The sequence below is a fragment of the Amphiura filiformis genome, chromosome 19, assembly GCF_039555335.1.
Source record: "Amphiura filiformis chromosome 19, Afil_fr2py, whole genome shotgun sequence".
NCBI lineage: Eukaryota > Metazoa > Echinodermata > Ophiuroidea > Amphilepidida > Amphiuridae > Amphiura > Amphiura filiformis.
Genome location: NC_092646.1, coordinates 34,567,227 through 34,711,405, shown reverse-complemented (window position 1 = coordinate 34,711,405; position 144,179 = coordinate 34,567,227). Strand labels below are relative to the sequence as shown.

At 37.0% G+C, this 144,179-nt stretch overlaps 2 protein-coding genes across 2 annotated transcripts; both read left to right on the top strand.

Annotated features, from left to right (window-relative positions):
* The first annotated feature begins 32,061 nt into the window (after positions 1-32,061).
* LOC140141212 (major cold shock protein-like) lies at positions 32,062-94,649 on the top strand. The gene is made up of 4 exons (XM_072163011.1): positions 32,062-32,145; positions 61,621-61,737; positions 77,374-77,430; positions 91,963-94,649. Exons 2-4 carry the CDS (start codon positions 61,649-61,651, stop codon positions 92,180-92,182), a joined length of 366 nt encoding a protein of 121 aa, XP_072019112.1. The 5' UTR covers positions 32,062-32,145; positions 61,621-61,648; the 3' UTR covers positions 92,183-94,649.
* Positions 94,650-104,564: 9,915 nt separating this feature from the next.
* Positions 104,565-141,792, top strand: LOC140141618 (calcium-activated chloride channel regulator 1-like). Its single transcript, XM_072163530.1, has 16 exons — positions 104,565-104,783; positions 105,669-105,960; positions 107,545-107,677; positions 111,685-111,862; positions 112,508-112,640; positions 120,571-120,683; positions 124,291-124,523; positions 124,715-124,949; positions 129,094-129,283; positions 130,795-130,904; positions 131,804-131,927; positions 133,316-133,431; positions 135,055-135,337; positions 136,930-137,115; positions 138,632-138,880; positions 139,852-141,792. Exons 1-16 carry the CDS (start codon positions 104,604-104,606, stop codon positions 140,298-140,300), a joined length of 3,204 nt encoding a protein of 1,067 aa, XP_072019631.1. The 5' UTR covers positions 104,565-104,603; the 3' UTR covers positions 140,301-141,792.
* The last annotated feature ends 2,387 nt before the right edge of the window (positions 141,793-144,179 follow it).

Genomic DNA, 144,179 nt, shown 5'->3' with positions numbered 1-144,179 from the left:
ACAGTCCTCGAAGTAAATTATATAAATCTAATGATATATTCTTAAAGTGTATGTAGCAGGAGGAAAAAGCCGACGGTCAATTGAAAATGTTGACCTTTCATATTGAAGATATGGATTTTTTCTCAAAAGACCTAATTTTTTTTTGGTGTTTTGGGAAAAAAATCCATATCTTCAATACGAAAGGTCAAAATTTTCAATTGCTCGTCGGCTTTTCATCCCACCTACATACACTTTAAGTATAAATCATCAGATTTATAAAGTTTACTTCAAGTACTGTTAAATATCAAAAATATAAATTTTAATGATTTGCCATAAAATGTGTATTAAATTGCGAATTTCAAAAAATCAAAATTATTTGATATCAGAATGACATTCTTCATATTCAGAATGCAATTCGATATGTCTGATGTGCTCTAATGTCCCAAAATAAATACTGTCCAAACGTTCATACCCCAGCCCTTAACACCAGTGTTTTTAATGGCCTAGCGCCTTCTCGTCTTTAACATTGGCAAATCTATATTAATTTGACAAAATGCATGCCAATCCGAATGACAAAGTCCACTTTTTCTCTGTAAAAACGTTGCAAATAAGCCCTAAAATCACAAAAGGTCCGCTTATGAGCCTGTCGAACCCCAAAGCACGTGTGCATGGCCACAGTGTCGCCCTTCCATCAATGTCTATCTCCTATTTGCTTCCTCTTGCCCCCCCCCACCTCCCTCCCCAGTCCCTCCTCTCTCCTCTCGCGTTCTTCTCTTTCTACTCTTTCAGCCTCCCCCTCTCCTCTCTTTCTTCCTCACCCCTCCCACTCTCACTTGTTCAGTCTCAAGTAGTTCCCTCCCTCTCTCCCTCCCTCCCTCCCTCCCTCTCCGTCCCTTGCGAAATTTATCAGTATGATCCATGACTGAAAATAAGCTCTTTTTTTAAAGTAAACCCGAGCCTTGCATATAGACCCAACCAATTATCAGATTAGCTTGCCATTGGTACGAATGAATAGAATACATTATCTTTGCTCCAATGCAATTCTTTTGTTGTATTTCAATATAAAACATGATTACCAAATCACCACTGTACGCGCCTCATTGGGAGATATTTGACTATTTTAGACGCTCGTTTCATCGCCAATATGAAAAACTTTTGCTTATAACTTGGCAAATGGTTAGTATATATTTCAATGCAAGACAATTTTTACGAGCCACTTACGTCCAGGCGTAAGTGCATATACACCAAACACAAGTCAATTGAAGCCGTACAATTTACCGCGAATTTAGGACCGTAAAATTTAGACTCTTCTTTTGTGTAGATTAGCACCCAACCGCACATCTCAAGGTTTTATGTAAAAAAATCTATATAACTTACCAAAACGAAAACTGAAATTCACGAGCTTCAAATTTTCAGTAACTAACAAAAGGCTAGAATAAAAGATTGGCCACACCTGGGAGACTACCACTTCAGAATAACAATGACTTACAAAAACTATTACGGTTACGGAAACAGAAACTGAAAAGATAAAACGACGGTTAGAAGATATAATCGTCTCACTTCATTGACCAAGGTTTTGCATGCATAAAAACTAAACCTAATATAATGTGAGGAATGCATGGGCTCTATTCATCAAGTACCTAAACCTGAAACGTATTCCCCATTACCCGGGGGAGGCACTCCCTATCTAAAGTGGATATGGATGTGCCTCGACCATGTTAAAAGTAGGGGGCATTCAGGTCAAATGTACCAATTACAAAAATATCAGGTCATTCAGTACACAACCTGAATGAAAATGGGGTCATTCAGTATGAAACCTTGAAAAAAGCATGGTCATTGGGGTAACAAATTGTAAAATGGGAGTCATTGGGTACACAGGATTGCCAAAAGAGTATTATTAAGTACACATTAAAAAGTGCCAAACTGCGAAAAAACAACTTGGCCACCTTGAAAATTTGAGAAATCTCACCTAAATTAAAAGGGGGGTCATTGGGTAGCAGGAAATAGAATATTTGGGGGGTCATTGAGAACATGATTTTTGTTAAAGTGGTCATTGGGTAATAGGTAAGACCATAAAACAAAAAGGGGGTCATTGGGTACAAGCCGGATTTGAAAAAGGGGTCTTTCCGAGGCACATGATGCATATCTGTTATGGAAGTGCCCCCCGGGCCCCATTACAAACGGAATTACAGATGAGAGCTTATTTACTAAAGTTAAACTTAACATCTCCGAAAAAGGCACCCCACAATACTAAAATACCACGCCAATCAATCATGTTCAACGACATCAGCCACGCCTAAATACATCAAAAAATAGTACAAATTGCAAATGGTACTCAATGTTGATTAAATAGTTACCCAATATGAATACAATAATTTAAACAGTTCAAACACCTTACTATTTTGTTCATGTGTGTGTGGCATCATTTTTACACCAATCATACATGTTAAACGACTAGTAGGCCTACACGCTCAAATCAACAATGAAGAGCTTTGTTGCAAAACCCCTTACATCCACTTTTGACTTTTTGAGAAAAACAGCTTTTTTTAATTGTGCAAGTATTACTTGTTCGATTTGATCCAATTTGGGTTTGGATAAAGATGAATAGAAACTAAAAGAATAGGTTTGGTACAATTTTCAAGCCTTCCTATTTATTTTATTATTATTTTTATATTGCACCTTTTGTGGATGTAAGGGGTTTTGCAACAAAATAAAATACCTCTTTTCTAGAAACCACCTTTGCAATCAAATTTGACATTTGTTTGCAAATGTAACTTGACTAATGCTTTCAAAATCAAAAAAAAGAAAAATTGAAATATCTCATTTACATTCGGGAAAAGAGCATTTTTGGGTATTTCGAAGCTACACCTTTTGTTAAATAAAATGATTTTTTCAAACATAGTGACCCCCAAAACAGTTCCTTTTGGTTTTAATACAGAACCATATCAAAAATATTAAAACAAAACAATTCTATATTCATTTTAAGTTCAGATTTCCGGAAATTCCCTAAGATTTCCCAAACGGGAAATATACGATATTTCCGGAAGGGAAGGTGGTATGAAGGTCAAACAACCACCAAAATGTGTATTTTTACCCACACTATAATGTCATGTCAATAACTCATTTCGGCCAAAAGTGGATGTAAGGGGTTTTGAAACAAAGCTCTTCAAATACTAACAGTACACGCTCAAAATCAGCTACGTCTAAATACAGGGTGTATCAAAATGATTGGTACCCATCAGTATCCAGTGAGTATGGACAAGAATGCCACAACAAAATGCAGTATAAGATCCACCTTTTTTTTTTTTATGTCATAAAAAGCCATTAAACAATCAATATTATTGTAGTCATTTCTAGAGGATCTAATGTTGAATTTCACAGGAGAATGTGTTTTATTAGACAACAAAGCTGCACACCCTGTACACTCTAAACAAAAAATAGAACAATGTTGAGTAAAAAAGTGAGCAGAGCAACAAAATTAGTCAAATGATACTCAGTATTGTTTTAATTATTTTTTATTACTTTGTATCTTGCTTGTTCAGTCATAACTCGCAAATGCAAAATGGGAATCAACTGAAATTTTGTGAATAAGCTTTTTTCGTGAATATCTACTGACAAATGTCATAAAAAGTGGATGCTAGGATCACGAAGTCCTCCTTTAACATCCCCGTACATCCCACAACACTTATTAAAATACCACACCAATCAAACATGTTAAACAAGTTATTCCTGAAAAAAATTGGTGTCAGTTCAATCGGACACGGTTATTTAATATTATTATTCAATTGCGTGAGATAACAAAAAGACGGGTATATACAAAACATGGCCTGGCCTGGCCTGGCTAGGCCAACTGAAAAGTATTATTTTTTTGCCCGAAATCCGATGTTGAAACATTGATGATAAATACTCATAAAATGAGCAGTTGGCGGAGATTTGGACATTCGTTACACTCATAGAAATGACTTGTTCGCCTTGTTGGCGCAATTCAAAAGGAGTAAGTTTGGACAACTCAAAAATAGTGTAAAAGTTGCCAAAACAAAATTCATTTTAGTTATCCGAACTTAAAAATGCTGAAAAAGCTCAAAAAGTTCCGTCAACTAATCAACTTTGTTGGCATTACTTAGAAAGTTGATGTAAGTCGTTGCGTCAACCTTTTAAGTAATGCCAACTTCTGAATTAAAGTTCAGGGAACTTAGAAAATAAACAAGGTTCAAAGAACCAATTAGTTGAGTTATTGTAACTCAACATGTAAGTTGATGTAACTCATATTCATATTATTAAGTTACGGGTACTTATTGTTTTGAGTTATTCCAATTTGGTACTTTGTTACTTAATTCACGTAATTTGATCATTTTCTGCACAATTAGCAGTATTCAAATATTTATTTTTGTAATCAGTGCAAAATTTTGTATACTATAGCACACCTCTAGAAAATTATGCTAACCTAGTTTCATTTTCTGAGTTGTAACAACTCAATAAAGTAAGTGCAAATGAGTGCGACCAACATAATGATATCGAGTCAGCGTTACTCAAAATTGTACGTGTTGGCATTACTCGGAAAGGCGACGCAACGACTTACTTCAACTTACTGAGCCGGGTTACTGAGTAATGCCAATGAACAATTTCTATGAGTGTATTAGGCCAAATTTTGCTCGAAAACCATTTTTCTACATCGATCACCGGTCCTCAACATTTTGGTCATTCAAAATGTTGAACCGTACCTAACTCCAAATTTGTGGACATTCATTACTAGGTTAAATTTCGCTCTTAGGTCATTTTGGACGCAAAGTATGGGTCATTGAGTGAGAGACCGTTTAGACCTAAATTATGGCTTTTTAATGGGATCTTTGGGTGGTGAGAGTCCGAAGCCACGAACATTGCATTTCTAGTTATAAATGGTTTCAAATGGCTTTGTCAGTGACGTGCGCAAAGGAGGGCGGGGGGGGGGGCAATACCCCTACTTTTGTTGGTCATTCTGGGGATTCGGGGAAAACGTCAAAATTTGCCCCTTACACTCCTAATCAGACTCCATTCGGGGGAACTGAACACCCTGCCCCCCCCCCCCCCACTTTCAATGTGCTGCGAACGCCACTGGGCTTTGTTATTTCAAAATAAACAACAAAATCAGTCATAAAATTAAGGTTGCTGTTCATTGAAAAATAAGGGTCTGACGGTGGCAGGTGGAATGGAAAAACTGAAAAGTCAGGGTCTTTGGGTGACAGAGCTTGTGTTCGAAAACAGTAGGCCTATGGGGGTCTTTGGGTGACAGCGATGTTGACAAAGGAGGTCTTAGCAGCCCTGTATACGCATCACCTGTGGTAGTGCTGCTGGGGTAGTACCCCCCGGAAGTAAACCATGATTTTCGCCAGCCCATACGCGGGGCTGGTATCTATTTCTGAGATTGGGTTTGAATGCTCAAGAGATTAACTTTATTGGTATTGTTAAGAATTATTTTATTTTACTTCTTTAGTTGGAATGTTTTAAAATTATTGTTATTCGATTTGTAAGGAAAAGTAAGTATGTTTTGCCGTTTCAACGAATGAAAATGAGTGAGTATTACCAAAGTTATGTTTGAACTAATTATGACTTTAAAAGTTCTAGGTACGCGTATAGGCCTAAATGTAACAATAATAGTTAATATACAGCATCATATGGTCAGCAGAAGAAAAATACATCACCTATGATGTCATATCAGTGTCCTTGATCGGGGGTCATTCCCAGAAAACACAAAAACGTTTTTAAAACGTTTTAAATAAGTTATATTTTGGGCTTTGGTTTAGGTAAAAACGTTATAATAACATTAAAATGTCGGGTTATATAAAGGTCATGAAATCGTTTTAAAACGTTTTGTATGAAAACACACTACAACAATATTTTTAAAATGTTTTCGAAATGTCATTGTAAACTATTTTTGCAAACATTTTGGCCAAATATTTTGTCAAGACTTGAACAACATTATGTTAAAATATTTGCACCCAGCAAACAAAGAAATGTTCTTATAATGTTTTTTACAAAACGTTTTAATAACATTTAAATGTCGGGTTATATAAAGGTCGTGAAAACATTTTAAAAACGTTATTGTAAATATTTTGGGCAAATATTTTTTCAACCCTAAAATAACATTCTGTTTAGAATGATTTGTACCAAGTTTTCAAACATGTTTTTGGAATGTTATTAAAACGTTTTTATAGCCTTTATATAACCCGACATTTAAATGTTTTCTGTAAAACATTTGTGTTTGCTGTGCAGTAAATTACCAACAAATGTTTTTAATGTTGTGAAAACGTTTTATACCATTAATGTACCCTTTATACAACCCGACATTTAAACGTTTTCTGACAACCTTTTATAACCTTTTGCGAATGATGTCGAAAACGTTTTGTGTTTGCTGGGTTACTCCTTGACCACTGAACAGCGTGATATCATGTTGTTAACAGATCTATAGAATCAAAATCTTCATCATATCACAGATTCTCAACAATCTGTGATCATATGGACCATATTGATGTGAAAGTGGTTATCTATATATCATATCCTGTGTCGTTTTATGGATAAAAATGACTCAAAATGTTATTGATGAAATGGTTACTATCATAAACATCAGTTTTGTCATTTCAACGGGACAAATCCGATGCAAAATAAAGTTTTTGTACATGTAAGTTAACTCAAACCGGCAGTGTATTTGTGACGTGGTATATCGAAAGCAGTGAAATCGGACATTCCTAAGCGAAGATATTGAGTTCGTAAGTTATGGTATTATAAAATAGGAAATTGAGATATCGTGGGTAAAAAGCTGAAAAGACAAAAAAAAAATTAAAAAAAAAAAAAAAAAAAAAAAAAAAAAAACAAAAAAAAAAAAAAAAAAAAAAAAAAAAAAAAACAGAACAATTTGGAGTTATGAATTAAAGAGTTGACATGAGATTAGGAATTAATGTTTTCTGCAGTTTCAGTGTACATGTTCTCATCGTTGATGGTTTGGTGGACTGTCATGTAACATGGATGTAAGCGTGATCCTAAAAATGCCTTTACATTGACCAAAACTAATTACAAGACCTTTTCTACATTGAGGCTGGCTTTCCTTTTAAAGGGATTTTTATTAACACATTATGCTGCAAATATATAGTACCGATGATTAATGCAAATAGGTTAGTTGTTAGCTTTTACGGAAACTTGCCGAACGCAGCATAATAGTTTCCACAATAGGTAGTCTATAATACGTTGGTTTATAACTATTTTTTTATCTTTCAATGAAAAATATTTTGAGAAGGAATTAGCAACGGTCTGAAAAGCATTATTACTTTCGAGGTTGTCGCTGCTCGCTAATTCCTTCAGCTTTAGACATATTTTATTGAAAGATGACAAAGAGTGTTCAAGAAGACTGCTCTTCAGGCAATCTTTATCGCCAAAATCTTTTTATTTATTACATTTAAACACAGAGTATTTGTAAAGGAAATTTTGAGAAGGAATTAGCAACGGTCTGAAAAGCTCGAGGTTGTCGCTGCTCGCTAATTCCTTCAGCTTTAGACATATTTTATTGAAAGATGACAAAGAGTGTTCAAGTAGACTGCTCTTCAGGCAATCTTTATCGCCAAAATCTTTTTATTTATTACATTTAAACACAGAGTATTTGTAAAGCTTTTAAAGAAATTATGATAAGATGAGATAATCTTCGAGGCCAGATTACACTAGCCTTCAAATTTTCATCAAAACACTCAGGACTAAAAAATAAAAAAAAATGTTATGAAATTACTCAATGCAGAAAAATAGATTTAGACGAAATTCAATCTAATAATAGGTCTAATTGAGGGCAAAAATAAATTAAATTGTCCACCCAGCATGGCCAGTAAATTATCCTTATTTACCTCCCTGAGTGAAGCAGCTGGTTTTTTTTTTGGTTTTTTTTTTTTTTTTACATAATTCGCAATATTATAGTATAATTATGCCCGGTAATTATGTCAGTTCAATTTAATCCTAGAACTGATAAACGGGGTGTACATCGAGATTTTCATCCGTCATAAACACACACACACACACACACCCCCAACCCCCACTTGGCATTCAGCGGAAACTAATGAAGAAATGTTCTTAATTCATATGCAAATGTTACCCTTCCAGCTATTAAATTCAACACATATAAAGACATTTATGCCATTTCCTATTTGGCAGCTGAGGCTAAGGGGTGGTGCAATAATTATGTGTACCCCAGGGGTGGTGAATTATGATTTTTTGGCAGGCCAAAAGGGGGGGCAAGCATTTTTGGCAGGTCGAAGGGGGGTGTCAAGCGATTTTGGCAGGTCGAAAGGGGGGCAAGCAATTTTTGGCACACACTGCAAAAAAAAGTGTTCAACATTAGAACACCACCTGTGCAAAATTTGACGCACTGTATTCAATTTCATAATGCTTGGTGTTCGTAACCATAATGCTTAGTGTTCGTAACATAATGTCAGAGGAAACTTTTAAACATATAGTGTTTGAAGTGTTCAGCATTAGAACACCATCTGTTCAAATTTTGACATACTGTATTCCATTTCAGAATGCTTAGTGTTCGTAACATAATGTCAGAGGAAACTTTTAACACATAGTGTTTGAAATGTTCAGCATTAGAACACCACCTGTTCAAATTCGACATATAGGCCTATTTGACATACTGCGTTCATTTTTGTAATGCTTAGTGTTCGTAACATAACGTCAGAGGAAACTTTTAAACACATAGTGTTTGATCATTCACTAAATGTTCATAAAATATGTTAATCTACAATTTTCACAACACTATAGCATACAATGCTCGCCTGATTGTAAAACCATTTTTATAATTGGTTAGGGCCTACTATTATTTATGGAGATCGTCAGTTGTTCTCATTTTATTTTACACAGGCCTGCAGCTTGCACGGAATGAAAGAACATTGAACATGTTGAACATTTTGCGGTTTAGAAAAATACCTGACAATAGGCCTATTATAGGGGTAGGCTTACGTCGAATATTGAAATTTAGGCCTATACCGTACACTCCAAATAACTCTGGCTGCACGCCCATAAAATCGTGTTGTAGGCCTACAGCTCAGGTGTTCAAAACTTTACACTGAATGAACATGTAATGTGTTCGTTTTGAACACTGTATGTATGTAGGCTATATTTACCACGTGCTGGGCCACGCATGCGTCGTTGCACGAACAGACGATGTTATCGGAGTGAGAAACCGTGATTTGGACGGGGATTTGGAGGTAAGATTTTACCCACAAAATACCATTTTATTTAAAAACAAATATATCGAACATGTTCTCCACATATCATAGAACAATGAGACTAAAAATGTAAATTCATCGTTTTTGTATTGCGTGGTTTTAGTGCATTTTAATGAATGCGCAGTACTAAAACTTATCAATCATGACCATGCAATAGTCACATGGTCAGACAGTGTGCAAATCTGCAATTTGATATAGGCCTAATGTGAATTATACTGTAGGCCTAAACCTCTGACGAGCGTGTCTTACAACTGGTCAGTATGCGGGTCGATTTCATGCCATGGCATGCCTGATGGAATAGATGTAATTGCGATGTTGCACTCGTCAAACATGCATAGGCCTAGGTTTGCTGTAATTTACTACTGAGTCTGTTGTTACAATTATAAATTTCGGACAAAGGTGTACATTATACATTGACCCATTGTACCTTGCTTTGCGTAGCCGTATTGCATCCCTTTTTGTAACACTTATTGAACATATGTAGGCCTAAGTGTCATATGTTCCAGACTTGAACACTAAGTGTATGACATTTGTGAACACATCTCAGTGTTCAAAGATTAGAACACAAGTGTTCTAAATGATTAGAACACAAGTGTTCTAAAGCTGAACACATTTGATTTTGAACATGTAAATGTGTTCTTAAAGTGTTACATGGCATTGAACATGTAAATGTGTTAGGATTTGGAACACTTTGTGTTCAAAGTTTTAACATTAGGTGTTCAAAACATGAACACGCCATGTTCACAAAATGACGACAATATGTTAACATCAAGTGTTCAAAAGGTGAACACACGTGTTCACAAATTATACTGTTGTGTTAAAGTCTGGAACACTTGGTGTTCACAATCAGTACACTTTTATATGTTCAATAAGTGTTACAATTTTTAGTGTTCTAATTCAGAACACTTTTTTTTGCAGTGCAGATATTTTGGGCACCGTTTCTATATTATGCCCTAAAAAAGCTTACGAAAACGTTACAAACACGTTCAAATATGCAAATTTTCCTGCTCGCTGCGCTCGCATTATATGATAAGACAATTTAAGGTTTTAAATTCGGGTTCCCCAAAATCTTGCATGTAAATGTGGCACGTTGAAAGGGGGGGGCAAAGGTTTTTTGGCACGTCGAAAGGGGGGGCAAAGATTTTTTAACACCGCCAAAGGGGGGGGGGGATTTTGTGACTTCACCACCCGGGGGGACACGTAATTATTGCACCACCCCTAAAGTTCATTATAGCATCAGTGAAAAGCCTCATTGATATGTAATTTATGCCAATGTTTTGCTAAAATCAATTCAAAAAGTTCATGGTACTTTTATTTTGCAGAATTTTGCCTTGAAACTTTGTCAAATTGTTTCTAATATGTTCTAATGTATTATATAGTCTAGCATATTTGCATAATTAATGAGCTAATTTGCATAATTAGCTAATTTATTATGCAAAGTAGGGCAGCTAGCTAATTATCTGGAAGTCATTAGCAACACGTTGATCAATTTGAAACCAGTGTTCTATTAAATAAAAATGTTTTTACATATTAACATGATTAATGAGCACTTTCAAGTCATATTGGTTCATTGATTATTGATAAAATAATACAATACAAAGAAATTTAAAATGTGTGTATTATAAAAAACCGCATGTCCGATTAGCTTAAAACATAATGCGTATTGATCAGTGTTCTTTGCCCTACTCAATTAGTCTATATTTAAAAACATGCATAGAACACTACCAAAATGGCTCAAATACCACCTTAATGCATCAGACAGCTTATAAACGACTGGTTTGGAGATTATGGCAGGGAACGAGGAAGAGCGAGCTTTATAAATAATATTGTCTAAAATATGATTTTTCACTTATCACACTGATTTAATGAGGATCTGGTATTAAGTAAAGGTAAACTAGACGATCCTGTATAAACAGTGATCGGAGTGCCCATCTTTCTCTCATTGGCGATTGGGCCAGACTCCTCCATGCAATGTTGCTATAGGGGGATCGCTACACCTCTTCCTCAGCGAGACTGTTACCTTCCCAGCATTTAAGAATGCCGGTACCCCTTTATACATCTGGGTGGAGAGGAGTAATCGAGATAAAGTGCCTTACTCAAGGGAACAACACGATGGCGTCGCCGGGGCTCGAACCCACAACCTTCCGATTATGAGTCGAAGTCCCGGAGGGGGTACTCACATGTAAATGGGGTATGGGTATGTGCGGAAAATTTTGGATTTTTTAAAGCTCCAAAGCTTATAATTGACCCAATTTTAGTTCACAAGACCCACCAAAAATGTTGAAATTTCAGTTCATCAAGCCCCTATTTTTCCTAAAATCAGTTCTTAGTTCACAAAGTTCAGCGCCCGCGCCGCACACCCCTACCAAAATTTCAGTTGAGTGCCCCCCCCCCCGCAGGGCCGTTCCGACCATTAGGCCAGGTAAGGCGGTCGCCTAGGGCGGCAAACGTAGAGGGGCGCCAAAAAAGGGAGAAAAAAGAAAAGAAAAACGGGAATGGAGAAAGAAAAGGGAAGAATAAATGACAGCGCCTCCCTTAGGGGCGCCGAATTGACCAATTCATGATCAATTCTGCGCCCCTCCAAGTGATGAAAGTCAAAATTCGATATTCAATATCATTATAACCAAAATTAATTAGTGGTAAGCCCTATTTGTGCACATTTTTGCTGGCTCCGCGCGCAATTGTTTCAAGAATGGGGGTAGGGGAGGGTATCGTTATTTATCCTTAGCCCTGGGCGCCACAAACCCTAGCTCCGCCACTGGAAAAAAACCTGATGAGTTTTCAAGGGGTTAAGCTCCCTTAACACTTTTTTGTTTTGCTCTGGTGGGGCGGCAGAGAGAGGCTTTGCCTAGGGCGCCAAAATCAATAAAAATAAAATAAAAAAGGAAAAAAATCTCTCTTATTCACAGTGAAGCTATGCAATTTGATAGATTGAAATTCACAATATGCAAATTATCTTTTACATAGGGAGTACATATATGTAAATTAAATGGTACAAGCTCCATTCATCAGCTTCACACCCAATGACCCTCTTTTTCATCAGCTAAAACCCAATGACTCTCTTTGTTAGGGAACAACCCAAAAGTTCGATGAAGCCCTATAAACGAAAGTTCTTTCGTTAGAAGGCTAACCCCTCCCCTCCATTCTAACGTAATTTTTCAAATATCGAAAATTCCAACCCGGATTCATAGGATACAGGACCGTCGCTATGGTGGATGGGGATGTAGAGGAGTGCAACAATGCAATGATATATGGAAGAAACCAATATTCTATTTTATTTTAAAATATTTTTCTTCATACCTTTTTGGGCACGAAAATTTTTTTGACTTGCTGGATTTTCAAATAAAAAAGAATCAAGGTGCGGTACAGCTGATTAAAAATGAACTTACAAATTGCAGGTTGCGAGTACTACACTCTATATTGATTTGAAATTATTTCGAAGCAACCACTGTAAAATGTCAATATCGTACTTAAAATAAAATACTAAAATTTATATATTAAATCCTTAAAAAAGATCAACTTTGACAGACGTTTTAACTACTTTTTGCAACGTAATCGGACTTTTGACCCCTTCCTCCTGATCCTATGCCTCCCTAACGAAAGGACTTTCGTTTATTATAGGGCTTCATCGAACTTTTGGATTGTTCCCTTACGGATGAAACTTTTCAGCCATGAAGGTTTATGTTTCCCGGCAATGTTTACTTCAAATGCTGACGTGGGAGTCAATAATTGGGATAATCAGCTTACTCTAAATCTCCGCTCTTTTCATCTTCTCTGATTGAATGTAGGATTATCTCACCTAACAATGACAGATATAAAATCATCAATCTGATCGCTTTCTTAAATATTACGGTTAAACGTCGTCTTTCATGTAGCATTCTGGCACAGATTTAGTTATTATTACATATATATTGCAATTGTCATTATAATTTTGTTATCGCTGAGCCGACATTTAATGCCGCATAATAATACTATTATTAATAGAAGTTGGTAATAAAGAATATCTGAAGACCAGTTTGCATTACCATGGACTCACTCAAAACGCTACTGACCTGCAGCTGCACTTTTTATTGTTATGCATAGTCGTGGTGGAAGCAGTCGTTCGATACTCCATTTTTCAGTAATGTCAGATCAGATAAAACCACATCTTTTAAACATATTCTGGTGTTAAAATTAGAATTGTGTCTATTAGTGAAATATTTTCGCTTTCAAACTAATATAATTTCGCCGATTATTTATTAAGGCACATCGTACCCCCGGGATCGTACCATGGAAATAACAGATAGTCTATTTCCATGATCGTACACAGGGGTCGCGCATCCAGGCCCTCCATTCAAAAAAAAATCCACTTTGCGCGTGTTACGGGTAAAAAACACAGGTTTTATGCTTTTTCGATCAAATTTTCACTAGCGGCAAATGGTGGTCATAGACCACAAACCTAGCTGGGGCATGTTGGTGTTTGGAGGTATCTGACCCCTGCAAAATGTTCCAAAAATGTTCCCCTGGTCATGAAGTTTGTTGTCACCACACCGAGTTTGTTTGAGTACCATACTCCTTATAGATGCCCAGAAAATTAAATTATATGATTTGACCCAGATAACCTTTGACCTGACCCCTGAATAGCGTTCCAAAATGTTCCCCTGGTTAGTAAGGGAGCGATCATTATTTATGACAGAGGGGGGGAATGGGAAAATTTAGGGGAACACAACATTTTTGGGGGTCTTTAGGGGGAACCTGAAATTTTAGTTGAACCAGGAGGGGGGGGGGACTGTTAAATTTTAAATGGAGAAAATTGGGAAAACAAGGGTAAACGCGAAAATTTTGAGCGGACGCGAGGGGGGGAACGCGATTTTTTGTTTTGTCGATATTTTTCCAAAACGCCAATTCCCCCTGCCGTGAATAACGATCGGTCCCTAAGTTTATTGTCACAGAGTTTGAGCCCTGTAGGCCTACCCCTTCAGATGTTCAGAAAATGCATTTCTAAAATTTGACCTCTGCATGACCTTGTCACTGAGTTTGAGCCCCACACCCCTTACAGATGTCGAGATAAGGCAATTGTAAGATTTTACCCCCTTAATGACCTTTGACCCTAAGTTTGAAACAGTCATGGCTGCACATACAGGTACTCCTTTTGAAAGTCCTAAACAAGGTATAGCAGTCGTTGATATGATATGCAGCTTATAGAACACGGATACCTCATGTGGTATACCACTGTCAACCGGGGGTCACACCTTCTTGGCATTTCGAGATAGAGACCCAAAATAAGAATATTTACCAGAGTCTTATGAGGAGTAGCACCCCCGGTGGGGAAATTATTTTTTTATTATATTCTGTACTTTTTATCTTTTTCATTTGACCCCACTGGGGGTCATATCTTCTTGGAATTTCAAGATATGAAAAGGACCCACAATATGAATATTGACCCAGGTCTAACGAAGAGTGTCACCCCGTTAAGAAAATTACTAATCGGGGTGTCATAGCGTCTTGGATATTAAAGGAGTATTTCGTCATCCTAGCATCCTCTTTTTATGACATTTTTCAGTACATATCCACGAAAAAAGCCTATTCCCAAAATTTCAGTTGATTCCGATTTTGCGTTTGTGAGTTATGCATGATTATGTGTATTACACTGTTCCATAGACAATGCGTTGTAATTTCGTTCTGGTGCACCAGAACGAAATTCAAATTTCACGATATCTTTGCAAAACGAATTAATCTGCAAGAAATATTTTGTACATAAACATTATGTAGCCAGAGGTTTCCAGGGATACAGGGTGATTTAAAATGAACTGTACCCAACTTCAAAAATTAAAATAAAATACTTACCGACATTTATATAATGTGTGATTGTAAGCTGTAACAGGATAGTATGTTTTTCTATTATTGGTGAAAAATCATGTCTTTACCTCTAATGGTTTTGAAGAAAAGAACAATCTTAGGAAACACACCAATAACGATGTTGCACACGGATGAGTATTTTATCTGTTCTACAGCATTTTGCTCACTCAACTGACTTCAGACACTTTCAGCTCAACATAAATTGCGCATGTTTATTTAAAAATGAAAATAAGATGAATTGATAAATCAATACAATTAGAATTAAATACTTAACGACATTTATATAATTTTATATTGCAAGCTGTAATATGGTAGTAGGCTATGTTTCCTATTATTGGTGAAAATATCAGGTCTCAATTACGAGTGTATGGATATTGCACCAGCCCCATTTCTATTTCAATTCAAATTTCCCTCTACAATTTCAAGTCAACGGGTCCTTTGTTCTACATGTATTATTTAACATTGTAATCTTTGCAAACCTGACATTGTAATTGAATATCAATATTATTGATTTAATAATGTGAAATAAAATTTGCCTTGGTTTTGCTGTAAATGTACGTAGTCATGGTAGTTGCATTTTGTTACTGCGGTAGAGAACACGAATAAACTTAGTTCCGTGTGTTGGTCTAAAAATGGGATGATAACTTGAAAATGCGATATCTTCTGACTAAAACAACTTATTATCTAAATTCAAAATTTCTACTACAGCACACTTATCACTGATTTCTACGATAGTTTTTTGATATGTAAAATCTCCGAAAATATATTTTATAAAATTGGGTGAAGTTGGGTACAGTTCATTTTAAATCACCCTGTATAAAAATCTCAACTTTTTTTGAGAAAAGTGGGGGGATGAGGCTGTGGATCACGAAATGCCCCTTTAATCACGTTTAAATAATTCTATTTTATTTACAGCAAACCACTGTCAATATTGTACTTCAGAAAATACTAAAATTGTACAATTATATATTTTAATATACATTATAATTGTAAAATTTTAAAATCCTAAAAAAGGTCAACTTTGACCGATGGTTTAACTACTTTTTACAAACGTAATCGGACTTTTTGACCCCCTCCCTCCCTAACGAAAGGACTTTCGTTTATAGGGCTTCATCGAACTTTTGGGTTGTTCCCTTAAACATGTTAAAGAGATTTACAACAAATCTACAAATTCTCAAAACATGTTAAAAAAATACTCAATGTTGAGAAAAGGGGGGAACAGAGCAACGCAATATACCCCAGGGCTAATATATCATAACATGTAGACATACGCAGGGGTGTGTATGCATCGTTCTCAAACAATGCCAACACAAACTTCATTCATCAGCAAGTTACACCCATGACCACTTTTTAAAGAAATGTATAACCAAATCTGCAAATTCTCAAAACATGTTAACAAAATTACTCAAAGTTAAAAAAGAACAACGCAACGCAATATACTACCGTGGCTAATATATCACAACATGTAGACAGATACGTAGGGGTGTGTATGCATCGTTCAAACAATGCCAACACAAAGTTTCTTCAATATAGCCTATATACCATGTATACACTGATTGAGAAATGAGGGAGCACTCCCAACCCATCCCATTGGCACGTGTCATGTGCCTGTCAATAGACCCCTGTTAAATGAGGCAAACTCTACACCCAGCAAGATACATATTTGGTGCATGCGCACCAATATGAACCTCGCGCCAATCGGGCCGTCTTCACGTACCAGAGGTAAAGTTTGACATATCGCACGACTCTGGGATATTTGGTTAAAAAGATAGAGGGTTAAGTGCACAAAGTACAAAAAAGTAACTATATCTCATTAACCAATGATCGTACAGATGCGCGACCACTGACTTTTTTGTTCCTTATGACCAGAGGAAAAGTTTGACATATCGCACGTATATTTGGTTAACAAGATAGAGGGTTAAATGTACAAAGTAGAAAAAGTGACTATATCTCGTTAACCAATGATCCTACAGATATGCGCTCATTGACTTTTTTGTTCCTTATGACCAGAGGAAAAGTTTGACATATTTTTTTTAAAATCTGCAAATTCTCAAAACATGTTAAACAAGTATTCCTGAAAAAAATTGGTGTCAGTTCCAATTTACAATGTAATTATTATTTGAATGTAATGTTAAAGAGAAGTTTTGCACTGTAGCGCTGACAAGAACATGAGTGGTAGTTCATATATCATTAAATAGGCCCACATGTTTTGGCGCAACGTCAGCCTTCTATTCTTCAAATCTTTTCAGAGGGCGCACCACCAAATCACTCCACGATTTATGTACCAGTGAAATTCGGTTAAAATAGTCCACCGCTTATTTGAGCTTGTTGCGGCTTTATTTTCTAAAGATAATTGTCAAAATTCGCCCGTTTTCAGCTCATTTGCTTCTGGCAAGTGTCTACATGAAGGAATCTGAGAAAAAATCCCAATATTTTATTTCAGAGGTGAAGTTTTGGCGCAAATTTGAACAACGTCCGGTTTCAAAAATGAGTGATTTTTTAGGGTTAAATTTGAAATGGAGCCTTGATCTTTGGTTCGAGCTGTATTTTTTCCTGAATGTATTTTATGCTTTCTCTCCCCCACCAGCTCCAAGTACAGATAAAATACAAAAAACTGAAAAGGAAAAAAAAAAAAAAAAAGAAAAAGATGTGGACACCGTCGGCTTCCCCCGTGTATTATCCGCCGGTGCCATTATCACGTGACTATAGAAAATGCTGCTGCCACCAGATATAGGCTAATTAAAACAGCGTATTACTATCAAGACTTAGCCTATGTTTGAAAGCTGTCCTCAGATCGATGCGTGAAGTTTCCAGTCCATCACACTACGTGCTCTATATATTAGTCCATGTCGATATTATCAAGACAGAGATTGCGTCTGATGACGTCATCTGTCAAAGTCGTTGATGATGACCCGGCGGTAACGGCGTCTTATTTTAAGCTTATTGTTAATTTTGCACCTTCAAACCGTACAAACCATCTCAAAAGTTAGGTCTTTATAGTAGGAAACTTTCTTTAGCGAGGGCACCATGTCAACAATGCCTAGAAAAGTTGCTTTTTGCCTTGTAAAAGTACGTAATTTTTCGGCATTTCCTGGTATCAGCATGGAAGCAGGTCGATTCGGCCCAAACCAATTCGTCCACAGTTGACTTGGCCATATGCCAATTCATGCATTGGCCCCAAGCTAAGTCAGCCACAAACCAATTCGATATTGACCAAAAGGGATAAACGATTTAATATGTTAATGAATATATGTGACCGTCCATCACGAAACAACTGTAAAGTCGGCTGGCGGTCAATTTTGTTTTATTTCGTGTTTAGAAAATATATCATAAGCTTTAAAATGAAAAATCATTTGACTCCAAACGATATCCAGAAGTAAAAAACAAGGGGGTTAAGTGCACAACGTACAAAAAAGTGACGATATCTCATTAACTGATGATCCTACATATATGCGACCACTGACTTCTCTGTTCCTTTTTGACATATGGCACGACTCTCTAAGATATTTGGTTAAAAATTTTAAAAAAGTGACTATATCTTATTAACCAATGATCCTACAGATATGCGACCACTGACTTTTTTTTTTTTTTTGTTCCTTATGACTAAGGGAAAAGTTTGACATATCTCACGACTCTGTAGGAAATGATGTACATCATCATCATCATACATCATCATTTTATTTTCATACAAATCGACATACAAAATATATATAAAAGACACAACATTTGAATGAGGAGATGCCCAAAAGGCCTGAAGCGAGCACCCCCTTACACTGCCTTAAGTTACAACATACAATTACACAAAGCTAACAAATAAAAGAAAGAGGAGAAGAACATGGAAAGAAAGAAGCAATATAAATATTTATAACATTTCATATAGACATTCCACAGTTCACAGAAGAAATTGATAGTTGGGGTGGAGATGGGTGGGGATGGGTGAGGTCATTAAATAATGCCTAAATATTAGATGTAATTTTTATTAGACTTTTCTTTATTTGTAACTTAAACTGGTTTACTGATTTTGCCATCTTTATATATTTATCAGTAATATTCCATTTCCTAGGACCGGCAGCTCACCGGAAGGCGAGGGCCACAATAACTGGCTACGTAGGCTACGTACAGATACGCGAACGCTGACTTTTTTTGTTCTTTATGACCTGAGGAAAAGTTCGACATATCACACGACTCTTTAGGATATTTGGTTTAAAAGATAGAGGGTTAAGTGCACAAAGTACAACGAATTGGTTTGTGACCGAATGCAAGACATCAAAAGCATCTAAATATACAGATTTGGTGTAAAAACAACGGTTATGGAGAAAATCACGAAATAGTTAAATTTTGCCAACTTTTTTTGTACATCAATATACAGGGTTCGAATTAGCATGTGGGCGAATTGGTTTGGGGCTGAATTGACGAATAGTATTGATATCGATATTGATATTTTTACCCACGTGATATTTCGATATGATGATTCGAATTGTCACGTGATCGTCAAACCTCAGATTAAAGGTGTCAGTTCTGCAGGAACTGACACAAAAACTAAGATGATAATACCGTATATCAAATTTATTTGTCTAACTATCGTTCTCAAAAACTAGCTACATGATAGGTATCAAATTCATCTATAGGCCTATCTATCATTCTCTAGATCTTGATAGATTATATCATAGACCCTGGAAGCTTCGAAGATAGGTCTATGATTATATGCAGGGTATTAAATTCGTCAAACTATCAGATATATCGCCGATTTGGATCAAATGTTCTTGCTTCCATCTAAATATCGCCATCTAGATCAAGCTGAAGATATATATCAAATTGTCTAACTATCGTTCTCATGATCTAGCTAGACGGTATATCATTTGTCTAACTATCAGATGTACCGCCGATATCCTTGTTATACCTTTCATCTAAATATCGTCATCTAGATCTTGCTAGATGATATATATCAAATTTGTCTAACTATCGTTCTCAAGATCTAGCTAGATTATAACTCGATTTTGTCTAACTATCAGATATATCTCCGATATTTGATAAAGTTTCGTTTCTATTTTGCCTTATTTAAATATCGTCAGCTAGATGATATATATCAAATTTATCTAACTATCGTTCTCAAGATCTAGCTAGACGATATCTATCATTTGTCTAACTATCAGATATATCGCCGATATTTCATAAAATTTCCAAGTTGCTATAGGCCTATACTTTGTCTATCGTTCCTAAAATCTGGCTAGACGATATCTATCATTTATCAGATATATCGCCGATGTGTTATAAAATTTCCAAGTTGCTACTTTGTCTAATTATCGTTCTCAAAATCTAGCTAGACGATATCTATCAGTTGTCTAACTATCAGATATATCGCCGATATTTTATCAAATTTCCAAGTTCCTACTTTGTTTTATCTAAATATCGCCACCTAAATATAACTAGACGATATGTATCGTTTGTCTAACTATCAGATATATCGTCGATATTTCATGAAAGTTCCAAGTTGCTACTTTGGCTAACTATCGTTCTCAAAATCTAGCTAGACGATATCTATCAGTTGTCTAACTATCAGATATATCGCCGATATTTTATAAAATTTCCAAGTTCCTTCTTTACTATCGTTCTCAAAATCTAGCTAGACGATATCTATCATTTTGTCTAACTATCAGATATATCGCCGATATTTTATAAAAATGTCCAGCTACTTTGTCTTATCTAAATATCGCCATCTAAATCTAGCTAGACGATATGTATCGTTTGTCTAACGATCAGATATATCGCCGATATTCTATTAAATTTCCATGCTACTTTGTCTTATCTTAATATCGCCATCTAAATCTAACTAGACGATATGTATCGTTTGTCTAACTATCAGATATATCGTCGATATTTCATGAAATTTCCAAGTTCCTATATACTTTGTCTAACTATCGTTCCCAAAATCTAGCTAGACGATATATATCATTTGTATAACTATCAGATATATCGCCGATATTTCATAAAATTTCCAAGTTGCTAATTTGTCTAACTATCGTTCTCAAAATCTAGCTAGACGATATCTATCAGTTGTCTAAATATCAGATATATCGCCGATATTCATAAAATTTCCATGCTATTTGTCTTATCTAAATATCGCCACCTAAACCTAACTAGACGATATGTATCGTTTGTCTAACTATCAGATATATCGTCGATATTTCATAAAATTTCCACTAATTTGTCTAACTATCGTTCTCAAAATCTAGCTAGACGATATCTATCAGTTGTCTAAATATCAGATATATCGCCGATATTCATAAAATTTCCATGCTATTTGTCTTATCTAAATATCGCCATCTAAACCTAACTAGACGATATGTATCGTTTGTCTAACTATCAGATATATCGTCGATATTTCATAAAATTTCCAAGTTGCTACTTTGTCTTATCTAAATATCGCCATATAAATCTAGCTAGACGATATCTATCAGTTGTCTAACTATCAGATATATCGTCGATATTTCATAAAATTTCCAAGTTGCTAATTTGTCTAACTATCGTTCTCAAAATCTAGCTAGACGATATCTATCAGTTGTCTAAATATCAGATATATCGCCGATATTCATAAAATTTCCATGCTATTTGTCTTATCTAAATATCGCCACCTAAACCTAACTAGACGATATATATCGTTTGTCTAACTATCAGATATATCGTCGATATTTCATAAAATTTCCAAGCTGCTACTTTGTCTAACTATCGTTCTCAAAATCTAGCTAGACGATATCTATCAGATGTCTAACTATCAAATATATCGCCGATATTTTATAAAATTTCCAAGTTCCTACTTTGTCTTATCTAAATATCGCCACCTAAATCTAACTAGACGATATGTATCGTTTGTCTAACTATCAGATATATCGTCGATATTTCATAAAATTTCCAAGTTGCTACTTTGGCTAACTATCGTTCTCAAAATCTAGCTAGACGATATCTATCAGTTAAAATATCAGATATATCGCCGATATTCATAAAATTTCCATGCTATTTGTCTTATCTAAATATCGCCACCTAAACCTAATTAGACGATATGTATCGTTTGTCTAACTATCAGATATATCGTCGATATTTCATAAAATTTCCAAGTTGCTACTTTGTCTTATCTAAATATCGCCATATAAATCTAGCTAGACGATATCTATCAGTTGTCTAACTATCAGATATATGTCTAAATATCACAAAATATCGTGGCACTATCAAAAATATCTAAATTTCTCCCTATCTATTAGTACGTAAAATATCATTCACCCACCCAAAAAGACCAATCCTGCACCTTCCTCCTATGTAGGAGATAACTTGCCTGATCAGCAACTATGCCTCTTTTCTGTTATTGGTGTTGCTTATCAATTTGTGTTTATTTCACCATCAATACTATCACTTGGACATTTCATTTTGAGGGAACCAATTTCTTTTTGAATCAAATATTTCAGCCACTTCAATGTAAAGTTCAGCCCTACTGTATGGTTAATATATATATGTACAGCGTCATTTTCACATATTTTTGTGGGACCTGAGAGCATATCAGACATATCGAATTGCATTTCAAAAACGAAAACAAGGGATATCCTTCTGATATCAATTTCTTTTTAAATTCGCGATTTAATGCCATTTTATTTTTTAATTTAACAGTCCTCGAAGTAAATTGTATAAATTTTATGATATGTACGTATACTTAAAGTGTATGTAACTGGGACAAAAAGCCGTCTATCATATGGTAATTTTGACTCTTCATATTGAAGATAAAGATTTTTCCCCAAAAACACAAAACACACAAAAAATAGGTCTTTTTGGGGAAACTCGATATCTTTCAAGTTAATATGAAAGGTGTACATATCATTAGATTTATGAAGTTTACTTCGAGGATGGTTAAGTATCGCGAATTTCAAAAAAATACAAAAATTCAATTCGATATTTGTGATGTGCTCTCAGGTCCCACAAAATTACTGCGCAAACGTTGCTATCGAGCCCTTAACCCAAAGAGAAACGTGTGAAGAACATTCTTTGGGAGATTGATTGATATTGATTTTGAACCCATACTCAGTAACACTTGGCGTTTCCTTTTATTTCTTAAGTTATGCCTCAATTTCCATAGGGCCTATTTTTATTGAGACACCCTGTATGTTCATGATTATGGTCATATCAAAATTATGAATAGGCCTTCATGTAGGATGTGTGAAACAAGAGTAGTATACATTTTTGATAATTCACATTAAAAAGTAGGACCTATACGGGGTAGCCCTAGGGGTCAGTTGATAAGGCATGAATGTTAACATTAATAAATTTACATTATATAGACCAAGGCCTAGCTTTAAAAGCTTTTAAAATCTTAGCATGCTTCGAGAGATAACTCTTATATCCTCGCACTAACCATAGATACTAAAAATAACTCAAATTAATATTCTTATTTTCACTAACAGGAAAATATAAGATTTTAACACAATGTTTGATATAATTAATATTCACTGGTCCAAGCTTTTATCGCGACACGAGTTTGTAACTGCCTTCCTGGTAACTGTGTACCAATCAAAATTCTAAATGGCTTGTTTTGCACCACAAATTAGTCAATAAAAACGAAGCAAAATAACATTATTATTTGCCTGTAGCTGCATTTGAACTTTCAAAATTTCAAGTCAAAATCCGCTGCGTTGAGGTTCCTAAAACCAGAAGATCTGTTTAAACATGCAAGTTATGGCTCAATCTGCAATCTTATTTTATATGTTTAATATGCACATAAACGACCAGGAAATGAAGCTCTTCAGTCCACGAAGTAAGATCATGACAAATCCTATGCAAATGATATTTGGTAGTTTTCCTTTTTTATTCAACCGAAAATCCGTACAACGCCTCTGGTTTAGTCAAAATTTCACGGCCACGCCGAATCCGCTTCTCGCTGCATTTACTTTACGCAATGCTTTGGGAAGAGAGCAGGGTAGGCCTACAAGTTGCATCCTGGCTCAAAATAACAGTGTCAAGTCAGCAGTTACTGGCAAGGCCCCTTCCTATCTTGGCCTACGTGACCCATGTGCTTTTCCCCCATTAAAGTCGCCTGTAAATATGGTAAAGGATTACAATCCTTTCGCTGACATCTTTATAGCTCTCAACCACATAAAAAAATATGATGAAAATAACATTAGGTCCCACTCACAGGGCCCTAGTTTATTTAATAGGCCTATTTTGGGCCATTTTCTATGTAGGGTTCGACTCCGATGTGCAATAACATGAATTTTACAAGGGCCTCGAGATTAATACTTTCTTGGCATCAGGGAACAACATAAAGTTGACAGCATAAAGTTGTCAATAGAGCTGACTCTGACCCCAGGACCGTTCAATATAGGCCTACATAGTTTTAAGGGAGGAATCTGAAATTTTAGGTGCCTTCGGGGGCGGGATATGAATTTTTTACTTGAACCTTGAGATTTTAAATGTAAAAAAAGAAGAAAACAAGGGGGAATCCGAACATTTTGAATAGACGCGAGTGGTGAGGTGGAAGAACGCAAAATTTATTGTCGTTTTTTTGTTTTTTTTGTTTTTTTTTTTTGGTCAAAAGTCCCACTCCCCCTTCTGGCATAAATATGATCATGGAAGTACTAGTACTTCCATGATACGATCCATAATAATCATTCGTACATTCATTGGGATACATGGGCCCACGAATGTAGAAAAGTTTCTTCTTACTTAGGAGTAAGGTTTGTGAACTAAAATACTTGCATGAGCCCACCTCATGGGCACGGTGGTTCAGTGGATACGGCCTTGGACTCATAATCCGAGAGCTTGCTCGACGTGCGTGGGTTCGAATCCCCGTCCCGCCACCGTGTTATGCCCTTGGGCAAGGCGCTTTGCCTCGCTTGCCTCACCCCACCCAGGTGCAATGGGAAGCTGCTAGGGGTAGTCACAGTCGTTGTATTGATGAACCCGGTCCCATTTGTAGGCTGCAAACGTGGTTCCGACATATTCTAATGACGGCGGAATAAATGTAAAGTGCTTTGAGGCCTTTTACGGCATAAAGCGCTATATAAATATCTACATTTATTTATTTTTTTATTACCTCGATAACCCCTTAAAGTTAGCATTCGAATTTCCATATGACAGGGGGAGGGACACACTTGCAGACTATGTAAGTTTAGCTTTATAGAACAATTGGTTTAATTTTTTCTTCGTCTGATCCTCATTTACTGCGAAGGCAATTTTGAGGATAGCCAACAGGTTGTCTCAATGAACCAAATTAATGCAAATATTTTCCTTACATTCGTCATCTGTGCAGTGTGAATAAGCTTTGTATTGTCAGCTCTGCAGACTGACTTTTATTAGAGAAAAGTTATATTATAAGTTTTTGTACTTTTTTTACTTTTGCTCAGTTTTTAATTTATTAATATCTATTTGACTTTAGTTTTTACTTTTCTGTGACAAAAGAGTCTGCCTTGCAAATGGCTATTTTATAGCTGCATTATCATAATTATTCTGGAAATATCAAGTGAACAAGTTATGAAAGTATGCCGGGATTGTAACTATGATAGACCCAACGCGATAATGAGAGCACCACTTGATCTACATTACAGCAGAAGACAACGCGTTCTAACATGACAAAGGGACGGCATGGCAAATGGCTATTTTATAGCTGCAATTATGTTAATATTCCAGAAATATCAAGTGAACATGGTTACGAAAGTATGATAATGGGAGCATCACTTGTTCTAAATTTCAGGAGAAGACAAGGCGTTCTAAATTATGACAAAGGGACGGCATGGCAAATGGCTATTTTATAGCTGCAATTATTAAGTGAACATTGTTTAATATGATAAGTATGATAATGGGGCATCACTTGATCTAAATTACTATATTGCTGCAATTATATTCCAGAAACATCAAGTAAACAAGTTATGAAAGTATTACTCCCGGGGGGGGGGGGGGGGTCACTCCCATTGTGGCCAGTACGCCATCCGCGATAATGAAAACGCGTAAAAAGGGTAGTTTTTCGTGGGTAGGCACGATACGCGCGTATCGTGTTTAGGGTGTCAAAAACATGAAAAATTGGAAAAAATGGTAGCAAAATTGCAATTGCTAATACGCGGAAATGAAATTTAGGGTATGAAATTTGATGCGAGGAATAAAATCCCTGTTTAGGGTATCGTTTTAGCCAAGGGTTAAATCCTTGTTTAGGGTACTTTTCAAAAGTTGATTATCGCGGATGGTGTACAGGCCACAATGGGAGTGACCCCCCCCCCCGGATTACTCCCCTGCTCTAACAGAATGTTTAAACCTTCAATTAGTGTTCGTATTTAATTTACTAGAACTAAAATTGCTACCCTCCTCCAGGCTTATCAAACACGATGGCTTGTGCTTTATCCCGTATCTTTCGGTTTCCTCTCTCTTGAATAATTTCTTATATGTCTTATTGGAGGGGGGGGGGGCTACTAAAGACCAATACCCAACGAACAAGTTAGGGACTGTGCAATAATTATGAGCCGGGCACCTTTGTTTCCAATGGACATTTTTATTGTGAAGTGTCATTGTACAAGGAATACATAGCCCCCGAATGAAAATATTTAATTAAATTTTTTTTAGATATTTATATAGCGCTTTATGCCGTAAACAGCCTCAAAGCGCTTTACATTTATTCCGCCGTCATTAGATTATGTCGGAACCACGTTTGCAGCCTTCAATTGGCGCAGGGTTCATCAGTACAACGACTGTGACAACCCCTAACAGCTTCCCATTGCACCTGGGTGGGGTGAGGCAAGCGAGGCAAAGCGCCTTGCCCAAGGGCGCAACACGGTGGGACGGGGACTCGAACCCATGCACATCGAGCAAGCTCTCAGATTATGAGTCCAAGGCCGTAACCAACCACTGAGCCACCGTGCCCCTTAATTATCTTTGTAATCACTCAAAAAGCATTTTGTGTGAAGTTTACATCCGAACTAGGTGTTATTAATTTTTTATGAGCCTTTTTATTTTACATGTTAAAGTCTATGGGGGCGACGATTAGAAATGGACGGCAATATTGAAAAACCCTAATTTTGGGCCATTTTAGACACTAAAATGCCCATAAAAAAGAATAGCACTTAGTTCGGATGTAAAATTCACACACAATGCTACCTGAGTGAGTACAAACATAATTAAATACATTTCATTCGGGGCTATAGTAAAAACAAAAACGTCCCATACCTTAATGGTTATGGAACAATTAAAGGTGCTGGGGTAAAATTTCCAAACGGCCTGCCAAAATTGCTACACCCCGCCCTCTCGGCCCACCAAAATCTCTTGCACACCCCCGGCCTGCCAAAAAGCCTTTGCCCCCACCTAAACATGCCAAATTTGTGGGATCCCAATTTGCAAACCTAAACTGGTCCAGATATATAATTGCGAGAATTAAAGTTTTCCTAAGCCTTTTAGAGCGTTTATCTTACAAGATGCCCCATGAATGTGTGCCATTATGTGTGTCACATGTCTGGGTGAACATAAATAATCAATTCTCTATTTTACAGACCCTGAAAGAAGTGTAAAAATTACATGAATGATATACCAAATGGCTTAAAATGCAAAATTGTCCAACCCTCCTGTGTATGGATAAACAAGTCCACCTTTTCGCTTCTGGCCACGTGTCCTGCTGCATGGTGTACTCAATAGGGTGGTGTTGTTTCATATTTTACTAAAAAGTAAGCACCTTTAATCATTTTCAATGCTATCAAATTTGCATTCATTATAAAGCCTAGAATGTACTCTCTAATTTGATACCAAAGTTAATGTTCTGAGATTTTAAATAAAACAAGTTATAAGTATCACAGTGTATGCTCATACGTGTTGGTAGATAATCAAGCAAAGTAGATTTAAACTGTCATTCAACACAACATATTATTGAGATAGTTACCTCAATATTTCGATGTGTACAACACACATCCTCATCAGCAGGGCTCCAATGATGAACTGATGGAGTTGAATGTCCTGCTCTCGACCTTTGATGTCCTTTCTATTGATCGGATTAGGGCATTATAATGAAGGGAGCTCAAGTCCTTGATCACGGTTGAGCGCTGGAGTGTGTTTTCCGATTTGAAGGGCCGATAATCCGATCAATAGAAAGGACATCAAAGGTCGAGAGCAGGACATTCACATGTTAAAGCAATAATTTATACAACATATCCACAAATGGCTTTTACAGTTAGCAACCTGCAAGGGCGTAAATCGGGTGGGGGACAGGGGGACACGTCCCCCTCACTTTTCAAAGTGGGGGGGACACAATATCAAATGTCCCCCACATTTTGGTCCCCACCCCAAAAGAAAAAGGGAAAGGAGAGAAGAGAAAGGGAGAAAAGGAGAAAAAGAGAAGAGAAAGGGAGAAAAAGACAAGAGAAAAGGGAGAAAAAGAGAAGAAAGACGTTAAATTGCACGTAATTGAGTAGGCCCATCACTGCCCATACCTAAAAATCCGCACAGCCGAGTCGATCGTAAGAATAATATATTATAGGCCTGTGATTATTTTGGGCATTGCTTGAAGGCGGGTCCTCGGTCCAAAAGCCTGTACTGTGGGCCCGTCGATATGCAGGGCCCATCACATTTTATCACCAAAGTCAGTTTTAAGATGGACTCAATGCTGACTTCAACATCAATCCATGCATGCTTTAGTAATAATTCCGAATTTCAAATCTCAAGTAAACTTTTGCAACTTGAGTTCGGTCCCTTTTTTTATTTTATTTTTTATGATAACAGTGTAAAAATTATGCACCAAATGACTTCAATTGGACCTTCATTTTGCAAAATTTTCAAACGTCTGAGGGCGGAACATCCCCCCTCAGACACCCCCTACGTATACATAATCAAGTGGTCGCTTTCGCTTCTGTTTTAGTGAAGACTTGTCCACAAGTTAGGCCGTCATTTCACAATTTTTCACCTGTTTCAAGCTCAAATTTTACATAATAATAGTGCCAAAATGGTCCACCAAATGGCTTCAATTAGGTCTTCATTTTGCAAAAGGTTTTACTTCTCAGGGGGAACATCCCCCTCAGACACCCCCCTGCGTATACATAAAAAGTGGTCGCTTTGCTTCTGTTTTTGTGAAGACTTGTCCACGAATGGCTTATTAGGCCATCATTTCACAATTCTTCAGCTGTTTCAAGCTAAAATTTTACACAATAATAGTGCCAAAATGGTCCACCAAATGGCTTCAATTAGGTCTTCATTTTGCAAAAGTTTCTTACTTCTTACACCCCCTCCGCCGCCCCCCCTCCGTCGCGGATCCGCGACGTGCGGCGCTGTCGCGCCGAAGTATCAATGACTAATAATTTTCATTGTGTCCCCCCCACTTTCAAAAATGGATTTACGCCCCTGGCAACCTGGACAACGGATTCTTTTGTTCTGCAAGGCTCACTCAGTCATTTAATGAGGCAATACAAACGATCGAATTTGGTGTTGAAATGAGCTAAATTTTGAGTTACACCTTTTCAATGTAAAATTAATTTTCTCGGCCAAATGCGCAAAAAAGCAATCATTTTCATTTTTTTTTCAGTACATGTCAGGTCAAATTGTAGCGCTTGATACTGTGGGGAATGTGAGTTTTTTTTTTTCAAATCCTAGTGTTAAATCCTAGTGTTAAAGCTTAGCGTGAAATTCAGTCATTTCGTGTAAGATTTTCGATTTTGATAGGCTTAAACTCTGCCCGCGAGCCTTTTTTTGGATCAACCTTTTGGCTTTTCAAAGTAATATAGTTCGCTAATGAAGGATTTTTCCCAACTTTCTAACGCACATCACCGTGAGCGATATATCATAGTTTTGTCAGAATTTCCGTTTTGATTTCACCATCTTTCACTGTCGGCTGAAAAAAATTCAAACTCAACGCTGAAATCTAATGCTAGTACTAGCATTGTGGATCGATATCCCTGGGTTTAATAGGAATACCGGCATGGCTATAGTGTTGCCAGAACTTCAATATAGCAAAGAAATTCCCAGACCTATAGCGCTCCTACTGATCATGTTTAACCAGAACACCCAATTGGGGATTTAATCGCTGGTCGGGCAATTTGCTTTCAATGAAAAATTGACCTGGATAACAACAAAGGAAATATCGACTATTTCTGCTGGTTGCTCTCGAGATAAAAGTACTGATTTGACATTTTCGGAACATGAATGGAAAAAGGGTAAAACAAAACGGAAATTCTGACAAAACTATAACATATAGACCCCGGATATAGACCCACACGATGTGCTTTACAGAGGTGGGAAATATCTTTCTTTAGCAAACTATATTAGTTTGAGACGCTAAAACATGAATTCCGTAAAAAGCTCGCAGGCGAATTCAAGGCCTATAAAAATCAAAAATATCACACTAAAAGACACAATTTGATGCTTAATTTTAGCACCAGGATTTAAAAAAAAATGTATATCCAAGCACCAAGTTTTTAACTGACATTACTGAAGGAAAAAAAATATTGCTTTATATTTGACCGAGAAAATTAATTTCATAGCAAAAAGGTGTATCTCTGAATTGTGCTGATTTTTACATGTATCGATCGACTTTAGCGCGACTAAGCATTTCTAAAGAATTGGTTGTCCAGGCGGCTGACTGTTTACTCAGCATTCATTTCACCAATTGTCGGCTTTATAACGTTAGTACCAAAATGGTCCTCCAAATGGCTTCAATCGGGCCTTTATTTTGCTAACGGTGCACATCCCCCTCAGACACCCCTAGGATGCGCAAGCGATACGCGATGGCTGACACATCCGCCGCTCCTAATCGTTCCGCCGCCGCTGGTTACTCGCGCATTTTGACAAAAGTCAAAAGCTTGAAATCCTAGTTCCGCGTCCGAGGGCACACATGGTACTTTGCTGACAGGGCTCTTTTTCTTAAATCCGGTCCTGGGGGGGGGGGACTACCTCCTCGACCCGGCTTGACCCACTCTCCGATGCCCACTACACTTACCAACGTGCAGTGACTTTTTCCGCCTAAAATAGCCCCTGTAAGTACTGTATGAGGAAATGTCACAAACTAAAACCTTATTTATTCAAAACTTTCAAATAGCATTAAGAGCATAGCTGTATATAGTATTCGTATTGAATGAACAGCCTTGAGAATTCTGCCAAATGAATGAATAGACCATGAATGGACTATGGAGTTGAAAAGACTGATATTTACTTAGCTTTACTTTAACCATGCTTACTGTCCATTCAACCATATCCCGTCAACATGATATGCAGTGACCAGCCACTTGTCTATTATTACCATATATAGACATAATGATCCTTTTCTATTGTTAGCAAACTGTCTGTAATCTAGCTTATGAATAATCAGTACTTAGTCCAAAAGTGGCGTATAAATTGACTGCTATGTAAAAAGAAATTAAAATTAAAAAGAACACGGATCTACCTGTGCACGTATAAAATGGGCACAGCAAGTTGTCTCAAATATGAATGAATTTTAAGAAACATACGGGATATGATGAACCATTGACCTGACGCCATGATAGTAGGATCTATTAGTCGTTTTATATACAATGTATATACCGTATTGTCATAATACCAATATTTGTCATAATATATAATGAGTAATATTTAGCATCGTATATGTGCAGTCCATATGCACAAACGAATACTGATCTTTATGATATTCAGGTTTTTGTACATCTCATATAACATGTCACGCAGGAGGTCATACGTGCTGACCTTCATCTATTGTATTTGTTCATCTGTGTATGGAGAGGATTGGCGCCATTAAACGCCATTAAAACTCCATCAGTATTAGGGCGTAGTTCAGTGAACTCACCGGATTGCTATTCCAAGTACTTTAACAATACATATAATGCGATTGCATTGAAAAACCTAATAAATTATTCATAACAGTTACGTAATCAATCGATAGTGCGGACACTTTTCACTTGCAAACCACCAAAATTCGTTATCTTTTAGCGTTGGAAAAGAAACCACGTGAATTGAGTGCCCTCTCAAGAATAGCATGAGAATAGGTTCTCTGTGTCTCTGGGAAACACTTTCACGCAGGACCTCAAGCAAGAAGGACATATTACTCGTCGTGTCCATTAGATATAGCCTATAATAGCCACTGATAGATAGCAGTTGGGTAAGTCTACATAATACATGACATTTATTAGAAGATGTAAACTTGTCTTGTCTTATGAACATAAATTTTGATTTGTTTTTCTGATATCAAATAATTTTAATTTTTTGAAATTCGCGATATAATACAAATTTTATGACAAATTATTAAAATTTGATATTTTTCACATATTTAAAATATAACAGTCCTCGAAGTAAATTTGATAAATCTCATATACATTATATATTCTTAAAGTGTATTTAGCTGGGAGGAAAAGCCGACGATCAATTGAAAAGTTTGACCTTTCATATTGAAGATATGGTTTTTTCCCAACAAGACCTAATTTATTTTGGTGTTTTGGGGAAAAATATCCATATCTTCAATACGAAGGGTCAAAATTTTCAATAGATCGTCGGCTTTTCATCCCACCTACATACACTTTAAGTACAAACCATCAGATTTATAAAGTTTACTTCGAGTACTGTTACATATCAAAAATATCGATTTTCAATCATTTGCCATTAAATGTGTATTACATTGCGAATTTCAAGAAATCAAAATTATTTGATATCAGAAGGTTATTCTTCGTATTCAGAATGCAATTCTATATGTCTGATGTGCTCTAATGTCCCACAATAAATACTGTCCAAACGTTCATACCTCATCCCTTATGAAATGTACCCGTTTTTCACTCTGTCCACGGAGGAGGTTTGGCTACTTCAAGATTGAAAAGGACACGTACCATGTACATGAATTTCAAACATTTATCAATGAAAACTTTATAAAATAACTTTAGAAAATGAGCTTTACCGGTGGGCATTTGGGCAATGGATTTGGTTAAGGGTAATTAATTGGTGGATACATGTGGGATGGGATTTCATTTGCTGTACATGCAATTACTTTGGTTTTCTTGGTTATTTACGCCTTTTTGTTTTATTATGTTTCTTACTTTCTTACTTTTTTTTATTTACAACCCAAGGCATTTCTCTTCTTGGAATAAAAGGCAGCCCAGAAAATGGCTGTTTGGTTTGCCTAAGCTTTGGTTCTTCTGAAGTACGGTTTAATGTAGAGCTGCGGAACTCAGTCCTCAATAATAGTCAGACATTTATCTTTTGGTCATATATTTATGACTATGTGACTGTTAGGCTGCGATCACATAGAAGTATACGGTATACGGTCACAGTGGTATACGGTATTCGCTATACGAAATACGCTCATTCGATCAGGCTGAGTTCATATAGGAGTATACTATGTGAACTCAGCCTGATCGAATGAGCGTATTTCGTATAGCGATTAGCGAGTATAGGCATGATAAGTCAGTTTACCAATTTTCTTGGTCTAATCAAATGCTTATAACATTACTTCTTGAGGTCACATTGCATTCAATGAGGTGTCATAAGGCTGCGTTCACATAGAAGTATACTATTCGGGTATACGGTGCACGTTTTACAGGTGCACGCGTATATAGTTCAATCGAGCAAGGCAATTTCATAGTACCGGGTCACATAAGGCTACGATCGCATAGAAGTATACTATTCGGGTATACGATGCACGTTTTGCAGGTGCACGCGTATAGATTAAATCGAGCAAGGTAATTTCATAGTACCGGGTCACATAAGAGCTATTCGAAAAGGCCGTATACCTGCGTATAGTATAGTATAGTGGGAATCGCGCGTGTTCGATTTTAGTGCAGCGTATACCGTCCAAATTTTAAAAACCTAAACCATATGTGGGCAAATTCCATTTTTTAATAGATGCACTATCTAATTCTGCACATTATGACACCTCATTGAATGCAATGTGACCTCAAGAAGTAAAGTTACAAGCATTTGATAAGACGAAGAAAATGGGTAAACTGACATACTCGCTATTCGCTATACGAAATACGCTCATTCGATCAGGCTGAGTTCACATAGTATACCCTATATGAACTCAGCCTGATCGAATGAGCGTATTTCGTATAGCGAATACCGTATACCGTATACTTCTATGTGAACTCAGCCTAATGTGCAACATTAGATTAAAATTAGGACGGTATACGCTGCACTAAAATCGAACACGCACGATTCCCACTATACTACTATACGCAGGTATACGGCCTTTTCGAATAGTGCCCTCTTATGTGACCCGGTACTATGAAATTACCTTGCTCGATTTAAGCTATACGCGTACACCTGCAAAACGTGCACCGTATACCCGAATAGTATACTTCTATGAGATCGTAGCCTTAGGCTGCGTTCTATGCGTTCACATAGAAGTATACTATTCGGGTATAAAAGAAATGAACGACATTCGAAAATAATGAAACCATTTTACAAAGTAAAAAATATATACAATGAATACAATATTTGATTTTTACCAAGCGCTGAGCTTACGTTTCCAAAATTATATAATAGTATACAGAGCTATTTGTATGTAAAATAACAACGCAAATTTGGCATTTTGAGTGCAACTCGGCCATTGTACTTTCATTTGTGTCATAAATCTATTATTCCGCCACGATTATGTAGGCCTATGTACTTTTTCTTTTAATTAAAAATATTTGATCTTTTGTGGTTTTTATTTTTAATTTTATTTTTTGTTTTATATCGTCACAAATTTTGCATTTTGCCTGTAATTCGGCCATTATACTTTTATTCGTGTCATAAATCTATTGTAACGGGAAGTTCATTGCCAGTTCGTTAAATTTATCATAATTTATCATAAAACAAATAAGGCCAACAAATTCTTCAGTCTCCTGGGCCTCATGGAAGAACAGAGGATACCTTAAAACATCCACTGAATGAGTAACCCAGGCAAAAGAAGAAATAAAACAAACAAACAAACAAACAAACAAATCAAGTTATTTTCATTTAAATCATGTATTTTCTCACGGAAATAGATGTTTACAACTTTGGTTAAAAAATACCTAACAATAGGTACATAGTTTCTACCAGAGTTTCCGTGCAAAGGCTATTATTATAGTAAATCGATGTTAAGGAGAATACACTCGAAAGTATTGATTCGTAGATCCGAATCCACGAGCGATAGCGAGTGGATTGGGATCTACGAATCAATACTTTCGAGTGTATTCTCTGACTTAAACCATTGCCCCAAATATAAATAGGCCCAGAGAGTGGATACATTTTTAAATTATTTATTTATTTATTTATTTCAATTTCTTTCTTTCTTTCTTTCTTTCTTTCTTTCTTTCTTTCTTTCTTTCTTTCTTTCTTTCTTTCTTTCTTTTTCTTTCTTTCTTTCTTTCTTTCTTTCTTTCTTTCTTTCTTTCTTTCTTTCTTTCTTTCTCTCTTTCTCTCTTTATTCATTTATTTAAGTATTTATTTATTCATCTTTTCATTATTTTTTATTCACTTATTTTTTTATTGATCTATTATTATTTTATTTATTTGAAATTATTATTATTATATCATTTATTGCATGAATATTTATTGCATGACTAGGTCCAGAGAGTGGATACATTATTTATTATTTATTTTTTATTTTTATTTTTTATTTATTTATTTATTTATTTATTTATTTATTTATTTATTTATTTATTTATTTATTTATTTATTTATTTATTTATTTATTTATTTATTTATTTATTTATTTATTTATTTATTTATTTTTTATTTTTTATTTTTTATTTATTTTTTTATTATTTATTTATTTATTTATTCTCTGTTTCTTTCTTTTTTTCTTTATATATTCATTTTTCTCATTAATTTAATTATTTATTTATTCATCTTTTCATATATTTTTTTAATATTGATCTATTTTTTATTTATTTGAAATTATTATTATTATTTCATTTAATGCATGAATATTTATTGCATGACTACGCACAGAGAGTGGATACATTTTTATTACTTATTTTTCTTTCTTTCTTTCTTTTTTCTTTCTTTCTTTTTCACTTTCTTTCTTCTTTCTTTCTTTCTTTCTTTCTTTCTTTCTTTCCTTCTCTCTTTCTTTCTTTCTTTCTTTCTTTCATTCTTTTTTATTCATTTATCTATATATTTATTTAACTATTTATTTATTCATCTTTTCATAATAAGCTTTTATTCATATATTTATTTATTGATCTATTATTTATCTATTGAAAATTATTATTATTTCTTTTATGCATTTTTTAAATTTAGGCATATTCATTGTGTATATATATTTATTGTATTCATTGTATATGTTTGTAATTTACTTTTTAAAAGCACTTCTAATAATATTTAGTCTTCATTTAAAATATTTCATTCACTTCCAGCATTATATTTGTATATTATTAAGAACATGCACTAATGCGGCATTGAATCGATTTATATTACCTCACTTGTTATTTTAACACCTTTAAAACCACTTGTTGAGTCATCGAATTCCTCCGTGGTCTAACGGGCTAAGGCGCTGGATGTTTAGATTTTCTGTGTTAGACCTATGTAAATGTATTCTTTTATCATGTTGCGGGTTCGATTCCGTGGGTTTTTTTGGTTTTTTTGGTAAATTAAATTAATTGGTGAATTCAATAAAGCATTCACTGCCAAATTCAGTGTAATAAAAACATGGTAAAGACAAACCTTTCATGATTTGTGTTAAAAAAACAAAATATTCCATGATTTTACTACGATACGTCAATGGCAGACTTAACTAAGCATTGTTACGTGAATCATCGACAAGGTAGCAATAGTGTAGTGGTCAGCATTGACACCTCTCACGCGTGCGACCCGGGTTCAATCCCCGGTAGATTCGGTGGATTCGTACTTACAAATCCACACTTAACCGAGGATTCGTTCAGAAAAGTGTTGATTCGTAGATAATAATCAACAGTAAATTGAATAGAGTGACGTCACGGCAATGGTTTAACAAACGGATAAGCCATGTTAATGTGTGTTAAGATTACTGGTTCATACAATTTAACAAGATAATCCACGTGTGTTATCAGGAATCGGTCTATTCATGAATGTATATAACTTGTTATGAAGGACGAATATTCACAATTTGGTAAATATTAGTTCCCCCTGGCACTAAATGACACGTTAATGATAATTATGAAAATGTATTAAATTGTTTTGAACGTACTTAATCTGTAAGCTCCACGTCATCAAATTTCATAACCATAATTTATGCTGAGTAATGGTTTCGTAACCAACATTTCTGCTGACGTGGCAGCCTCCAAAAACACATAAATAGAGGTCCCAAACTCAAGAAGAGCAGTCAGATCCTAGACTGGAGTCAGACGGTTGGTCTTAACCGAGAGAGTAGCTCTCGATAGCCTTATCGATTCATGATATTCAGGTGAATATCAGTAAGGGCTGTGCAATATTATGAGCCCCCGGGGTAAAATTTCCAAACGGCTCGCCAAAATCGCTTGCCCCCCCCTCTCGGCCCGCCAAAAATCGCTTCCCCCCCCCTCTCGGCCTGCCAAATCTTTGCCCCTCCTTGCACATGCCAAATTTTGGGGATCCCAAATTGCAAACCTTAAAAGTTCGCTATTTTCGATAAAAATAATTACATAGCACTTTCACAGTATAAAAAATCCTTTATTGGCTTGTGATTTGCAAATAACATACCAAGAATAGTTCATTGACCCATGATAACCATTGGTTATCATTTATTTAAGTAATTTTCACTTAGAAAACTGCCAGTGACCCCTCCCCTGCCATATGGTTTAATGCATGAAAAATGTGCAAAGTTGGGCCGCAAAATGGTTATCATGGGCATTAATTTCTTGGTGGTGGTTATCTGTCTTTTACAATCTCTGCTCTTCCTAAACAATGGATAAATCGATTATTGAAACCAAATAAAACATATTATATTTCAGTTGGTCACTACTCTGGAGTAGGCTAGGGGGTTTCCATGTATAATAATCATATCTACTTCTTATTTAGGCCTATAGTCACCACTGGACTCATTGATTGACTTTATCTGAAATACCTCACCAATAATCTAAATATGGTTTAAACATAATGAGAATGTGATAATTTCGTGGATTTATAATATTAAAGTCCTTTTTACCAGTTGTTTCAACCTTATCTGGGGTTTATAGCAACAACAGCAACTGACATACCAAGTAACATTTTTCTTTTGTTTTATACAATGTTATCTTTAAATTTAGTTCTAAGACTCCATGGGGGGGTAAGGGTCAAAAATATTTTCAAATAAAATTTTTAACTAGTAACTACTATACCATTAACAGTAGGTCTAGTACGTTACAACAACACAATTTCGTGACACATTAATCTTTTATATGGCTCTCCTAATTTGCCGACAGTCACACATACCTTTGACTACATTGGGCTATTCCAGATAAAACATGCACCCCCCTATAGAGGGCAAAATTTGTTTTTTCTAAAATGTCTGGAATTCCAAAGCATACTTGAGGAAAAAACCTGGATTTCCGGCCCTGTTTAGTGCATGTAAAATCTGGAAATCCATGGAGGGTATAGAGGGTTTTTAAAAATTGTCAAAAAAAAGTTGGAATTTTCAATTGACTTACAAAAAAAAATCTGGAATTCCATCGCCCTCTATAGAGGGTTTCTAAAAATACTCAAATAAAAAGTTGGAATTTTTCAATTGACTAGCAAAAAAGTCTGGAATTCCATGGAGGGGTATAGAGGGTTTTTAAAATTATCAAAAAAAAGTTGGAATTTTCAATTGACTTAACAAAAAAAATCTGGAATTCCATCGCCCTCTATAGAGGGTATCTAAAATTACACAAATAAGTTGGAATTTTTCAATTGACTGCCAAAAAGTCTGGAATTCCATGTTAGGGTTTTTAGAGTTGTGTTAGGCTTGTATAGGTGTTTATTGTTCTAAAGGTTTCATTATATTTGCTTTATCTGCATTTATTCCAAGTCATCTAGATGATGTTTTACATGTATAGGCCCTAATATAGGCCCACCACCAAGGCGTGTGTTTGGCAGTAACGTACGCAAGTTTTCAAAGTCTGGTTCAGGGGTCTCGATTCTCTGACGGTTTTAAAATTCCCCGATTGGGTGCATTATTTCCCCGAACTTTTTGACAAAAAAAGGGGGAAGGGCACATCCCCCTGTCCCCTTTGCGCATGTCACTGGTGTTGGTATCCTAGGTAACCACTAAAATTAAGCATCTCTTTTGTGAAGGGTTGCTGTTCTCCTTACGGGTTTCAATAACAATATGTGGTATGTAGGCCTACTAGTTTCTATATTAGGCCTAAACAATGTTTGATTGGCGTAACATAATTTTAACATTCTTGTTAAATCGGGTCTTTAAGTCCATGAACTGAACCACACAAAGGGACGCATACTCTGTCGGCAGCACACATTTCGAACTATAAAATGATTGTATTGTGAAACTCAGTTTCTTGCTTCTGCTCTTTTTAAAAATTCATTAGGGCAAAATTCTTTCTTTATGTCCTTAATTATTCTTTATTTATTACTGTTCTTTCTTTCTTGAGGCCTAGATCTTTTTTCCCTACTTTACAACTCGAATATTGTTGTATTGTCAATGGATATACCGTAGAACGTTCGCCTAATGGCGCTATGGGCCCCTTTGATATAACTGGTATTTTAGACACAAACTTAAAGTGCCCTCCTACAAAAATCCCACCAGCAAATACGGGCATGCGCATACCCTTAATTATTGTTGTGATTTTAGAGGAGGTAGCTCTCTCTTTGTACATGAAATTTACCCCAAGGCAAAGGAGCCCATGTGCGCCATTAGGCGAACGTTTACGGTACATAAGAATTCAAACTTTCTTACTTTGGTTTGAGCTGAGACTAAAATACCTAAAGCCTCAAATGTTGTTTTTATATTAAATACATACCTGTATTTGAATGAAATAGATATATTTATAATAGGCTACATGGTAAATACATGAAGCCACAGCAAGTAGAACGAGTGCGACCTTGTCGCGCCTATGGTGCCCAATTGCTGCAGTACCTTGTACTACGTAGGTGCTCCTTTGTTAAAAGGGACTTCCCTGATTGGGGAGTGGACATTAAAGAGCTCATATCTAAATTCGTTGGGGACTGTTACTTTTTAAAAGTTTCAACGTCCGTATACATACGACATGTATGAATAAAATACGACATGAATAAAGTAATAATAAAGTGCACATCTTCCAAATCTAGGTATACATGTTGCATGGATCGAATGGTGCAATTAATAATACCTTGTCTGTGTCATGTGCTCATTTCTTCGATAAAACAAAACAAATAACCACTCGTATCATACTGATGTCTGAGTGAGGGATTATTATTTGAAAGGAAAATAAGTTCACGACTGCACTTTCAGACCACAAATTGACCCCACTAACCCTAGTAAAAATCAAAATGCAAGTTTAAGAACTTGCAAGTTTTGGATTGGGAAACTTGCATGTTTTTACTGCACTTGACTCACAAATGCTAGTGTTTCGAACGCAATGCAACTTCTTTTCTAAAATTGGCAAGTTTCTTGAGTTTTCTTGAGTAAACACGACCAAGCTGAGTTGTCCACACTTGCGTTTTACTTGACTTTGTTTATGTAAATATATTCAAGGTTTTTATAATTGACACCTGTCTATTTCTTTCCTTGCCCTAGCATGTATAGCTATTATTATAAGATGAGCTCAAAGTGTATATTTCTACATTTTGAGCTCAAAATATTTAATCAATGATAATAGGGATATCATAATGTCTATACTATTGTGTGTGGGGGTGTGGGCTGTGGGAGTGAGTGTGATGCTGTTTTAAACAAATAGGCCTATAAAACAAAATCTTCGCACAAGCTAGAATGAAGAGTGAAGACCCAAGTCGGGCTGGGGATCACCATTGCAGGGGATGAACCTATAGACCCACACCACTCTTCGTCATACATAAATTCTCCCAGGCGCATTTCATAATATGAAATTTAAAAAAAAAAAGGAAATTTAGTTCGGCAGAGGTGGGGCTCGAACCCCGGGGGGGGGGGCACTCAACTTTGGAAGTGACGGGTATGTGCCTACCGGAGTCGCGAAGCAGGGGCCTATCGGGTACAAAGCGTTATTTAAAAAAGGGGGTCAGTGGGTACAAACAAAATAAAAAGGGGGGTCATTGGGTACAATATTTTGAAAAAAGGGGGTCATCGAGTATAAGATTTAAAAAAAAGGGTCATCGGGTAGAAAATTTTGAAAAAATGGAGCAAAATTTTGAAAATATCAGCATAATTTTGAAAAAATGGAGCAAAATTGGACAGTTTCGGCATTTTTTTGTTGCATTTTGATGATGCTATTCTAGAAAAAAAGGGGGTCATTGGGTAGCCGCAACCAAAAAAGGGGGTCATTGGGTAGCCGCAACTAAAAAAAGGGGTCATCGGGTATGGCTTTTAAAAAAAGGGGGTCATCGGGTATAGTCGACTTCAAAAGAGGGGGCCTATTGACAGGCACATACCGTCACTTCCAAAGTTGAGTGCCCCGCCCGGGGCTCGAACCCATGCTGCACCGCTATCATGTATACAGTATCGTATCGGCATATTACCAGCGCCTTTATCATGTTTACCGCTCGGCCAACTGAACTGACTTGTTGGAGCCATCTTGAAAATTTGAACATATAATCACAACTTCAATTACTTCATTACTTCAACATACCACGTGACAAGCAAAGACAGAAAACGTACCATATTTTGGAATTTTATCTGCTTAAAAACATTAATGTGTAGAGCTACCATTATTAATATTGTTGAATTCTCAGGCGCATACAAACAATACGAGGGGCCTATGATACATACACAATTGATTTCGTGCATGCACATGCTCTGCAAGGTAGGGAGCCTAGTCAGCCTACCATTTTTCTTGTAAGACAGTCTGGATTCGTAGTCCACGTAGGTCCCCAAAGTTCTTTCAGATATTAAAAGATTAAATTCCCATAAAGACGAAACAGTAATCTTTAGTGGGGACCTACGTAAATTTTACATACAATTTCCGCCATCAATTCCGTGTTAATTTTTATTATTCAGAAAATATTTTGGCGTATATAAAATTGAAATAAAATTCTCTGCTTCCTAAACCACTGAAGCATGATTGGGTATCACGAATCGTTAAATATGATGTACAGTTAATATTCAAATATTCTTTTACACATTATGATGCTTCAGTTTTTACACTTATTCGACAATAAATAAGTGATATGAGGCTTAATAATGATACATGTGTCTTGACTCTGAAAAACAATATTTTTAAAATTTTGTAAGTTTTTTTATAGTTTTTTAAGCCACCTCGGAAGCCACCTACAGGATCTCATTTTGCATTTAGGGTTTTTATTGCGTTGCAAAGTAGCAAAACTTTCTTTATATATGGCCAATTCGTGCCTGGAAAAGGCTATCCCCTCTTACAACCTATCAACAGGTCTGATTTCTATAATGAGGTGTCACCGGGTTTCATGAGATAATAATACCAAATTTAAACACCATGAAATTCAATACATCACGACCAAGCTCACATTCCTTTTTTAAAGGAATTTTTATTAAGCCACCTACAGGAAACAAATTTGGCTATAAACTACGAAGAGTCTAATAAATAAATAAAATAAATAAAATAAAATGAAAATTGTACATGTATGCAAGATGCCTTATCACTGAAGTAAACAATTTACCCAGCCATTTGCTCTTGCTATAGCTTTTGTCAGGGTCAGGGATATTTGTCTCATAGTCCTGCTTTTATGAACACCAATATTATACAGGTTTATAGGCCTACACATGGGTTATTACAAGAGTCAATAAACATTTGACCAATTAACTATAGATAATGGACTTAGTTTTATGCAATGTAGTTATATTGAACTTTTTCTGAAGTAAGTCGCCTGCTGCATAGTTTTCTATACAGATGATATGTTTACTTTGTGATTAGGCCTGACCATGACCTGCTAGTTTGATTAACCAATCAGTTATGTGTATTGTCAGCATGTGATGGCTATAAGCCAATTGCAAACATATTTATAAAAAAAAAAGGATAACAAATTCCTACACTGAGCAGACTCTTTGCTGGGTTTAAGGGCTAAATAGTAAGTTGTCATGTTGGGCAAGATTAGATAAAGGCATACAAACTAGGGTATGAGATATTAGGAATTATTTCCTAGCCTCTTAACCACAGGGTTGTGCTATATAGCTATCCAAGACACAGGATATGTAAGGGATAAACTGTGCATATGAGATGTGGGGGCAAATGGCATCATTTCACTGACGTGAAAAAATATTTCATTGAAAACCCTCCCACTCAGCTATTTTAAAAAGGTAATCAGGCTTCCTCAGCATATCACATGTGTTATGGTATTATTTTGCGAATTGCCCTTGGTACTTTATGGAGGGAGACTTTTATTTAAATATAAAGGACGAGTGGCCAGTATTCGGTAGGGTCTATTTACAAATTCAGAGTCTTGCAATTATGATTTTAGAGCCAAAGGGGTAACTATATATTATAAAATTATAAAAGGTTAGAAAGTCAGTATTAAAAGCAAGTCAGTAAAATACACCTCTACACTACAGGCTGCATAGTAGGCCCACAGCTAAAAACTACACTGACAGAAAAAAAAAACTTTAAAAAGAGGAGAACTTTTTTTTTTTTTTTTTCTACAATGCAAAATTGATCATTAAGAGGAGGAAGCAAATTATATTGCCAATGTTAACTTTAATTTTCCACTTTTATGCAAGAAATAAAAGAAGATAAAAATTCCCTTTAAAATCCCCTTCAATGCAGGAGAGGTCTTGTAATTAGTTTGGGTGGAAGGCATTTTTAGGATCACTCTTTTTTATGATCCATCATGCTCCATGACAGCCCACCAATAATGGGATTATTTTGAAAATTTAAAACGCTTGAAATTTCACAAACAAATAGGCCTATATGTTAATAAATAATATGAATACAAGCTAAAACCATGGGGGTTCGATAATGACCGAGTATTTGGAAAATGCCATACGGCCGGGCGGTTTCACAAGCTGCCGGCTCTATCATGCCATTCGCCGCCTGCACCAAACCATAAATGTCCGGCATCAATGATAAGAACATGCACACAGAAAAACCAAACATTAACTCCTATAACTTCCTGTCAACTCTTTAATTAATTACTCCAAATTGTTCTGTCTTTTTGTCTTTTCTGCCTTTTAGGCTACCCTTAGCTCATTATTAATATAAAGAAATACACTGCAGTTTTTAGTTAATTGGCTAAAAACTGCCATCTTACTTGCCTTATACATGCACATTAGTTTTATATCAATTTATATATTAATTCGCAATTTATACATAGCACATTATAAAATATACAAAGACTGATATTGTTCTATAGGCCTACATGTATATGAATTGTACCCATATCAAAAATAGGCCCTGAAATTACATCGAATTTTTCCTGTTGAAAAGACAAAACTGATGTTTAAGATATCAATTATTTCAAAATTACATTTTAAGTCATTTTTATCCATAAAACGATACAGGATATAGGATAGTTTTACTTTGACTTTTACGTCCATAAAGGTTTTAATCATGTTATCAATACACTCACATCTCATGCTGTGCTGATCTCCAGGAGGTCTGCAAATGTAAATCTAAGAATGCCTGATAACAAGGATACTATCATTTTCTTTCGTTGATATGCTGTGGAAACTATTATAGGCCTGGCATATTTTAATGTTATATTTCCTTCAAACCATAACTTTTGAAATTCTCACTCGTTTTCATTCGTTGAAACGGCAAAACATACTTTCTTTTTCTTACAAATCGAATAACAGGTCTTACATTATATTTTCACCATAAAAAGTTCCGCTAAGTAATTCAAACCAATGCTAGTACCCCGTAATCTCTTTAGCAAACAAAGACGATCTCTGAATTAGATAGCCAGCTCTTAGCTGGCGAAAATCAGAATCCCTCAAAGGGGCAGGGACAATCAAGTGTTTGTTTGTTGTTGTTGTTTTGGCCAAATAATTATTTTGTTTTGATTACGTTCGATAAATTTGGTTTTACGATAGACCACTTATCTTTCTTATTTTGGAGATTGATGATAAAAGAATAATGTATGATTTTGGTAAAATTTTAATTTTGTTCTTCTTTTTTGTCAAAAATTACTATGAAGTCTATGATTACATAATATTACTACTACGAGTAACACTTTATCTGTCAAGGGGGTCTTCTGATCATTTTAACCTGAGACTAGTAAACCAATAGTCTCAGTTTTAACTAAGCGAAAATAATGTGGTAAAAAGTAAAAAACCGACTTAGCTTTGGGGGATCCCAGTTTTTGATGATAGCTTTACTGTAATACCAGAAGATGGGAGAAATATATCTGATCAAGCAGACCCCCCCCCCATCCAAAACAGCCTGGAGTGACTGCGAAGACTGCATGTATTATAAACTCAAGTGTGTATAACTTTGTTTGCCAAGTCATGGAACCTTTAATGTGTTTGAAGAGCATAATTATCTTTATCCATGGTTAAACAAACAACCATGAACAAGATCTTGTTCTGTTACACGTTGTACTGCTCTGTGGTTAAAGTTGTGCAAATTACCAGTTTAGTTTGATTTTGTTTACTTACGTTTTTTTAATCTCCATGTGTTATTCAACCTTTTTATGTTCACTCAGCATGCAGGAGAATTTTAGAACATTGTAGGCTTTACAAAAGCAAACTTAAATGATAATTGTAATGAGTTAAATTAAATAAAGCCTAGTAGAAACGAGATGCAAGGTATCTTAATATTTTAATGACATTATCAATCAAAGTTTGTTTCCTCCATCCCTACACAAAACCCAATGGCATATAAATATTTAAATTCCTCATCAAATTTATAATATGCTAATTAATCAGGGTCGGTACAATTTGTGACCCTACTTCTCATACCCGATTTTTCATACCCCACCTGAACCGACTTATTTTTTAAGTTTTGTGAAATATTCGCAACAAATTCAGTAGGTAATTTTAATTATAAAATATTAAACAGTCAGCTACCTGCACAACGGATTCTTTTGTTCTGCAAGGCTCACTCAGTCATTTAATGAGGCAATACAAACGATCGAAATTGGTGTTGAAATGAGCAAAATTTTGAGTTACACCTTTTCAGTGTAAAAATTTTTTTCTCAGCCAAATGAAAAGCAATAATTTTCATTTTTTCAGTAAATGGCTGGAAAAACTATAATGCTTGATACTGATTTTTTTTTTTAAATCCTGGTGTTAAACTTAGGCCTGAAATTCAGTCATTTAGTGTAAGATATTCGATTTTTATAGGCTTCAGCTCGGCCCGCGAGCTTTTTCTTGGATCAACCTTCTAGCTTTTCAAAGTAATATAGTTCGCTAATGAAGGATTTTCCCCAATTTTCTAAAGCACATCACCGTGAGCTATATATCATAGTTTTGTCAGAATTTCCGTTTTGATTTCACCATGGTAGGTATTATAGAAGGAGAATGCACGAACCCAGTTCCCTTTGTACTATGATCGTTATGAGTCGATACTGAGCAATCAGCTATGAATGGTGCACTATCGATTTGCTAAGCTTCTTATCTATTGAGCTTGGCCGGTTATGAACCACCGTTATCGTGACTTCTAAGCGGAATGACGTCATTTTTACCCACAAAGCATTGTGGCCGTGACCATAAACAAAGGAAAACGATTTACTTCCGGTAATTTTATAACGCCAATATTTCTTATGGCCAAGCTTGGCGGATCATAGAAACAACATTGCCAGTCTTGGAAAACCTTTCCAAATCATTTCCACTGGTTTAAAAGTCCCGCAGACACCCGCCAGTATTACTAATCATGATCAGAAAAAATTCATAAATTCACCGTAACTTTTGAAGGAAATGAGGGAATTCGATCAGGTTTTCGCTAGTAAATCAACTTGAACTCGAAAACACAATGACGCAATCGAAGATCATGTGACCGATGCAAAGGGCACTAATACCATCCATTTCCGGTAGGGGTCACCTGGGGGGTCTGTTTAAATTGAATTTTAAGATAGATGATCGATATTGTCGCATAACGATCATAAACATCAAAGGCCGTGTTTGAGGGACTGCACTGATTAAATCCATTCAAGTGATGACTAGCGTTGAATAGCGTAATCGGCTTAACCCTATTGAGTGGATTAGGATTTTTCTGTGGAACCTCCTTCTATGATACCTACCATGATTTCACCATCTTTCACTGTCGGCTTTAAAAATTTCTAAATCAACACGTGAAATCTAAAGGCTAGTACTAGCATTGTGGATCGATATCCCTGGGTTTAATAGGAATACCGGCATGGCTATAGTGTTGCCAGAACTTCAATATAGCAAAGAAATTCCCAGACCTATAGCGCTCCTACTGATCATGTTTAACCAGAACACCCAATTGGGGATTTAATCGCTGGTCGGGCAATTGGCTTTCAATGAAAAATTGACCTGGATAACAACAAAGGAAATATCGACTATTTCAGCTGGTTGCTCTCGAGATAAAAGTACTCACCATTGCCTACTTTTACTTAGTTTGACATTTTCGGAGACTGAATGGAAAAGGGGTAAAACAAAAACGGAAATTCTGACAAAACTATAACATATGGTCGAATCCAACGAAAAGTGTACACGGCATGTTCAGGGCCATAACTTAAAAGTATTAATCAATTGGCATTCGATTTTGTATTGTGTTTATTCGCCTTCATCATACGCTTCGCGCCATATACAATCAGACCCCCTTCTGTGAAAAACTTAGACACAGAGAGACCCCCAAAACATGCTTTTTTACCCATTTTTCAAAATATTTCTTAAAGTATTTTTAAAAACGTCTAAATCAGTTATGAAAAGAAGTCATTGGATTGAATCTAAATTGATTTCCTGAAAGGCGTGTATTCAAAGATTGCCTGTTCAATTTTTTCACATATTTGTACATAATTATGAATTTTTTGTGATCATTTTTTGAGTGGTATTTTTTACATTACCTACGAATACAATTTTTCATAGCACTAGATATATCTTTAAAAATGGAAATCACTAATAAATGCGCAATTGATACAAGCTTTGATATGTCCAATACTGAAATGCATTGCATTCGGGCATCTTTATTATTGTGTTTAGCTGCCAGAAATTCTAAATGGCACAAAGGTAAGTATAATAAAAAATATGCATTACCTCCGAATACATGTTAAAAGCTGTGTCATTTCCACAAAGTGAGAGAATAGTAAACAATAGTTAAGCAATAGGTGCAGGGTAACACACTCTTTATTTCTACCAAGTTTCAATAGCCTGCGTTTAAATATTTCTGAGATGTCAACAATAAAAGCAAGTATTCGTAGGTAAATTTCGGTAACCGAATGTTACCTACGAATACAATTTGACATCATGACAGTATTGTGAAACACCGCCATTCATGCCAATGCCCATATTGGTACATAACGAAGGCCTGTATGTTTGCTATCAAATCATATGTCAGTGAAAGTTGCGAATTCACATACATGCCCACCATGCAAAACTGAATACGGCTTAATTGTTGAAAAATATGTACTGAAATAGACGACGGTCTGCTCATTTGAAAGAAAAATCAGATTCAAAGAAGATTAGAAGGGGATAAATAGGGCCTACTTGGATTTGTCAACTGTCATGTGTGCTTCATTTTAAATGTTTACCGACCTTCTGGTGTCTGAGTAATTTGTGTCCAAATTGATTTATTCGCTAAGGTTACCTACGAATACCATGGAAAAAACGACTGTTCTCATTGTCTCATGATCTAGACAACATAATGATGGACCCTCGTATAAAGCTAATTGTAGTTGCCCTCAAACGAAAACATATATCCTACTCGTTCTTATACAATGTGTAAATTGATTCATACTCATTTGATAAATAAAATACAGAAACTGACCTAAACTTCATTTTCAAAAATAAACTAGCATAAATTGACTAAGATCATATTGATCGTGTTATAAAAATAAAAACAAATATTTTCTGGTTGAGCTAGCATTTTCCTGACACCATGTGGTCTACATTACACGAAAAAAGCGTTAATGGGAATATTCCATTTGTTTTAGGTTGATTAGTATTGCGATAGTGAAAGCATCCTAGTGGTATTCGTAGGTAACATTGGGTTTTGATATCACATTTACTATCACACGTCCTGGATTTATTTTTCAAGATTAGTAATGGCACTTTTGGTTCCTATAAGGCCAATATGTCATCAATCAATGGGCAAAAGGAAAAAATTGTGGAGACAATTTTATTTCGGACTTTTATTTTTGGCCCGTGGACACTTTTGGTTGGATTCGACCATATAGACCCACACGATGTGCTTTACAGAGGTGGGAAATATCTTTCTTTAGCAAACTATGTTAGTTTGAGACACTAAAACATGAATTCCGTAAAAAGCTCGCAGGCGAATTCAAGGCCTATAAAAATCAAAATATCACACTAAAAGACACAATTTGATGCTTAATTTTAACACCAGGATTTAAAAAAATGTATATCCAAGCACCAAGTTTTTAACTGACATTACTGAAGAAAAAAAAAAAATATTGCTTTATATTTGACCGAGAAAATTAATTTCATAGCAAAAAGGTGTATCTCTGAATTGTGCTGATTTTTACATGTATCGATCGACTTTTAGCGCGACTAAGCATTTCTAAAGAATTGGTTGTCCAGGCGGCAGACTGTAAATAGTAGGGTCACAAATTGTACCAACCCCTACGCCACTGCTAGTACATGTTTTGAAATATCTGAAATATAGAAGATGTGAGTGACGTAGCATAGGCCTACATTACTACAATGCAACCCACACTCCCACAGGTATTACTATAGGACGACCATTTTTCATATTGTTTTCTGGATAGAACTCATCAACAGAAGTATGAAAATCGGACAAAAACTTTTCGAATTATGAATTTTCAAAGTGTCCAATTCTGACGGTCATTGGAACTGAATAAAATAACAAAGTCCAAAATTACCAATTTAGGAGCAAAATTAACACAAGTACATAGTTACCTTTTTATACATGCATTGTGAAAGTGTCAAATAAAAGGGTTTCTTATGAAATGGCACATTATAAGTCAATTATCAATTATTTTTTTCAAACAGAGGCACTGAAATCATCATGCTTTTAGAATTTGGCAAAAATCATGGCCGACATGGCACAAGATCAACAGTCCAGGTGATTTTTTTTTTCACACCCAAGAGTTTAAATGTTATTGGGTTTAATATGCGTCAAATAGTAAAATGAACAAAAAAAGTTTTGAGGAATTTTTATTTCTGCAGTCATGGGTCAGAATTCTGAAATTTTAAGGACAAAATCACCAAAATCCATACAAGCTGAAACTTGATCAATAATTTATATTTAGTTCTATAAATATTATTTTGTGTATATGTTCCAGTCTCCATAATATTTTTCACAAGTACCAGAATATCCCATAATTTATCATAATTCAAATACCAAGGGTGTAGAATTAAGCAACCTTGTCAGCAAAAATAACCAATTTCTCAAACCAGCAAATTATTGTGACTAAATTCAGTGAATTGATTATGTGCATTGTGCATAGTAAGCCTGTGTACATATGCAATCTTAGTGTTAATTAACTAAAATAATTTGGGACCTATATAGATTATTATAGTGACATGACAAATATATAGAATTTAAACCAGTTGAGTAGGCCTAGTCTTATTTGCATCACTTGAAAGTAAAAATCACTCATCATTCATCATTTATTATAAAAAAAAAAACGATTAAAATAAATTAACATAATTGTACACTCTTAAAAATACTCAACCTTGAGTAAAATCTCTTTTGGATGGTAAAAAGCTAGGGCACAACCCTTCTAGCATGATCAATTTTGCTCAATTTGATTGAGTAACACGTTTACTCCGGTATTGTGCAAAATTTTACAAAATCATTTCCCCTTTTGCTGTGATTTTTGGTTTACATTGTGCTATTTTGGCTTAAAATGTGATTTTTGATTTAAAAAAAAACGTGATTTGGGTCAAAAACTTAGTTTTTGGTCTAAAATGTGATTTTTGGTCAATAATTTGATTTTGGTCAAGAATGTGATGTTTGGTATGGAAAGGGTTTTGGTCAAAAAGGTGATTTTTGGTCAAAATGTGATTTGTTTTTTCTTGTAGGCCTATGTATGTTTTGTTTTCCTTCTAAAATATAACTTGTTTTGAAATTGGGAAACAGATGAATGATGTGATATTTATTTATTTCATATACACTGCCCACCTAAAAAATCCGGACAAGCCTATTTTACATAACATCAGAGAAGATGAGCTCATCTTCACATGTATTTTGATTGCATTTTGTTCCATTCAAAGAATTAGCTAGTATTGCCTGATGTTATCAACTCAGAGTCAGACAATCCATAGAGATGAATTCGTCTGACATTTTGGTTTGTAATGGAACATTTTCCAAATGCAAAACATGTAAAAAAAACTCAATGTCCGGATTTTTTAGGCGATGAACATCATTTAAATATAAATTATTTTTAATAATAATAATAATATGCACTTCTTGATTTATGCTTTTGGATTTTTAAATGTATATTTAGAGTCCCTCTTTCAAATTTTATATTTATGTGTAATCTCGCTATATCATATGCTGATACTTTGGTCAAAATTTACATGAAAAGAAAAAAACTATTATTGTCAAAATTTCTGTTTTTGGTGTCATGTTATTTATTAATCTAAAAGTATTTTTGTTACTTATAAGATTAAAAAGCCACCCTATTATACGGGCGGACCTTTCAACTTCAAGTAGGGTTGGGTGTTTTTGTACTTGTTTTTCCAGAGAGAGGCTATCTTGAAATTACACTAAAATATCACTGGTGAATTTTTCACAAACATATTTTCTCTGATTTAAGGGAACTGGAATGAGCGTTTTGACAGTATTTTTTGTGGGACATGAGAGCACATCAGACATATCGAATTGCAGTCTGAATACGAAGAATGTCTTTCTGATATCAAATAATTTTCATTTTATGAAAATCACGATATAATACAAATTTTATGACAAATTAATAAAATTTGATATTTTTTACATTTTTGAGATATAACAGTCCTCGAAGTAAATTTTATAAATTTAATGATATATTCTTAAAGTGTATGTAGCTGGGAGGAAAGGCCGACGATCAGTTGAAAAAGGACCTAATTTTTTTTTGGTGTTTTTCGAAAAAAAAATCCATATCTTCAATACGAAAGGTCAAAATTTTCAATTGATCGTCGGCTTTTCATCCCACCTACATACACTTCAAATATAAATCATCAGATTTATAAAGTTTACTTTGAGTACTGTTAAATATCAAAAATATCAATTTTGAACGATTTGCCATAAAATGTGTATTGCATTGCGAATTTCGCAAAATCAAAATTATTTGATATCAGAAGGACATTCTTCGTATTCAAAATGCAATTCGATATATCTGATGTGCTCTAATGTCCCACAATAAATACTGTCCAAACGTTCATACCCCTTCCCTTAAGCAAAATAAACGGGTTTTTTTTAATTCTCAAAAACACAAATTCCGGGTTGGTTGGGCCCATAGAGAAGGGTTTTTTCGTAGCCTTTGATACTATTAGTTATTTTTTTAATTTATTAATTTTGCAACATTTTATAAAACTTAACTAAATATTAACAAAAACTGATGCTAAACTTAAAATTTGTATCCATCATTGAAAATCAATCAATCCCTGAAATTAAACCTGTTATTAAAACCCCAAGCAACGATGGGTTGATTTGTCTTTAATACACAGAATAATATTTTCCCTCAGCTACGGTAGCACCCAAATCTGCTATCCTAAAATATTCTAAAAGCACAGAGTAAATTTGAAAACAGATATTACACAGGGCTACATTTTGTTCTGCATGGATGGAAGCGAGGTTTATGACCAATCCGTGTGTGTGTGCACTATATGTGTGCAATGTACCATGAACAAACAATTACGTAATAGTATTGACTTTTATTGAACCTCATCACTCCAACCAGAGAGTTTCTCTGCTCCTGGTAATTACTGTTTATAAGTGGTAATTTTCGCGTACAGTTATTTTCGCGATTTGGAGTTACAGAGACATTTTTGCAATTGTTATTTTTGCGATGCTATGTCTTGCCCTATACTTGCAATACATTATTATATATATTCGCGAGGTGTTAATTTCGTGGATGGAACTCCATTTGCGAAATCAGCGAAAATAAAACCCTCGCGAAGTGCGCTTGCTTTCTGTGAACTTGTTTTCATTAAAAGGTAGTGCACTTGCTTTAAGCTGTTTAAACTTTCATTGAGTAAAGAAACAGCTTATTTTCAGGGCAACCGTTTTTTTTGGGGGAGGGGGGGGTTGACTTCATTTGAAATCTACACCCCGGGTCTACACCCCCTGTGTGAGAGACTATAGTAATGTATTCCATACAGGGTGTATGCCTTTCAAATGGAATAGCCTAAAATGTGAATTATCATATCATGACCTGGTATATGGCCGGATTTACCTTTAGATGGTCCTGTGGGCAAGGCAACATGATTGTCACTCGAATGGCTTCAGTGGCGCACACCGACACCGCCTGGCTAATAATTATTTGGTGCAGAAGGGACACTAAAATGAATACACGGGATCGATACACGTGAATTGCTATGCACGATTTTGATATCAGACGAAAATCTTCTGATACCGGGTTAGAAAATGATGAATATCTCCCGTCATGATTTTTTTCTCAAGAAACCAGATTTGGTCTCATAAACTTGGAAATACGTGTTGAACAGATATGATAGTCGCTAGAATGCGCTTTGAAAATTGGCCGTGCGCTTTGAACTCAAAATTTGACCATTTTATATTGCGTTGGACCTGTTATGGACTACAGCGTGCAGCGTGTAGTACAGCTGCACTCACTGTAGGCAGTATAAAAGTCGATGACCATTGACCTCAATGGGGTACTACAAGCTTAATCACGCACAACCAAGATCGATTACCCGGCTATTGTGAGTAGCCTTAGTTATGTCCCTCGACTAATTATTAGTTTAAAAGAGCTTTAAAGGTTTGAACCAAATGGCTAATCGTGGCTGTGGATTTAACCTACCATGGCGATTCCTGCCATGAAGATATAGGGTCGAAGACACTGTGTGGCGTAGCCAGCACTTTTTCAGTGGGGGGTGCAAGACAAATTTTAAGGGGAACCTTTTGGCGACAAAATCAGTTAATGTTACAAATGCGCGTGAAGCGCGCGAAAACTTTTGGCATATTGAAGCTAAACTGGTGAAATATGGTACAAAAATGGAATAAATTCACGCAAAAAAAAAAAAAATTGGCACTTTTTAGGTTAAAATGGCAAAATATAATGTCAATTTGGTCAGAAACACAAAAAGTCTTAAATGTCGGGGCGGCTACCCCATCCCACAGGTGGGGGTAAGACTTTTCAAAGGGGGGGGTAGCTGTCCCCCCTGCCCTGGCTACGCCACTGAATGGCTTTATCGAGTTGCGCGCAAAGTGCGGCAATTGGGCATTTTAATACTAAATGGGCCAAACTAGGGTTAATTTTGGTCTAAAATAGACCAAAAGGGAGATGCAAATTGTAAATTTTGTCACAACATATCTGTCAACTGAGCAGGGGAGGGGTCTGATTCACCACCCTGCGACTTGTTTCCCGTCAAGTTGATGTACCTTGCTCTTTTTCTTTCCTATTAATAATTAGGGTTTACTCAACAAGAAAGTTGGTTGTCATGGTCATCACTTGGGCTGTCAATCATGATGATTATAAGTAGTACCCACCACCAACTTGTGGGCGATGCGAGAACCCCACATACATATGCGTATACATAATGACAAATTGCATTGAACTGGAAGAGAATGGAATTCCTGATTGCACAAAAGGCTGGAAATCCCGACAAATTATTAATAAAACGATCTGGAATTCCAGCACCTCAATGGACAAAAGTCTGGAAATTCAACCAAGGATAAACACAATAAACCTGGAATTCCAAAACCCTCTATGCCTTCAGATTAACAAAATGGTGGAAAAATCTGGAAATTTTGTTGACCAGAGGCAAAAAAGTCTGGAAATCCAACCAAGGATAAACAATAAACCTGGAATTCCAAAACCCTCTATGCCTTCAGACTAACAAAACGGTGGAAAAATCTGGAAATTTTGCGCCAAGCATAGGCAAAATAGGCTGGAATTTGGAACAGCATAAGTAGAATAGGCTGGAATTCCGAGCCCCAAAGACCACCAAAAAATTTGGATTGCCGTTGCCCTCTATAGGGGGGGTGCATGTTTTATCTGGAATAGCCCATTTGCCGACAGTCACATGGTTTTGACGACAGCAGTCAAATTTTGCCGACAAAATTGAGTATTGGGGGTGTCAACCCCCCCCCCTCTAGCCACGGCCCTGTCTGCAGGGTCTGCAAGTTCATCATTGATCTCTAGGAAAAAACTACTTTTGTGTTGTGGGGTCAGATACTCGTCTCAGATGTAGGCCTACTAAACATGCTATTAAATGCCCTCTTGTTGCTATTTTAAATCCACCAAAAAACCCATTTGCTTTGCAACAGCAGAAGGGTCTCTCTATTCCCAGCCCGGATTCCCAGTGACCTCTCCATGCTCATACCCATCAATAATAAATTCTTTCTGCTTCTTGGAAATTGGGTTTGTTTGTTTCTTGCGGACTATAGGTTAAATACCACTGATTATGTATTACACGGGTTTCAATGGCAATGGCTAATTTCGGGTGGACGTTTCTCATATTCAGAACTCTCACAGTTAAATGGCACTAATATCAGGTGAAACTATATGATTTAGATGCTAAATGATCAAAAACTCAACATAGGTTGACCTGAGACTTTTCTTGTTTTAACGCACTGAACCGTAAACACCTCAAAATGGCAGTGCGTACTCGAAGCTGAAAGTTACAATATGGTAGGGCGAATATTTACTAAACCGAAGCCGTGCGTATGAATATTGCAACAAAAAAGTCATATAATGAGAGAAAATATATCATATTTTGAAGCATCAAACCCTAAAAAAAGTACTTTTTTTGGCTATATTACTTGGTCAATTTCAGCGATTTTAAAGCAGTCTTTTCAGATGCCATGCCCATGCCATGCAAACAAACTCGTCGTATTTCCATGTTGTATCGGCCAGGCCTTTTAGTGGTATATAACCTTTAGGGCCAAATCATGACCTAATCATATCTCTGATTCAGAAAGAATGCATTGCTGGGCGCTTGTATTTCCTCTTATTATATCTTGGCTAGAAGGCTTTTTAATTTTGATGTGTGTAATTTTGTCATATTTTCCTAACTGATTGTGAGCTACTAGCGTCAATGCTTCAATGGTTTATGTATGTCGATGTACATGTTTCAGTTGTTTCCTTTGGTCCGGGCCTTGGGTAACTGAATAGCGTTTGCAATAGACCTCTTGAATCCACCGTAGTAGATTCATCTACTGAAGATAAAGCTTCACATACTTCCTATTGCTGATTGGTGTTCTCGTAGAATTGGTAAACACTGTTGCTTGTACCGGGTTAGTACTGGTAGCTGCTTGATGTTAAAAGCAGCACATAGTTCATGATGTTGATGATTTTCAAGTGTTTCTTGGTTAACATTTTCTGATGTTGAATTCCCTGAAGATCCATCTGCTTCAGATGAAACTTTACATGCTTCCTGGTGTTGAGGGCTAAGCTTAAAACTTTCCAACGGCGTGCCAAAAAGAATTGCTTGACCCTTTCGGCCTGCCAACAAATCTTTGCCCCCCCCCCCCGCACATGACATATGTTTGAGTTCCCAATTTGCAAATCTCATAATAATGGTCTAGATGTACATGTATAATGGAAGCGTAGTGAGCAAAGAATTTTGCATATTTGAACATTTCTGCACTGTTTTTCTAAGCCCTTATCAGAGTGTGTCTGTAGTATAGTCTGCCCCATAAATATGCTCCATTGTCCATTGCTACCACCCCGGGCTACCACCTAGCTTGTAGTGGCAAACAAAAACCTGGGCAAATCAGATATGTCGTTTACCGGTATATTGACAGTACCCTATGAGTTCCTCTGCGACGGCTAGGAACCACGGTATAGGTTCATGTAGGCCTACTAGACACCTCACCCCTTTGACCTGCCAAAATTGCTCCCCGGGGTGCCAAAAATTCTTGGACAACTCCCCCCCCCATATTTACCCTTCCTACAGGGCTTATCACTATTGCACAGCCCCTGATTGGTATTCTCGTAGAGTTGGTGAACTCTGTTTTTGTACCGGGTAGCTAGCTGTCTGATGCTAAAAGCAACCTGTCTTCCAAGCGCTGCGCTCTATCTGTATTTGAATAGCACTGCGATCTGTCTAATCTGCTTAACATGCTTAATTAAAAGGCCTGTATGTATAATATAGCTTGTTTGTACCATTTAAAACGGAGACTCAAATTTAAGAAGTCACTTAATCTTTTCATCAATAGAAATATATTCAATAATTATTTCATTACGGTTATTTAAACACAATCCTTCTAAGCGAAATTTGTCTTTTTTGCCATAAATTCCTTTTAAAAATACACATTTTTTCAAAACCTTGGTACTTTTAAAAAGCCAGAACTTCTTTAGAAGTTGTGAGACCCCAATTTTTGAAACTATATATCTGTCAGCAAGGGTTCACTTACAAAATATCAACTTCTTCTTTACAGTTACACCCCTTCAATGTTGGGGTAAAATGACACTTACAATGTTTGCCCAAAAATGTGTTTTTTCTACTTAAAATTAAAGGATCTTTCTTCATTTGCAAGGACTACCAAAGCATGCCCCTATCTGAAGAAAAAAAAATAAAAAATTATATCACACCTTATTTATTTGTGGCATTCGACCAAACTTTGCCCTTTTTCAAAAATGAAAATTGTCAATTATCAACTAAAATGCAACTTTTTAAATATCATTTTTAAAATGTCCCCCCCCCCCTAAACCCTTTCCATTCTAAAAGAATCAAGGATTTCTATTTTTTTTTGAGTTTGTCCACATATTTAAAATTTTGCTTGACGGTAACAGACCCCTAGTCTTAAGGGAAGGGGTATGAACGTTTGGACAGTATTTATTGTGGGACATTAGAGCACATCAGACATATCGAATTGCATTCTGAATACGAAGAATGGCCTTCTGATATCAAATAATTTTGATTTTTTGAAATTTGCAATGTAATACACATTTTATGGCAAATCATTAAAAATCTTTCGTCGATAAATATTAACTGGAGGTCAGGTCCTGTCCATATATGCGACAAAAATCCGAATAAAAGAGCTTTTCCGACAGTGTTACCTCAAAAACGCATAAAAAAATATACAGAGCCCAATACGTAACAAAAAATTAGACCGACTCGAATTTTTTTCTTTCTTCGATAAATATTAACCGGAGGTCATGTCATGTACATATATGCGAAAAAATCCGGATAAAAGAGCTTTTCCGACAGTGTAACCTCTAAAACGCATTAAAATGTATACAGCCCAATACGTAACAAAAAATTAGAACCACTCGAATTTTTTTTCTAGAATGAAAAAAGGAATTACTGGGTCAATATAAAGTAATTCTATGACAAAAACATCCACCTAAACCCATAATTTGCTTTAAAAATAACTAGAGCCCAATACGTAACAAAAAATTCTGTCTAGAGAAAAAACACTGTCGAAAAATGTTTTCTAGAAAGACTCAAAATTATTCACAATGAGTTACTGAGTCAATATAAAGTAATTCTATAACAAAAACATGCACCTAATCATGATGATTTTCTTTTAAAATAACCAGAGGCCAATACGTAACAATTAAATTCCAAGTCTAAAGATAAAACACTGTCAAATATTTTGTTCTAGAAAGACTCAAAATGAGTTACTGGGTCAATATAAAGTACTTCTATAAAAACACATGCATATAATATCCATAATTTGCTTGAAAAACAACCGGAGCCCAATACGTAACAAAAAAATGTATAGAGCCCAATACGTAACAAAAACCACTACAGAGGGAGGGAGTATGAAAAAGTAATTTTAATTAAATTTTAGTGTTGTTACGTATTGGGCGGGATGATTTATTTTTTGCCACTTTTTGTTCTAGGTAGAAGAGGTTGAGCCCAATACGTATCAAATTGATACGTACTGGGATTTTGTTACTTATTGGGCTCTTACAAACGTGTACGTGAGTATACAATGTACACACCCCATGTCGTGATCATATGCATTTGAACTGCAATGTATGATACGCCTAGCCGCGCCTATGGCCGGCTTCATTGCTGTTCAAATACATGTATTAAAGTATTGCAATTTTATTGCGTTGATATAATTCGGAATAATTCGTTTTAAAGTATTTGCTTCCCCAATTCCCATGCGTGGTTGGTCATGTTGGTGGTATGTAATGTCAGTTTTTTACATTGAGTACTGTTGCAATATTTTTGCATGCATACCCATGACCGTTTCAAGACTATGACTGAGAAATTTGCTTTTTGTTTGTTAAGATAAAAATAAAAATAAAATGCAAGAATCATCTTTCCCCACAATACTTCTTACAAACAAGGTGTTGATATTGGCCCTTTCGATGCAAGACAAAGCACAAATGAAGGAAACAAAACAAAACAATGTTTTTGATTTTTTATTCAATTACACATACAAAAAAGTAATGGCCTATGAAAAGACCCCCCTAAATATAATAATATTAATATTATTTTAGTCCTGAAAACAAAATATAATAAACAAGCATAAAAGAATCTGATACGAAAATTTGTTACTCTGAAACGTTACAATCGTAATTTTCAGTCAAAAAATCCACGAGAAATGACTCTTGATACAACTTAGGCCTATATTTAAAAAACAGAAACGGCTGCCTGCATCTGGAACTCTTCATAGGCCTATCTGAAAGTTTGAAGGTCTTATTTCATACATCAGAATTATCTGCAAGATGGCTTTAGGTGACCGTGGCCCTATTGACTAATGCACAAATTTAGATTTAGATTTAAATAATATGTTAAAGCTTATGCCCTGTAGATTACATTCGGTTCTTGAGATATGGCCTGTCAAAATGGGGCGAAACCAAAACAAAAAATTGGCAACAACTTTTTATTTTCTATATTTTTGACAAGTCCAGTTGCCAGATGATTTTCTAATTACATGCATGAATTATGCAAAGTAAAGATTTCAGATACAATTAAAAGAGCTATGGTACTGAGGCATGGTACATGGGTAGAACACACACTATGCTACAAAATTACTGTTGTGTTTTGGCAAATTTCAATTTGCATAATTAATTAGGGCCACTTATTAGAAAAGTTGATAAGGCCCTAATTAATTATGCAAATGGAAATTTGCCAAAGGCATCCATGGGTTTTATATCTTATTTTGTAGCCGATCTGAACATTTTACTTTGTATAATTCTTGCATATATAATTAGAAAATAAGGCCTACCTGACAACATTGCATAACAAAAAAAGAAAGTTGTTGCCAACTTTTTGGTTTCGCGCCATTTTGAAAGGCCATATTTTGGTAACCGAATATCCGATTAAAATAAAATGTTCAGTCTTGTAATTAGGAGAGAATGGACTCACATATTTCAATCAGACAAAAATCTATATCCAATAGCGTTACCTTAAAGCTAGCATTTTAAGTGTCTACTTAACTAATAACAAAAGGTGCCCACTGGTATCTTGGAGGCATTGTCTTTTTAAAGACATTTCTTGTTTGTGTGTAATTTGTTACTGCAGCAGTGTTCCATAGTATTATATGCGATTTTTCCGGTTTTTTCTTTGAAAAAATGAAAAAAAAATCTCGAATGCGCAAAACTTTTTTTATTTGGCCTAATAGCCATTGTTTTGATGCAAAGTGTACAGAAAATAACAGAATAAATGGGCTTTTGAATTCTGTGAAAAGAAATTATGATTGATATTTTTTAATTTTACCTATATACACCCTGCGACGGACATTTATACTATAGACCTTTTTCCCTCTTTCCCATCATGCACTATTCCAGGGGGGTATGAGTGTCGCAAACTACATCATCTCCCCGGGGGAGTACAGAGTTAAGTTCATTACATTCTGGAATACGGATATTTCGGCTGGTGCCTTAATCACAAAAAGGAATCCCCGATAATCACGATAATGGCGCCGCGATCACTAATACCTTTCGGGGGCAAAAAACAACATTTTTATGACTTATGGACATGGTGTCATCAGCCAAAAAGTTTCCTGCTATTGAAACCTAACTTTGTATACATTTTATAGACCTAATGGTGATAAACTCATGACGGGATACGCCGTGATATTTTGTCGGCGTCCGTTTCACTTTTTTTTCGGAGATGAAAATAAAATGTAAACACAATCTCTTACACAGATGTTCTGCGTCGCTCCGTAACTGCATCACTCGTGTATTCAATAATTGCATAATTAGTAACATCGATGGCCTTTACGATAATCCGCATATATGGAATCAGTATGCCCATATTAAGACAAAATAATTACAAAGGTATGGCAAAGACCATCGGATGCACACTATCTATGAGGCTGATGAACTACGTCATACCCCCTGGAATAGTGCATTGTGGGATAGAGGGAAAAAGGTCTATTGGGGCACGCTGTACTGTGCCAGTTTATTTGACTCTTTGGTACTTTTATTGCAACAGATATCTCCAAGTCTTGACGAGAGTAACAATGATTTCAGCATTGACCAAGGTTTTACTACTCGTGACCATCGTGGCCACTGCTTTCAACGGGGCTGAGTCGGCACCAACAGATTTGAGGTAGGAAACGTTTTGCAAATAATGTTGTTTCTCTTTTCTCTTAATTATCTTTTCAGTGTCTTTGATTCGATGTGACCGAGGCGTGACTTAGTAATGACTATTTATGGTGAAATACACGTGAAGCTTGGCGCCTCTCCTTAAAACGCCGATTCAGCTACCCCTTAAGACAGCACCCAGGGCAAGAACTAGACATAGATCAATTCCTGGATACGGCAACAGCTATTAGCATGTGACCTATTGTTATGTAAATAGTGTATATTATTATTTAAATGTGCGCCCTGACTTATAGCGGGCGGTAGGCATGTTATGCAGACGGGGCCTGCCAACGCTCTGCAGGGTCTATTGTTCTATTGTTTCCGATTAGAGCGCTGACATATTGGAAAATGTTGCCAATCAATATTCATGAGAGTGTACATTCAACGTCCAGTTTGCGAAATTGGGTGAGTTGTGTTTGGTAGGTGTGAAATACATTTGACTGGGCGTTTTAATTACGTAACGAATAAAGGCATTCACATCATCGAATGGCTGCCCAGTGCTGTTATGTGGTTATTATATAGGCCTAATAATTATTATTAAATGTATTCATCATTCCTTTCTTTTTCCTTCTCTGTACTTATTCTTTCCTAGGCCTACACTTTATCACTCCCTCGCTCTCATTGTCCCCTCTCACTCTCACTCTCTCATTCCCATCATTTTCCTTATATTTCTATTTATCTACTTGTCTTTATTATATCTTTTATTTCTCCCTTCCTCCAGCCCTCTCTCATTCTCCATATCCTCCCCTCTTCCTCCCTCCTCCCCTCCCAAGACTTCTCACAGAGGTGAATCTGCCCCTCCCCAACCCCCTTCCCTCTTTGGGCACGCCACTATTTCTATACCAATCTCCTTCTTAAAATAAAATTAAATGGAAATTTCTTAAAAACAACCTTTATATGCCTATACTTATACTTACATGTATACGTATAGCGATTACCATTATAGTGTAATATAGATATATGGACTGGAAATGGCAGCCTTCATACATTCTAATGTGTAATCGATCACCAAGAGCATTCAATTTATTTAAATGAAACACCTATCGTCAGGTGGGTGGTAAAGATGATTGCATCGACAGCTAAAGCCTCCTTATAGTCTTCAGACCCACACAAGCACACATTTGGGATACATTGAGTACAATGGTACCACTTTACACATGACTGCCCTTACACATGACTGTAGTGTGGTCACTTATTGATACTCGCCTGTTGTGTAGAGCGTTAATATGATGCCGGATCAGTGACCAATTTAATGGCGGAACCCCTTTATTCGAAACAATGGTACCACTTTTATGAATTCAGCATCGAAGTGGTTACGTAATTCTCTTGGTTACCGGATCACGCTACTTTAGTATGCCTTCGAGTGCCATATACTTTATGTGGTGATCATTTCGATCGTGGTTCATTACTCTAGCGCGTGATCCCGTTGACATAGTAACATTACGTAACTTCGATACTGAATAGCCTGTCGCAACTTCTAATCGGCATCAAACGAACAAAAGATTATATAATCTATTGCGACTCTATTTCTATTTAAAACCTCTTTGGGGCCTGCGTCCATGCCAAATTGATCAGTGAATACGTGTAATCACCAAGGCTATATTATAAGCTGGTATATTTCGTATACCGTTTCGTTATAAAAAAAGTTAAATATTAAATGTGTCAAGTGTATAAACTTTGTGAGATTTACATGCCTTTTTATCGTCTGAAATAAAACTTTCAGATTTAAAGTTTAAATCTACAAAGAGCAAATGTTAATACTTCAAAGACTTATTTTCAAGTCTAAAATATTTAATTTTTTAATCCAAGGCGGACTGTAATTAGTGACAAAACCTTTGGATTAAAAAATAAGACTATCCTTAGACTTAAAATTTCAAATCCTTGAAAGATTAAAAATACAAGTCCATTGGATTTAATATTCAAGTCCTTTAAGATTTACTTTTAAGCATATCTGGGATTTATTTCAAAATAATATAAATCTTTATGGGGATTTAAATATCGATATTAGATACAAGTCTATTCACGGCAGTAATACCAAGTCAGGACTACTTCTTTCATAAAGTTCAAGCAATAGTCTGCAGTGCCAGTAATAATTCCAGTGTCACTGCAGTCGCCGAGTGTGATCCATCATGGAAATAAGCTTACCATTTATAAATTATATCATGTGTATAGGTAAGCTTATACAGCAGAAGCACAGACTACTAACTCGGCGATTGAAGATAATGTTCACATTGGCCCTTCGTGCACAACAATGTAAGCTTTTTCATGGAAGTTGTAGTCACTGACATTGGAATTCTGCAAAACAAATTCGTCCATATCACTTCATTCATTCGCTCGCCACCACACGAAATCGCAATAGAAAGATGGCGGCTGAGCAGTCCAGGAAAACGTTTCGATTTGATCACGTGCACGCACCATCGCGTTGTAATTGGTTTAATGTTTAAGTCTTTCGAAAGATTTAAAAATAGATTTTCTTTTTCCCGATCCCAAAGAAAATTTAAATCAAACCCCCCGTAATTTACAAGTCTCAACTAAGATTTTAATTTTAAGTCTTTCTAATTTAGAGTGTATGCACAGTGGGGCTATTCCCACTTGGTCCAATCCCATTTGGTCCAATCCCACTTAGTCCAATCCCATTTGGTCCAAATCCCACTTTGTCCAGACCCAGTTAGTCCAATCTCACTTAGTCCATGTCCCACTTGGGCCATGTCCCACTTAGTCCATGTCCCACTTAGCCATGTCCCACTTAGGTCATTCCCACTAGGGCCATGTCCCACTTAGGCCATGTCCCACTTAGGCCATGTCCCACTAGGTCCATGTCCCACTAGGGCCATGTCCCACTTAGGCCATGTCCCACTAGGTCCATGTCCCACTAGGTCCATGTCCCACTAGGTCCATGTCCCACTAGGGCCATGTCCCACTTAGGCCATGTCCCACTAGGGCCATGTCCCACTTGGGCCATGTCCCACTAGGGCCATGTCCCACTAGGTCCATGTCCCACTTGGGCCATGTCCCACTAGGGCCATGTTCCACTTGGTCCATATCCCACTAGGGCCATGTCCCACTATGGTTATAGTATTTGTTTTTGGTCATTTTCAGTACTTGTTTTAGTTTTCATAGTAGGGCCTATAGTTGTAACGGGGGTGGGGGGTAGGAGCTGATGCAAAAAGTGGGTCCTAAATATTTTAATCCGTCTGTAGAGGCTCATTAAAAAATCACCAAAATATTTTCTCGCAGAACATGAGTTTACACTATATTTTCTATGGGGTTGACATACATTTTTCATGGCCAAAAGGAGCCCTGAAAATAATTTTAGGTCCCCTAACAAGTGTTTGTGAACGGAAAGATAGTCAATGTCTGTCTAAGTTCTTCTGTTCTTTGGTATAGGATCACAGTCGTCTAAGTATATCCAGTAATTGAGAATATAATGTAAGATTGGATAAAGTTGCACTGAGAGTGGGTCCCATGCATGACCATGCCATTTTTTTGTTGAAAAAAGGTGTTGTATTCAACAACAAGACTTAAAAGATTTCTAAATTGTTCAGTTGGTGGTTTGTTAAAACATGTTATTAACCTGGAGTTTTCAAAGGCTTTGCATGCTATGCCTATTGCTTCAGATTAATAATGTTTCAGTATATATAGCTGTGCCAACTATTATTTCTAGTGAGATAACTAGTTTGTAGTATAGCCTCTAGTTTGTTTATGATGTCAGAAGCATCGTTCACATAATTATATAGATTGTTTTGAGGTTATAAGTTTTAAGAAATAGTCATAACATGTGGATATTTTGGATGTAGGTCCATTATGACTAATAATTAGTAGGCCTATATAATAGGATGTGCATGGAAGAGTAAGTTATCTGGAGGTGGTTTATGGACTTCTGGTAAAAGGCATGTGTAGTTTGTAAAGGCCGGCATACACGATGCAATTTTCCAAGCAATTGCCTGTTGCACAGACCTTGGAAAAAGATTGCTCCGTGTATTTTGGATTTGCAAGGAATTAATCCCCCAAGCATCAGGCAAATTAATCCCCCGGGCAACAGGCAAAAAGGTAGAGACAAGCTCTACTTTCAAGGTTTTTGCATGCAATCTAACCTCCTTCAGCCAATCAGCTGAATGAACACTAGCTGGTCGCTGCATTCGTTTGGGAAATGTAGGGACCAACTTGATTCACCAACATTGTAATGTGTGCACATGGTATGCTACATTGTAGGCCTATGCTGTTGTTACCCCTGGGTTGTTGCTGTCAAATTCTTGCTAGTCAAATAAAACATGGCCAAAGCAACACATATGGCCCAAAAAGATAAGTTGTATAGATATACACAGGACGGCGATCCTTTGCTGTCTAGACAGCACAGGTGCCATTTTGATATGATTATGAAAATCATTAACCACTATTTGTTTTGAGTATATCCCCAAATCTATGAGCACGCTCAAGGAATGGTATAAAGGCCATACATTGCTTCGTGTATTTTGCTCAATTGCTTAGCTTCATGGTCAGTGAGCACATAATCTCACCCACTAAGTAATGGGCCTTGCAATGGAAATTGCCTCGTGTACGCCCACCTTTATATGGGTCAAGAAAGGCCCCATCTTCCTTGATATATTTGGAGTTGTACATATCTACGAGTGTGTTATGTACATGTTGAGCTTTATCATGCATTTTGGGGGGTTTTGATGACTATATTGTGGATGTTATAGAGTTTATTGTAAAGAGCATTTCTTTCTTTTGTTGCAAGCGTTTCAGAGTCTAATGGTACCCATTTTGATTTGAGTCTGAAAGGAGCAATTTTGTTTTTGTTTTTAGGCAAAGAAAAAAGAAAACCCTGTTCTACGGGCCCGACCGACCCAGAGGTTGAACAAATTGGGAAAAAATTTTTACCTGTACAAATGAATGCCGACCCAAATTTCAGAAATTTCAGGAACAAAAGTTTTTATTTAAAAATGTTGGTGATTTTTTGGGTCATTTAAAAAAAAAAAAAAAAAAAGGCCGACCGACATAGAACAGGGTATCTTTTTTCGTCAACTTATCGTGCATGATAGAAGATACTCTCATTTTTCTTGCAAAATTGGTGTGTGACGATGTGCGTTCACACAATTTGCAAACCTTAAATGGTCTATATAATATAATGCGAACTATGCAAATTACATAGGCCTATGATAAAATGCCACTTTCGTATGATTATGCACATAATTATTATACAAGCCAAAGATCATCATTTATGGGTCATTTCTGTTCATAGTCTCCGGCATTATGTTGGCAAACAATCCCTTCTTCTCCTTCAGTCTCAATCTCCTTCCTTTGTCCTACTGATTCCTTCTCTTTTCCTTCCTCTGTCTATTCTTCACCCTTTTCATCCACCTTATTCTGCTCCTTCTACATCATCTCATTTTTTTCCTTTCTGTTCTTTTAAACCTTTTCATCTTTTTATGTACATCTAGGCATATGTACGGGTCCAAATGGGATATGGCCTAAGTGGGACATGGCCTAAGTGGGACATGGCCCTAGTGGGACATGGCCTAAGTGGGACATGGACCTAGTGGGACATGGCCCTAGTGGGACATGGACCTAGTGGGACATGACCCTAGTGGGACATGGACCTAGTGGGACATGGCCCTAGTGGGACATGGACCTAGTGGGACATGGACTAAGTGGGACATGGCCCTAGTGGGACATGGACCAAGTGGGACATGGCCCTAGTGGGACAAAAAATGAAATTGGTATTTTTCAACGGGACACCCCCTCATTTTGTTCATTTTGGTAATAAAATCATACCTGCAAAATATGAAAAAAATTCAAAAAAGTTTAGGGGGTGCTACCGGTCAATGAACTTTTGTACACAAAGTCAATGGGATTTATGAGCCATTTTCTTTACAACACAAAAAAGCCATGTTATTTTTCCCTGATTGTGCCAAAAATATTTGATCATAGTGTGAGTAATGTCCTTAAAATAAATGCTAAAGAAAATTGTAAAAATGTTAACCCGCTTTCCAGAAAATTGCATTTTTGTGAAAACTGTTACATTTGGGGCAAGGCAGTTGCTGGAACAGCCAGCTAATATAAAGTTGTGTTTATGGGGCTCTAGTTCTTTCTTTCTTTTTTAAATGTATGTAGGTTTGTAACTGTAAATTATGTTATTCAAGTGTTGAATGTGTGTAGGTTTGTAATTTTATGTAAGTGTAGTGTAATGTTTAATGTGTAATCAGTTAGGACGCGGGACTACCGATTGTTATTGTTCTGCAAGGCTCACTCAGTCATTTAATAAGGCAATACAAACGATCGAATTTGGTATTCAAATGAACAAAATTTTGAGTTACACCTTTTCAGTGTAAAATTTTTTTCTCGGCCAAATGAAAAGCAATAATTTTCATTTTTCAGTAAATGTCAGGAAAAACTGTAATGCTTGATACTGTATTTTTTTCAAATCTTAGTGTTAAACTTAGTCGTGAAATTCAGTCATTTAGTGTAAGATTTTCGATTTTGATAGGCTTCAACTCTGCCCGCGAGCCTTTTTTTGGATCAATCTTTTAGCTTTTCAAAGTAATATAGTTCGCTAAAGAAGGATTTTTCCCAACTTTCTAACGCACATCACCGTGAGCGATATATCATAGTTTTGTCAGAATTTCCGTTTTGATTCCATAATTTTTGACTACCACGCGTGAAATCTTAGACTAATACTAGCATTGTGGATCGATATCTCTGGGTGCCCGGCCTGGATACAGTGTTGCCAGAACTTCAATATAGCAAAGAAATTACCTAGTGTTTCAATTGTCATGAAGGTGACTGGGTATAGTGCCTTTTGTTTGTGTTTGTTTGAAATTGCTTACACCCACCGAAAGTCATAATGAAGCAGCCAAAACAATACAAGGTTAAACATGGAAGTTTATAACAACCTATTATAATGACCTAAAGGAAAAATCATTTATGGCAACAATGAGCCTTGCATTGGAAGTCATGGTTAAAATGTGTTGAGTACCCACCCCACCCCCATAGGCCTACATAATATTACATACCGGTACCTTATAATATTTATATAGCACGGCTATAGCTATAGCCTACATTTAGAAAGTAGGTCCTATAGCGCTAAATTATGACAAATAGGCCTACACAAACCCGAACGCAAGTCTGAAGGGTGTAATGAAAATGCCAGCCCGCGATGGGGGGGGGGGGGGTCATTCTAAATTCACCTGGAGATAGGAGGGACAGAAAATTAAAATCCCCTCTAATAACACGCGAATTTTTCTAGGTTTGGACAGTGGATTTTCCCAAGGACCTCATCCTAGGTAAATAAACAAACAAACAAACAGACAAAATGGTTTTCATAATCATGGAATCCATAGCCCCTATAAATTGAAATTGCAGGCTATCACGGGAGCAAATTTCCAAAATTCACCTCATTTACCAGAATTGGGATTTGGGCTACCAAATCGCTGGTCAGGCAATCCTGGTTTTCAATGGAAAAGGGACCTGGTTGACAACAATTGAAATATCGATTATTTCTGCTGGTTGTTCTGGAGATAAAGTACTGAATTTGACATTTTCGGAGCATGAAGGAAAAAGGGTAAAATAAAACGGAAATTCTGACAAAACTATAATATATAGACCCACACGATGTGCTTTACAGAGGTGGGAAATATCTTTCTTTAGCAAACTATATTAGTTTGAGACGCTAAAAATGAATTCCGTAAAAAGCTCACGGGCGAACTAAAGGCCTATAAAAATCAAAAATATCACACTAAAAGACAAAATATGATGCTTGAATTTTAACACCAGGATTTAAAAAAAAATTTATATCCAAGCACTATGTCTTTAACTGACATTACTGAAGAAAAAAAAATATTGCTTTATATTTGACCTAGAAAATAAATTTCATAGCAAAAAGGTGTATCTCTGAATTGTGCTGATTTTAACATGTATCGATCGACTTTTAGCGCGACTATGCATTTCTAAAGAATTGGTAGCCCCGTGTCCTAACTGTAATCCAGTAGTAAATGTGTCTTAGCCACTCTAGCTCTTGTCACAAGTACCTTGCACAAGGTGTAGTTTTGAACTGGCCACTATCCAATGTTGTGACCCCAATTTATATACATTTCTTTTCAACCATGGTGAATCTAATCCTTCCTGTGGTCATTCAATTCAAACAATACAAATCTTCATCAGGTATGGCCATAATGACCAACCCTGATACAGATGTATGGATTTTGATAGTTACTATATTACATAAGATTTCAAAAGCTGTTATCACCATTGGGGTAAACTAATATGTGAAGAATTTTAATCTTTTTTTTTATCAACAGTTCAGTTCAATAAGGTATAAATTTGGGGTGCCTGGTGGGATTCAGGGGATATCCCAGGGTATTCTTTTCTTGAGCTACACTCCCTCTGTCACTTTTGAAACATTTTTTATTATTACAGTCAACTATGAACTTTAATTTGGTAAAACCCATGTTTTCACAAAGTTAGGTATATCATTGAACATTTACTTCAGTTTTGCAAGCCTGGTAGACTTTTTAGGCCCTGAAATAAGCGTTTGAAATTTTGACAAAAAATCCCATTGACTTTGTGTACAAAAGTTCATTGACCGGTAGCACCCCTAAACTTTTTGAATTTTTTCATATTTTGCAGGTATAATTTTATTACCAAAATGAACAAAATGAGGGGGTGTCCCGTTGAAAAATACCAATTTCATTTTTTGTGAATCACCCTAATGTCATATGTTGCGTTGCTAATAGAACAACCGCATTACATTCCGAGCAATAACAATCCTGCTCAAATGTCCGCACGTTATAGTCGTGCCAAGGGGGTGACACTAAATTCACGGTTGTTCTATTAGCAACGCAAAACCTATGAAAAATTCCGCTGGTTTACTAGCTAGAAAGTGAGGCCAGTTATCGATCCGTTATGAATAATTCATGTTCGACCCTTGGATCATGTTAATTGCTATTGGCAAATAACAACGTTGTTAGTTTTGCGAACTTTGCCTGTTCAATGAGAGTATAGCGCGCCCTCAATACATCTGGGCGCAAACCAGGCGAAAACGATCCAGTTTAATGAAATGGCGGACGGATATTCCCATCAGGCACCAGTGATATGTTTGTTTCAAAGAAAGTCTACTAATTTGATATGAAATGACATTTTGCAATAGCAAAGTCAAAATTAGGACTTGAGGTCAATAACATGAAGGAAATACGTGACAGAGGCAAGGTGTGAAACACAAGTAGTATTTGAAGTTAAAATAACCTTTGATACCCGACCTGACCTTCCATAGCTTTCCATCATGGCGCCTTATTCGTCTTTATGTATTTCTATATGCTCTCAAGTAAAATAAAATACCAATATGCACTAAGCAGACAGAATGTTACTTGGCTCCCAGCATGAATTATTGATTTTATACGGAGGTAAAGAAATACACAGTTGCCTGCAAGCCGTGCACCATACTCCAAATACTTCGGTAAATCTGAATAATGGTCACATGTAGACATATCATGTGTTCGGGAAATCACGTGGCAACATTTTAAGATTTCAGACTTGTTTACTAGTTAAATTGTCATTTGTACTGTTGATTATTTATCTTTGTTAATTAATATATCTTTTAAATGCTGATAAATCGTGGTTGGCTGCCCATATTATATGTTAAATTCAATGTTTTATGAATATAATTCTACCACGCAGAGGGGTCACACAGCATAATTTCACACTACACGATTTAGCTAGATTTGGAGCTCTGCACTTCAAATTCACGTCAATTTCAAAGTTTATACACTTAATATATTTAATATAATACTTATTTTTTGTTATAACAAACTGGAACACGAAATGTACTAGCTTATTACCTATACAGAAAGGGGATTTATACACATTCACTCAGCAATTTGACATGCCTGGCGCATCAAGACATTCTCTGTCTGGATAACATGACTGTCGCCCTCAATACGTCTGGGCGCAAATTTAAATAACAATACGCTATTTACATATGAATGCGGCTTCATGCTAATGTCTTGTGCCGCTTCCAGGCCTATTCCGTGGTCGTGCTTTTGCCAAGGCTTTTCATGTTCACTCAACCTGTACAGTTGAAGGCCATCCACTTACATAAATAGTAAGAATCAGTGAGTTCACCCAGGAATAATAGACAAAGGGATAGGCATCCTAGACTGCTGCCCTCTGTTGAAATATGTATCCTAGGTCTAGACAATAGGCGGATAAGCGGCCATTTTGTCTTCGACGTGATTTTATTCACGTGTCCTTATACTTTAGTACACAAATATACAAGTTAACAGGTTTACAATATTAAAATTATATTTTGAATAATCAATTATATTCTGCAGTAAATCGATCAAATGACGGTGATTGTTCAGGTATTATATGCTTGATAAAATTAAACTGTCTGACCAGCTAGTATTCTCCTCCGCCGTCAGTGTGATTCCAGACATTCCACGTACCGTGTTGCGAAGGTGGAGGAGACTAAAGCTGTATTAACGAACACGCATGCGTTAAACATGATGTAGCCTAGGTCGAACAATAGCGTGACGTAGTTTCCGGCATTGTTCCTATGCACTTTCACCCTCCTGGTTCACCGAAGCAAATCGTGACCGTTGGGGTCCGCCCATCTATTTAAATATCAAACCAGTTATGTAATTTACCATAGAAATTCTAATGCCTTAATAAGTCCCTGGCAACAGAGTACAATAGGTCTGCAAGCTCCTAAAGCAGGACTAAATATCATAAGTCATGACAGTTGTTCACTGGATTCTCATGCGGGAATTTAGTCTCACCTTTTTTTTGGGGGGGGGGTGCTGATTTTGAAAGAGTGGACCTTTTTCGAGAGGGAGGGCGATTTTGTGATTAGTCTAATTAGTGAGATAAAAGTACGGTATTTCATCAAATTGTTATGAACTTTTTCCATAAACCGTGTCCGCACATCCGCCACCCTGCAAGCTCGTTAGCTTAATTAATTAATAATAAAAATAATCATGTTAATTAGTATCAATGGTAAATCCTGTCACACTAAAAAGAAAGAACTAAGCTTTAAAATAAGAAAAATATAAAGGGTGTAAGTATTCATCTTTATTTTGAAAATATCATTAATACCATTTCATATTTTCAAGAAAAATGTCACGCCGCCGCCCTGTTAAGAGAACTGGAATGAGCGTTTATGGCGTTTCGACAGTATTTTTTATGGGCCATGAGAGCACCTCAGACGTATCGAATTGCACTTTGAATACGAAGCATGTCTTTCTGATATCAAATAATTTTAATTTTTTGAAAATCACGATATAATACAAACTTTATGGCAAATTATAAAAATTTGATATTTTTCAAATTTTTGATATATAACAGTCCTCGAAGTAAATTTTATAAATCTAATGATATATTCTTGAAGTGTATTAGCTGGGAGGAAAAGCCGACGATCAATTGAAAATGTTGACCTTTCATATTAAAGATGATTTTTTCCCCAAAAACCTAATTTTTGTTTGGTGTTTTGGGAAAAAAATCCATATCTTCGATACGAAAGGTCAAAATTTTCAATTGATCGTCGGCTTTTCATCCCACCTACATACACTTTATGTATAAATCATCAGATTTACAAAGTTTACTTCGAGTACTGTTAAATATCAAAAATACCAATTTTTAATGATTTGCCATAAAATGTGTATTGCATTACGAATTTCAAAAATCAAAATTATTTGATATCAGAAGGACATTCTTCGTATTCAGAATGTAATTCGATAAGTCTGATGTGCTCTAATGTCCCACAATAAATACTGTCCAAACGTTCATACCCCTTCCCTTAAGGGTCCCAATATAAGGCACATGCATCCATGGTCTATCTATGTCGCTTTTTATCAATTAAATATTTCGTAGTATACTAGTATTTTGTTAACATGAAAGTCAAATTTTGTTTTTTTAATTTCACGAATTTCCATGGGTGTTAGTAACAATATAATTCTCAGGCCCATAATATTTGACTTTAATATGAGGTTCATGTGCATATGTTAATTGAAGTATAATTATCAAGTGCTATCAGTAGACTCAAGCTGGGCACTGTAGCTGCTTTACGACCGGCCTATATGTTTTAGCGTTTGGGGCCCTGGGCCTATATTATGTGACATGGGGCTCATTTGTAAATATAACAATATAATTCTCAGATCCAATCTTTGTACAAACTCTGAGCTGTAAAGCTGCTTAATTTGATGAAAAACGACCTGCCCTTTGTTTTTACATTTGGGGCCCTGGGGCCTAAAATATTTGACTTATGGGGGTCATGTACATAATGCTGAAATATAATTCTCAAGTGCTATCAGTAGACTCAAGCTGGGCATTGTAGCTGCTTTATTTACTGAGTAACGGCCTATGTTTTAGCGGTGGGCTCTGGGGCCATATTATGTGACACACGGGGTCCATATATACATATAACAATATAATGCTAAAGACCTATTAGTGTACAAAATCTAAACCATGTAGCTATTTTATTTTCTGAGAAACGACCGTGGCCCTTTGTTTTAAAATTTGGGCCTTAAACATCTGGGATCAAAATGGGCAAAAGGCACATTTACAACTTAGGGCCCATACATGTGCCACATATGACCCTGCCCTTTGTGCCCTTGTAATTTTAGGACCCTGGGGCCCATATTATATGACATATGGGGCTCATGTATACTCTTATATATAGAGTACCCCTGGGGCTATCAGTGTACCAACTCTGGGCACTGAGACTGCTTCATTTGATGAGAAACGACATGCTTTGTTTTTTTACATTTGGTCCTCTGGGGCCCGTGGCCTTTGACCTCTGGGACCAGGATGGACAAAGAATAAATCTATGGGGTAGGGCCGATAAGTGTACCACATATGGGCCCTGTGGCCCTTGTAGTTTTAGCGCTAGGCTTGACCGAATGATGTGTTTGATGGAGGGGGAGGAGAAGAAACCACCGGATAACAATATACTGTCCATGCTTCGCATGCGGGTATAAAAAGAAAGCAAGAAGAGATGGAGAAGGGGGATAGAGGGAGTGATAAAGTGTAGGCCTAAGAAGGAATAAGACGTACGTTGAAAAGATATGTCTAACATCAGTCAAAATTAATAGGTAAATTTTCACGGGAAAAAATTCTGGACACGTGACACCCATGGGAGCAGACATGTTAGCATTATGGAATATGAGCACCCCGAGCACAGTGGGCGGTCTACTAATGTATTTGAATAGAGGCCCTGCATGAAATTATCGATTGGCTTCAAACAAAGGATTTGAGCCGGTGTCCTTCACCGTAGTTATGGCGGAGTGTAGTCCATTCAATCAAATGTTGTCATCAACCTATTTGATCGTAGTGCAGGGTTATGTGTGTGAGACGAACTGTCACGGTAGATTGCAATCATGCTTTTGTTGAATGCATTTGAGTAGTCCGCCATATTTACGGGATCGCGGGATGATACGTCACATGCAAGGCATCTATAGACGAATCCAAATACACGCATTCCTACACCTGACTAGCAGCCTTTAGTTGGGTCCCCGTCGGCTACAATGCATCCAAAATGTGAAATGATTCGGCCTTGGCGGACATTTTAAACTGTATTCCATCACCCGTTTTACACCTTCCGCGAAAACACAGGTAGACAAAAGAAAACACAATACAGTTCCAGCAGTTGTGCAAATAAAAGCCGCCTTACACCTAGAGAGGGTCGAGGAGGGTTAATAGAATAATACAATAGAGATAATTCCGCATCTAATCTCGTCGCATCTATTCATAGATGTACAAATGGATGAACAAAAGGACTATGTATGAATAGATGCGACAGGATTACCTCTACTATTGTATATATTATTCTATTAACCCTCCTCGTCTTTGCATCTTCTCCAGGTGTTAGGCGGCTTTTATTTGCACAATCGGGCGCTCAAAACCCCAGGTTGGTGCTAGCGGGAAACCAAAGATGGCCGACCAAATCCTGACCATGACTTGGCTCGTTGGATTCGTCTATAGGAGGTACTTGAGTAAGTTAATAAGATTATGGTAAGATTTCCGTAGATAAATATTTTTTCCATCTAGGTAGATATTTTTGAAATAACGTTTTGATGATATTGTGAAGAAATTAAGATTGCATAATATTTAATAAATTTGCAATCAACGAATTTCTATCGAAATTGCGACCAAGAATACTATTCCAATTCAAAATTACTAAGACTTGAATAGCGAGGTCACCTCCGGAGGTCAGGGATCAGACTCGAGATTTAAATACACTCTCTTTGATATGCATTGTTCACGTTTCCAGAAAAAAAAAATGTAGCCGTTAGGCGACGAAAAAAGAAAACCCGACCGACCCAGATTTTGAACAAATTGGGGAAACAAATCCTGTCCAAATGAATGCCGACCCAAATTTCGGAAATTTAAGGAATTTTGTTGTCATTTTCAAAAAAAATAAACAAATAAAAAATAAAAAGGGCCGACCGACGACTTAAAATGTCCGTCCGCCCGAAGAACAGGTTTTCTTTTTTTTCGTCAACTTAATATTAACTGAACATAACTTCAATTAATCAACATCGTCACACACCGACATCACCTGGCTAATAATTACTTTGTCAGCAGAGATACTAAAATAAATACCCAGGATCGATACACGTGAATTTGCTATGCGCGAGTTTGATATGAGAAGAAAATCTTTGGATACCGGTGTAGAAAATGATGAATATCTCCCGTAAATGATTTCGTATAAAGAAACCAGATGTGGTTCCTTGCACATGAATATATTTTGAACAGATATGATAGTCGTTAGCTTGCGTCTTGAGACAGTAGCTTGCGTCTTGAGTCAAAAACTGACAATAATTCCGCAATAATTCTGATTTATATGTGCCGAATTATATAGCGCAGTGTATCGGCCAATCGTGACGGTAGTCAAACAGAATATGACCTATGGCTACCATGCTCGACTGACACACAGCGAGGTCAGTCACCGAGCTAATCGGGGCTATTGTCAGTAGCCTTAGTCAGCTGTCCTTCGGCCTATTATCAGGAGGGTGAAAGTGCATAGGAACAATGCCGGAAACTACGTCACGCTATTGTTCGACCTAGGCTACATATTTTTAACGCATGCGTGTTCGTCAATACAGCTTTAGTCTCCTCCACCTTCACAACACGGTACGTGGAGTGGCTGGAATCACACTGACGGCGGAGGAGAATACTAGCTGGTCAGACAGTTTAATTTTATCAAGCATATAATACCTGAACAATCACCGTCATTTGATCGATTTACTACAAAATATATTGTATATTCAAAATATAATTTTAATATTGTAAACCTGTTAACTTATATATTTGTATACTAAAGTATAAGGACACATGAATAAAATCATGTCGAAGACAAAATGGCCGCTAATCCGCCTATTGTCTAGACCTAGGATACATATTCCAAATGAGGGCAGCAGACTAGGATGCTTATCCCTTCCTCTAGATCCCTGCTATTATGCGACTCAAGACTATTAAACAGGTCGATAAATAATAGCCATGCGTGGTTGTGGATTCAATCTACCATGGCGATTTCTGCCATGAAGATATCGGGACGATGACACTGTGCGTCACCACTAACCTACTAATATTGTTTTAATATTTTATACAGAGAGCTACTGGAATTGGCTGACCTTCTTCAAGACGTAGAAAGAGCTGAAAATGAAATGTAAGTTTAATATTACTTTTACTTGTTGTGGATCAATTAAAAACGGCCAAACCATTGTTTGAAATTGACGTGTATTTTTACTATAGGGAGCTTGGTGTTGCACCTCCAGTGAGGTTTTAAAAAAATCATAGAGGCCCTACATGCTTTTATCGATTGGCTCCAAACAAAGGATTTGAACCGGTGTCCTTCACCGTAATCATGGCGCAGTGCAGTCCATTCAATCAAATGCTGTAATCATACTGGAAAAGGTTTTAAACAAATCGGAGCCATTTTGAGTTCCGACTCCTGTTTAACCTTTGACCTCATATTTCTTTTATTGCTCAAGGATACCCACTGGGCATCTGTCATGTTTGACCTCTCAACATGTTAGGCATCAAATCTAAACAAGAAAATGTTAGTGCAACTTTACACTGAAGTAGAGAGAACAAAAAAGCATCTACTCTACTAAAAGGATGCTGAAAGTTTACAATGCAATAAAATAATTATAAGATTGATTTTGAAGCAGCGCTTTTCCACCCAATTGGGCAGTTAAAACACCAGTTTGGTGCGGATGGCCCCCAGTAATCGCGAAATGAATTCTGACCTTCACTTGGCTCGTAAGATTAGTTTATAGGTTTAACTTATATTAGACCCGGGTTTAAAACTGGTTCTGAAGTTAGACCTGGTATCATAGCCCCATAGTACTCACCATGGTGTATACTTTTGTACAGATTACAAAGAACTTAGTGCATGAGTATGAGGTTCAAATTTAACGGGTCTGGTCATTTTAAAGCGATCTCCGAAAAGTTTTTTGATACGTTTATTAATTTCTCAAAAAGTAAAAATCGCAGTTTAACAAATAACGGTTAAAATGAAAGCCATTATTGAGGGCTAATTGTTGTATCACTATGAAAGACCAATATAAACATTTGTTACGGTGACCCAAGTTCATGGTCATTTCCGCTCATGCACTTTTTTTGGGGCGCCCGCTACGGCGGGCCCCCAAATTTGGCTTGACTTTGTACAAAGTTTCTAATATCGGTCTTGCTAAGTTCGCAACTGTTTTGCTTAAAGTATGCCCAGCTTAGAAATAAAAACACAACTTGCTTGGTTTTGATTTTGATTTTATTACTGTTTACTAATATGCATTGAATGCAAGTAAAGTAGTTCTATATATAGCGGGAATTAACGCTTGAAATACGAAATTAATAAAAAAAATGCCTTCATGTCATTTAAAAACACTTTAAAGAGATGGCGCTATTAAGATCGCAGAGTAGGCCTATGATCCAGTTGAAGAGCGATATGTTATTTAAAACAGTTACCTTTACTTGTCATCTTTGTGTGAAATACAAAATTATTGGGTTAATAAAAAACACCCAATACACCGTGACTCTTGTGTCGCTTAAGCATGTTAAACAAGTTCAAATGCTCTTAAAACATGATATCCGCGGCGACCTTCCGTTAAATCAATAACCAGGCATGCAATATATTTAGACTAGGAGCCCAGACAATTTATTCAGCTCATCAGACACAAAAGGTTTGATGGCCTGGTTATGTTAGTATAGGGCCAAGATTCAATATTCCATATTGCTGCCGGGTCACAGCCTGTACGTTCAGCCTGGGGTTACAAAATAGGGGCCAAAAAAGCATTTATTCAGCCCAAGAGACACATGGACAAAACTTGTTGGATATCACTCCCAGAAGGATACGTTTCATGCCTATAGCAATGACAGCAGTTTGGGCCTGTACGGGGGCCCAGACAGTAGCCCCAAAGGGGCCCGCCCATACGGTGTTATTCAGCTGAAGAGACACATGGACGAATCTTTTTGCATTGGAACTATTACCCATTGGGGTTTACAAAAATACCAATGACAGCAACTTTTTCCTGTACGGGGGCCCAGACAGTAGCCTCAAAGGGCCCATGTCCCATAACTGATTTATTCAGCTGAAGAGACACATGGATGAAACTTTTTGCAGTGGAACTATTACCCATTGGGGTTTACAAAAATACCAATGACAGCAACTTTTTCCTGTACGGTGGCCCAAACAGTAGCCTTAAAAGGCGCGATGTCCTATCACTGGTTATTCAGCCAAACAGACACATCGATGGATCTTTTGAATTGGAACTATTGCATATTGGGGTTTACAAAATACCAATGACAGCAACTTTTCCTGTACCGGGGCCCAGACAGTAGCCTCAAAGGGCCCGATGTCCCATAACTTGTTATTCAGCCAGCTGTAGTTAAAGATGCAGTGGGAATGGCCCTGAAGGAAAAAAATATCCCGAATGTGTCAATTTTGAAATGGTCTCTTTTTCCGTTCAAATTGGTATAACATGCGGGAATAAAGTCGCATTGTGCCGAATGAGGCGTTAAAATACGCCACGAAGGAGCTATCTATTGCTGATATTGGTATTGGTGAAGTAGCTATCTATACTACTGCTGATATTGGTATTGATGAAGTAATAATAATAATAAATTTCGGTATTTATATAGCGCCTTACCACAGATCACAGAGTGTTCAAAGCGCTTTAATTTCGCTGCCATGGTGAATCATCACAATCAGATCGCATCAACTAGGCATTGTGCAGCCAGAATAGCGCAAACCTATCCGCACTTAGATTGTAACATCCACCATTTATCTGTGCAGCTCCCCAAATTCCATTGGGTGAAGGAAGTTTTGATAACCAAACAACTAATCACCGATTTTTTAAAGCAGGAGGAAACCGGAGATACCGGAGAAAACCTGCGAGAGCGAGCATGGAATCGGGATAAACCAAGTGCACATGAGTTCTTGGGCCACGCCAGGGCTTGAACCCGGGACCTCAGTGGTGCAAAGCGAGGGAACTACCGCTGCGCTAACTAGCCCTCCCTAGTTACCTACTTGCACATTTGTCCCATTCAATGTGCATACTTGTACTTGATTATTATCTTGAAATTGGCATTGAAATTTTCTGCGCTTCACGCGGAAGTAATTAATCTGGGAGCTAAATAACATATTTGTGCGTGTTTTACGTGCATTTGTCCCCTTCAATGTTCATATTTTGATTATATGAGCTTGAAATTTTAAAATCACGGAATTCTTTTAAGAAACTTAACATCATGTGGCATATAAACATGCTACTTTCACTCCGCTTCAACATGTTTTCAAGGATTTTACACCAACCTCCATCCCCCATGTTATTAACATGCTCCCTCCTCCACCCCACACACACTTATGAAGTCCTAAATGTCATCGCTCATCAAAGGGGGCCTGTGCGTTCATTTCAACCCCGGGCCTGTAATTCCCCCTCCCTGCCTATGGGTAGCTCTTCTGACTATGGCTTTGGTAGCAGTGCCTTCAGATCTGGTGGGCACAAGCTGTTGTAGAGGACTGTTGCTGCAGCCACTTGACGTCTTTGATGGAGAGATGTGATGTTCAGCTCTGTACTTGATTAACTCACGTCTATGATTCGAAGGGCCTTCCTCTGGATAGTCTAGTAATCCTAGAGTGGTGGCGCTGGCACTCATCCAAGACAGTGAGGCGTATTCCATCACACTGCGAACTTGAGCCTTGTAAATAGTTGCCCTGCCGCGCCTCTGACATCAAGTTTGTTTGCAACTCTCCTCATCGCGTCCAGCTTCTGTGCTGCTCTAGATGAGATGTTAGAAATATGCTTTGTCCAGGTCAGCTTGTTTTAGACTGTGACTCCCTCCCAGGATCTTCAGCTCCTCCTTCTCAGCCAGTTTGGCGGTACCAAACAGATAGATCTCTAGCTTAAAGGTCACCTTCCATCTGTCTGCCCAGCCAGATCCTCATTTTCTCCAGGTCTCTGTTCAGGCTAGCAGTATCGACCTCATGGTTGCGATACAATGCTTGAACTCACCTGATTAGAAAACATCTTTGTGCAAATGATGTCTGCTTTCACATTTACGCCGACGACATGCACATTTACATAAGCTTTGATCAGAGAGTAGACGGTTCGTGTCAACTTGCCTACAATCCTGCGTTTCTGAAATCAAGCAGTGGATGAATTGCAGTTAAACGAGGCTAAAACCGAATTCTTCGTTGCTGTTTCTTCGGTGTTCGCTGCCCGACTTAATAATATCATTCGGACTCTTGGTAATGTAACAATAACACCTACTAAGTCTTTGCGGAACCTTGGCACCGTATTCGATAATCCATTGAGTATGAAAGTCCACATTTCTTCTATCATTAAATGTGTTAGCTATCATCTCCGGAATTTGTCACGCATCCAGCGTTACTTAACACAAGATACTTGTAAACTTGCTGGTAATGCTTTGCTCTATAGTGCCAATGGAGGTGACTTAACGCGTTTTGCAATGCCTTCAGAACATGGCCGCAGATTGATTGTGCTTGTTGGCCGAGACCATCCCACTGCTCCTTTACTATGTCTCCGTCATTGGCTGCCAATTCGCGAATGTATCAAGTTTAAACTACTGGTTTACCTGTTCATATGCCTCAATTTACAATCTCCATCATATCTTCAAGAACTGATTTCAGATTATGCCACTCGTTAATTCGTCAAATGACAAAACACTTCTATCTCAACCAAAAACCAAGACACGTACTGGTGATCATTCATTTGAATCATGTGCACCCAGAATATGGAATTCTCTACCTCGTGACATCAGGGAAGCTGGTTCACTCCATCTTTTCAAAGAAAATTTGAAAACATACCTGTTCAAGTAGTTTTTTCATGCTTTTATCAAATTTTCATGACATATATTATGCTTTGTATTGTTCTTATTAGTTTATATCTCTGGTTCATGTACCTGTATATATTCTCTTGTAAATAAAAGCGCTCCGTTCTTTGTGGGGCACTCAGTAAATGCCTATTATGTAATATGTTATGTTTTGTTGTCTCTAGATGTAATCTCACAAAACAAGGTGGAATCATAGGTAGAGGTTGAGTTGGTTTTCATACTCATCACCCAGGTCATCAATGAAGACAGAGAACAAGAGAACAAAAGTGGGCCGAATATTAACCCCTGGGGAACTGATGCATTGATAGATAAGACAACTTTGATGGAACGATCTGTCAGGTAGCTCCTAATCCAGATGAGCAGCTTGCCAGATACTCATTTTGCTGTGAGTTTTGAGCAAAGGCCATTATGCCAGACATTGTCGAATGCTCCTTTGATATCCAGGGCAACCAGACGCAGGTTGTTACCTCGGTCCAGGGAGTTGGACCACTCTTGGGTCAGAATGTGTGCTGTGCTGTGCTGTGGTCTAAATCGAAACTGTCTACCTGATATCAGTTGGTTTCCAATAAGATACTTCTGAAGAGGGTTCTGTACAACAGCCTCCACGATCTTGCTGATGATGCAGAGCAGAGATGGGGCGGTACATAGATAGATTAGACTTCAAACCTCTCTTGTGAATAGGAATGACAGATGCAGTCTTCCATTGGCTTGGGAAAACTCACTTGAAGAAGCAAAGCTCAAACAGCAGGCTGAGTGATCCCGGGGAGTGATCATGCAAGTTCTGCAAGATAATGAGGGTTTGCAAAAAATATGCGCATATTGTATCTGGTTGTAGATTCGCAAGAAGCTTCCTAAAATTTGATGTAGTGTAGACTTGACGCCGATCCTTCTGCACTGGCACTGCTTCCCGTGGTACGGAATCAAATGAGCTGCCTTCATTTTCCTCTGATGTCTGCTATGAGTTTTATGAAAATACATACAAAGCTCCGTCAGAATCGTTTGCCATTCCTGAGGGATTACAAACCCCATCTATTAATGCACAGTTCAATCTTGCTGCTATCAAGCCGAAGGACATTAAATTTTCTCTGCGAAAATGCTCCTCTTCATCGGCGCCAGGTCCTGATCAAATTAAATACAAGTACTTGAAACACTTGCCTTGTACTCACCATTTCTTGGCAACCTTGTACAATAAGATCGTGTTTGAAGAGAAAACGCCACCTGCGTCATGGTCATCTGGAGTTGTTAGCCTTATCTACAAGAAAGGTGATACTAATGATCCTTCGAACTTTCGTCCTATAGCACTTACCTCCGCCATCTCCAAACTTCTTCACAAGATCTTAGCCAATCGCCTTGAACAGTTCTTCCTGCAGAATGACATCATTGATCCAGAAATTCAAAAGGGTTTCCTGTCTGGATCAAACGGGCTGATTGAACACATTTACTCACTTAATGCTATCATTGACGACGCTGAACAAACTAAGAGCAAGGCCTATATAACATTCCTTGACCTGGCTAACGCTTTCGGTTCGGTGCCTCATGAGATTATCTTCCAACTGCTTGAGTTTTACCGCGTTCCTCCAGCTGTCATCTCCTACATACGCAAGATCTATGACAACCTTGAAGTTTCTGTGAAGTCTACACAGTGGCAAACAAAACCAGTGCCAATTAAGCGAGGTGTCTTCCAAGGCGATACGCTTTCCCCTATTGTCTTCCTGATTGCATTCAATCCATTGCTTGATGCTATCAAACAGCATTCTGAGTTCGGTTATCGACTGACAGTTCCAATTCCATCGTCTGTTGGCTTACCGCCATGTGGTGCGTATCTGTATTTGAAATGTCAACAACCGCGAACGGGCTGGTACTTAGTTCAGGTAGACCAATATAATGTTAACGGCTCTGTGGATGTTACGTTCAAAGGAGAGAAGCAATCCACCAACATCAATCTCCAACAGACTGAATGGTGTTTAGCGTGGGGCTCTGATAGGCGTTACCGCTCATCAAATCCACCTGAAAGACCCCTCCCGAAAGTTCGCTGTAAACTTCAAGAGTCTAAAACGGGAAAGTCTTCTCCACATGTCTGCAAATCATTCGCTGACGACTTGACTCTGATAACGGCTGACAAATGCGCTCACCAGAAGTTACTGAGCAAATTCCATGCTTTAGCCTCCGCGATGGGCCTCACTCCCAGACCAGACAAAAGCTATCATCTTGCCATCAATGATAACAATGCATCATTCTCTATGAATGGTGATAGAGTCCAGTCGGTCAAAGACAAACCCACTACCTTTCTTGGGAGGATTACCAATCATCGGCAGGCTATCTCGACTGCATCAGCTGGATCCAAGCTTCTTGAGACTATTGACTCCAGTTTGAAGAGCATTGATAGGAAGCCTATCCGCGGTGAATACAAAACATGGATTGTCTTGTATTACTTGATCCCTAGTATACGGTATTTTATGACTGTTCACAATATCGCGAAGACAAACCTAGAGAAATCGCAAGCAAAGATAAACAAACATGTGAAGTCATGGCTCCATCTTCCACGCAGTGCGACAGTTGCCATTTTGCACCACCCTTCTCTTCTGGGCATACCTTACCTCCCTGACTTTTCAGAAAATCTGAAAGCCAATGCACTCAACCATCTTTTTGCATACAAAGGATGCCCTTCTGCGAGAAATCTTGCCATCTCTAGACACTGACGCAACTCTGATCCCCGCGTTTATACTACCTGGTGTGAACATCATCAAGGACATTGATACTCAAAAGCCCTTGAAGTCGTGCAAGAAAGCCATCTCTAAGACCACCACCGACACTTCTGTTGCCAAATGGAATGACAAGCTCCAAACTCTGTCAGTACAGTCCAAGTGCCTGGAAGCTGTTGAACTTGAGAGTGACAATAAGCTATGTAGGAAGATCATGACCATTTTACCACCTGGTCAACTATCTTTTGTGCTCCGTGCATCATCAGACACATTACCAACAGAGGTGAACCTTCGTAGGTGGAAGATCCAAACTTCAGCTGTTTGCTGCCTCTGTAGTCAACCCAATCCAACAACTTTTCATGTTCTGAATGGCTGCCAGGAAGCACTTCAACAGGGTAGATTCACCTGGAGACATGACTGTGTCTTGTCATCAATTGTTCAATTCTTGAAAGACAATGTCCAAGATGGCAGCACAATATATGCTGACATCCCTGGCTTCCAAGCAACTAGTAACCCTCCTTCCACGGTTCCTCCTGACATTTCGTTAACCTCGGCAAGACCGGACATTGTGGTCATCAATCGCAATAAGAATCGTGTGACTCTGGGAGAACTAACTGTTCCCCACAACTCTAAGCAAAGTATGTGCAATGCCAAGGACAGAAAAGCAAACAAGCCAAACTATCTGACTCTTATCCAAGAACTGGGTGAACAGTTTGATAATGTGCAATATGTGACCATTGAAGTTGGATCTCTTGGTCATACAATCCAAAGTGACTTCCATGCTAGTCTGAAGTATCTGTGTAATGCCAATGTCTCCAAGCAGTCTCTGAGAGTCATCATGCAAGATGTTTGCAAAACCGCCATCACCTGCTCGCAGTCAATGTTCAGTAGGCGCAAGTTGTCTGTCTGGTCTTCTCCACCTCTCTCCTTCTATTCCCATGGCAAGTTTACCTCTCGGGTTTACAACCCTCCATAATCATGTGTGCCTGATGGCTCCCAGAGACTAGTTGCTTCATCCAACTGACTTGATTCAAATGTGACTTTTCCAATGTTGTATACTTGTATTTATTTATGATGTGCAATACGACCATGATTTTATGCATTTGCTTTGTTATGCAGTTATAGGAGTGTGTGCATGTAAGTGTGTAGATTTGTGTTGTGAATGAGTGTAGTCAGGAGCAGGAGTGTGTAAGTGTTTAGTTGAGGTGTATGTGCAAGGGAGTAAATGAAGCATTAGTGGGTTGAGTATGTAAGTGTGGGTATAGGTGTGTTTGGGTAGATGCTGAAGAATGAGTTTTCACCATTGGTTTTGGGAATTTATTAACCTTTTGCTTTCTTAAATTTTAAAGTTACCTTGCCTTGCCCCCTGCTGGACAGGGTAAGCAAGTTGTCCTAGGTTTAATATCTCTGTTGTGTAATTAATATTTTTATTCTTGTGTATTTCATGTATTTTTGATGTTTCGCAAATGTTAATAAATGCGGTTTGATATATCAATTTAACTCTGGTTGAGTTACCAAACAAGGTGTTAACATATGGGACATCGGGCCCTTTGAGGCTACTGTCTGAGCCCTCGTACAAAAAAAAGTTGCTAACATTGGTATTTTTGTAAACCCCAATGGGTAATAGTTCCACTGCAAAAAGTTTCATCCATGTGTCTCTTCAGCTGAATAAATCAGTTATGGGACATGGGCCCTTTGAGGCTACTGTCTGGGGCCCGTACAGGAAAAAGTTGCTGTCATTGGTATTTTGTAAACCCCAATGGGTAATAGTTCAACTGCAAAAAGATTCATCCATGTGTCTCTTCAGCTGAATAAATCAGTTATGGGACATGGGCCCTTTGAGGCTACTGTCTGGGCCCCCGTACAGGAAAAAGTTGCTATCATTGGTATTTTTGTAAACCCCAATGGGTAATAGTTCCAATGCAAAAGATTAATCCATGTGTCTCTTCAGCTGAATAAATCAGTTGTTGGACATCAGGCCCTTTAAGGCTACTGTCTGTGCCCCCGTACAGGACAAAGTTGCTGTCATTGGTATTTTTGAGCACCCCAATGGGTGATAGTTCCAATGCAAAAAGTTTTATCCATGTGTCTCTTCAGCTGAATAACACCATATGGGCGGGCCCCTTTGGGGCTACTGTCTGAGCCCCTGCACAGGCCCAAATTGCTGTCATGGCTATAGGCATGAAAAGTATCCTCCTGGGAGTGATATCCAACAAGTTTTGTCCATGTGTCTCTTGAGCTGAATAAATGCATTTTTTGGCCCCCTATTTTGTGACCCCCAGGCTAAACGTACAGGCTGTGACCCGGCAGCAATATGGAATTTTGAATCTTGGCCCTATACTAACATAACCAGGCCATCAAACCTTTTGTGTCTGATGAGCTGAATAAATTGTCTGGGCTCCTAGTCTAATTCCCTCATTTCAAATATATAGTTTTGGTTTCTCTATTGTTCAGAAACCAAAAATCAAGGGATTAAAATGTGGAGATGAACTGGTATGCAATCATAACACTATTGTGCTGGGAGGACACAAGAGGGTATATATAATCAAAAGTATAATGGCCTATAACCATACGTATATAATAGCCTATTGTGCTAACATTTTCATTATCGATATCTATCAACGCGGACGACTTTTGATGCTCTCTGCCGTATGTGGCACACTTCCATGACACCATAAAATTACACCCTAGTTCCGAGATTCGTTTGATAAGTTATGCATAGACATCATGTGCATATATTGAGGGGTGGGGGTGTTTTGTTTATTTGTCTGAAATATAAACGATGCATGATGATGTAGATGATTTGATTATGAATTAGATTATTCCCCGGAAAGCACAACCCATACCTCTTACCTATGTTCCCTCCGCCACCTATATATAACCTCCTCCCTTCCCCTTTGCGTGATAGCCTACAGAGGCGTTTGCAGAGTAACTAACCAGAACCAGAACCAGAACCTCCCCACACTCGATATCGACTCTTCCCTATTATTCCACTCCACTCTTGAGCCCCATCTCCCCCTCCTTCCCTTCCCACTTCCAATGCTCTCTCCCCTCTGTTTCTCTTTCTCCCTTACCCTTACCCCCTCCCCCTCACACACACATACCCTCTTTTCCTGGCGATCTCTTCTATCTCTCTCTCTCTATTCTCCAATAAATAAATTGAATAAAAGTTAGTTTAAACCAGCTTTCTATGATATTGATCTTCCGTCATGCGACATGCACATAAATAGATTTGTGTATAATAGTGTTTATAACACTGAAGTCATAATCTGTCAAGTGCCTATTGTAATGTCTGTGGAAATATTTCGATGGTCTATATATTTTCACAGTGAAATCAGCTTAGGCTAATTCGTAGTCTCAAGTCAATGCTTTCAAACTAAATCAATGCTTTCAAATGTAGACTGCTTTGTTCGACTTCTCTGCTCGTGAATATTGCACTGCGAAATTTAAACATTTCTTTTGTATACTTAGAGTAGGTAACTTCAAATCAAATAATTTTACGATCCACACCACTTATAAGAAACTGAAACCAAAACCGAAACTGACTGACACAAATGTTCGGTTTTAAACAAAAGGTAGAAACAATGAGTTCGATATCTTATGATTCAAGTGGTTAGGCAGGACAATAGGAAACCACGTGACCAAAACCAAAACCAAAACTAAAACTATATATTTGAAATGAGGCATAATATATTGCCAGGTATTACAACCGACAGTTATAATTATCATAATATTATGTCCACTTGGAAAACAATCCTCAACAAACCTATATTTTAAATAAAATAGTTATGGTCCAACAACCCCCACAACATGATTTCCTTACAATAGTAACTGAAATGGTAAGATCTTTATTCCTTTTTTATTTGAAACCAACCCTCTCGTCCCATGCAGTACGATTTTACACCTCTCTCACTGCAATAAATATGCTTTACTTTTCCTAATCTTTCTTTGCTTACTATGCTAATGTTACATTATTGTTTTAAAGGATAAAATGTATCCATACGGTTACATTTCAGCCCCGGGGTGGCACTTCAATATGAAATGGATACCGTATAGGTGTAGGGCTGGCCAGTAAGGGGCATCCGGTGATAGCAAAATATAAAAAATATAAGGTCATTGCAAGCCTGAGAGCATGCTTTTTGGCATTCTGTGAGAGCAAAAATCAGTGTACAAAATATGGGGTCATTGGGTGAGATGAGAGAGGGACCGTTTGTATCTAAATTAGGAGGCATTGGGTCAGAATATGACCTTTTTTAATGGGGTCTTTGGGTGAGAGCCAAAAGAAGCCTCGAAAAGTGATAGACGACTCGTTGCTGTTCAGATGTATCTAAATTAGGGGGGCATTGGGTGAGAATATGACCTTTTTTAATAGGGTCTTTGGGTGAGAGCCAAAAGAAGCCTCGAAAAGTGATAGACGACTCGTTGCTGTTCAGATGGAAATATTAGGGTCTATGTCTTTGGGTGACATGCAGATCTAAAATATGGGGTCTTTGGGTGACAGAGCATGTGCTGGTAATGGGGTCTTTTGGTGACATGGTGAAAAAGGGGGTCTTAATAGCCTGGTCTTTGGGTGACAGAGCATGTGCTGGTAATGGGGTCTTTGGGCGACAGCGATGGTGAAAAAAGGGGTCTTAATAGCCCTACATACGCGTCACCTCAAAGTGGCAGAGCCCATTTCAGCACGTCACATCAAAGCTCCCATTGGGCGCCCATTCCTTTTTTAAAGGAATTTTTATTTACAGATGGCCTGGAATTTTATATTTTGGTTTCAGCGATTGCCCGAAAAAAGGTGGTATGTTTTTGAAAAGCGTTTCCGCTTGGAATGTAGATAGTTATTGTTGCTATTAATGTTCACAATTTTAATTTATGCACTCTTTATTTTAGCCGACAATTTTTAGTGCATTTTACACACTAGAAATGTCGCTTACATAAATACCGATATTTTCAACAGTATCGGTATTTTTAAATCAAAATACCATCCACAATATTTCCTGAGACTTTGATGAAACCATAGATACCAAATCGGACTTCAGGTAATGAACAGATTTTAAACTAAAAAAAGAGAACAGCGTAGGCCCTCTCAAAATGTATTTTTTTAATATATCGCGTTGTGATAAGGACTGCTTTTTCCTTGTTTTTTATAACAAGGAAATGCTGTACTTACCCCAAACTTCTCACGTAGTCTGAACTCAACGTCCGTTGCTGGTTGGTATTATTTCGATTAAACGATTTTCATGATTTAGGCTTACGTAGCCTACATTTGACCACATATTTGCCCACACAATGTTCGAATATATTCCAAAATGGCGCTGCATTCGCTATCATATTAACAACAAGGTCAAACTAAGTGTGTGAGATTTTCTGACACTATATTCACGGTTTTTCTACTAGCTATTCAAACATATGACAATTTTGACTAGTTTGCGATGTTCAATACCATTTTCACCCTGAAGTGGCAGTGACGTCACGTCAGTACTGTGCGAGTTTCATTAGGCGCAGCCTTTACTCGCTAGCGTTCGGTCAAAGCGCTGGTATACATACGCATGCGCTTAAAGACGTCACGTAGATACGCGAGCGAAACAGCTGCTTCAACGCGTTGACGTCACTGCCACATCGGGGTGAAAAATGGTATAGGTAATTATAGATGACTATGAAACCTCAGAGTCCCCCCCCCCCCCCGGATAAATGTTGGCAATTGAAGCAGGCGGCAATTTAGCGAACTTTGCCTGTTTAATGCGAGGACAAGCGCCGCCCGGACATTGAAGGTTTCCGCATATCGAATATGGGTTTAAGTTAGGCCTATATCATGGCCTCTAGGCCCTATGATTTATTTTTCATAAAGAAAGCCTAATCCCGGAGCCTAATCAATTGAGAAAGGAATGGATTTTGTCATAATATTATCAAAATTACTAGTAATACTTGTCGTCAATAACAAGAAGGAATGTCTCACGATTTTTTGATATCCAGCTATAGTATTTTAATTGATTACACTGAACATGAAGCTATATCTCTACCAGCATCATGTACTGAAAATTTGCAGACCCGGCCTTCTAGATTTCATTATCATTGAGGTATAGGGCTTTTTATTTTTTCGGAGAAGAGCAGGTAGAGCAACTACTTGATTATATTTCTACATGTTCATACTACATACTCTGAAAATTTTAGAAAATTCGCACGGGTCAGATTGTTTAAAATCACATTTTTGTTCCTAAAATGGGGGTTATAGCGCCCTCAGCGGGCACTCTCTCCATAGGGCTACATGTAAAGACCAGTTATAATGCCCCTAAAATAAAACTGACTTGTATGTTCATTTTTCCTCAAATTTTGCATATGATGTCGACTTAACATCTGAAATGTAATTCATGTGGTGTCGTTGCTGCTCTTCTAAATTCATTTATAAAATGTCCGCCCCAGACCAATATATATAGCACGTAGGCGCCACCTCCATGAAATTTCCTATGCCAACAGCTTAGATGATAAAATATTATCTAAATTGCCTGGCAATGACGTCACATGTAATCTCAGTCTATAGTGTGATCAGAACATTATAGGCTGGTGGTCATTCATAGTACGATCAGTACGAAAAGTCCAATGCGATTTTTAATGTATTTTCTAAAATTATTAGAACCACTTTTTAGCGGGAACTTTTGTAAGTTACACAGCTGAAGATCAGGGGTTTAAAGACTACGATATTACGACATAAACAAGAATATGTTTGTTTGGTCTTTATTCCTATAGGCACATCCCACAATTGAAAGGCTAAATATATAAATATATGTTTGCAATAAACAGTGGATAATAAGCAGTATAGTTGTTTTTTCATGTTTCTGAGTTTATTTATGATTTATTATTCAATAAGAATAGTCCTTAAAAAGGACATGCTTTCGTGCAGGTTTTCAGGCCAATTTTTTTTTCTTAGTAGGCACAACATAATGAGGTTACAAGACCCTAATTTAGTTAGAACACGTTTCACAAAGTTTACTATGTAGAGTTTTTTTTTCAAAAGTATTACGTCCAATAGCTGCATAGTGTCACATTTTTCTTGTATATTTTACATTTTTAATGTTTAAATGACATTTAACGATAGGAATGGATATATTTTTGTAACTCTAGCTTACTAGTATTTGTCTCCGTTTCTTTCACAGAGCTGATAGTCGCAGACAACTGTCCTATGGTACAGTGAAATGGTTTAATGAATCAAAGGGCTTTGGCTTCATTGAACAAGAGAATGGTCCAGATGTCTTCGCTCATTTTAGTGCGATCAACGGCAGTGGTTTTAGAACGCTTGTGGAAGGACAAAAGGTTTCATTTGTAGTTAGCCAGGGACAAAAGGGGCCACAAGCTGAAAACATAACTGTGGTATAACTATTAAAGGAGTAAGCATGTATTGAATTAGAGTAACTAACGGCATATTTTGAATGACCAGCCAGCAATAAAATGTTGGTAAGCAGAAAATGGACAGTATATAGACACTCCAATAGGCAGGACATACGTACGGTGTCAAATTTCATCAGATTCAATAAGCTAAATTTGATATGTACTTGGACATTGTTCATATTGTTAAAAAATTATAAAAAATGATCTTTGAACAATGCAGATTTCAACAGTAATTTGTTCGTTGTGAACAATTCCAACTACACCAGCGGTTTCATCTGACTGGCAGCATTAAAACGCAGAACTTAAAAGGAAATATTACAAATGGTAATAATTGGAAATAGGTCTAAAGTATGGCCTAGAGCAATGGGGACAAAGTGTCCGAAAAACAGTCTGACGTCAACATGGTCAATGAGTTGCCAGTCTAAAAACCACTAGTATAGAGCCCGGGGGGTATGCTGCCCCACCACGACCAAACAAGTTAACTGACATTTTTGCGAAATTGATTTTTTTATGTTAAACTAATTACAATGCTTGAGCAATTCACACTTTGGTCTCTAATTCAAAACAGCAAAATTGCAGTTAACTCGTTTTGTCATTGTGGGGCAGTATATAGGTGAAACGTCAATAAAGCGCGGGTAAATCACCTTCATTTTTAGTTGGAATTGTTCACAGCGAACAAAATTCACAGATGCCCAAAGTAAAATGCCATTCATTATTAAATGTATTACATGGTGAGTCAAAATGAAGTACACTCTCAGTGGCGTGCGCAAAGAGTGGGAGTGGCGGCCGGATGGCACGCCCCCCAACCACCACTTTTGTCAGTCAGTCGGGGGGGGGGGGGGGGATGCACCAAATCGGGGAAATTTGGGAATAAGCTATTACGGTGAGCGAAGGGAACCTTCACTTTTTGAACGGTGGGGGAATCAAGACACGTCCCCCCACCCACACACACACACACACCCGCGCACCCTTTTGAAAACGTGCCACTGTACATTCTATCTTGTATAAGGTACTATTGTAAAAAATCTATAAGAAAATGTCATTGGAAAGAATAAAGTCTTTGTTTATACCTGTAACCGGTATAGCATTCATATCTACATACTAACTAAGTATGATGTTTTGCATAACTTTTATTTTGCATAAAGAAACACCGCGCGATGTGTGTTGTAAGGGTGCATATCACCAAATTAATGTCCCTCATCATTTATTAGACATTAGGATAATCATCCCTGAAAACAGAAACATACAGTCATGCAGCGTACACGTAAGTGTGAAACATGTGTTTGAACCTGAGGTATACTAGTCTCAGGTTTGAACAAGAACACTAATTTATGCAGGATACACCCCATGCAGCCTACGCCTATACGGTAGGTCTGACCAAACACGAAGAAGCTGAAGGTCACTCTGTTATTTATCTTCTACCTGACCAGCATGCAAATCTCTCTGAATTTAAACAACCGCAGGTCAAGGCCGTGTAGGCCCTATGTCTTGTTCGGTATCGGCCGCTTGAGGGGCAGAATGGATCCATACGGTCACTGTTCTAATATTCTCTACTTTCAAAGAATAATTTATATGTAGCCTAATACTAGGATTGTGGAGACAGATACAGATATTGCTAATTCATTTGTTACATACACAGTCAGCTATATTTTGCCTTTTAAAATATAAGTTACCAATCATTGTGACATGCGCCCTTATTCACAAACACGAACTGCACGGGGTTTCCCAGCAAAACTTGTATTTTTTCATAGTGACCGTAAAGTATGATATTTTGCATATGCAAAACTTCATATTTTGCCGAAGTATGTAGTTTTGCATATGCAAAACTACATACTTTTTGAAAGTATGTAATTTTGCATATGCAAAATATCATATTTTGCAAAGGTATGTGGTTTTGCACGCAGCACCGGCACCAGACTGGCTGGTCTTAATAATAAAAGCATAAATGTTTGGAAGAAAGAATAACTAATAATATAGAGATTACAATAGATAGTTGGATAATAGTGTTAACAAATATAAGAGAGAGAGAGAGAGAGTGAGGGAAAAAACTTTTTAGGACTTAATTTAATGTTTACTGAAGGACCGTAGTGAATAGGCTGGGATTTAAGGTATTTACATTTTACTTATCTAACAACAATACGACATTCTTTACTTTCTGCAGAATCTTCTCTGCTTTCTGGAAGTAGTTCTCATCTCTACCATCTTTTTTACAAGTTTTTAAAAGTAGTTTTAATATGCATTATATTTAGTACATTTGGGATTAGAGGTATTCTGTTGAAGAGGTTGAAATTTAATTAATCTGGGTTTGTGATACGGAAGTCACTTCCATCTAAGCCTCCAACTGCTCAACATCAACACCAACTTAGTCTTCATATCATATTATCATTAATTGCATCCATCTTCAGGAATATTGTTTATACTTATTATCATATTAAAGCCGGAGCATAACATCGTATATCTGCAAGTCTTCCATGTGTTTTATTTTGTGTAACGGGATTGGATATTTGATATCGCCCGAATAAGCCCCTGAATCCAGAGTTGAAAAAAAAAGGAAATACCCTAAACGTCTTTCACCGTAACATACCAAACAAGAGTTGTACTCAAAAACCACACAGCTTTGTAGTAACTGCACACGGTTTTACTTCCCATGAATGTAGTCATGATCATTTTTCAATTTCAATTTTATCCTTTTGCATTGCACACATAGAAACAGGCCAGTACAATATGGCACCTCAATTATGGGAACATAGTTTCAGAGTCCCCGTGAAGTTCATCGTTTCTTTCATCTTCAGTTTCCCACAACGGATCAGATCAAGGGACCCTTGGACTATGCTTGCCGGAAGAGAGGTAGAAGGTTAGAGTTGAGGTGCATGTGCTTGGTTAGAATGTTAAATGAAAGTTCATACTAGGCCTAGCACCTACGGCAGGGGTGTCAACTTTTTGGAATTGCTTGGCGTGATACAGAGGCGTACCGGGATTTGCCGACTATAATATTAATTTTGACCCGTGATTATTTGAGCCACGGGGGGGTGGGGGGGGTGGCACAAGCAAATTATTTTGACGATGCGTGAGATTTTACGTATTTCCCGCCATTTTCCGTGACATTTACTACCTAGGCGTGAGATTATACTACCTTGCCGTGAGACCGTGAGAAAGTGACCCAATGCGTGAGACCCACGGCCAATGCGTGAGAGTTGACAGCCCTGCCTACGGACATGTGCAGACGTGTGAAGATATTAACCTTGCGAGCGTGCTTCATGCCTAATTCGTTTACTTACACACACAACTATAGTGATGATATGCTTGGGGCAAACCAGGCATAAGGGCGGAACGAACTTTTTGCACACCGTATAGATGCAAGTATAAATACAACGTCATCCAAATGTATAATCCCTTTCCTCAGGGGTGGATTATGGTATGCCACCGCATCCGCAGTAGGCATATAATTACAATAGAGACTTTGCGAAATGAAGTTAGAAAATTTACTTTAACTGGAACTGCAACTTCAGAAATATCGGTTGGATTTCTGCTCAAATTTACTCCAACGCGAACGTATGGTTGGTTACTGCAACAACAGCGTCTTGTCGCTTAAACTCGGGACGCGGACATGCGTGTCAATGTGCGTTCAAAAGAAGGGCATGTGTAAGACCTTGTAACCGACTACATCAAAATGTATCTCTTTGATTTAGTCAAGTGGTTATTAGTCTCACTTCAAGACAAAAGACTCTACCTTAAGAGCTTCGTTTGAGTAAACATGAATGAACTCGCGATACCACTCAACATGGATTATGTCGGGACCCAGCGTTAATCTCCTTATCATATTATTTTGAAACTAACTATACGTTTCAATTAATATTCTTACGATAGTTATAGGCCTATATATTATTTACTAAAAGCTCGTCAGCTTTGTTAATTTCATATTCCAATTTAGCTACGCAAAGCCTAATGAAATTCATATTCTGTATTTCTTTCTCCTCCTTCTGAATATCTCTCCCCTTCCCCTCCTGTTTCCCCTTCCCTACCTTCATCATATTTCCCCCTCCTCCTCTCTATAATGTACTCGCTCTCTCAAACTTGACCCTCCTATAATTACCCACTCGCACTCCTGTTTCCCCCTCCCCAGTGACTTTGTCAGGGTTTTTCTGTTAGGAGGGCGTGGGCCGATTCTCAAAGGGAAACGTTTTTACAAAAATGGGCTTAAAATGGCAGAAAAAGGCCTAAAAGCGTAAAATATCACGGCGGCCAGCATCCAAAAGGGGAGGGTCAAGAAGGAAGGCAAGATGTCCCACGGGGGAGCTCCTCCCCCCTTGGCTACCGGCAAAGCACCTCCCTGTCCACTTCCAATGCCCTCCCTCTCCTCCTCCCTACCCCTCTCTTACCAGGCACAACATATGACATGTTATATATAAAAATGTTATGCACCTGCTTTACTCTTCCAGAAGTATCGTATACTGCTGGCTGAAGTAAAACCAGGCCATTTTTACGGGAACTTAATCCCCTTGGCGTTGAAGTCAAGCCAAAACTTGGTTCCGCAAACTGATTTGGTGTACGTCATGAGCACACACAAAAGTATATATCAAGTGTGACGTTTGGAACTAAAATTATTTTGATCTAATTCAATCAATAATTTTCAGCAACATGTCACATGTTTTTTACCCAAACCAAATTAGATTTCCAATAATAAAAGTGGTAATTATGTAGTCTATGAGGAAATATGCTAACTATTGTTCTAAATTATGACGTATTTTCATCATAATTTACGGCACACTATATATTCTCGCGTTAACTTTTACTTCAAGCGGCTAATGTGGCAGAGTGGTTTTGATTACATAATCCTCTATGATCCTCTAGACGTTAAAGTTTGTGGTTTCGAACTTCGCAATTTCGCAATGTCTCTTAATGTCATTAATTACGCGGACAAGTATCCAGACCAGAATCAATGGGCTTTTGACAGCAACGGTTAAGTATACATTCTCTAAGGGACCGTTCACAAACACTTGTACGGGGGGCTGATGCAAAAAAAAGTTCATCGCGATAATTTTCCGGCTCCCCTTTACAGATCTCAAAAATTTCAGCGCCTCCCCTTTTTGACATGAAAATTCCCATAGAAAAGCATATAAACTCAATTTTCCCAGGATAATTTGTGGTAAGCTTTTTCAGCCCCCCCCCCCCCCCTATGAGGGTCAAAAACTGTCAGGGCCCCCTTTTTGCATCAGGCACTCCTAACAAGTGTTTGGAGTGCCTATATTATACCAGGTTGGACATCAATTTAATACAATAGAAGAAGGAAAAATTGGTAAAGATATAGTAAATATTTGACACGAAACAATAATGCATGCAGTATTAAAACTGAATTTACGGATAAGATGTATATAATATTGCTATATCTTCTAATTAAATAATTATAAATATTGTACCAACAGATAGCTTCATGTGAGATCTGAGAAGACTACTGATATCAGCAGTAGATAGCACGTTGGTTGCTTTCCTTTTAGGGGAATCAGATTCCTTTCCATTAGGCTTACAGTTTTACCCTTTTTTTATCATTCATACAAGTTAGACTCATAAAAAGTCAAGTGGAAATAAAATAATACATAAAAGACACAAAAACAGACACAATATTCTTGCATCAAGTTGTGTACGGTATAAGCCCAAGCACAAGACCGCGGGTCCAGGCTAGTCTTTGCGCCGGGAACATTGCGATAATGAGACGGCAACCTTGTTAGTACGGTAAACCGTGAGGACCACAGCTTATGTACATCTACCTCCAACAGCCTATACAATTAAGTCGCTGGTTGAAAGGGACGAGGTTGTCAAGCGTTAAGCCTACAAGGCCACTAAGACTAGGTTGAAGTTAAGACTCGGGCTTCGAGAGCGGGCTAGGCTTAGTAGCCTCAAGGCCACCTTAAGACTACGGCTTAATAAGACTCCTGTCGGGAAACTCGCCCTAAATGTTCACTTGGTGAGGATTCTAAACTGCACTCAAACACATGGGGCGAGTTTCCCGACAGGAGTCTTATTAAGCCGTAGTCTTAAGGTGGCCTTGAGGCTACTAAGCCTAGCCCGCTCTCGAAGCCCGAGTCTTAACTCTAGCCGGATTTCTTCAACGCAAATTCAACCTAGTCTTAGTGGCCTTGCAGGCTTAACGCTTGACAACCTCGTCCCTTTCAACCAGCGACTTAATTGTATAGGCTGTTGGAGGTAGATGTACATAAGCTGTGGTCCTCACGGTTTACTGTACTAACAAGGTTGTCGTCTCATTATCGCAATGTGCCCGGCGCAAAGACTAGCCTGACCCGCGGTCTTGTGTTTGGGCTTATACCGGCACAACTTGATGCAAGAATATTGTGTCTGTTTTTGTGTCTTTATGTATTATTTTATTTCCACTTGACTTTTATGAGTCCAACTTGTATGAATGATACGCCTATGCTTTATACTCGTGATTTTTTCTTTGCATCCCCCCGGGCATCCCCAAAAGGGTAAAACTGTAAGCCTAATGGAAAGGAATCTGTGATTCCCCTAAAAAGGAAAGCAACCAACGTGCTATCTACTGCTGATAACAGTTAGTCTTTTCAGATCTCACATGAAGTTATATGTTGGTACAATATTTATAATTATTTAAGTAGAAGATATAGCAATATTATATGCATCTTATCCGTAAATTCAGTTTTAATACTGCATGCATTATTGTTTCGTGTCAAATATTTACTCTATCTTTTTTTGTCCTTCTTCTATTGGTATAATATAGGCACTCCAAAATAATATTGTAATAGACCTACGTATGAAAAGTACGAGTATCAAACTCTTAAGGCTTGGATAGGGACAGGTGGTATCATATAGGTCTTCATATGATGATGATGATGATGATGATGATGATGATGATGATGATGATGATGATGATGATGATGATGATGATGATGATGATGATGATGATGATGATGATGATGATGATGATGATGATGATGATGATGATGATGATGATGATGATGATGATGATGATGATGATGATGATGATGATGATGATGATGATGATGATGATGATGATGATGATGATGATGATGATGATGATGATGATGATGATGATGATGATGATGATGATGATGAATTTTTTTTAAATTATATCGTTGTTAAAAAAACCATCATTCAAAATGAGAAGGTCTTATGATAGGAACAGCTACTTAAAAAAATTCAACTCAAATGAACACTAAAATAAAATGCTGAAATGTTCAACTAAATCGAACAATTACTTCATTTGGGCTGGGGTGTGGGAAAGCGGGGTCAAACATAATAAATGAGGGGCAGGCATCGTTCATGCTGTTTGGGTTTGTAAGGGGTGGAGTGGGTCTGAGGAGTTAAGGGATCTGCTTGGAATGTGTCCCCGGAACATTGGCGTAGATTTCTTTTTGACATGGGGGGAGGTGGGATTGAAAAAAAATTATGGTACAAATGCCATATTTAAGGTATTAAAGCTGGTGACATATAGGCCAATGGTACAAAAGTGAGATAAATGCAATTTATTTAACCTTAAAAATTGAGTTTTTAAGGTTAAAATGACCAAATAATGAGGTTAATTAATAACTCTCAGAAGTAGACCTAATTTACCTTTTTTTTATGTGGGGGGGCAAAGCCCCCCCCCCCTAGGCGCGACTGCTTACTCATGTTAATTGAAAGACCGTCAAAAATATGAAAGATAAACTTTGCGTTACAATTTAAATAATTTGTAAATTGAAATAGACCAAGGCTTACGACCTAAGACCTGCTCTGAGGATGGGCCAAGAAAAGCCGCTGTAAGCCTGGTCTAACAGGCTTGCGGACTACGGCTACAGAAGACTGATTTCGAGAAATGCAAATTTTACTGAAGCCTGGGGCTAATCCTACAAGCCTGGCCCACGGGCTAACGAAGCCTCAAGGCTATGGTAGCCGTGCTTCGGGAAATACGTTTTCAGTTAAGCCTGGTCTTACGACCTCTTAAGCCTTGAGGCTAGACAAGCCAATTGCTAAGCCACCCGTCGAGAAATTCGCCCATGGGGTTTTCCATTAGTAACAAGCCATGAATCAACTTTTGTGACAAGCATAGGCCTACTTTGTGACTTTTGAAAAGGGCAGTTTTTGCCTTCAATTTAGGCTCATTCAGCCCTGAAGTCATTAAAATCTCTCATTTTCACACAGCCCTTAGTAAACAGTCATATAATTATTTCAAAGTTAGTTTTGTTGGTACAAAACGAAACCTTACGATGTTATGACGACATGTTCAGAGGGGGACTTATTTCTTTTGAGGTGTTTATTACAAAAAATGGGCACATCAGCCTTCATTTCAAACTGTTTTCCCATTAAAATCGACCAATGATCAGCGAATGGAAACACTGGGTGTTATCATTCTTTAGGATAGGTGCGGACCTGATTTAGTGGCGTGATCTCTGGAATATTTTTTAAAAACCTAGAGTGGGGCTCCCTGACCTCCCCATGGTCATATTTGATATCCGGTCCTACCCCGGGTAAGGTGTCGAGGTAATAACTCCATCACTAAAATGAGCGCAAAGGATGGATCTACGATTAGCTCAAGCCGTTTGGGCGTAAACACGCGCGTTTTTTTATATGGCACGATGAAAAACCTTAGGGGAGGTTGTCCTCCATAGGACTAGGGTCAACCAGTATTGACTGGCAGATTGTCTAATTGTGATGGCATGCACTGATCAATGCCGAATATCTTTTTGGTTCAAAAGGTGAGTTTCAGTTGTTTAGTGTTTACTTTAGGGAAACTCCTGTGCTATCAGTACCGTATTGACCCATCGTTATTTACTAAGATTTGATTGACGGAATCTTCAGCCACTACATATATTCAGTTCAGTATCCAACATAAATACTAATAATAATTGGCGTAAATATTTTTTCGAAGCGTTGCATCTCGATAGTTTGTGCAATGCATTTTGAGCGAAACCATTAATAGGCCCTATGTCATAGATGAAGTTGCCCAAACTTGTCCGAAATTGTCAAAATAGACCAAAGTTGCACAAAGTTACATTAAGTTGCCTAAACATTTTGCAAAATTGTGCAAAGTTGCCCAAAGCTGCTTAAACATTTTGCAAAGTCACATAAAGTTACCGAAACTTTTCATAACGTTGTATAAAATTGTGCAAAGTTACTCGAGATTAATGCAAAGTTGCAAAAAATTGCAAAAAATAAAATAAAATAAATGACAACTTTGTGCACTTTAGCACAATTTTGCAAAATTGTTGTCAATTTGGACAATTTTTGACAACTTTGGGCAACTTCCCCTTTTATATGGGGCCTATTAATGCACGGTGTGACTTATGTTAATTTCAAATGACATTGTTGTACATAATAAAATACTACAGTGAATGGGAGGCTTTGGATTTATGGTTCATATGTGACTGAAAACTACGAATGAGCCGTTAAGACGGCAAATTGTATTCTGAGTTACAATGTAAAATGTGCGTGAAGGTCTTATTCATAGGTCCCTCAATTTGGTGCGGCAAGTATCTCATAAAACACTGTTTAAACCAATCAATAATCCTATTGCTGAAGAGGATAATAAGCTTCTACCTATTTCTATAGAATAGTTCTTGTCTTTGTTTACTTTGGCTAAATCCTGTCCAAGTGCTGGATAACAAAGCATTGTATTTTGTCTAGGTATGTATAACCAGAGAAGATGTAAAGAAAGGAGATAGATCCAGCTATCCTCAAACAAAATATGTGTGTTGCCGCTCATTCAAAAGCAATCACGCTATTTAGGTTTAACAATAAAATACAACCAAAGGGTTCGAACCCATGACGGGTGTTATACACAAGTCGCTGCTTACTAGTTTTAGGGAAAGGTCAGTGTCTGTATACCATCAATACTATGCATACCATGCATGCAGATCCTAACATCCAGTTTATTTCAAATAAAATATGACCGAAGTTCCATGGCAAATAATAATTTTGCACGCTTGGTTACGCTTTCAACCTCTACGATTTATGATACAGCCTATTTTCAATTATCAAAATATCTTTATTAGGTTTGCAGGAAATAACAGGAAAATACATAAAACAATAAAATATAGATGATCAAAAATCATCCCTTTTCTAACAAAATCCTAAAACACTCTCCTAAATAATTAATATATTTTCCAAAATGGGCGGATTTTTTTGGAGTCTTTACAAAACTACATTTCTTTCTTATAGTATCCACGTGTGGCATCCCTTCAGAGCAACATCAGGTACTTAACACACACGTGTCATACTTTCAAGGGATTCTCTATAGAAACATTGGATATGGTTTCAATTCTGGAGTGAAAATTAATCAACCGTAGTCGGCAACCCACATCACATCAAAGGCTACTTTCAAGTAGATGTGTAACTACTTGAGAATAAAGGACTATGAATAGGTGCGACAGGATTACCTACGGGATTATCTCAAGGATATAATTCCGTTCTCCTCCTTCTTTTCAACTTTCCTGGTATAACCAACAATTAACAATGAGAGGACATTCCTGAACCTCGTTAACTTGGGGATGATTTGAATTGGCCGCCAATTATGACTGTTTGATATTTATTACCAGAAATGTGGAAAAAGAGCCGAAAAAAAAGGTACAATTTTGTTGAAGGAACATAGTTCAACAAACCATAACCCCGCTTCTGGATATCGTTTGAAGTCAAATGATATACCATTTTAAACCTTTTAATATATATTTTCTAAACACGAAATAAAACAAAATTGACCGGGCCGACTTTACGGCCGAATCGTGGTGTCCAGTCACATATCATCTAACATGTCTTATGAAAAAATATCTCAGGCTACAGGTAAGAGTTATGAAAAAAGATGAGCTTTCTTCAGATGCCTAAAGATTTGACCAGTGTTAAGTGCTTCAATAGATTCCCAACATAAGTATGCCTGTCATAATATTGCACTATTTCGTAAGTAAATGAAAATCTGGGGAAGATTAGCAATGAGTCAAAGTATTTACCTCCTATATCAAAGGGCAATATCATGATAATCTGCTGTATTAAGGGATCTAAAATGAGCGTTTATTGCGTTTCGACAGTATTTTTGTGGGACATGAGAGCACCTCAGACCTATCGAATTGCATTCTGAATACGAAGCATGTCTTTCTGATATCAAATAATTTTCATTTTTGAAAATCACAATATAATACAAATTTTATGACAAATTATAAAAATTTGATATTTTTCAAATTTTGATATATAACAGTCCTCGAAGTAACTTATATAAATCTAATGATATATTCTTAAAGTGTATGTAGCAGAAAGGAAAAGCCGACGGTCAATTGAAAATTTTGACCTTTCATATTGAAGATATGGATTTTTTTCCCCAAAAGACCTAATTTTTTTGGTGTTTTGGGAAAAAATCCATATCTTCAATACGAAAGGTCAAAATTTTCAATTGATCGTCGGCTTTTCATCCCACCTAAATACACTTTAAGTATAAATCATCAGATTTATAAAGTTTACTTCAAGTACTGTTAAATATCAAAAATATCAATTTTTTATGATTTGCCATAAAATGTGTATTAAATTGCGAATTTCAAATGACATTCTTCGTATTCAGAATGCAATTCGATATGTCTGGTGTGCTCTGATGTCCCAAAATAAATACTGTCCAAACGTTCATACCCCAGCCCTTAACTTAGAGATACAGAATTTAAGTGTGTAGGTAGCTACAGCTTCATACAAGTATCGACTGTTCAGTGCCAGGAGTGGGTAAGTCCAATAGCTGCCATGTGGAGCTGCCACGTGCAGATGAGAACAATATTATGTGTAACTTGTTGTCAAATGTTACATGGCAGCTATTACACTTATACACTTCTTTAAGCACCTGTCTCATCCAAGTAAAAATGCAATACCCGTTGTTTCAACCTGTTCACTGCCTTTGTACTTTGGGCGCAAGTACGTAGCACTGTCAATATCAAAGTTCATTACCAATTACACTCCCGGGGGGTTACTTTTTATTTTTATTTTATTTTTCGACGGGGATGTATGGCTCAAGCTTCCGAACCCTTACCAATTTCTAAGGGCAATTTTACCGAAAATAGGGGTCTATATTTAAGGATTTCCCGAAAATAAGGACCCATATTTAAGGATTTGGAGAAAATAAGGACCCATCTGAAGATTTGAGCTTGAAAATAGGAAAAGCAACATGTTTTTCACACATAGCATGGAAAATTTTAAAGAAGACCCATGTCTAAGGATTTTTTTCTTCAAAACATAGACCCATGTCTAAGGATTTTTCATGGAAAACCTACCCATTGGAGCGGCACATCCCCGTATGCCTTTACTATGTGAGTACCCCTCCCGGGATACCACTGACAAGCTATAGTTTAAATGATTAAATTGCTGCAGTTGTGGCTTCTGTACATGTCTGACGTTCCGTGCCTGATGAGCGCACAGAATGGCACCTAAATTGGTATTCAGTGTAGCGGCTTTGGTAATTCTGGCTGTGGGGATTGGGCATGTTAGTTCGTTAACAAAACCATCGTCGATTAAACTTATTGATAATGCCTATACTGGGGTAGTTGTGGCAATTCATCGGGATGTTCCGGAGAACCCAGAGTTAATCGACATAATTAAGGTATTTTGGATTCCTTTCATTATCATTCAGTAGACATGAATATTAAAGGACATTTCATTGGTTTCATTGGTTAATAGCCAAATAAAAAGCTGTCTGAAAAGCGCTAGGCCTAATCAGTAACAGCCGTCAAGATATAGACAATACATGAAAGCTGACCAATATGAAATTATTTTTATTTGGCTATTGACCAATGAAATGTCGTTATTAATGTCTAATAAATATAATGTTGAGATACAGAGAAGAGCTAGAACCGGTATTTTTTTTCTACCCATTCATGTCACGTATGATATATTCATTTTCACAATCATTGTTGTCATCATCATTACATTATTTTTATCATTGATAACTGATCATTGTCGATACAGAATTAGACAAGTCTAAACGTTAAGGGATGGGTATGAACATTTGGACAGTATGTTTGTGGGACATAAGAGCACGTCAGACATCGAATTGCATTCTGAATACGAAGAATGTCCTTCTGATATTAAATTATTTTATTTTATTTTAAATTCGCGATATAATACACATTTTATGGCAAATGATTTAAAATTTAACAGTCCTCGAAGTAAACTTTATAACTCTAATGATATGTACTTTAAGTGTATGTATCTGGGATACAAAAAAAAAATCGAACTATCAAAAATTAAAAAATAACACATTTTATAATTTGTCATAAAATTTGTATAATATTATTTGATATTGGAAAGACATTCCTCGTATTCAGAATTCAATTCAATATGAATATGTCTGATGTGCTTTCATGTCCAACAGAAATATTGTCCAAATGTTTATACCAGAGCCCTTAAATCTAGATAAAATTAAAGTTAAATGTATACAATTTGTTTTGCTCCTGTATTATCAGAATATTAAATTGCATTATTACAGAAAATGTTCACCGAAGGCTCCGAGTATCTATACACTGCAACAAGAAAAAGGTCTTACTTTGATGAAGTAACAATTCTCATCCCTAAGACATGGAGCTCGAAACCCGAGTACATACAAGCCAGCAACCAATCGTTTGATCTTGCTGACGTTATAGTCGCCCCACCAAATCCACGATGGGCGCCAGATCCGTACACCAAGCAATACCAGGGATGCGGTAAAGTGGGTGTTCACATTCATTTCTGGGATCTCTTCCTTCTGGAACCAGACGTTGAGCTTTTTTATGGACCATTAGGTAAAGAGGATTATGTTAATTATCCTTTGTGTTTTTTCTACTCTCTATAATGTACAATATACATTCCAAATAAATAAGCTTCCGAGCCTTAATGATTGGGATTTGAAATAATTGGAGTCTTATACAAACATTTTATCTGAACGGCTTTCGACGAAACATCGTAATCAACAGGCTTTAGTGATAGGCGTAGATCCCGTGGGATAAATCCCCCCAATATTTCAATAGGGGGATGGTCCATATCATGGAGCTATCATATCCGTGGAGGCGCAATAGATTACATAACGCATTGTTCCTTTGTGCCGATTTGATTTACCGACACGCTATTCATCAAAAGCACACAAAAGTACCATACTGCAGTTACTGTCCGTTTTCCTATACATAATACACAGTGCTCTTTCCCATTGACGCGTGACCTCTACAAATAGCCTACGTAAAAAGTATGGGGATATGTCTAGTTAACGTCGCTGTGTGAAAAATAACCGGCCAATATTAAAAGTACTCTTCTAAAGTTCTAGAAAATATAGTTTTGTAACATGTCCTAAATTTTTAGCTGATTTAGATGTTTGGAAATATTCGCACTTTGGTGTTTTAGTTAATGTTATAGGTAATAGTACATTGCCTAGTTAACGTCGCTGTGTGAAAAATAACCGGCCAATATTAAAAGTACTCTTCTAAAATTCTAGACAATATAGTTTTGTAACATGTCCTAAATTTTTAGCTAATTTAGATGTTTGGAAATATTCGCACTTTGGTGTTTTAGGAAGGATATGTAAACGACAGATAACACCAAAAATATGAAGAAATTATTTCCAAACCGTGTTAAGTCTGCAAACCACCATGTTTCTCATTTTCAAGAACGCTGGTTAACAATAAGCACGTATTGTCTCATTTCGTAAACAAAGACCACACACAATAGTTCTCTAGCGCTCGCTTTATAATCGTTCACCCAACTGAAAGGATAATCCCAGCGCATTGCTCCATTGTACGTGTAAAAGCAGAAACATATGATGTGTGTATTTAACCAGAGAAGATATGATTTAATCAGTTGAGCTGTTTTCAATGAGTGTTATCTTGGTTTAATAGCGTTTAATGGGGTTTAAGTCCTGCAAAGGTCGAATTGAATTCTACTGTAGACATGACTGCATCATGCACTTTATCGTCGATGTACAATTATTTACCACCCACCTTAATTTAAATTTAAATTAATTCAATAGAGGTATTGATCGATTACCAATAACTACGTGCCATGACCAAAGTAACCTCATATTTGGCCATTTTATCCTAAAAGTTAAATTTTTCACGCGAATTTATACCACTTTTATATCATATTTCACCAATTTAGCTTCATTCTGGATTCATCTTTTCGAGAACAATTTTCCAACACCATCTCCCCAATGTCAATAAGAAATCTACGCCACTGGCCTTACTTGAAATTTCACCCCTTGCATAAACGGAAACTCCCGTTTACCCCATTATTAAAGAGGGATGTTATTTGATCGTTTTTTGTTCGAAAAATACAAAAATAGGAACTATATACAAATTTATCAGAAATCTAACATTTTTTATTAAATTTCGACGTTTCAGGACGAATACTTGTACACGAATGGGGCCACTATCGTTGGGGTCTCTTTGATGAATATCCTGATCCTGTAGGAGACTCCGATAACTATCAAGAATTCTACTTCTCTATGGTAACAAACCAGTGGGAAGCTGTCAGGTAAGCAACAAATAGCAAATTCACCGACAACTATCTAGAATACTACTACTCCATGATAACGAACCAACAGGAAGGCGTCATGTAGGCAACAAGTAGCTAATTTGCTGGTAAATATCTAGAATTCGACTATTGGTTTTCAATGGTTCTGTAGCCAAGAAAGCGGTTCTTTTTTAGAACCTTGAGCTTTAAAAACCTTTAAGAAACCATTAAGAAAGAACCCTCGAAGGAGCAGTAAAAAGGTTCTTTATCCAAGAAAATGATTCTTAGTACCAAAAAGTGTTAACACTACTTTTGACTTTTCTTAACTTTGTGATGAATCCCTGAATTTATGAATTAGAACGTCCCTGGACCAATTTAAAGCTTTAAGATTCTTTATAGAACCTTATCACTGCTTAGGGTTCTGCATACAGAACAAAAAAAGGTTCTAAGTTGCACCTTTTTTTCTAAGAGTGTAGGAACTAAAATGGTCGCTAATGACGCCTATTGTCTAGACCATGGATACATAACAGGACGTAAATTCCTCCCCGGTCAATTTTGTTTTATTTCGTGTTTAAAAAATAAACATCATAAACTTAAAAATTGTATATCATTTGACTTCAAACAATATCCAGAAGCGGGGTTATGGTTTGATAAACTTTGCTCCTTCAACAAAATTATAGCTTTTTACGTTTTTACATATGTCTCTTTTTCCACATTGCTGGCAATAAATATCAAACAGTCATAATTGGCGGTCATTTTAAATCATCCCCAAGTCAACGAGGTTTAAGAAAGTTCTCTCATTGTTAATTGTTGGTTATGCATACCTGTACAAAATACAATGCCTGGTAACCCACCACTTGAACAGGATTTAGCAAAAGCAAACAAAGACCAGAGCTATTAAAAGCCATAGCCATCTAAGGTAGAAGCTTATTATCCACTTCAACAATAGGATTATTGATTAGTTTTTGACTATGAAAATGAGACGGATGTCGGGCCAGCTTAAGTTACCGATGAATATGACCTTCGTACACATTTTACACCGTAACTCAGTGTCAGTTCATGTGAAACTCATAATTCATTTTGATGTTTTTCGCGAGCATTTTAAATCATCCGCAGAAGATGAGTGTTTCGACCAATACGCGGATTTAGGGTTTCTCTACCGGAAGTCAATTTGTGCCGAAATTCCTTCCCACAATGCAATATGCGTATTGCATAACAAAGAATATTGATTAACCTCCGAATTATATATAATGTTATGCAAAACGCGTATTGCATTATGGGAAGGCATTTCGGCACAAATTGACTTTCGGTAGAGAAACCCTAAATCCGCGTATTGTTTGGTATCTTATTCTACGGCTGAAGGTGATGATACGTTTCCATCAACCACTTATTTACCACCAGTTCAATGACAAAAAGCGTGTCTAAGTCACAATTTCAAACATTTGACAAAAAATAGGTTTCTAAACTACTTGAGTACATAACAGTATCTGATTTGAATCTAATCACATAGTGAACGGTGTATGTTAACTTTAAGATAACGCCCACTCATCATGCTCATTCACACCTATACCATGTAGACAGAGCTATCTCAAACATACAAATTATAAGCACACCCATTCAAAGTGCGGTCTGTCAGTCAATATATCGAAATGAAACTATTTCAATCTAGCTATGCATATCGTAATCGAACTTTGCTCATTTGCATGCATTACAAAAGAATTCTGCCTTTCCAACATTTTTTTTACATGTTTGTCATGGTGCCATTTTGTTAATTAGGGTTCTTGGATCTTTCACTCTAGTATTTTGCACGACGTTAGAGAGATGACATTTTGGTATTGAATACATGAATACAAACCCACCCAAGTCCATGGAAAGTGATTTTGAGAAAACAGTGTGTCAGTTTAATTCCTTTAGTTAGATTTACCTGGTCAATAGGGCAAGTTTTACATGCAAATGAGGGGATTAAACTGTATTAGGTATGACGTTTAGCATTTCAGGGACTTCGTGGGGCTCATTTTATACGCCGGTCTTGGGTAGGTTGTTTTTTGAATCCCATACAAAGACAACAATATTGCAATGGGAGTACCACTAGTGAGATATTACAAAATAAATGTATGTTGATAAGCACACTGCCAAGGAATATAGACCACACAATTTCCTTGATTAAACCCTTTTTTTTCAAAAGTCACTCTCCAACAATGGAATGTGTTACAAGCCCTGGACGTGGGTTGTTCTTTCATACATAATGGATTTCAATGAATGTGATCCAAGTCCCAAGTCCTGGACTTGGGTTGTTCTTGTCAAAGACCAATTGCCACCAGATCAAAAGACCGTTTGAAGATGCACCTCAGATAACGTGTCATACCGTAGCCTCTCAAAAACGTATAAGTTAAATTTTATATTTAATTATACCTGGATGAATTCAGAGACAGTATGGAATATTCAATAAAATTTTGAAATAAAGTATGAGGAACGTGCTTTTTTTTTTTTTTGGATAGTGTTAGTTAATGCAAAACCAACTATAATCCGTGTATATTATGAAGTCGCATTTTCGGTGATAGTCTTTTCAGTGATAGACTTTTCACTGAAAAGTCCTTATTAATATGTGCAGTAAGATATAATTTTCAAACTCGTAGCTGTATCAATTACGATTTAACCCCGTTAATAAACACACCCATTCAAAGTACGTTCAGATCCCACATACAATGTTGGAAATCCGGGTCAAACATACCAATTCCAGGGTTACAACTAAATTACTATCGTATAACGCAGTTAACAACTGGGTTATCTACATATGCCATGTCTGGGAAGTTCCGAACAAAAGCTGTGAGCAAATAAGTTAGTTTAATTTAAACTTTATCTGCCTTATAAAAACATATTAAACATGTTTTAGAAAAATGTTTTGTTTGATTATAAATCAATTAAATGATTAAAGTATAACCATCAGCGTAATTATATTTAATTTATGTATACCGGTGATACATTTAAAAATGTATTTAGAAATCACATTGCAAAAATGAGTGGGATATTACAGAAAAAAAATTAATGAGGTCAAATCAGGCCTGTTCTCCATTAACTTCACGAGGAGAAAGCTGAGTCAAATAACATCTCACGACCAGCAGAGGACAGACATTGCACTGTTGCAACATCTGGTGGTTTTAAATATGTAGTCCTTGTACTTAGTTGACTTTCTAAGGCTAATATCATGAGAGAGGAGTGATTAAGGTATGGGGAACCGGAAATGACCAGGAATTTTGTTGCAAATTGTTAACACATATTATTGCGAGCTGCCTCTCAGTTAGCGGGCTATAGTAAAAAAGGTAATAACTAAATCTTTGTGGGTTTTTGGCTTCTTTGTGTAACACATCAACTATACATTTATAGAGCTAGCTATTCTTTTTTTAATGAATTCCTGAAAGTACTCAAACCATTATTAAAATATTAAACATTTTAAAGGAGCAGATTTATTTGTTGACCCTTTTACAATCTGCATGAGAAATCCGCTCTCAACTAAATTGATATTATTGTATGTAGTTAAGGGTGTTGGCTCTTACTAACGTGGTTCCTTGTTATGCAAATGAGACAGTTTACGCTTCTGTAGCTTCTACACAGATATTTCAGAGCTATACAGTTGAATAAGCGTGAACAAAATCTTCCGCACGACTATACAGTGCGAAGTAAATATCGTATTTGTAAAATGTAATGTGCAAAATGACCTTGGACCTATTTTGTTAACAATAGTGTAGTTTGCGAATAACATGATTCTTAATATAGGACCAGTTGATGAGTTTAATTCTGGCTAAATATTTTAGTATTTTGTGTTAAGGACATCAAGTATGGCAAAAAGACTGTTTGGGTACCGCAAATTAAATTCCTGACAAGTTGGGTCAAATATAGGATAGTTCCGGCGAGCCTCTAATGAAGCTTATCCCAATATTTTTTATTTAAAACTCGCACTATAATATATATTTAATTATAAGCTACAACAGCTATTTATTTTAACTTTCTTTTCATTTCTCTCCGTACAGGTGTTCCTATGGTTACAACGGGTTACCACTCAAGTTTTACCCCAACCACTTCCCCTACTATAGAACATGTAATGGTAACGAAGATGTGGGTTACGAAGAAGGGTGTGTGTTCGTTACATTTGAAGAAGGAACTACTGCAACAAGTTCTATTATGTATGGAAGGCAATACTATGACCAGGTAAGGCAATCAATCAATCAATCAATCAAGCAAGCAAGCAAGCAAGCAAGCAAGCAAGCAAGCAAGCAAGCAAGCAAGCAAGCAAGCAAGCAAGCAAGCAAGCAAGCAAGCAAGCACGCATTCAATCAATCAAACAAACAGTATATTAATCAATCCATATAACAAACAATTTATTAATTAGTAATTGCAGATATATAGAAGGCCAAACATGAAACACTCCACCCTACGCCTTACATAAATTCGCTTAGCCCCATTTCCCTAAAATAAAATTTTCAAAAAGAAATCTAGTTTTGCAGAGGAGGGCCTTGAAGTCATGTCACACCTTGTCGCTATTATGGCTATTCAACTTATGTCAGTATTATACATGTATAGTACCAATGCGCTAGATCAGTCACCCATCATCGGGAAACAAAAATTGATGTCCTTTATTATAGGCGCAACCGTCCTGTCAATTCTATTTAACTATTTACATAACTCAGACTGCAAAATTCCATAATGACTGCTACTACACGAATTTTGCCAGTAGAGTAAACACTATTATCTTCATAATTTGTCTGCTTGAACAATATTGTGTAAATTTTAATTTTGATAACCTTGATCAAAGATCGTGATTGTATTGTCGTATTTATAATTATTATCTGACAGATCACACAATTTTGTGATGCCAATTCATTTGACGAGACGAACTTCCATAATTCTGAAGCACCAAACAAACATAACCGTCTTTGTGAAACCAAGAGTGCGTGGGAGGTTATGCGTGGAACATCTGACTTTGAAAGTAAGAATATACGATACCAAAATGTCCAGCAGGGCTTGCAGTAAATAGTTAGATATAAAGAGTGGTGCAATAATTGATAGACGCAATGCATTATGGGGAAAGCAAAAATTTGTGAACCAAAATCAGTTCACTAGCTTTTCTTCTGAGCTGAAGTGTTTCATACCCCCTCTTTTTTTATTAATGCGACTCAAATAATGTGATTACTTAAAGTTAGTAGATCTAATCAAGACGCCCCATCAACTTACTTTAATCATACTTTAATTAGCATTGGGTAAGATATTATACTTCCCTAACTGTTTTTTGATAATGTGGTTATTATAACTAGTAGCTATTAGTGACATGAAAGACTAAGTGACGAATGACTTAAAGGCCCATTCAGTGATTTGCTCATCCAGACGATCGTAAAAATCATCAAAATTCAGATTTTGGTACATTTGTCATTCTGATAGATAGCCTGCGAGTGGTTCAGTCGAAAGCTGTGTATTTAAGACAAAATAAGACATTTTACACGAATCTGTCATTTAGATACGGACATTATCTAAATTAGCTACATGTATTTGAACGGGGCTTCACATTTGTCAGTACTGCTGTTTTCTTCGTTTTTTGCCAAATTTGTCATTTCAAAAATACCAAGTGACAGTTTGAATGACTTATCCTTTACTTTTAAGCAATTTATAAACAATTTTTCTTTTACACTTGCGCTGGGATCACTGAATGGGTCTTTAACTGTATTTATAAGCTGCGTAGGCGATATGTGATTACTGCAGATATGAAGTTCAGGTTGTTTCAAATCTGTGGGCGGGAAGCTCTACGATGAACCTTGGTAGTCACTAGTCATGGTAGTTCGGAGTTTAAATTTGTTTTCGATTTGCCGCTTATGCAGTGTCTCTGAAAGAACTATACCGGCAGAAAAATAATGCAACATCGAAACAATATACTAGGGTATGTTATTGCATGATACAGCAGCCACCACATGTATTTTGACCTCTCCGTTCTGGAATTTTAATTATTTTAAATCCAGTTATAAATTCATGCTACCACGTACCCAGTGCTTTATACTTCACATAGGCAGAAATCGGGGGGTAAATCCCCTAATATCTAATATTTTGCCAGGTGGGATGGTCCATACAATAATTCCCCCAATGTTTTTTTTTTATCTTTCGACAGCCATAGTGTTACTGTCTATGATTTATTTTAAAACAAATTACAAAATATAAATGATGGCTGATTTTATGATATAAAATTTTTAACACCAGAAAAGACAGAACAAAACGAACACAGACAACAATGAAACATACACAAGGACAAGTTTCCCATGTTATTTTCATTGGGTATGCACAGAATGTGAAAAAAGGGTTTAAGGGCTGGGGTATGAACGTTTGGACAGTATTTATTTTGGGACAACAGAGCACATCAGACATATCGAATTGCATTCTGAATACGAAGAATGTCATTCTGATATCAAATAATTTTGATTTTTGAAATTCGCAATTTAATACACATTTTATGGCAAATCATTAAAATTGATATTTTTGATATTTAACAGTACATGAAGTAAACTTTATAAATCTGATGATTTATACTTACTTAAAGTGTATGTAGGTGGGATGAAAAGCCGACGATCAATTGAAAATTTTGACCTTTCGTATTGAAGATATGGATTTTTTCCCAAAACACCAAAAACAATTAGGTCTTTTTGGGACAAAAATCCATATCTTCAATATGAAAGGTCAAAATTTTCAATTGACCGTCGACTTTTCCTCCCTGCTACATACACTTTAAGATTATATCATTAGATTTATATAATTTACTTCGAGGACTGTTATATATCAAAAATTTGAAAAATATCAAATTTTTATAATTTGTCATAAAATTTGTATTATATTGTGATTTTCAAAAAATGAAAATTATTTGATATCAGAAAGACATGCTTCGTATTCAGAATGCAATTCGATAGGTCCGAGGTGCTCTCATGTCCCACAAAAAATACTGTCGAAACACAATAAACGCTCATTTTAGATCCCTTAAGGTCAAACGAAAATTTCTTAAAATGTTTGCCCAATTTACCTTTACCTTCAGCGATCCTATATTCAGTATTAAGTTTCATTCTCACAAAGTTCATAAAAGCTTGGAAACTGGGAGAGGTCTTTTGAAATTTACATATATGAATATAAAACTTCAAACATGAAAGTTGATTACAATTTTGTGCTCAGAGTCATAAGCATTAATCCCAAATATTTTTTGGTAGTTAAAAATTGTAATAATTATCACCAGTTTTGCTTTCAATAAATTCAGACTGTTCCACAAGCATTTGATTTTATCACAATCACAAAATAAATGCACCAAGGATAATTCCCCCAATGTTGACGCTTGAATGTTTGTTTCTGACCAACATAACCTCATATATTTGGCCATTTTAGTCCCCAAAATACCAATTTTGCGCGCTTCGCGCGAGTATATGCCACTTTTGCACAATATTTTATTTTAGTGTCAATTTGCAAAATTTTTCTCGCACGAATTTGTACCATACATTTAATCGGTCGCCAAAAGGTACTGGATTTACTACACTCCATTTTTTTTCAACACCACCCCCCCACCCCAACGTCAAAAAAAGATCTACGCCACTGAGATTACTTCAGGTACAGCGCTCACTGACTGCTTTATGGAATCCGTGGGCAGGATTCAAAATTAATCATTGTAAATGGTTTATATTAAGTAGTAAAGTTTCAAAGAAAGCCAACACACCTGTTTGAGAATAGCTCTTGGTTAACTTTGCGCTGCTGATTCCAAATCACGTATGTGTTCTTTATAGACGTTGTAAAAAGTCCTCAAATGAGGTATAGTACATTTGTGTAATTTGGTATCGATTTTACTTGATTGAACAGTTGTTTTTGGTACAATAACCCTAGTACTGCAAAGGGTTATGTACCAACCCACACAATGTTTCCATTCGGTGTAAAATAACGCGCATGTTTACGCCCAAACGACTTAAGCTAATCGTAGATCCATCCTTTGCTCTCATTTTAGTGATACATCGTTTACCCCAGCCCTTTACCCAGGGGTATGACCGACCGTCAAAAATGGCTATATAGAGGGGGTTGGTGAAGTTTCTAGAGGTTGGTGAAGTTTCTACAGTAAAATCCACTATACACACCATAATCATGTGTTTTTTCTTCTCGTATATGAAGTAGGTTAATGAACGCGTATTGCTTGTTGCTCGAGAAATTAGACAAAATAATAAAATTCGGGGCTCGTGCATTAGACGCATCAACATCAATCATTACATGATTAAGAAACTTGTGTGGAGATGTTTGTCTCTTTTAGCTCACTACAAACATGACAAATAGCTACCGCGCCATCGGAAAAATACCTCGGCCCCAAACCCTCCATTTTCACACAATGAACTCAAAATAGATGGTGCAAAGTTATTATTGTCATTCATTACTGTAGTATCTGATATTTTGAACAAATCAAAATGGCATTTAATGTTATTTTATGCCATAAAACGCTGTTAATTAAAAATAACGCTGTGCCCCCCCCCCCCCAAAAAAAAGAGGCCCCTCACTGCGCCCTCTTTTTCACCTATTTTTGAAAAGTTGATCAAATATATTTTGGTATGTAAAGAAACCTTCAATTGTTAGCTTTAATAAACCAAAACAATTATTTCAATCGGTTCAAAACTTTTGAAGATATGCCCTTTTAAAGATAAGTACCCGTTTTCACTCTGTCCACGGATAGCAAACAGAGTGATTGGGATGGGTCATGCTGTAGAGTGGCCTGCAAGATCACCAGACCTCACACCACTTGATTTCTTCATTTGTGGCAAAATCCAAGATCTTTGCCAACGTATTACTGCTATATTAACAAGTAGGCCTATCCGGCGCACAAGATTGGTACGCAACGCAATTGATACAATGAGAGCTAATGAGGACTAGGGCTGAAACCTGTATTCGTCAAGGAGGCAACCAGGTAGAGGGCAGAGCAGCACAGTAAACTCACTTCAAAAGAACCAAAGACAACTAAACAGCCCTTTTCAGTGCTACCTTTTATTACAAAAAGAGAAATGACTTATGTTGTCAATAAGAAGAAAGCGAGAAACAATAAAGTAAGAAAGTAAGATACATAATAGAACAAAAAGGCATAAAATAACAGAGAAAAAACATAAGTAATTGCAAAATTGCAAGTATAGCAAAAAAAAGTCCCACCCCACATCAATTTCGCCCAAATTAATGACACTTAACAAAATCCATAACCCATAAGCCCACCGGTAAAGCCCATTCCCTAAAATAAAGTTGTTATTTTATAAGTTATCATCGAGGAATGTTTTACATTCATGCATGGTATATGACTTTTCAATCTTTGAAGTAGCCAAACCTCCTCCGTGGACAGAGTGAAAAACGGATACATTTCTTTAAAAGGGCATATCTTCAAAAGTTATGAGCCGACCAACATATTCTTGATCAACTTTTCTGAAATAAGAGAAAAAGAGGGCGCAATGAGGGGCCTCTTTTTTGGGGACACCCTGTATTATAACCTATCCTACCAAACAAATAGACCAGGCGAACTTGACATTAGCGCCGACAACAAGAGCTACCAATTATAGAAGCGCAACGGTATCGCGTGTGCGTTGTCATAACGCTTAGCGTATACATGCACGCGCGCAGAAGTCATTGTGTGAGTTATTAATGGCCGGTCAGGCAATTAATCTCTTAATAATATCTGTGATAATTTTTGCAAAAGCTCACTACCATTCGCAAGAGGCTGTGAACTACCAAATCGCAACAGTTTAAAATAGTTGCTAACCTTTAAAAAAGTTAAACGATACAGTCATACAAAACATTCTGTTATCATGGAAATCAACTTTGACCTTTGACACGCCACTTACGTGCACTAAGTGGTGTGTTCAAAACATTGCACAATATTGTTCTTAACATAGTAACAGACTTTGATCGGCCAAAATTATAAGATATCAGCATTTGTTTTTATTTATCTCCTTTTATGCATGTATATATCAATAGCAATTTAAGTGAGCATTTATTTCCTTTTATGCCTGCTGTTAAAGACCTATTCAGTGATCCAAGCGTAAGGGTTAAACATTTTAGATTGTTTATAAATTGCCTAAAAGTGAAGGATAAGTAAATAAGGATTTGGGGTACATGTAAATCCCACAGTTTCTTGGGATAAGCTATTTGAATGATTTTTTTCTTCAATACATACAATAAAGTATGTTACATTGCGTAACAGAGCCCCTTTTTGAGATTTTAACACTTCAAGTGTCATTTTGAGGTGCGAAAATAACAAAAAAATTGGCCAAAATCGGGCAAAATCGAGTACAAATTGCAACTAGAAACCACAGTTGTGTTTGAGCAAACACGAATATCTATGCCCGTGACCACACCTAACCCCCCTTCCGCTATTCACAAACGAAAACTTTAAGCTTTTATTTCATATACATGTAATGCTCATAACACCAGACTGGGTCACACTCTCTCTAATACCCTACCAGGCCTTTTTATGCTAATTAACTAATTTGCATATAACTCAAAACAGAAGCAAGCGTCCAATGAAAAAATAAATCGCCTATGGGTTGTTGCTCATGAAATTTGCACATTTTGGCACCAATGACGATACACTTCGGACAATATTTGAGCATTTTTATGCTAATTAGCTAATTTGCATATAACTCAAAACAGAAGCGTCCAATGAAAAAATAAATCGGCTATGGGTTGATGCTCATGAAATTTGCCACATTTTGGTACCAATCACGATAAACTTTGGACAAGATTTGAGTATATTTATGCTAATTAGCTAAATTTTACACATATTGCTCCCTGTAGCTCTTGACCTTTGACCTCTGGAGTCGAGGCTACCACAGGGAGTATCTAAGGGTCATGGGTCATCATTGTACCAAGTATGAATCCTTTGGGTGCTGTAATTCTTGAGCTAGAGCTGTTTGAAATTTTACACATATTACCTCCTGTAGCCCATGACCTCTGGGATCGAGGGTACCCTAGGCTGTTTCTAGGGGTCATGGGCTATCATTGTACCAAGTATGGGCCCCGAGGCTACATTAGTTCTTGAGCTAGAGGAGAGCAAAGAAATGTTCTTGAGAAGAAGGAGAAGAAGAAGTCGAAGACTAAACACAACAAATACAATATCTATGCCCCCGTTCCACGGGCATAGATAAAAAAAGGGCTCTCTTGCGCACTGCAGTATGGTTACCAAAAGAACATGCCCGGATTACAGACTTCTACTACTTTCCGTTAACGAGAAAAACCCTGGGATTTGTCGTCAAACAGCCATTTAAAAATAACGCCTTTAAAACCTAGAAACACCTAATTGTGCCAAAAGACACCATATTCCGGAATATAACGAGATTGGGCAAGGAGACATTCCCAACTTTCCTCTCTGTTATCCCCCCCTTCCACCCCGTCTCAAAAATCAGCAACACACCATTCGGGGGAACATGCCACTGATTTTATGTTCAGAATGTTTGATTTTAACTCTCCCTCCCGATTATAATGTCATCATGTCCGTTTCACCTCGAAAAAAATTCCCGCCGATATGTCATGTCGTGAATTGTGAGCGGGTCTGCCTCCAGGTATAGCCCCAACGAACAACGTTGGGAAGGAAAAAAAGGTGGACTGGGGGAGGATTTTGAAACAGGTGGATTTTCTTTCAAACTTTGGACCTTTATGACCAAAAAGGCCTTAAAACCCCTAAAATCCAAAGGACTGCAATATTATTGTAGTTGAGAAAAATATTAGGACACATCAATTATCGCCCATGCCTAAATAGTACGTCATGGTGACATGCTGTACTTAGTTGTTGTGCGAAATTGTGTAAGCTTTTACTATTTATTACTCCTCTTTTTCTATATCTTCATGCATGTTAACTGAAATTGAATCCATTCTTATAATATTTGGATCAGTTCCATCCGTTTCCATCCATTTCGCTAAATAGTAACTGCCATTGGATGAGATGCTGTTTTATTGAACGTGGCATTGAGAGGGAGAGATGGCCGAGCGGTCTAAGGCGCTGAGCCGTCGGCCGGGATAATACGATCTGCGTGGGTTCGAGCCTTGGGCTTGCCTTTGGTGAGAATTCATTAACCTATCCCAAAATGTTCCTACAATTATGTTCAGTTACTGCGAGGTTAGTGTATCAGAGATATTTTCTCTGAAAGTGTGAAGCAGTCTCTGCTTCGAAGCAGTACAGAATATAATTGTAGAATTCCTTCTCGTCCCCATACACTACGTAGCACATGCAGATATATGTAGTGTATGAACGGTGTCTCGTGGTTCGGAAAGTCATGTAAAGCTGGTGGTCCCGTGTACAGGAAGAGTCAAATCCTGTGCACGTTAAGTGTCAGAGCTATTCGAAAAAAGAAGGGGGGCATCCCCGGTTCTGATATCTGTATAATCACCTCCTCTAAGTTCCAGAGGACTTCCAGTTTAGCTCAAATGAGCTGCTATAGGAAGTACTAGAAAGGAAAGGAAAGGAAAGGCATGCGCTATCACCACCGCGGCCGGTTTTCGATTCACCCGGGCAGATCCCAGGGTTTCCCTGTTCATTTTTCTTCTGTATTCGAACATTCTAAAACCTATTTCACATGGTAGGCATGGGGAAATCGGGAATTACCATTTTTTTCGGGCGAAAACATTTTGTACGCTCCCTTTTTTCTGGAAAGTCGTCTAAATCACCCGTAGTGTAAAAATATTGCTCGGTCGTTAACTATAATGAAAAACAGGTCATTGCACGTATACTATACAATCCAGAAAACATTCATCCACATTCTATAATTTTACAATTTTGTAAAAATCCCAAACTCCTGATCATAGTTGTCACACAACTACAATATATCTTTGGCCGCTAAATAATACTAAGTTTGATTGAATAATACTAAAACTTCTGATATTTTAATTTTCAGATGAAAACAACCCTCCCACAGATGGAGACGCCGACACTCGCCCAGACTTTATCTTGGTTCAGCATACTGATATACGTGTTGTCTTGGTGCTTGATGTATCGGGAAGTATGAATGTAAGCACATGGTTATGTACATTATAATGTTCTGCTTGATACGCTGGGTTTGGGTGGAGATTTATTTGTGCCTATTAGGCTGCGATCACATAGAAGTATACGGTACACGGTCTTCGCTATACGAAATACGCTCATTCGATCCTGATCGAATGAGCGTATTTCGTATAGCGAATACAGTATACTTCTATGTGAACTCAGCCTGATCGAATGAGCGTATTTCGTATATTTCTATGTGATCGCAGCGTTAGCGAACGTCTGGCACTAGGACTAGATCTATCCTAGACTATGCCATAGTCTATTTTTGATGTTAATCATGATGAAAGCATTCAGTTGAACTCGAAATTATACTGGTATTAATTACATCAAAATACTAGTATAAAATTGTTATGAAAAAGTTTATATAATTATATTAGTGACAGTAAAAGTAAAGTGTACGTAGGCTTATATTATTGAATGCAATTATCATAATGTCATAATTGTATTGGCACTTCAATACTGAACAATTCTGATTTTAGAATCTGCCAGTTTATTAATCGCGAAATTCCGGGTTAAAATAGACTATGGACTTTCAATTTTAAACGGGATTTTGAACGGGCAAAGTCCCTAGCACTCACACTGTCAATCATACTTGTTTATCAATCAAATTTAACCGCTAGCAAATACAATACGCGTTCATGCACTTACTGAGCGTTCATGCAATTACACATCACAAAGGTGGGGTAGGCCACATACTTGTGTACCATGTAGTTATTAATGGTAATGACAGGTACCCGGAGGATTTAAACCATAACGTGATCGAAGCGACCAATCACAAGCCAGATCCATTTAAAGATGCATTACATCATGGCCAATTTTAGTAGGCCAGATTTCCGACAATCTCATCCATAGAAGCTCATAGACAGCCGTGTTAAGCATCTCTGACCGCAATCTTAAGTCAGTAGTCCACTTGGGAAGCTAACAAACAGAGGGAGTAGGGTGACTGAAAAGAACAGATGTGAAAATCTATCAATTGTGCACACATTAATTAAATCAGAGTTTTAAGCTTAAATACAATATCCAGAGTATGCACAATGGGCAAGTGGACTACGGGGTAGTCTAGATCTATCCATATAAACCCTTCGACCACTGTGACCCAGGCTTGGAAGTACATACTGCTTCCGTGCGAGTAGTCCATGAAATACACCGGTTAGTAAATGTAACACGTTTGATAATACAATTTGTTTGCATTAATGGGCAATAAGAAGATATATTTTACAAGATACGTTTTTTACTCAAAAACATTCCTGGCAATAGTTTGAGACAGAATGTATACCAATTTTTTACCTAATTGGATTTGAAGTGCATTTTTCAGCCTACCTCATCATTGAAATCATTGACAATAGAGTACAATATGGTTAAAGCGCCAAGTTATGCTAGTTCAGTTTATAATATGAGATCGTTTACCACGGCTTCAAAGACTCTTCATCGTGTTCATATGAATATTTAACTTTGGATCCCGGTTTTGGCTATTGTTTGAAAGTATATTTTCTTTACGAGTTGACGGAGCAACGAGTATTGGATGGGTTATCAATGAAGTGTCTCTCCGTTGGCTAAACGTAACTGACAGAGGACATTTGGCGAGGTCAATTGATGATTCGCCATGCCTTTGTGCTTCTTTCATTGTCTGTAAGGTATCGGTAACACTGACAAAGCGAGATGGGTTCAAATGAATTTTTCTTGCGGGATTTAAAAGATGTGAACGACAAAAACCTGTACTCAAGTTTTATTGGATTGACTTTGACAGACAATTTCTGACGAAAGAAAACTCTGATCATGTTTACAGACAGTGAGAATGATTTTTTCCAGATTTTGCAAACATTCGGTGACTTTTTAGGGTTATTTAGCATTTTCCAGAAAAATCAAATAACAAAATCCCAACTTATCAACGCTGCTACCGTATAGAACAGGTTTTTTCGTCGTTATACATTAGAGCTTACTTTAACCACTCATCACAACACAACTAATTTTTGTAACATTTTAAAAGGTACACAAAGGTTGCCTGAATAACTTTAGATATCGGATTTTGTCCAAAAATGAGCATTCATTGCCCAAATTTGACCTCACAGATGAATTTATCAAGTCTTTGCCCTTCTAAAAATGTATACTTTTATATTCTTTAGACCAACAATTTGGCAGTTATGAGGCCCGAAATTTTCCATTACGTTTCACTACCTGGAGATAATTGATCAAAAATTGGACTCCCCCTGAGGTTCGTATCTGTCAATGACTTGACCAGATCACAAGGATGTCATTATAGCTAGAGGCAGTATTTAACACATATAATGGGTCAATGAGTTACATAACAAATGACATTGTGTGGTATTTAGTTCCCAAGAAGTGAATTTGTCTGAGGCAAATTGCGGTCAAATGTTGATCCCTCACTACAAGAGTTATTACCGCCGATTTGGTTGAAAAAGGAGGTGAGACATGATCAAATCTCTCCAGGTAACAAAACGTAATGCCATAATTCCAGGGTTAAGACCACCCTTAATTAAAAATTACATTAAGAAAAATGAAAAAGGCCGACAATGTTCTTTTTTTCCCTTTTCCTAATACAAGTATGAAAAATAAACAAAGAGAAACATGGAAAAGCAATTAATAGATACATTTGTTTTTCTCGATCTAATTGCAACTAAGAGAACAGAAAACATCCAAATATGTTCACGTATTCGTTTTTCTAACACAAATGTAAAAATATATGTAAAAAGATGTAGGTGATTTTAGCTTTGTGTTCGAATTCGAATTCCTTGTTCGCACGCAAAAACGCAGTTTCCGACTCATTTCGGTGGTTGGTTTATACGGTTACAATGTTCATGATATTTGTAAACATCATAAACATGTCACGTGTGCTGAGAAATATTGATTTCATGCTCAATTATATTTCTCAGTGGCCCTTATTAATCATGCATAGCTCTCAATTTGACCTCAAGTTGTGGAATATGAGGTTGGGAACAATTACCAAGTTGTGCAACATGATGTTTGTACCCAACACAACCCAATGTCACACCACCAAATAAATCCCCATACAGATATGTACTAAATTTGCCTCAACAAAACGTCATATTTTTCTTCGCAGGAGCGACTCAGTTCTTAGCGACAGCTATGATGGTTGAAATTAGCCCTGGCCTGATACCTCTGATTGGAAAAATATAGGTTGTTCGTCATTATTTTTACGACTGACCGTCGAAGTCTACGATATCTGAGAAATACCTAATTTACATGCAAAATCATGCCAGTGTTTGTACAGAAAAGGCTCCTTAAAATCATTCAAATATACTCGATCTCTCCCATCTGTGGTATACTTGCAGGATTTGATATTACTAATCATGACCAATCCAAATTTAGCCAAAGTTATGCAAATTTCTGCTCATTTGAATGCTTACTTTAGGCCATCTATGAGTTTTTCTGAGAAATGCATTCAGGGCACACAATCAAATAATACTATTTGGTGGTGTGAAATCATAAGCATATTTTGGTTACGGTATACTGGTACGGTGACATTCTCTATGAGTGTGATTTGAAACTATTAATATTCTATTAATTATTTAACCCGTTTTGTTCTAAACAGGATGACCAGAAGTTTGTCAAAATGATCGGTGCAGCAGCTAATTATATTTCTTCCATCGTCATAGAAGGGAGTAGGATTGGAATCGTTTCGTTTGCCAAGAATTCAAAAATATTGAGCAAACTGGTTACTGTCTATAGCAATGCTGACAGGAATGCTCTGTTAGATGCCTTACCTAAAACTGCTGAGGGCGCTACGTGTATTGGATGTGGTCTCCGAACGGCAATAACGGTAAGGCGACGATAAAACCCTAATCCTGACCGTCCCAGATTTTGTGCTCTGAGAATGTTTTAATTTTGACTGATATTTTTTGGAAACAAATCAGAACATTTTCACAAATATGTCTATCAAGGTCATTTAGCCTCTTCCAAAGAGAAACGTTTGAACAAAAAGCCGAGCAACTGACCCTACTTGTCTTATTGAAAAGGTGCCCCGCAAAATTGCGTTCCCCGACCCCCTCCTTTGTCGCCCTGCCAAAAATTTCTTCCATCGTCATAGAAGGGAGTAGGATTGGAATCGTTTCGTTTGCCAAGAATTCAAAAATATTGAGCAAACTGGTTACTGTCTATAGCAATGCTGACAGGAATGCTCTGTTAGATGCCTTACCTAAAACTGCTGAGGGCGCTACGTGTATTGGATGTGGTCTCCGAACGGCAATAACGGTAAGGCGACGATAAAACCCTAATCCTGACCGTCCCAGATTTTGTGTTCTGAGAATGTTTTAATTTTGACTGATATTTTTTGGAAACAAATCAGAACATTTTCACAATATGTCTATCAAGGTCATTTAGCCTCTTCCAAAGAGAAACGTTTGAACAAAAAGCCGAGCAACTGACCCTACTTGTCTTATTGAAAAGGTGCCCCGCAAAATTGCGTTCCCCGACCCCCTCCTTTGTCGACCTGCCAAAAATTGCTTCCCCTTTTGGCTTTCCAAAAAAATTCTTTCACCATCTTGCTTTGCATCTTCGTTCTTGTTTGGTCCTGAGACTAGTATACCTGAATTTGGCCTGCATGAAAAGTTGGGTTTTTTGGGTGTTTTTTTAATTAGTAGGCCTAGTTTGTATGGCATTTCTTAAATATTTGATAGATACCTCCAGAAAGACATGAACAGGGTAGGAAGGGAGAGAGGGAGAGGTTGTGATGGTAGAATTAATGTTAGAGGATGGTGGTAGAGTTAGTTTTTGATATTATTATTTTGTTGATTATCAAAATATGCTACTAAATTCAAGGTATAATTTTAAAATTAAAGGTATAAAAAAACTTGAGACTTAAAGACTTAAAAACTTACGACTGTCAATATGAGATTAGGGTGGCAACATGGGGGAGGGGGAAATTGTGATAAAACAAGTGGATATTTCAGGTCATCACTTATTGTCAGTAGGGTTGGGCGAATCACCATAATTTTTTTGAAACGAGTTGTTTCTATGGCCAAATTTGCCGTAGAACACATATCCGCCAAAATTTTTGACCTCTGATGACGTTTGACCCCCCTACTATTCAAAAATTCAAAATGGCTGCCAAAATAGCATATTTTTGCTTGTTTGTGGCATATTTTAGTAGATATATAGCTTCAATGTGTCTTTTTATATGTTTTGGGGGTTGAGGAACACAAATTTGACTCTTCTGAGATGATCATCTGTACTCTGTACAAGTTTAGTCGCCAAAAAAATCAAAATGGCCGCCAAAATGACGTAATTTTGCTTGCAATATCATATTTTAATAGATACATAGCTTCAATGTGTCTTTTTATATGTTTTGGGGGTTGAGGAACACAAATTTGACTCTTCTGAAATGATTATCTGTACCCTGTACAAGTTTAGTCGCCAAAAAAACCAAAATGGCCGCCAAAATGACGTAATTTTGCTTGTAATAGCATATTTTAATAGATACATGGCTTCAAATAAGTCTTTTTTATATGTTTTGGATTTGGGAGCACAACTTTTTACACTTATAAGATTTGGAGTACCCTGTACGAGTTATCAGTTGCCAGAAATTCAAAATGGCCGCCAAAATGACATCATTTTGCTTGTAATAGCATATGACAGATACATGGGTACAAATAATGTCTTTATCTATGTTTTGATGTAGGGGAACACAAATTAGACACTTTTAAGGTAATTAGTAGTAACATATACGAATAATAAGTTGCCAATATGCAATATCATCCAATTTTGTTGAAGAGAACTGCTGAAATCTACTTCTTAAGGAGTAGAAATATAACCAGCATTAGTTTACACGTGTTTACATGGCATGTCATTGCATTTGTAATTTCTAGTAACTGAGAGCAACCTACATTTTGTATTACACTAGGATATTTTCCCTAAAGCATCAATATCTACTGACAAGTTTGATTCTGGTTTCTTTGCATTTTGAATGGATTGTCACAGTTCTTCACACGAAAATTTCACCATTTGAATCTACTGTCGACTTTCATTGGTCGCATTTGATGAATATCTGGGGCTACTGTAACCCTGATTTTGCTATTGGAGTAGTTGTTTTTCAGTTAAGTGTGCAAGGATATTGATAGAATCATGTATCACAGTACATGCATCTAGAAGTTTCATGGTTCTAGCAAGTTTCCTTATTTTCAGTTCTGTTTTCTTCACGAGTGTTAGTCGCTTTGATATTTTAACCGTCTGCAGGTAATTGCATCTGAGACACTGTCAGAACTTCTTCTTGCCCATTTCCATTTTTGGCGTTTATCAGCATTGCTAATAAGTGTTGTGAATGTCTGACGGGTTCGAACTGATCGACGTGAATCCACCACTTGCTACAGCTACAATGCTCAGATCATGCAGCTGATAAAGTCTCAGAAACATTGAACAGAAAATTGGTGTTCAGAAGCTGCTAAACATAACTGCCGTAGAGAAAGTGTTTACCTCACCTGGATCTAGTGTCCATACATTGGCCCTTATTGCGATTTCGAAGCTACTATCTCCAGGTCATGCAGCTCACTCCATATCCCTCTATAATAAATAAACTTCATGGATGGAGACACAAGGCATCGACAGTACTAGCTTCAAAGGTTTCATATCAAATAGATTAGGTAGGATTGCTGAGATTGCGAAGGAATTCTAGTGTCGTCGGCAGTGTTCATCATAGACTTGGCAGACGATGACCACGTCCACGTACATACAGAAATTGGTTCCTGCATTGAAAACTATTCTCAGCTGATTGGTGCTTTCATTTTCCCATTGATGGATATCCTGGGAATAGATGACAGAGACAGCTATGTCGACAAAAGTGTTAAATCTAGAATATGAAGCAGAATTGGCTAAATTTGATGTTCGCATTGTAGAAAGTGGTGAAATTTTTGTGCGAAGAACTGAGACAATCCATTCAAAATGATGTGCATCCAGAACCAAACTTGTCAGCATATATTGATACTTTGTTGAAAAATATCCTAGTGTAAAATACAAAATGCAGGTTGTCACAGTAGAAATTACAAATGTAATGACATACCATATAAGCACACATGAACTAACCCTGTGTATATTTCTACTCCTTAAAGAAGTAGATTTCAGCAGTTTTCTTCAACTAAATTGGATGATATTTTAATTCTGGCAACTCATAATTCGTGTATGTTACTGCTAATTATGTTAAAAGTGTCTAATTTGTGTACCCCTACATCAAAACATAGATAAATATATATTTGTAGCCATGTATCTGTCAAAATGTGCTATTGCAAGCAAAATGACATCATTTTGGCGGCCATTTTGAATTTCTGGCAATTGATAACTCGTACAGGGTACTTCAATTCTTCTTATAAGTGTCAAAGGTGTGCTCCCAGATCCAAAAACATATAAAAAAGACTTATTTGAAGTCATGTATGTACTAAAATATGCTATTACAAGCAAAATGATGTCATTTTGGCAGCCATTTTGAATTTTCGACGAATAAACTTGTACAGAATACAGATAATCATCTCAGAAGAGTCAAAGTTGTGTTTCTCAACCCCCAAAACATATAAAAAGACACATTGAAGCTATGTATCTACTAAAATATGCCACAAACAAGCAAAAATATGTTATTTTGGCAGCCATTTTGAATTTTTGAATAGTAGGGGGTCAAACATTATCAGAGGTCAAAATGTTGACGGATTTGTGTTCTACGCTAAATTTGGCCATAGAAACAACTCGTTTTAAATCACTTTTGTAAAAGTTCAGATTCGCCCAACCCTATTGTCAGTGAAATGATGTTTATTCAATTCTGAGAATTGCAATACAACTAAGTTTTGAATTTCGAACTATTTTAAACGTCGAATTTTGGTAAAAAATGGGCAGGAGGATCGGTTCGAGATGCAAGGTGTTTTGTGGCAAAATTGTGTTTTATAGTAGAGAGAATCACATTCTGTATGTTTTTAATAAATTTGTTATCTTTTAGGACTAGTTTGACAAAAATATGGTTAGTTCTGTGTTACAGATACTATGTTTTGTGTCAAAATGTGTTAAGTCCATGCCAGAAAATGCTATTTAAAAAAAAATTAATTCATTAAAAAAAATCAAAAGTCTCTAGATTTTAACTTAACATGTTTTTATGGTCCTATATATGTCACCTTCACTTCACTGTATTTTTATAGAAATCGAACTTTTTTTCATTGCCATAAAGAAAATTCCTGATTTTCTTCAAAGTGAATCTTGTGGACTTAACACGGTTTGGAGATAAGCTCTTCATATATTCAAGTTCAAGCAGATTAACTTATTTACCGATTCCTCACTCAATTGCTTTTCACACACACGCCAGCTCCTTTGACAAGCTAACACTTATACTTTTGGACTAACGTTTTATATTCACTTTTAATTTTAGGTTTTAGAACATGACGGAGAACTAAATACAGAGGGCGGGCTTATTTTACTGTTGAGTGACGGAGAAGAAAATGAAGCTCCTTTCATAGATGACGTCAAAGATGAGATAGTTGCTGCTGGTGTTATTGTAGACACTATTGCCTTCACACAAGCTGCAGAAGCTAAAATGTATGAGTTAGCTATACTAACAGGTGTGTTTTACACGTGTGATATTCTAGTTGAAATCCATACACCCCCTATGGAAGACATTATGTTAATCTCCTACACAGGGGTGTAGATTTCGAATGGAGTAGCCCATTCAGGTAACCTCAGTTGAAATTCACACTTCATGTGTGGAAAAATAAGGTCACGTCTTCCGGGGGTGTATGGATTTAACTGGAATAGCCAATAGTGAGTTGAAATAATCTACACCCTACTTTTTGAATGAAAATTAACGTGTTCGCATGATAGAGTATTGTCTTTATACCATCCCCAAAAAATTCCCGTTTTTTTAATCAAAAGATATAGCAATTTTATGAAAACTGCCCATGTTCATGTCAAAACACGGAGCTGTATGTAATTGGTATACTTCAGTTTGCACTTTTTACATACCTATTATCGAGATATACCTATTGTCAAGTTCATTTACAACACTCAGATATGAACGAATGCAATACCGTAAAAGCTCGATAGTTAGCATAATTATGTGCTTACTATCAAGCGCCTTTAAAACATGCAAACATGAAGAGCCCCATCCACAAAAGTGTAAAGGGTTTTGAGCAAATCATCATACACATAGTTATACGAACAAGTAAACCTGCAAATGTCTCAACCCCATTAGCTCAGTTGGTAAACATGGTAGAGTGCCGGATTTTGGTACAATTTTATGTTTTCAAACCGCTCGATAGTAAGCACATATGCTAACTATCGAGTTTTTACGGCATGCGATGATTAATCGAGCTATTTGTTATTCAAAAGAACACTGAAATCACTTTCAAGTATCGTATTGAATGATTTTTGTACATAAGTTATGCAGAGTTTATACGAAAAAACAAGTGTGGTTCAATTGAACACCCGTATGCAACATGGGTTTTGACTAGATTCCCTGGGTTGAGTCGGGTTTTTTTTTCAAATTGTATTATTTAAACCAATATTATAAAGCGATAAATTCATAACATGTTCAAATCTAATAGACAATGAACCAGTCAAAGATTCTGCTACAATTTGAATATGTTTTAACAAAATCACGCGAACTGGAGATATGTTGCTGTTAATTGAGATGACAATTTTTCCCCGGAATTTCAAGCCGTGTAAGTAAAATATGTTGCCATTTTTTCCCAAATGACAAATGCCTACCGCAAAACGGACGCGAGCGGCATCTTTGAGACATACCACTTATTTTGCCTGTATACGGATTGACCTTTTGGTAAATCCCATAAGCCTTTGCGAGTACACCCGAGTCATTTTACGTCACGCCGACTTGCAATGCGCAGTAACGGTGTTCGATAAACGATGTGACGTCAAATGACGAGTTCTCAGGTGTACTCGCAAAGGCTTATGGAATTTACCGAAAAGGACAATTGAAATTCCGAAAAAACAAACAAAATTGGTCATAAACTCCATTCAATCGCCAACAGATCGAGTTCGCGTGATCGCCTGGAACATACACTTCTTGTGCAGTTTATCATCGGGTAATTACAGTAGAATTTCTGTCCATTTACAGGTGGCACTCCTTATTATTACTCCAACGAACCTGGTGACAACACCCTCATCGATGCATTTTCTGCTACAATGGAAAGAGGAGAAATAGATGACCATGACAGACGTGTTCAGGTTTGTTTCTGTTTGTTTGTTTGTTTGTTTATTTGTTTGTTTGTTTGTACTATATCAGGTAGAGGGCTGCATTATCAATAAAAAGCGTAGGTCATACGACCAGACACTGACATCGAATTTATAAATTAGGTATGAAAGGTGAATTTGAAATTTGCCATCAAACCGCATCATTTTATACATCAAATTAAAGCCCTTGAGTAAAAACTGATAACCGTTTTGACATTCCGTAGCAAAGTTACATCTTGTCAAAGATTGACTTTCATCAAAAATATTCAGCCAACATTTAAATAAAGTATACATAGGCTTATATTTAATATTGAATGCAACATATCTTAATGGCATGGCTCACTTCATATTAAATAATTCTGATCTTAGAATCAACCAGTTTATTGATAGCGAAAGCCCGGGTAAAAAAAATAACCGCAATTCAAAGTAAGTAGTCTACTTGGGAAGTTAATAATAGTACGGTGACTGAAAAGATCAAATGTGAAAATCTATCAAGTGTGCACAAATTAATACAAATCCCGGCATTAATGCAATAATGCACAATGGGCAAGTGGACTACGGAAAATCTAAAGTCGGTCAGGACCAATAGAGAACGAAAAAAAAAAACACCCGCGAAATCGACGGGTTATATTGTGGCCTTTAGACATAACAAATACTTTTTTGATCCACGTGACAGGAAATCAATTTTCATAATCTGTAATTTTTTTGAAGTGTAATAACACCAAAATGGGTTATGTTGTAATTTGTTCCAAAATACCAAGTTGACTTGATATAACATGATGCGTGTGTATACATATTGAATTACTAATAAATCATATTCTAAGGCCTTTTAAACTACAAATAAAACTAAGTTCTATAATATTGTCGGGATAATTTTTTCATTATTTCTACAGCTACTTGGGAATTCTTGGTTGTTGGATGCGCTGCAGACTCGTTCTGCGAGCTTGTATCTCGATGATACTGTCGGCAAAAATACTGAGTTTACCTTCCGATGGACCAAGTCAAATTATAATCCAGGTTAGTTTCTGACTATGAGGTCCATACATTGCTGCCAATTTTGCTTTATGATTAATTATGCTGATTAGGACCTTGGTTTGCCGACTAAGCCGTAGCAGAATCATATCAATTTGTAAGCGCTCTTTAGCAACGTCATACAGTAGTTCATTGAATTTTCAACCGTATGACAAAACAGGCGAAAATGGTAACTTTTTGCACAAGATTTGCAATTTAAAGAGAATTGGCCATTGCTCATTCTAGTGACGCTAGTATGTGGACAGTATAAGTGTGCTTTTTCATTTAATGACATACATTTTGAAACATATTGTAAGGAACACTTGAGGTTTTGAATTTTAAAACCTACATTATGGTCAAAAAATGTGTTTGGATAGGTAGTTGCGTTATCTGTTGACCTAGTGACGAAAAGTGTTTTAGTGGGAAGTGTTAGCTTTCGTTTGATATTTTAAAAATCTGATTGGATGAAGGGAACACTTGAGGTTTCGACAAAATTCAATCAAAGAGGCCCATTTTTCAGCTAGAACTCCACAGCTCTTACATTGCTATGCACTCAACCATGTAGTGTTATCAAAGACTGTTCGGAAATAATTCACTTCATGCTTGAGAGCTCTTGGACGAAAATGTGTGCGCAGGTGTATCGAGGTGGAAACTGTGTGCATGATGGTTTATAAGAGAATTGTTTTTAGAAATCTTTCCATATGAAAAGTTTTCACATACTTCCCTATGTGTGTCGAATTTACCTCTTTTGTACTCACAAAGGAGGCAGGGTAAGAAGTTTCCCCCCAGCTCGAAATACCATGAATACTGGGACAACATTGACCACAACTTTCTTTGGACCGGCTTTAGGCCTGAATCGTTCTCATTTTGGCATATTTTAAAGGAGGTTAACTCGGCGTAGAGAGGATATACATAGATAAACTCGATATAGGCCTTAATGTAACTCGCCTCACATGGAGCCATTAATTTCGACAGATAGAGGGGAAACGTTGACGTACAGGTTAAACTCGGCGGTTTTGTCCGCTACGGCTTTCCATACCCAAACGTAAATGTAAAACCCAAATGTAAGAAGAGTAGAAGAGTAGAAGACGCGAAAGGCAGATTAATAAAGACCCACATGTTTCATGGCATTCCTGATTACTCTGACGACCACTCGTTGTGATTTCGTGTTCGAGAGTCTCTATATAAAAGGTGTCTTAAGTAATATAAAAAGGTATTGCCGTCTATTCCATTTCCATATTGGGTTTGCTCTGCAGAATATAATATCATCTTTTCATTGAAATTTAATTTTACGTACCGTCCGTTATTTTAGGGTCTACCAATATTAATTATTGTTAGATGTTAGATGTTGATAATAACTGTACTTTGATAGACCATAACATCTTGTTACATAGGTATTGAAACCTGGGTGATAACTCCCGACAACATTCAACTAGACTCAACTTACGAAGGATACACTTACGATTCTAAATTCAAGATCATCACATACAAGATAGTTGGTACAGCCGAGGTATGTGTATACAAAATCTGGCAAAATTGTCAGAAAATGTATCATTAATTTTTATTGTTCTTTAAGGGGGTACTACACCCCTCGATAAATTTGCGTCTATTTTGCATTTTTCTCAAAACTAATAACACAGTGGTAACAAAAGTTATGTATATTATAGGGTGAATCAATTACTACACTCGAATTTCAGTGACCCAAGACAAGCGGTTCTTTATTTATGATAAGAAATAAGGTACCGCTAAGATGTACCTCATTTCCTATCATTATACTGAACCGCTTGTCTTGAGTCACTGAAATTTCAGTGTAGTAATTGGATTCCTTGCCCCAATAATATACATAACTTTTTTTACCAGTGTGTTATTATTTTTGGAGAAAAATGCACAAATAGTCACAAATTTACCCCAGGGGTGTAGTACCCCCTTAACATTAACATAAAATGGTATTTAAGGGGTCGACTGATTGCAACACTAGAGATTCCTATACGCCATGATCAAGGTCGCTTACGAGGGGCTGTCAGTAATTATTGAGTTGTCTTGTAAGTTGTAACCCCATATGTGATGCCATCAAGGAAAATTTGTCGGAACTCGGAAATATTAAGTTTTCAGTTTCTTAGAGGATAGTAAAAATATTTACAAAGCTGCATTTTGCAGAAAACCCTATTGAAATTAAACAACTAGTTCCAAACATAATGAGCAATTTCGGAGTTTCCAAAACAACAGGAAACAGAAGAAAATATTTCCTTTGTGTAGCTATATCTCAAAATATCTCAATATTTCCGAGTTCCGACTGATTTTCCTTGATCGCGGCAGATATGGATTATATGGCATTTCTCTATTATCACATAAACACTGTGTCTTGGTCTTTCAAACAACATATGTAAAAATTATATGACACACTTGATTACGTAACAGCATGTGCCTAAAATCAATGGTCTGCATTTACTGGCTGAAAATGAGTCGTTTCTTTTAAGGGAAATGAGGTATATTTTAGATTTTCTCGGGAATTGGAGTATGAAGAGTATGTTGTTTTTTGTAATATTAGTAGACCACAAACTTGTAGCTCATATAACTATATTTGTTGGGCTGCAAAGGTTTATTTATAATGTGTAGTCAAATATAATGTTATTTTTGGCAAAACAAGGACTTTCTTTCTATAAACACTTTGGTATTGCCAACAATAGTAAACATGGAAAAAAAATTTCTGCCACTTCTGTTGACTAATCCCCAAACATTAGAAGAAAATTCTACGTTAGTTTAATTGGTACAAAATGTAACCTTATGATGCTATGACGAGAAATGTTAAGAGGGGGGCTTATTTTTGATGTTTTTTATTATGCAAACCCCCGATTCAAACACGGGTTTATATTAAAACACATTTTGAGATATCATTACATTTGTTGGGCTTTAATATTTCGTTTTTGAAACGTCCTGTATACCATATTGTAGCACATGACGCCTACCTTTTAAGAACGCTTTGTATGCTTTGGTAACGGAGCAAGTCCGTTAGCTAGGCTATTATACACTTGTTAAAATATAGGCGTCATGGACTACAAATTATGGTATATAAGACATATTGGCCCAATATCTTATTATATCTGTCAACCGTTAGACCTTTTTCTTTTATTAGCCTGGCTCATGGACATTTGGAGTTAAGAACCCAGTACCCAACGCGAAAGAAGAAGTCTTCTACACGGTCACATCCTACGCCACAGATCCCAATGTGGAACCTATCCTGGTAGTATCGGAACTAAGTGGTTCCATTACCGACTTTAAAAACGGAGAACCGGTCATAGCTTACGCAGAAGTAAGACAGGGATTCAGTCCTATTATTTATGCAGATGTTTGGGCTACCATAGACCGTCCTGGAGGCTACTCTCCTGTACTGATTCAACTACTAGACAACGGTGCAGGTACGTCCCAACTGTTTTGATACTATCCAAATGAGTACTAGGGAAAATGAAGTTTGTTATTTTCTCAAAAACATGTTTCATGGACTTGGGTCGTTTCTTTATGAAGGTATTTATATAGACCTACAGACTTATTGCTTGCTAGATCAATTTTAGATAAAAGTCGTTTTCCGGGTCCCGTTGTCTTAAAGGAAATCTGTACCATAAACTAATCAATGGCTATATAGTTGCAGTAATGATAAAAACGACCAACAGTAAAAGTCCCAAGCTTATATACGTCCAAATAAAGGAGAAATTCTTAATTCCTTACAACAATCAGCGATCGTTTTGTAATCCATGGTGGCGGCCATATTGATACCCGATGCATTTTATTATGCTGTAACGGTACACCGATTTTGAAACCAGCGAAATCCGTGCCACGAGCCTCGTCCCTCGTGAACTTTGGTGACACGAAGCGAATACTACCAAAGTTCAGATTCAACATTCGTTCAAAAGAAAACGTGACAATTTTTACCCATAAAACTACAGAAGAACATAAACAAATGTATTTTAAGTAATATTTATGATCAACAATGTCTTTTGACAACGAAAAGTAAAAACAGCACTAAAAACTATAATTCGCTGTGGGGGTTGCGAATGCCATAGCAACACACGCTCGCCGCGGGTCTGTGTGAAAGGTTACACTGACCGCTTGTGGCAGAAAGGAGCTATCATGGCGGCTTCCATGAATCGCAGAAACGAAGGATTAAAATTGCTTTTTCTTTGTTAGGAATATTCCAAAATTCATATAGACCGTCTGGTATGTTTAATTTAGGGGTATATAACTATATTAGCCATTGATTAGTTTATGGTACAGATTTCCTTTAAAGGGAGGTAATGTAGATCGTTTGTCATGATTCAAGTACCTTGGCATCATGATAGATGACAAACTGAACTGGCATATACATGTTGATCATATGGTTAAAATACTCAACTCTCGCATGTATTGTTTCAGGAAACAGAATTTTTCCATGTCAATTATCGTATCCTCGCTTTGTTTTATGATTCAGTTGTAGTAAGTATTTGGCGATATTGTTTACATTGTTGGGGAGGGAACATTAACATAAGGGACAGGCAGAGGGAGGAAAGCGTAATTAAAGAAGCAAGTACAATCATAGGCTCACCACGACAGGATTTCGAGACAGTGTACACTGATCTTTTGTTGAAGAAGCTCACCGATGTAATGGAGGACCCCCAACATCTACTCCACTATCGCTTGTCCTATCATCATAACTCAAAAACTGGTCGTACACAACTGCCGCGTGCAAATACAGACAGGTACCTGAACTCATGTCCCTCCAGCTATTTTTATCATAATTCCAAGTACCGTCGTTAATTTATGTTTTCATACCATTTGTAGGGAGTTTTTTGTATTATGGTTGTTCTCTAATGTAGTTTATTTATGATATCTTGTGCATGTAATTTCCAGAAGAGTTTAACTTGACTTGACTTGACTTGGCTTGATTTTAACATGTCGCGTATTTTTTTTTTCCAGACAATAATGACAAAAATACAGGCTAATTATTTATAGCTATTCTCTTTTTTTTTTAACACAGGAGCCGACATAACAAAACACGACGGCATATACTCCAGGTATTTTACGCAATTTACCACTGAAGGATTTTATGGTTTCAAGATCACGGTAGTTAACAACGGAACCGCCCTTAAACTGGGTGATCGCCCCGTGTCGAGGGCCATACCAAACTTACCACCAGAGGACGGTGATAAACCACCCAAAATTGGTAGGTGATTTCCCACACCGCCTGATCGAGTTCGTTTATTTAATTAGTCGAAGATTAAAGGCCATTGAAATTCACTTTAGTTACGTACTAAACTTCACGCTTATCATACTACAGTTACTGTTCATTTTCCTATACACAATACACAGTGCTCTCACCATTGAGGTGTGACCTCTACAAACAGTGTATGTTAGAGGTATAGGGCATTTTCTAGTTAACGTAACTGTGTGAAAAATAACCGGGCAATATTTGCTGTACTCTCTGAAATTTTAGGAAATATAGTTTTGTAACATGTCCAAATTTTTAGCTATAATTAAAATATTTGGAAATATTCGCACTTTTGTGTTTTAGTAAGTATAGCACGTCATGGCCTGCAAAATTCCCTGTGTAAATCGAATGCAACGTTTATTGACTATCACTCACTTGTAGACCGCTCTCTTCCGAAGGGCATTAAAGCTAAACCACTTGACGGATATTTGTTGTACTTGCTGTCAATCAAGAATAATGTATACATTACATGTAGGCTAAAAACTGAGTATGTGGGGCATCTGCAAATGCTCGTACCTCCCTGATATGTAAATTACAGATAACATCAAAAACAGATCCCATATCTGTCGATAACTTTGGTCAGTGCATCGATTCAAGGGATTTCAAGTGGGTGATTATTGATTGGCAAGTACCATATTTGGGCATAAATGCAGTCCACCATTCAATATGGAGGATAGACTAGACGTTATCGATTGATTTTGCTGGAGTATTTTCCTGTTAACCAGGTTTAAGTATTGCAAAGGTCGAATCATGTTTGCCTTGCAATATAACTGCACTATGTACGGCTATTTTCGGCCTATTATAGCCTATCATGCCTATAATCAGAAACACTGATGTTTTCGTCGAGACGACCACTTGACATGTGACGCCATTGTCCGGAAGTATGCGCGCGAATCAAGGCAATTTCCATTGTTCTTTGCCCTGTTACAACTGTATGACAACACAGGCGAAAACTTTTTGCACAAGATTTGCAATTCAAAGAGAATTGGCCATTGCTCATTCTAGTAAGGCTAGTATGTGGACAATATAAGTGTGCTATTTCATTTAATGACATAAAATTTGAAAAATATTGTAAGGAACACTTGAGTTTTTGACTTTTAAAACCTACATTTTGGTCAAATATTGTGCCGGGATAGGTCGCTACCAACATATTTACCACATTCGCCTTGCTATAAACATTGAATTGCGTTATCTGTTGACCTAATGAGAAAAGGTAAAAAAAAAAATTCTGATTGGATTAAGGGAACACTTGAGGTTTTAACAAAACCCAATCACAGAGTCCTATTTTCCAGCAAGTAGCTCACGCAACCGCGTAGTGTAATCAAAGGACAATTCAACGCTTGCTTGGTAGCTCTTGGACGAAAATGTGTGCTCAGGTGTATCGATGTGGAAGCTGTGCATAGACGTTTTTAAACCTTTCCATAATGTAAAAGTTCTCACACGTCTCTGTTAACCGTTTAAACTCCAACAGGTAATGACACCATCGTACCTCCCTGGAACCCACCCCAGGAACCCACCGGTGATCCAGTGCCCTTGTTTACCCGTGATGTATCGGGCGGATCTAGCAATGTTCCCGAAGTCCCTCCAGGTTACGTTCCTGACACAGATTACATACCACCCGGACGGATCATAGATCTAAGAGTGACAGCAACATCTTTTGATTCGAAAACGGTGTCTTTATCATGGTCTGCTCCTGGTGATGACCTTGACTTCGGTGGAGGTATGAATTTGTGTTATTTGTAAATATTGAAGGTGGCGACTGTTTGATATTATTCAGTTGTGTTTTTTATCGTACAGTATATGTTAGGCCTACCACCAAAACAATATGATTACTAGAAGTTATTATTATTGCTTAAATTGTTTGGATATTTGAATCTAAACAATCAAAATTACTATGACCAGTACATACTGTTGTGGTGATATGGGAGGGAGGCAAAGTTTACTGGCGTTATAAGACAATTGAGTTTTATGCAGATGCTAAAATCTATAAGGTAGCCAATCCAATCTAGTCACCCGCTATCTTTATGCCAATGTGTGTTATAAAATATCGTAACTTAGTAAAATTTGTATTATATCGCAAGTTGTATTAATTATTATTATTTTTTTTTTTTATTTATTTATACTATTCGGCCCATAGGCCTGGCACAGCCCAATATTGCAATAGCAATACATTAAAGGGATGCCAAAACATCAAAAACAGCAAAAATTAAAAGAAAACTTAAACAAAAAACACAGAAAAAACAAACACCAAACAAAACAAGGGAACTGGCTAGCCAAGATGGGCACGGAGGGCTGACCGATTTGATATCATCAAGACATTTCTTGTATTCAGAATGCAATTTGGTGTGTCTGAGACTGATGTGCTCTCAGATCCGACAAAAATACTGTGCCGAACGCCCCTCAAATATATTACATAAAAGATGCAAAATGATTGTAAAGTTGAGCGACGGCCGATTGGAATTTGACCAATAAAGTGGCACGATTTCTTCAACACGAAAAAACCCCACTTTACCTCATTGACTAAAAACCACTCGCTTTTGCTCAGCGATATAGTATAAATTCAGCTTAAGTCTTAACGGGCTTGTGTGCTGTCAAAACCGTAATCTATTTTACAGTCGTTTGTAGAAGTAATGGACATAACATTAATGTATTTGTCTTAACATGTGTCTCTATATTAATTTAACTTTATAGCATCATTTTACGATATAAGGATTGCCGACACAATTGCCGAACTTGCCGATAATTTCACTGACGCTACCCGACTGGCACCAGAAGATATTGTAACGGGTGACCTCAACAATCCACAGGAATTCGGCAACACTGAACAGTTCGTCATCCGGGTCAATGTGACAGCGGAGACGGTTTCTTATGCTTTCGCTATCCAATCATGGGACGATGCTGCTTGGTCTTCTGAAGTATCCAACGTGGTACTTGCAACGATTCGGGAGTATATCCCCCCGACAGGTGGGCCTCCAACTGAACCGGGTCTATCACTTGGGGCTATTATTGGTATTGTTGTTGGTGCAGTAGTTGCTATTATTATAGTAATCGTTATTATTGTGGCTTGCTGCTGCACAACGAAAAAGAAAGATAAAAAATCGAAAGATAAGAAAAATAAGAAAACACCAAAAAGTGTCTGAAAACCTAGATCAAATGTAATAAAATAGACAATTTTCTCCTTTATACCTATTGCCCTATAATTACTAGTATCCTGCTGACAAAGTAATTTGAACCCAGAGCTGTAGGAATATTGGAGAAGAATAACCCCCAAGTATAGCTTCTAACAGTACCCGGTATGACAATGTAACAACAATCTCAATCAATTATTGTACTTTCAATCATTGCCAAAACTTTATAAATTTTAGTACTTTTTTATTAAATTATGTAAGATATTCTTTAGAATAAAATGAAATATACTCAGGGTTTTTGGGAAAAAAATGAAAAACATGCTAATTCAATATCTAAAAGCTGTAATTCCATTAAAAATATAACCATTAAGATTTTAGTATAGCATAATAATGCTTTGTGGTATCATTTATTACGGTTTATTGTTTAATAGTTGTTTAGTTTTATTTATCAATTTTTCTAACAAAATGTAATTTGCAATTCTAGATTTGGACAATACCAAAATGCTTTCACACTAATATGCGCAAATATTTGTTTAGGTATTTTTAACATTGATTTTCTTTTCTTTATACAATTTTGCACATGTTTCTGCTTTTTTGTGGTAATTTGTCTTCCTTAAACTGTTTGCGAAAATTGAGGGCGCTATTTTTGAATATTTTCAATTTCAATTTCAGGTTTATAATAAATAGCGCCATCAGTGTTCATATTCAGTTAATAAAGATGCTAGTTCTACATACATCAGGAATTTGACAAGCCATTTCGCTGAGCCAAGAAATGTGACAAATGTTTTGAAGGTGTACAGATACAAAAATTAAAGGCGATATTGCTTTGGATGGAATGTTCTTTCATTTGTTTGACACAGACGACAGCTTGGAGCACAAAAATGCTATCTGCATGGGCTGTACATGGAGCACAAAATGTTTAACTGCCTGTGTTTAACCTTAATAGTTAATCCTTGTGTGTACAAAGCCGCTTATAGAGTTGACCTGTTTCAGTGTATTCAAAGTAGTTGATATACCGTAAAACCTCGTCTACAAGCATATATAGTGTTTTTGATGAAAGCTTAATTAATACGAAACAAGCGTAAATATACTAAGACAATAGATTGGTCTTACAATAATACTTGTTTGTATATGTTTGTATCTGTAATTTATTTGCTCAAATTCCATAATGGCGCCTGGAATAAGTTAGCTTTCATCAGAAGTACTCTATATGCTTGTAGACGAGGTTTTACGGTATTGGCACTGCCTACATGATTTGTAACACTTGGAAAAGCAGAAGTTCAGACACAAAATTTATATCATCCAAAACATCAATAAATGAACTCAAAAGAATCAACATCATGTAGTGTGAATAAGCACAAATTAATTAACAACAATAATCACAAATTAAATAACAATAAGAAAACGTTGTACAGTAGGTAACAATAATCACATACTTTTAACCTTTCTTGGTACTTTGTAAATTTGTTTATTGTTTTGTACTTAGTTCCCTAAATATATTTCTTTAGAGGGAAATACAAATTTTAATAAAGAAGATGCAATATGAGCTAGTGTATGTGGAGTTATTTTTGAATTAAATAAAGTAATAAATATGCTCTTTAATTTCAATCTTTGGTCAAAGAGTGCGTAATTACAGGAAAAAATGACGTCGTCCTCATATAAATGTTATTTCTTTGCCCTCCTGGGGGAATTTCCTATAATGAAATAAAACACCCATGTGATTTGGACAAATTTTCCAGAAATTGAACCCATCTTGGGTTTTTGTCAGCTTATGTGGTTATGTAAGGCACCACGTCAAAGTTGGTCCTATAACACTAACAATTCCCAGTTTGGTACCGATGACTAGTCCATCGTACCCTGGTAATGTAATTAAAATACAATAATGTGTTCCCGTAAAAATTCAAAGCACTTTAACCGACACAGTTTTTTAGATGATCTTTTGATGCATGAATTAATCAGATTTGGTGGTATTCGTATCAATTTTTTTTATTGCTTTGTTTCTGTAAATCCAATATCACACTCTGCCTGTAAAAATATTAATGTGCTTTGGCAAGCTTTCCCTTTCAGGAACATGGTGTTTTGCAAATAGATGTGTTTTCAACAATATAACTTGTTACAAAATCCTTATGTAAACGTTTTGCCACAATATGAGCAGAAACGTGGTAGCATGAAGATCGATTTCAATTGTTTGGAATTCCCTTGCACATCGATAAATGAGTTTTGGTTATATGTATTATTATTTTGGATTAAAAAATGCGGACATTTCTTCTCAACTAACCAAACAAGTTTTACATCTACGGAACCTGAAAGCGTGAATAGTCATGTTCCGTCCGTGGAAAAAATAAAGTGCGACAGGCTAATTGGCTGTGTACGTTAAACGGACGCCCCCCCATGAATTTTAGCTACGACGTACTTTCCCATTGAAAACCCGACGCGGGGTTTTTAGTAGTCACAAAAATTTTAGAAGTAAGGTTTTTGTTGTCAAATAGGCTTTTAACTTTCATATCCCGAGCGTGGTTTTGCTCCGTAAACACACACTGACCAAAGACAGAACAGCCGGTGGGAAATTAACAGCTAAATTGCAGTGTATTAGTAATTAGGCAGATGCACGAAAGTTTTTCATTATGAAACATAGTTTGGCTCAAATCAGGAGTTACATCTTATAATGCTCAATCGAGACATGTCTCTCAGCGAATGTCTAACCATAAGGAGCAAAACCAAATCGCGTCTCGTAACCTCATTCAATTGACACGTGCTACATTTCGGACGTGACTTGAATGTCAGCATTTGGACATGTTTTGCTCAAAGACGCGAGTTTGTGTCTGAAAAGCGTCTCAAAACTGGCTACAATAATGAGGATGTACCTTGGATTGATTTTTCAGGCAAGACAAATGATTTTATTTTTTCTATTCAAAGGATAACATTGGTATCCTAAAGATCTTAAAGGGTAACATACAGCCTGTCTCAAAAAAGACTGTGCAAGTGAAAAGCGCCCTCTTTAAATAAATAAATAAATAAATGTAGATATTTATATAGCGCTTTATGCCGTAAACAGCCCCAAAGCGCTTTACATTTATTCCGCCGTCATTAGAATATGTCGGAACCACGTTTGCAGCCTACAAGTCAGTGGCGCAGGGTCCATCAGTACAACGACTGTGACTACCCCTAACAGCTTCCCATTGCACCTGGGTGGGGTGAGGCAAGCGAGGCAAAGCGCCTTGCCCAAGGGCGCAACACGGTGGTGGGACGGGGAATCGAACCCACGCACGTCGAGCAAGCTCTCGGATTATGAGTCCCAGGCCGTAGAAAATACCGTTGTGACATGATGCTTAAACCTATGTCAAGGGCGTAGTCTTAGATCTTAAGGTTGGTCTTAACCCTGGAATTATGGAAATTGTTGGTCTAAAGTATATAAAAGTATATAAACTCCTCAACAAAAGTTTGGAAAGTTTTTTCAAGCATCTGTATCTCCAATTATTTGTGACATATTCATATCGTGTTGCATATCACTGGATAGCTACAATACTCCCTTTACAATGACACCCCATTTGAAACAATAACATTTTTCACGGCTGAGTACATGCCTTGTGATTGTAGTGGGGTCTCAAAATGAATTTGCCAAATTGACCATTATTCTGTGCAGCAAGCTGCAATCCCATAACTTTACAATCTGGGACCTAATGCAATCCTCCAAGATGACACCGCTCGCCCACATAGCCACGGTAGTCAACGACTACCTACAGAATATGGGAGTAGAGTCAAAATGGCCTGCCATCAGGCCAGACCCGGGGGCCAGACATCAACCCGATTGAACACTTGTGGGACCAGCTTGATCGTGCTGTGCGTGCCAAAGAAGCCCATAGGCAACCACATTGAATGACCTGCGACGAA

What these genes read in the sequence shown, in the direction of transcription:
- LOC140141212 (XM_072163011.1), top strand. Translation starts at nt 61,649, where the DNA reads ATGATTTCAGCATTGACCAAGGTTTTACTACTCGTGACCATCGTGGCC. An exon ending in TCGGCACCAACAGATTTGAG is followed by an intron (nt 61,738 to 77,373) that starts GTAGGAAACGTT and finishes TATTTTATACAG; the next exon opens with AGAGCTACTGGAATTGGCTG. An exon ending in GAAAGAGCTGAAAATGAAAT is followed by an intron (nt 77,431 to 91,962) that starts GTAAGTTTAATA and finishes TTTCTTTCACAG; the next exon opens with AGCTGATAGTCGCAGACAAC.
- LOC140141618 (XM_072163530.1), top strand. Translation starts at nt 104,604, where the DNA reads ATGGCACCTAAATTGGTATTCAGTGTAGCGGCTTTGGTAATTCTGGCT. An exon ending in GCTTTTTTATGGACCATTAG is followed by an intron (nt 105,961 to 107,544) that starts GTAAAGAGGATT and finishes TCGACGTTTCAG; the next exon opens with GACGAATACTTGTACACGAA. An exon ending in TGATAAACCACCCAAAATTG is followed by an intron (nt 137,116 to 138,631) that starts GTAGGTGATTTC and finishes AAACTCCAACAG; the next exon opens with GTAATGACACCATCGTACCT.